Raw genomic sequence first — 135,622 nt, 5'->3', positions numbered from 1 at the left:
AGTTTCTAGTGTGAATAGATCTAGTTTAAAGGCACAAATCACACAAAAAAAAACAAAGCAGAAATGGGGTGGAGCTGCTGCATTACCACTGTTTTGTCTTGTGAGTTGTCAAGAGCTTCTCTGGGAAGCTGAAAAACTGCCTGGTGCCCTCCTACTTTCTCCCAACCTTCCTTCTGCTTGGCTGTGAGTCAGGCTTTTCTGGGGAGTGTTTTCCTGAGCCACCTAGCAACCTGTCTTTTCCTTTTTCCATATCCTGGTTGGCCACGATTGCAGAAGATGAACTGAAAATAAAACTATTTCAGAAGTCTCCTTAGGTGCCTTTTAGAAGGAAATATTAACACTGCTTTTGTCTTTTCAGGGTGTATTTCATAGAATCATCATAGAATGGCTTAGACTGGAAGCAACCTTAGAGGTCATCTAATCCAACCTCACTGCCATGGGCCAGGATGCCTCTCAACTAGACCAGGTTACTCAAGACCCCATCCAAACTGACCTCAAACATCTCCAGGGAGGGGGGCATCCACAGCCTCTCTGGACAATACCCTTCTCTGAGTACATTGTCTAGACTACGTCCTTTGGGTTGGAGCAAGGAGGGGGCAGCTGCTCCTCCTTGGTGGCAAGAAACAGGACTAGAGGAAATGGTTTCAGGTTGTGCCTGGGGAGGTTTAGGTTGGATATTAGGAAAAGCTGCTTCACTGAAAGGGTTCTCAAACACTGGAATGGCTTGCCCAGGGCAGTGGTGGAGTCACCATCCCTGGGGTTTTCAGGTGTTGTGTGTGGATCTGGCGCTTAGAGATATGGTTTATTATTGATCCCTCAGTGCTGGATCAAGGGGTAGACTTGGATGGTCTCTTCAGCCAGATGTATTCTGTGATTTTTGGGTTGGCTTAAGCAGTTGTGATTGATACCTAATAAATTAGTAATGCAAAACTCTCCCCTGCCCCCTTTCACCTCTGCTAAGCTCACAGCACACAGGTAAAATGCTTTGGTTCCAGGTGCTTGACCTGCGCTTCCTATATTTGAGTTCAGTGCAAATCAATTATCTCAACACATGAAGGTAACCACATAGACCTGAATTACTGGTCCTTAAGTGAGGATGATAAAGGCAGAGGTAATGATAAACTTAATTGGAATGGTTTTTGTCATTAATGAAAATATTGTCTGTGATCCTTAAACTTTGAAGGATTTCCTGGAGCCTGCTGAAACTGGTTTTTGCTTTGCACTGAGCTCCTTAGACTTCTGATTTCTTTCTGACCAGCAGGCTGGCATCCAAATTCAGGTGATGTGAGACCAGTGTTCGTACTGTACCTTGTCATCTGTGCGAATGGTTTACCTTCTACCAGAAAGAAGCTGTGCCAGAAGCAGTGTGTAAAGACACATGCAGTACACCCTGGCCTCTTGGCTGTCGGATTAGCAGAGTCGGATTTATCGCTAACAAACCCAAACTGTATTGTGTGTCTCTTTCCACATTATTGGTACATACTTTGACAGCTTAAACCTGTGCATGTTTTTGAAATGTGGTTCATTAGCCTTGCATAGATCAGCACCGTTGGCTTGTTTAAAGATCCCGCTGATGACAGAATGGAAGGGGTTGGAAAGGACCTCTGGAGATTGAGTCCACCTCCCTTGCTAGAGCAGGTTTGCCTGGATCGGGTTGCATGACAATGCGTCCAGGCAGGTTTTGAAAAACACCAGAGAAGGAAACTGCACAACCTCTCTGGGCAGCCTGTTCCAGTGCTCCATCACCTTCCAACTGAAGAGGTTTTTCCTCATGTTGAGGTGGAACTTTTGTGTTCCAGTTTGTGTCCATTTCCCCTTGTTCTGTCACTGGGCACCATTGAAATGGGTCTGGCCTGATCCTCTTGGCCCTCGCTGCTTAGATATTGATAAGATCCCCTCTCAGTCCTCTCTTCTCCAGGCTTAACAGCCCCAGGTCTCAGCCTTTCCCCATAAGACAGGTGTTCCAGTCTCTTAACCATCCACAACCCTCTGTTGGACACTGTAGTATATCCCTGTCCCTCCTGAACTGGGGAGCCAAAAGCTGGACACAATGCCCCAGACTTGTGCTGTGACTGGTTGTCCTTGCTTTAGTGACTGCCATCTTTTAGTGCACTTCTGACCCTGTCAAAATCAAACCTGTACCAGTGTTAGCCAGAGGGCACATCTGCTTCTGTTGTGGTTATTCAGCTGTCCCACTGTTCAGCAGGGCCAATGGGTTGTAGGTACTGTCCTGGGATATGTTATCATCAGTGATGATGTTCTAGACAGGCTGAGGGAGAGGGGCTAGTTCAGCCTGGAGAAGAGAAGGCTTTGGGGATACCTAATAATGACCTTCCAGTACCTACACGAAGTCTGGAGAGAGACTGTTTACAAAGGCCTGCAATCATAGGATCATAGAATCAGCCAGGTTGGAAGAGACCTGCAAGATCATCCAGCCTAACCTAGCACCCAGCTCTATCCAATTGACTAGACCATGGCACTAAGTGCCCCATCCAAGCTTTTCCTGAACACTTCCAGGGATGGTGACTCCACCACCTCCCTGGGCAGCCCGTTCCAATGCCAATCACTCTCTCTGTGAGGAACTTCCTCCTGACATCCAGCCTGAACCTCCCCTGGCACAGCTTGAGACTGTGTCCCTCCTTCTGTTGCTGGTTGCCTGGCAGAAGAGCCCAGCCCCACTTGTCTGCAGCCTCCCTTCAGGTAGTTGTAGACAGCAATGAGCTCTGCCCTGAGCCTCCTCTTCTGCAGGCTGCACACCCCCAGCTCCCTCAGCCTCTCCTCACAGGGCTGTGCTCCAGGCCCCTCCCCAGCCTTAGTGCCCTTCTCTGGACATGTTCCAGTATCTCAACATCTCTCTTGAATGGAGAGGCCCAGAACTAGACACAATAATGATAGGCCAAGAGCAATGGCTTCAAACTGGAGCAGAGCAGATAAAGATTGGATGTGAGGAACAGGTCCTTTCCCATGAGAGTGGTGGAACACTGGAAGGTAGGTAGTTAAGGCCCCATTCCTGGAGATATTCAAGGTGACTGTGATGGTTTGGGTGTTACCCACCCCCCTGCCACCTTGGAAATCACCCAGGCTAGACTCAGCCAGCTCTGGAAATTGAATGAAGCTTATATTTACAGTTTAGCAGAATATACAAGCATAGAGTTACAGTATCTACAGTGATAGACAGAAATAGACAAGATAAAAGGTAATACAGAAACACAACAGCCCTCACAGAAACCTTAGTCCCCAGAAGGGGCTCCCAACTGCCCTTCCACCTTCTCCCACCCCTCACCACCTTACCCCAGTCCCAAGGAAGAGTGTAGGTTTAGCCAGGGGGTTAGGAATCAAAGTGGATTAATCAGAACCTGCAGAGAGGCTGGAGAGAGAAAAAAAATGCAGCTCGGAGCTCCCCAGCAGAAGCAGCGACTCCCTTATCTGTGTTTGGATTCTTGCTCTTACACCTCTCAGCAAGCCCATGAGTGAGGTAGACATCATTCTGTTTCCCTTTTGCAGCCTGTAATCTAGTCCTTCTCACCAAAACATTCTAGCTAGCTTCAAACTAGCACAGAGGGGCTCAACGAGGCTCTGAGCAACCTGATCTAGTGGAGGATGTCTCTGCTGACTGCAGAGGGGGATGGACTGGATGACTTTTGGACATCACTTCCAACCCAACCTATTCTATGGTGGTTGTCCAGTCAACGTCAGACTGATGCTGGCATTGGTGTAAGAGGTGGCATACTAGTGCCACCAGTCCCTTCTTTTCCTGGGCTTATGTTTGTTTCTTAATTGTCTGGGCTCTATGACACTGACATACCACTGGCTCTGGATGATATTTTGGCTCACTTCTATTGAATTCTCAGGGGAAAATGTCTACGCTGACCAAATCTCTTGCCACTTGGCATTTGATTTGCGTATCATATGTGCCACCTGCAACCCAACAGAGCCTTTTGCTCATGCTGAAAGGTGCTCTCCAGCCCACTGACTGCAGATATTCTGTGGTCCAGTGTGAGACGACACTGGTCTGACAGTGAACAGATCTCAGCTTTGTTATGATTGTGGCCAAATCTGCTGTTTCTGCTCAGATATGCTGGACCATTTCCTAGCAGCAGCTTGGGCTGACCTGTGTGCTGCTGGTGTTCCAGAAGTACAGTGCCCATGCACTGTTCAGTGCCTCACAATTGCTCTCATCAGGTTCATTACTTATATTCTTCATGAGTTAGTCCACTGAGCTTTGTATCAGTGCTTTTGATAGTTTTGCAGAGGAAACTGCAAACTTAGTTTAAGGTTTTAAGGAAGTTTGTATTCCTTCCTGCTCTGCTAGACAGTTGTTTCCAATTGACTTCTATGACCATAACTTAGAATCATAGAGCCATTTCAGTGGGAAAAGATATTTAAGATCATTTAATCCAAGAGTCAACCCAACACTACCTTGCCCACTAAACCATAGCCCAGAGTGTCATAAGTTTTTAATACCTCCAGGAATGCTGACTCTACCACCTCCTTGGGCAACCTGCTCCGAGGTGTGACCACTCTTCTTCTTTTTGTTATTTTTTCCCTACTGTCCAACCTAAGCCTCACCTGGTGCAGTTTCAGGCCCTTTCCTCTTCTATCACTTGATGCTAAGGGGAAGAGACCACCCCCTACCTTGCTCCAACCTCCTTTCAAGTGGCTGTAGAGGGCAGTGAGGTCTCCCCTTAGACTCCTCTTCCCCAGACTAAAGAATCCTGGTTCCCTCAGCTGCACCTCCTTACTTCTCACCACCTTTGCTGCCCTTCTCTGGGCATGGTCCAGCACCTCAATGTCTCTCTTGTGAGCGGCCAAAAGCTGAACACAGTATTGGAGGTGTAGCCCACCAGTGCCACGTACAGGGGCACTATCACTTCCCTCCTCCTGCTGGCCACACTTCCTGATGCAGGCCAGGATGCCTTTGGCCTCCTTGGCCATCTGAGCACACTGCTGGCTGATGTTTGGCCAGCTGCTAACCAGCATCCCCAGGTCCTTTGCTGCTGGGCAGACTTCTGGTTGCTCTGGCTCCAGCCTGTAGCAGTACATGGGGTGGTTGTGACCCAAATGCGGGGCCCAGCACTTGGCCTTATTGAATCTCATACAACTGACTTTGTCCCATTGATCCAGCCTGTCCCCATTCCTTTGCCTTTCTTCCCTCAAGCAGATCAATGCTCCCACCCAGTTTGGTGGCATCTTCCTCTTTCTCTATATCCCTAGGAATGCTATTTCTAATAAATAGTTTACTGTAGTTCTAGTCTTGTTCACCAGTTCTTTCCACAGCTGTGCAGAAGAGTAAGTCATGCTCAATCAACCTGATTGTCTTCTATACTGAAAAGACTGGATCTGGGGATCAGGGTAGAGAAAGAGATTATGTTCACCTTAACTTTAGCAAAATTTAGACACTGCCTGCCACAATACTCTTGTACCCAAGGCAGGATAGTAGGGACTGGATAGGTTTGTGGACAGCTAGAAGATGGGTGAAATGCTGGTTGGACGAGTGGCATCATACAGAGTTGTACTTTATTTGTTGCTGGGGTGTGTGTCCTATTCAGCATCATCAGTGCCCTGGGAGAGGCGATGCAATGCGCCCTCATCAGACTTGCAGATGATAAATGTTTGAGGGCAGGGCTGCTCTTCCTGGGCAGGCTGGGGGGAATGGATCAACAGGAACCACATAAATTCAGCAAGAACAAATGCCAAGCCCTGCCCTGGGGAGGATGAAGAGCTCTTCATGGGCTGGGACTGCCTGGCTGAGAAGCAGCCCTGCAGAAAAGCCCATGACAGGCAGCAAGCTGAACACACATTTGAAAGTGCAGCAGCACCTTCCTTGCTCTTCTAACAGACCTCTGCCCATGGAGTGTTTAGCTGAGGTAAATTAGCTAAGCATAGCTGTTAAACTTCTGCATCACCCACCACCATTCAAGTCCTCTTGACTTGCCCTGGGACCTCTGAGTAGTGAGCTCAGCTACACTCATTCCATAGTCATAAGAACTAGGGATTTTTGAGCAGTAACTCGGTGTCAGTCTTCTTATTTTCACTCCAGCTTGTTACCACCTTCCCCATTGTCTTTAAGGTTTTGGAGCCCAAACTGCCCCTATCTTTGATGTAAAAAAGACCATGGTATCTTTGTAACAGAGTCTCATAGGTTCATAGAATGGTCTGGGTTGGAAGGGACCTTAGAAATCATCTAGGTGACTGATACACTGGCCAGGGTTGATGTCAGTTCAGCACCAACTGCTGATTTCCAGAGGAAGGCAAACAGTCCTACATCTGGGAAGGGAATCGAGGTCCATGGCATTTGGTCTGTGGTCGGGCTCCAACCCCCTCCGTTCGCTGCTTGCCCCTTGGAAACGTCAGGAGGAACTAGATGCTCCTCGTGGTCCATTCCGACCCCGCCTGGTCCATGATTCCACAATGCTGCAGCCAAGGCTGCTTTTCCCCTCTGTTTCCTCCCCTCCCCGCTTAGGTCAAGTAATTTCTCAAAAATGAGTTCTCTCGCTGAGAAACTTTTGGTCTGGCGTTTGAGTTGAAGAGCATCTACTGCCCCGGCGCTGCGCAGGGCTGCGCGGGCAGCCTGCCTGCAGCCTGTGTGCGCAGGGCGGAGCGCGGAGCTCTCGGGCGCGGCCTGCGGCACGTTTCGGAGCGTTCCGCAGCGTTCCGCGTCCACTGGAGGGCGCCCCTGTGCTGCCGCTCGCAGGGCCTGTGCCGGCCGCGGGCTGGGACGTTCCTGCGGGCAGCTGCGTGAAATCGCCGCTCTTTGGCGAGAGCTCCTGGTTTGGCCCCGGTTCATTTCCCCCTGGATTATGGGCATCTTCCCTAGCATACAAGCCCTTCTCCTGTGGTATACACATCTCGTATCAACCCTTTCTGCACCTCCAAACGGAGATGAGCTTTGTGGGTGAGCAGACTCGCATGGAGGCAGAATAAGTAGTTTAGCTCTGAGCTGTTCTGAGCTGTGCCCTTGCTTGCAGAGCTAGGGCTGGGACAACTCATTTATTTGAAAGCATCGCAGGACCTGACAGGACCTGGACCTGCAGCCATCCACACCATCACTCCAGCAGACAAAACCTCTTCCACTGAAATGCTGAACTGCCTTTTTCTTCCCTTCTACCTCCCATCTACCTTCCTGTCCTTCCTCTCCCTTCACTCACTGCTTTAATCTTAGCATCTGCTGCGTCCAGCTGCAACCAGGCTAAAGCAGTCCTGTTTTTTTACTCTCTGCAACCTCTGCAGGCAGGGGCAGGGGCAGGAAGTCTTTGCTTTGAGTTGCTCTGTGTCTGCTCAAAGATGCAGGATCTTGGCTTTGTTGCTTGCAGAAGGGTGATGCTGATGGTAGCTGGTGAGTGGTTACTTGCTGGATTTTAGGAGAGGTCTGAATTTTGATGGGATTGACTGAAGGCCTTACTAAACTGGAAAGGACAAGGATGTGGCTTACTCCTGCTAGGGACAACTGCTAACTGCACAGGAGTGCTTCAAAGCACTGTGGAGGGCTGGCTGGGGAAACTTCCTGAGGGGTACTTTGAACTGATCTTATTCCCTGGGAGGATAAAATGGAGGAGGTGTGTGCTGCTCTGGGAAGTGCTGTGGGGTTGGAGCTGTGCCCTAAAACTCTTTCTGTATGCGTTACAGAGGCCAAGCCAGGTCAGACTTGTCAGCACAAGAACAGGCTCCCGAATGCGTAAAGCTTCAGCAGGAGAGCTCTCCTATAAAGTAAGGAGGAGAATGAGTTGATCTAATCTGGGGCTTGGCCTAGGGTTCTGAAGAAGCACTAGACAAACTAAAAAGGGTTTGAGTCTCAGCTCTGCTGCTGTTGTGTGGCAGTCTGTGTGGCCTCTCTGAGCTTCAGCTTCACCAGCTGCATGCTGCACTTAGTTATGCTCAAATTCAGTGGCCTAAAATGTAAGGGTAACATTGCTGTCTAGATTTGCTTTTGTTATTTATGGCCTCGTTGGGGACCTTATTACTATTCATAGTGACTCATCTTGTCCAGAACTCCAGTCCAACCCTCTTTAACAGTCAGCAGGGACATCCTCCCCTGGATCAGGTTGCTCAGAGCCTCACTTTGAATATCTCCAGGAATGGGGCCTCACCTGTTCCAGTGTTCTTGCCTTTCTGAACGTGACTGTAAGTACGTGGTTGGACTTTAAGGCATCTGTTCTCTTCAGGGTGCTAGTTCTGTGTACCAGACACATGAATGAATGGCAGTGTTAGGCAGACGGAGCCAGGCTCTGCTCAGTGATAGCCAATGACTGGATAAGGGGTGACAGGTGCAAGCTGGAGCAGAGGAGCTTACCTGTAAGCATAAGGAAAAACTTATTCACTGTGCGGGTGACAGAGCCCTGGAGCAGGCTGCCCAGGGAGGCTGTGGAGTCTCTCTCTGGAGATGTTCAAAACCAACCTAGATGCACTCCTGTGTGACCTGCTCTGGATGACCCTGCTCTGGCAGGGGTGATCTTTCGAGGTCCCTTCCAGCCCCCAACGTTCTGTGATTCTGTGTGATTCTTGAGGGCGACGCTCCTCCTCCATGTGTTTTTCAGGGTAGCTAACAGAGGCATGTCTGTGCTTAGTTTCAAAGTCCATTTTGAGAGGTGACAATGTAGGAAGCTCTGAAGAAAAAAAGACCTTTTAGGAGCTACTGCAAGCTAGGAGTTTGGTATACAGCAAGAGAAAATCACTCCTGAGCTATGCAGGTCCTGGAGGAGAGTGTTACAGTAAGAGTAGAGCACACACTTGGTTTCTTGCCCACCGTTTTATAAGGTGGTTGACATGGGTACATTGCATACATTTGCACTTGCATGGATCTAGCGATCTGATGATTTCCTGAGGCTCTCTAATGCAGTTTCCACTGACCTTCAAATAACAGTATTTTTAAAAAAGCAGTTCTGTGCAGACATTTGCGAGACAAAGAGAGCCAGGCTTCACCGGCAAAACCACCATTTTTGCAAATGTGCTTGCTTCCAAAAGTCTGAGTGACAGGAATAACATAAAAGCCGCTCAGCAGCAGCTGATCTCACAGTGCTGAAGTCTCACTACTGAATGAGCAAAACATTCATTTGCTGCACACAGAAACAGATCCAGAAGAAGCTCTGAATGTCTTTCAAACTACCAGTGCTGGTGCATATAACATTTATCCTGTCATTATCTGCTCTTACTAAATGTGCTTAGGCTTATCTTTTCCTTCTTTCCCTTCCTTCAGTTTTTGACCTGCACTGTTTAAAACTTAAGGGATCTACTGTCTCAACATCCTGGCTCTTTCCACACAGATTCACCACAGCTTTTTCACTCAGAGTTTGAGCATTTGAAATTAATTTCTCTAGCCTTAGTTTCCTAATCCTACTTGCTCAAAATCATTCTGCTCTTTGACAAGGTTTTCACAGCTTCTCATCTCTACTCCTCTTGGTTTCCATATATTCAGAAAGCTGACTCTTCCTCCAGCATATCTTGACAGTAGAGCTTCATGTGTGGCAACAGAACATGTATATGACTCAACATCTTCCTCCTCTGTTTTGTCAGACCAGCTTATTCCTAAAAGAATGATTGCCTAAAATTGGCAGGGTCTGGCCCTTACTGGTCTTCAGTGGTGCCAGTTAGGTAGCTGCTTAACAGACTACCAGTTGTGTGTAATGCCAGAAAATCTCTACAGTGTGCAGCAATCCAGGCTCATGCCACTGAAGAGGGACCTGGGAGTGCTGGTGGAGAACATCCATGGCACCGCAATGTGCCCTGGTGGCCCAGTGGGGTCCTGGGGGACATTAAGAAGAGTGTGTCTGGCAGATCAAGGGAGGTTCTCCTCCCCTTCTACTTTGCTGTGGTGAGACCTCATCTTCAGTTTTGTGCTCCCCAGTTGAAGAGGGAGAGGGATCTGTTGGAGAGAGTCCAAGGCAGGGCTACAAGGATGATGAGGGAGCTGGAGTTGTTCAGCCTGGAGAAGAGATGATTCTGGGGATACCTAGTCACCACCTTCCAGTACCTGAAGAGGGCCTGCAAGAAGGCTGGAGAGGAACTGTTTCCAAAGGTCTTTAATGGTAGGATGAGGGGCAATGGTTTGAAATTAGAGCAGAGCAGGTGTAGATTGGATGGTAGGGAACAAGTTCTGCACCATGAGGGTGGTTGAGCACTGGAACTGGTTGCCCAAAGAGGTGGTTGTGGCCCCAACCCTGGAGATACTCAGGGTCAGGCTGGATAAGGCGGTGAGCAACCTGAGCAGCCAAACAGAGGCTGTCCCTCCTGACTGCCAGGAGTTGGACTGGATGAGCTTTGGAGGCCCCCTTCCACCCACGATTCTGTGACCCTACAGCAAACAGTGAGGGAAACAGGGGCAGATTAATGCTGTGACAGGAACAACTCGGTGTGTTAGTCCTGTATCTCAAGCAGAAATCAGTCACCTCTCCTATATTTCAAAATGAAGTGGAAGGGTTTGGGATTCAGGCTTTTTTGGAGCACCAATTGCTTGTCCAGTCCTTATGAGAAAATATTTGTCATAAATAAAATGTGTAAGGACAAGTCCAGCATTTACACCACATATCCTGCCAGCCATCTCTAACCTTCACTTGCTAATCTGTGTTGTTTATAGAGTGCTTATCACTGGATTAGGCATTTATCATCAATAGAGGACAGGCTTAAGTTTCATACATTAGTGGGCTCCACACTACATGAGGAATGGCTGAGAGAACTGGGGATGTTTAGTCTGAAGAAGAGGAGGCTGGAGGAGGCCTCATTGCTCTCTGCAATTACCTGAAAGGAGGTTGTAATGATACGGAGTTTGGTCTCTTCTCTCTAGTATCAAGTGAAAGGACAAAAGAAAACTGAAACTGCATCAGGGGAGGTTTAGATTGGATGTAAGGAGAAAATTCTTTATAGAAAGGGTGGTCAGGCATGGAAACAGGCTGCCCAGGGAGGTGGTGGAATCACTGTCCCTACTCAGAGGAGGTGAGAGCAAGATGGGGGTCAGTCTCTTTTCACATGCAGCAAGTGACAGGACAAGAGGAAAGGGCCTCAAGTTGTGCCAGGGGATTTTCATGTTGGACATTAGGAAAAGAAATTCTTCCCAGCAAGAGTTCTCAAGCATTGGAACAGGCAGCACAGGGAGGTGATGGAGTCACCACTGATATGAGTGACATTGAAAAGAGGCATGGATGTGGCGCTTAGGGACATGGTTTAGTGGTAGTGGTTTAGCATAGCCATGGAATTGCGAGCTCTCGGTGAGTGGTTGGGCTTGGCGATCTCAAAGGTCTCTTCCATCCTCAACAGCTCTGTTTCTACAATTTATTTATTTCTCTCTCAATATCTCTACATTCAAAGCCGGGATGGCAGCCACAGAGCAAAACTAGACTCGTGATTGCATCCTCTCACTTCTGGTGCCAAGTTCAGCCTCTTTACTAAGGCAGGTTGCCTAGGTCAGCACCATGGAGTGTGTGAGTCATTAAAAGCTGAGCTCTGAGTCCACTGAGGTAAATGGAAAGACTTACTGACTCCAGTCTGCCCTGACTCCTTCCACACCAATCTCTGCTGTTGGCTGCCTTGTCAGCAGTGTGCTGCTGTACTTGAGTCTGCACCAAAAGGATACTTTCAGTTATTCCATGACAGGTCTTGTGGTGAATGCTTTACAGGCTGCTCAAAGGCTGTAGTGACTTTAAATTGTTTCCAACAGGATTCACATTCTGGTTCTTGAGCTGTAATGTCATCCAGATGTTTGGTGTCCTCTGGTCTGTCTGTGCTGCAGCACCAAGCCAGTGAAGTTTGTTTCAGTACAAGTTATTTTTTCACAATAACTCAGGATGAAAGAAACTGCTTATTATATCCAGGGTGATGATAAGAGGAGAATCCCTCATCTGCAGTGGCTTACACAGCTTAACCAGCAGGCACTTTTATTCTCTCTGTGGAGAAGATGCCCTTTTCCCTGACGGGGAAAGCAGCAGCAGTGTCATCTTCTGGATTCCTGCCTTCTAATGCCTGCTGCGTCTCTGAGGAGCCATGCAATAGGCTCACAAGCCCTTTGTGCTGTCCAGGGTTTGGGGGACCCTCCTGGTTCTTAGGTAGGATGACCCTCTTCTCTGAAGGTGCCTTTCTCCACAGGCTGCAGAAGGGAGCTGGCAGTGCTTCAGTTGGATTGACTCTAGATGGAACAGAGTCACAGCCCAAAGCAGTCTTTCTGTACTTGCTGTGCTGCAGACAAATCTGTGCAGCTGTCAGGACACAGTTACTGGTTTTAATAGATTTTAAACACTTTCCACAAAACTTTCTACAGACATGCAGCACTTTTTCAGCTGCTGTCTTAGTTTTGGCTTGATGTTTGGCCAAATCTTCGTATTTTTACAGGCTCCAGTTGTAAGAGGATTTGAGGCAGCCACCAGCAGCACTGCTAAATCCTCTCCTGGAGCACAAAGTATCTCACATGGACTTCCACACTGAATGCTTTATTCCTATGAGGACCAGGCAGAGAGCAGTCCAGTGCTGGGCTATGAGTTGGAGCTCAGTAGGGTGCCCAGAAACACAGATGTAGCAGCACAGCTGGGCTGGTGTTTGGACAAAAAACCTGGCAAACAAATGTGGCAGAACTTTGCCAGTTTGCTGTGCCAGTGCCATATATATACACTTATGGAGTTACATATATCTATATAAAACTCCCTTGAGGCTTTGACAAGACTTCTGCCAAAAAAGATGCTTTTAAGATTACAACAAATCTCAGAACAAGAAGTTTCTCAGTATTTGTAAATTAAAACCTGATTTGGTTACCCATAAAAGAAGACTAAATGGGGAAACAAAACAAACTTGAAGGGATATAAGCAATGGCAATTTCATTCTGCATATACAAGATGCTGGCAGCTTCCTTTCCATGAAGAACCTAACACCTGGGGGAATTCTCACAGCTTGCAGCTGGTGGTAAATCCCAGGGGATGGTGAGTTTTCCAAGCCCTCCATTTCTGGCTAGCCTGGTTGCAGACTTTGCTGAGGCTTCTTCTCCTCTGGCAGTGATGTCTAAGGAGAAGAGAGATGCTAAAAACTGATGAAGGAGATCTAGCCTGAGAAGGAAAAAAAAACAACCATGCCAGTTTTGTCCTAGTACAGGGCACTAGGCGAGAGGAAAGAACCTTCCTCACGTAACGGTCATGTGCGCGAGACCCCCTGCTCTAAGCTACGCAGACCCTAGCACAGGGAGCTGCGGAGGCAGTCACTGCAAGGATGCTAAACAGACCTGCAGTGTGTGTAGCAGATGGGCTGAAGTAAGTTGTGGGAGGCAGTGGAGGATTTATGCTACTCCTGGCCAGGCTGTAGGAGCTCTAGGAAAGGATGGCATAAAGGAGGCTGAGACCTCATCGCTCTCTACAAATACCTGAAAGGAGGTTGTGGAGAGGCTGCTGCTGATCCCTTCTCACAGGTAATTAGCAATAGAGCAAGAGGGAGTGGCCTCAAGCTGCAGCAGGACAGGTTTATGCTGGGCATTAGCAGGTTTTTTTTCACACCAAGAGTGGTCAGGCATTGGAATGGGCTGCCCTGGGAGGTGGTGGAGTTGCCAGCTCTGGATGTGCTTAAAGGTTGTGTAGATGTGGTGCTTGGGGATATGGTAGCACTGTTTGCTACCCACTTAAGAGGGCTCCCTTTTCACTGTTCCTGCACCCTTTTAGAACTACTCTCACTTCCTTCCAGAGAGATGGCAGGATCACAGAATGGCAAGGGCCAGAAGGTTCCTCGAAGGCTCATCCAGTCCAACCCCCGTGCCAGAGCAGCATGACCTATACCTGATCACACAGGAATGTTCCTGGGACTGCAGAATTACTGAGATAGCATTTCCTACAGGCATGTACAATCTGTTCTCCATCTCTCACTTCAAGACTTCCATGTCTCTGCCTCCAAGTGTGCCATGCTCCCGTCTCTCTGTCTGGAGAGGAGACTGCACTTGGGGTTGGCACCAAGCTGTGTGTGTGACACCTGGTCATCCTTTAGGATCAAAACCCCATAGAGGTTATACTTTAGCTGCAGTAAAGTCCTGCCCCATTTATGTCCCATTCATCACCCAGTGGTTTCCATGGAACTCCAATCTAGTTTTGTTTGGCAAGGGGCATTGCATTCACCAAAAGGGGACTGACAGGCAGGCAGACAGACAGGAGGACAAAGCTTATGGTAGCTTAACCCATGCTTCCTTAGCAAGTGAATCTAAGATTCTAAGCAAAAGAACTCACATATATGTATACACACATTCATATAGAGAGATATTCAAAGGACTACAAAAGAAAATCAGTCAAGCTGGGCCCCTCAATTTGAGAAAGATGTTGAGATGCTGAATATGCCCAGAGAAGGGCAGCAAGGCTGGGGAGAGGCCTGGAGCATAGCCCTGTGAGGAGAGGCTAAAGGAACTGGGAGTGTGCAGTCTGGAGGAGGCTCAGGGCAGACGTCATTGCTGTCTACAACTACCTGAAAGGAGGTTCTGGCCAGGTGGGGTTGGGCTCTTCTGTCAGGCTCCCAGGGACAGAACAAAGGGACACAGTCTCAAGCTGTGTCAGGGCAGATTTAAGATGGATGTTAAGAGGAAGTTCTTCACAGCAAGAGTGATTGGCATTGGAATGGGCTGCCCAGGGAGGTGATTGGAGTAGCCATGGCTGGAGGTGTTCAAGAAAAGCCTGGATGAGGCACTTAGTGCCATGGTTTAGTTGATTAGATGGTGTTGGGTAATAGGTTGGACTTGATGATCTCAAAGGTCTTTTCCAACTTGGTTAACTCTCTGTGTGATTCTGTGTGTAAGCTGCATATGAAGGTAGAGGCTGTGAAAGAACAAGAAGGCAGGAACAGGAGAGGTGGCAGATCATCAGCAGAGCTTCACAGCAAAAGCAGGAAGGAGGAAGGGCACAGCACAGGACAGCCTTCAGGAGTCGAAATAATGCACTAGAATGGAGAAGCAGAGACAGAAATGAATGGAAGACAAGGGAAATTTCCCTCAACACAAAACATGTCCTTCTGGGGAAGCTAGAGGCAGAAGCACTGCTTCTCCACCTGTGAAATCAAGCAAAGATGTGTATCCATCCCCCTCTGTGCCCAGGAGATGACACTACTGCCACCACCTAGGCTGTGAAGTCAGCTGCTGAAGACCTGCCAAATGAAGTACCCAGTGCTGCAGACTACCCAGGTGGAGCTTTCACTCGGAGACCCCTCGCTTTCCCAGCTGCTGAATTTTCCAAGGTACTTTATGGCAATATTCTGAAATTGTTAGAAGAAACCTACATTTTAAAAATCAATGATGAAGTAAATTCACTTTGCTTGTGAAACCTTTACTTTGGCCTCCTGCTGAATATTACCCTAAGTTCTTCCTGTGACCTGATTACAAACTCCTGTGGTTTTCCCTCCTTTACATGGGGCAAAGAATGGCCTGTGCTGTGGGAATTGGTTATGGCTGTGCAGTGGAGGAGGCTGCTGCCTGCTAAGGCTCAGCTGCCAGGGGCTGCAGTGACAGAAACAGAATGCTCTTGCATTTAAATTGGACAAGTGACACCTTACAGATTGTGGGGCAGCCATGCAAACTCAAGTGGCATTAAACCAGGCTGGGGAGTGTGGTTTGTAGAGCTCAGCAGGCTCTGACAGCTGCAGTCCAGGTCATAGCGAGCAGCATCTCGCACTTCAAAACTGATGAGAGTGCTGTAAGAATCGAAAACCAGTCTGTGCATGCTCCAAGTGCAGGGGAGCTTCCAATGGCTCTGCTTCTGCTGCTTTCGTTCCTCCTTTACAAAAAGAAGACATCAGAATATTGCTTGTTTTCACCACAGATCCTCAAAGTGCTTGTAGGTCTGGGTTTATAGAGGGTTACCAAATGCTGTAACTGAGCACCTTGGAGACCCTGACTAAAACTCAACAGCTCAGTGTTCTATGCTATATTCAATGCCCAAGGTAAAATAATCACAGAAGCACAGAATGACTGAGGCTGGAACAGGCCTCTGGGATCATCAAGTCCAGCCTATGACCTAACTACCACCACACTGATCAGACCATGTCACTGCCAGTGTCTAATGACCCTTTCTGTGAGGAAGTGCTTCCTAACATCCAACCTAACCCTCCCCTGGTGCAGTCTCAGGCCATGCCCTCTTGTCTTGTAGATGTGTGGAAAGTGCTGTATTTCATATTAATACAGCCAGAGAAGGAAAACATATTCCAGTTACTTCCATCACAGCTCCACTGAGGAAAGCAGCCTAGCTCAGGTTACAAAAACTGGAGACAAGTTTCTGCCATAAAGGTAGAGGCTAACAAAGCTTCTACTTTTTGTGTCATTGAAAAGGATCCCACTGAAGCCAGTGTTACTAGTTTCACAGAAATCCTCACTCATTTCCAGTGGGACAAGAGAGGGAAGGGTGAGTCATTAGTTCAGTTTTGCTTGGGCTTGTTATCAGCTGTTGTCCTAGGTGAGGTCCTGATTTTGAAAGTACAAGTTGTCATTCTTCCTGTGTGATCTCTCTCTGCCTTGGGGGGTAGCAGAAATGTTGCAAGATGAAGCACTCCACATCTCACCTCAGATAAGAACTTCATCAAAGGAAGACACAGCTGGCCACAGCTCTCTGCTAGCAGGTAACTTCAGGAGCCAATAATGCAAAATTTCAGGAAGGGTGAGAATGGTCCCACTTCAGTCACAGCAGAAACAGCCTAAGACACCGCACTCACATAGGCACAGCTGGTTACTGGGAGGGCAAACTCACTGGGACAGCAGTCAGGATGGCAGGAGAGGAACTGACAGAATAAAGGTTGTCAAGAGTAGGACTGGCCACTGGATAAGAGAGAGACTTTCTATTAACCCCTCTCCTTTCCCACAGGGAAGAGAATGGGAATAAGTGAGAGAGACTTATGGATTGGAAAAGACAAAAAAATTAAATGTATACATCTATATACATATATTTTAAATCAAACCAAGCCTTCCTGGTGGCAGTTACATCACCATCACCACAGATGCTGTGGGCAGGCACTGAGGAAGTTCCAGATTGGACTAAGTAGAAAGAGGAGAACCAGATTCATGAGCTAGGTTCTGGAACTGGATTCAGGAACTCATGGATCAGAACTGAAAGTAAACCAGAAAAGAGTCCTCCTTGCATGCCAGCTATTGAAGAAGAGCTTGACCCTTGTGATCCCTCAGCTTTATACTGAGTATGACATATATAGACTAGAAAACCTTGTTGGTCAGTTTAAGTGCACTTGAACTGTCTGCTTCTTCCTGCAGGTGCCATCTCTTACTCTGCAACCTCAATGTGGTTCCTGAGATTTACTAGTGACCTTGGTCTGCACAGGAGTGAGTATAAGCAAGAGCCTTCTGCACCCCAGTCCCTGGTACTAACTATAAACCCTGAGTGTTATCACTGCTAGAAGCAGATGCTGCCTGTGAAAGCTTGCTGTTAACTACACAAAGAACAAGCACTTAGGAGAGGCTGAGCTGAACAGATTTAGTTTGGTTCCTGCTCAAACCAGGACAAGGTCTTGTTCATGCAGACAACTGAACAATGAAGTGTCTACTTTAGCAACTGTAAATAATGTTTGATAGGTCTATAACACACAAACATTTGCTTCCACATAGACAAGCACCAGTCAGAGCAGTGGAACATATCTGGAAGCAGTGGATGGCTGTGGCCACTGCAGTTGTACATTTGTTTAGGAGCGATGCAGCTTCTGGGATTATGACATGAAGCACGATGACAAAGAAGGGGTGCTCTAACTGAGAGGAACAGTGGCATCATCTCCACTGCACAGTGCTGTCTAGGACCTCAACTCAACTGGGAGGGTCATCAAAGATGGAAGTCATCACTGCTGGTGACATACACAAATACCATGTTTGTGAATCAGACTTCTGGTCTGCCACCACACTTCACATTGCCATAATAAAGTGACCAGGGAGATGTTGCTTAGCATGCTGCTGTGATAACCAGAATTAGCAGATGTTGCTATAACCTTTCCTCTGGGATCTCAATACCCCAGCCCTGCATCCTCAGTTTGTACAGTCCCTGCACCACTCATCTCTAGTTTTCACTCTCTTCTGAGGCGCTGAACATAGGAGCGTGCGCAGCCCTCTGAGGGTGTACAGATAGGTGTGGACTCCTTCGCCCACACCCCAAGTTGGGCAAAAGCAAGGCAGTTCAGATCTGAAGGCCACGTATTTGCACAGATTCAACGACTTGGGCACAGCCAGCTACACAGATTCCAGAGGTGGGTGGCATCCAGTTGGCTTGGAAAGTGAGTGAGGCAAAGATGTGTCTGTCTGCACCTGTCCTGGTCAATATACATGTGTCAATAGCATCATTATCAGGAAAGGTTAGGGCAGGGACTAGGAAGGTCCTCCTACAACATCCAATCTGGTCTCTCCCATTATGGATATTGATCTTGGATGTGACTACTACCAAGCCCCACCTGAAGATAATGTAGGATGTGCTTGCATGCTCTGCTCCTAATGCGACAGCAGCCAGAGCCTTCTGATGTGATGGTCAGGAACTTTCCAATTCCAGTTCTAGACCATGAATGACTAATACATGCACATTCCTTCTTCTGCCAGTACTGGCACTCAGTTCAAATGGCTTCTCCATCCCGTGTGTTCACCCAAGACATTCACTGACAACATCTGCACCTTCTATCCGTCTACCTCTACCGTCACTTCCTGACATCCCTACTCTGATCTTTTTCAACTTCTGGTCCCTATCTCATTTCCTTGTTTTTGACTGATGGCCTAACATTATGTGCACTTGAACTCTTTCTGGTACAGAGGTGAATCTCAGAACTGTTCCCATCTTTTCTCTCCTTTACCTGCAGACCATTTCCCTTCCTTTCCTATATCACAGTCCCATGTACAGCTTCATTGGTCTGCCTTAGGCTCCACCTCTTCATTATCTCAATCATATCTTCCTCTCCTCTGTTGCAACTGGCATCCCTAATTTTGTCTTTTGCTATTCCATTATCTGCTTGCTTTCTCACATCTCTTTTCCACTACTGCAAATTAATTTCTCAACTTATTATTCTTTACCAATCTTTTTTTCCCATTTAATTATCAGTTTTGTAACTGTATGCTTCTTCCTCTCTTAGACTTCAGGTTCTTTTCCTAGATCCCAACCTTAAAGAAAGGATGAAAACCCTCAGATCTCCTCCTACAAATTGCTACACATACCACCCTTGCTCTTGTTTGTTTTGGGCAGGTAGGGCATTGCTTGCAAGAGTAGTTTTTCCTTTGGTCTTGTCTGTAACAGTCTTTCACAAGAAGCTGAAGCTGTACAGTCGTAGGCAGCAGCTTTGACAGTGCATGTGAAACCACCACTGGGTCTTGTACCACCTCCTGGCACGTTTGAAGGAAAACAGCCTTAGGCATTCATCTACTGCAATGTACATCACCCCATTATCTTGCAAACCTGAACAAACTCACTCCTGTTTTCTATCTCATCATGCTTCTTGTTATCAGCTTCTCAGCATGCTAAGAAAAACCTACTAAGAAGGCACACTTCTTTCTTTCCACTAATCTCATTTCTGGATGCTGTGGGGAGCCTAGCGGAGAAGAGAGAACAAGATGTACAGAGCATGAGTTTTCACACGCTCAGGACACATACTCTGTCCTGAGTTTTCTGACTCTCCAGCTATAACCTGCTCCTACTGCTCTGCCCAAGAACCCCCTTTCAAAGGAACTCAGGCATTACTCTGAGTTCAGATCAAAGGTTTTCCTCCAGTCTTAGAGCAGAATGTTATCAGTTCTTTGTACTTTGAAGTGTGTTTTAGTTTACAGGGGGATACTTGAAAGAAAGTACTGGAAAGTGCAGATTTAGTTTATTACTTAGACAGTTCAAGACAAATGAACCCAAACAGTTTGATTTTGTCCATAAAGGGAGATGAGGTAGAACAGTAACTAAAATGAATTATTTTAATGAATGACTTTTTTTTTGTGCTGAAGAAGATAATTTGTCATGTTTATTATGTCCATCTCTAAAAGTAGACAGAAGATACTAAATCCTGCAAAAGGAGCTGAACTTCATGTTCTTGGACACAGCTTATGAGAAATTAAAAAGGTGTTTGTGACTACTCTTGCAAACACCTATAAATTCTAAGGAGGATCAGTGAGACTGAATCTAGTTTAGGTCCTTACATCCTCAAAATATGACAGTATCTCAGAGCATGTTTACCCTCTTCTAGGGCACACTTTCACATGTGATTGTAAAATGATAGAAGAACCAAAGGCATAAATGGCACTCTTCAGTCTCCTGGCCCAGCTGAACAAGGCAGCTCCTGACATTTCTGATACAACTGTGAAGAACACCATGTGGAGCACAGTCTGATAACAGACAAATACTCTTCCCTAGCTTCAGGCATTGGCAACCCACATGTGAATCATGCAGACTGAAAAGGCCTTTCCTTTCTGAAGATCCAAATATTCCATACTACTTGCCTTTGGCTTTAGAAACATAAAGGCACAATGAATGATCAGTCTCATCTTTGTGACTGTCCTCCCTTTTCCACAAAGATAAGTAAATCACCTCTGCCCCAGACCCAGCCAACAGCTCTAACCAGTGTACTGCTAGGCAGCAAGCTAGTGAGAGCACACCAGGTGAAAGCCCAGCCAGGGGTCAAGTGTGCTTCTGACTGCAGAGGCAAATGAAAATGGGCACGCCTCTTGCCCTGCATACTGCACTGCGTGATAGCTCCCTGCTCCTAGCAGCCTGTCCAGCCTCACTGAACAAAATCCCTTCAGACAAGCATACTTGCTTCCTGGCTCCCATTTCTCATGAAGTTTTTGCAAAGCCAGCAATTTTTGACTACTGGCTCAGAATGCATAAAAAAAGATATTACATGTTTGGTTCAACGCTTGTTTGGTTCCACCTTCAGTGTCCTTAGGTGCTGCAGGTCCTCTTCCACAACATCCAGGGCTATGCTGCATCTTTCCTGGGATATCCACAATCTACAAAGTTGCAAGGCAGCAATAAGGCAGGGTGATCGATGGACTGACTGCAAGACTAACCCTTCTGGAGTACCAAGGCTGCTCCAAGGCTGCTGACAGCTTGCTGAATTAGCTTCAACCTGCTCTCACAGCTTTCTGAAATCTCTGAGCTGTGAAGGAAACGAATGGCCATTGCAGATGACCCACATTTCATGCTGGCAGCCACAGTGGCCATAGGATTATCATAGGCACAGGCAGTAAGTTTTTCTGTCTGACAGGAATCTGATTTTCTGCAATCCAGTCTGTTAAGTCACCTTGTAGTGCCATCACTACCATTTGGTTTGTGATTGTCAAGTGTTGAAGATTCCTGTTGGAATACAGAGCTTCCCACATGGGGTCTAAAATGACAAACACTGCATCCAAATCCAGGGAGAGCTGTAGACCTCACAAATACTCAGACTACAGCTTGTCTGCTTTCTGTCGCTGTCCTCAGACAACACCGGGGCTAAAGTGAGGGAGCAAAGGACTCTTTGCTTCCAGATGCAATTGGCTGGGAGAGAAAAGACACACCGTGGGAGTTCTGGGACTCCTCACTACACACTCTTTTGTGAGTAATGGATTTCAGCCACTCTGCTGTCACTCAGGTTAAAACTGAACCGAGCTGAATTTCTCTGCACATCAGACTAGTCAACAACAAATCAACAAAATGTCCCTCCTTTGCCTTTCCTCTTTTCAGGTGTTAGGTCAATGAACAGGTCTGGCAAACCGCAGCTCTATCATGTTACTTCTTTCTTTGGCGTAGTTTATCACATCAACATCTGAAAAATCTCTGCTGGGACTTTCCAGCCAAGCACAAGTGACAGTGTCTGTGGTGCAGGCCCTACCAACAGCATTACAAGAGTTTGAGGGAATAACCTCTTAGGAAATACTCCTGCCAGGGATTTAATTTTAGATCTCCAGGAAATGCTAGGCAGAAGCATCCCTAAATCTTACAGAGTCACTAGTAGCAGAGTTGACTTCCCATACATCAGCCACAGAGTGAGCTATAAAGCAGACAAGCCTTGCTGTCTGATTCCTTTCACCTGCCCTCCCACCCATGACATCCACTGCAATTCTACAATCAGCAGTCATTTGGATGTAGAGACACAAATGCTGCTGGCAGCAAAAATTCCCTGTCTCCTTGCATGAACTCGGCCGTGTGTCAGCCTGGGCATCTAAACCCCACCACTTCAATCTTCTTGTACCCAAGCTTTGTGAAATGTCCCTATTGGTAGTGGGACAGAGACACAGTCTAGCCCTTACAACCACAAAGGCTCCCAAATCAATAACAAAGCTTTTTGCCTGTCACTAAAGGCTGGACTGAGCCTGGACAAGGGACCACTTCCAGCAGTCAGACTTAGGCTGACCAGAAGCAGCAGCCGAGGTTACAAGTAGAGATAAAACTGGAGTGAGGTTTAATTTGTGGAGAACTTCCAGCAGGATGAATATGCCTTGCCTTTCTCTTTTTTTTTTCTTCTCATTTGGCAGAAGGATTCCACAGAAATGAAACCTGACCTGGTCTTGATGAAAGCAGAGAGCTGTTTCGGTAAGTCGTTTAATAATTAACTAGGCAAAGCTCTTGACAGCCAGAGTAGGAAGTAACTGATTCAAAAAGGGTGGAGAAAACAATGTGTGTGACATTGCACCTAGCAAATCTTTATTGTTCCCTGCCACCTAATGGTGTACCTGAAAAATTACAAACAGGTAAGACAGTTCTCAAGAGACCCTATTTCTAAACGGACCTTGATATGTATTGACATATATAGAAAGACCAAGACTGTGGATGGAAGTGTGAATTTCTGTTACTGGCTTGCAGTGAGATACAGGCTGCCTAATTTACTCTAACCTCTGAGTGTCAGTGCAGCTGCATTTCCACATTAAATGACAGTGCTACTACAGGATATGCTATCCACCTAGGTTAAACTTACACCGTTTGTCACATGCCTATGTGAAACGACTTTCTGTGAGCATTAAAAGCCTCACTGCCATGATCTAGTTGTTTTCTTTCAAATGAGGTACAGAACAGTTGAACCCATCTTAACTTTCTCCAGAGCCACACAAATTGCTTGAGTGTCACACACCTGCCTTGAGTGGCAGCCAACAGAATTTGCAGCTGCTCTGTGGTGATGAGAATATTTAGTCAAAAGAGCACAAGTAGAAGTACATTTTTTAAACTGACATTAAAAGTGCACTTACACTTTTGCTTTCTTTGTTAGCACAAGCAAAAGGGATTGCATGAAAGAAAAAGCATCCCACAAGCAGCTACTTTATTTGAAAGGGATGCAAGTGAGTGACTGCATTGGTGCAGACCCCAGCACCACACTGACTGCAGAACTGCAACCTGAGTGTGATCCAACATCCAAAATGTTTGTAAATTAGTCCAGGAAAAAGCCCAGCACTTGGAACACAGTCCAATGGCAAAGAAGGTCAAGCTAAAATGGAGAGCTGATATGTAGAAAGGAAAAAAATGCAATTTGTGTTACATTTAGGAGAACTGACAGCTGGGTATGGGGGTTTGCCTGTATAAAATTAGTAGCAGAGATGTCCCAGCAGTATGATCCATTCTGGGGTAGCTTTGATCATTCACACCCTGAATATAATGGTCTTATGTTTGAGAGCAGTGAAGTGTGGGCCTGGATACTGCACTGATTTGTGAAATATTGCCTCTGGCTGTTGACACCAGTTCAACAAATGGACACCTGAGGCACAGAAACTGATGTCACCATACTTAAGTCTAAGTATTAACACTGTATGGCAGGACTATGACGTCTGCTTGTTTAGCTGCTGGTAGAGTACTAATTCTGTATCTTTAATTTAGAGAAATTAGCATCTCAGGGTGAGATGTACTGGCGCTGTAACTGATCACAGCTCCCACTCTGATCAGCAGCAGGGCAAGGTCGGTCTATGGCAAGGCAAGTGGAATCTCAAATGCTTATTTAAACATGTTGCTTGGTAGATGGTTATCTCTAGAGCAAGCACTGCCATAAGCAGGCACAACACTGTGGAAACCTGTAGGCAATTCATGTGACCCAAAGGTGACTTCTTTAGATCACAAGATCATTACTTAAAGCAAACTAAATGGAATGAAACTGTCTTCTGATAGAAGAGAGTGGATGGCAGATTTTCCTTTCACACTTCTACCTGTACAGATGGTAATGTTTACAGTGTATTGTTTAAATCAGAGCTAGTGAATCATCATAGAATGGCTCAGGTTGGAAAGGACTGAAGAGACCATCTACTCCAACCTGCCCACCATGGGCAGGGACACCTTTTAACTAGGCTCAGCTGCTCAAGGCTTCATCTGACCTGGCCTTGAACACCCCTGGGAAAGAGGAATTCACAACCTCTCTGGGCAGCCTAGTCTAGCAACTCATTACCTTCATATTGAAGAACTTCTTCCTAAGATCCAGTCTTAACCTACTTTTCCTCAGCTTAAAACCATTGTCTTCTCCAATTGCTAGATAGCCTTGTGAAAAGTTCTTCTCCAATATTTCTGTGGGATCCCTTCAAGTATTGGAAGACAGTTATAAGATCTGTTCAGAGTCTTCTCTTCTCTAGGCTGAACAACCCCAGCTCCCTCATAATAGAGGTGCTCGAGCCCTTGGATCATCTGTGTGGCCTCCTCTGGACTCGAATCTGGAACACTGTTCCAGGTGGGGTCGCACAACAGCAGAGTAAAGGGGAAAGATCACCTCTCTTGCCCTGCTGGCCAAGCCCCTCTCGATGCAGCCTAGGTCACTGTTTGCCTTCTGGGCTGCATGAGTGTACTGCTGGCTCTATCAATCAATGCACACAAGTCTCTCTTCAGAGCTACTCTCAGCCAGCTCTGCACCCAGCCGGCATTTGTGCCTGGATGCTATCAGTCTGAATAATGTAGATAGCACAAAGGCAGAACTGTGCTTCAGATTTACCTACAGAAGGCTTCCTTAAAAGGCAGCTCCTTGAAGCAGACATGGTACTGCACTGTGCTCTAGAGGAATGACTAACCACGGGAGACTGCAAGGCTTTGGGTCAGCGAGCTCCTAGCAGGAGCTGATCCATCATATGTTTTTATTCTTCCTTCTTTAACTTCCACTGAACACAACTAAACTATAAGCAGGCCCCAAACCTGACCAATACACTGGAGCATAACATCAGAACAGCAGAGAAGCATACCAGCATGTTTTACATATAATCTGCTGGATGGATATTGTTTTATCCCAAGAATCTGCAACACAGGACTTCAGAATAGTTGCTTTTTGAACACTGCTCATAATGTCAGTTGTAGCTATGCATGAAGAATCCATCTCTCTACTCATTTCTGAATCCAGCTGAGTTTTTCCAGACTACTTCCTGATTAGCAAAACAGCAATTCTTGCAACAGGTATTTTAGAACTGGAAGGTGTCATTGTGATAGCTTCAGCAGAACTTCACCTACTGGTTTTGGTATCAAGATCCTAATTTTTGTTTAAGCTACAGTACATCTTCTACAAAGACATCTACTTAATATTTGAAGAATGAAGTGATGAGAATCCAGCATGTTCTCAGGTAAATAGATTCTGTATTTAATTATCCTCCAGGTGAAAACTGTGTCCTTATTCCTTGTACAAACTGGACTTCATTGTAGGGTTTTTTTTCAAATAGAATTATAAACTGCTGACTATCAGAAATCATTTCCCTGCACAGGCATTTCTAGATAGAGTCAGAGTAGGAAATAGAGTTAAATATGCTCTGTGGTTTTGAAGCAATTAAAACTGATTAAGCAAAGGAGAGTGGGATTCTCTTCCCATAATTATGAAATGCTGACATTTTATAAAAAAAAAGCTGAATTATGTCTCTGAGGATATACACTGATTCACTTAATATTAGGGATTATTCATGTAATTTGGAAGTAGGATAAGTGTGATAATTCTGGGAAAGCGTTTAAAACCCTAAATGGCAGTTGGGGATGAAAGTTAAGAGCCACTACTCTAGACAGAAAGGAAAGCATTGCCTTAACACAGACGTGAGGAGATGAGGCAGAAACACCCGGGTGATTTCTGACCCTGCCTGCAATGGAGTACAAAACTACTACACTAAAATGTCTTTCCCCCCCCCTGCTCTCTGCCACACTACAACTTCTCTAGCTCCAGATACAGGGTCCCTAGTCAGCTTTTCATCAGAGTCCAAAATCATTTCTCTGCTCAGCTGCAAAACGAGCCCTGTTATTTACGCTAGCTAAGATGAAGCCATTCACTGCTATGTCCCTTTGCTCAAAACTGCTGCTGCTCTGCTCTTTTTCATTTTGCCTTGCTTGTGCCTAGGAGTAAGACTACTCTCTCTGTTCACCTCTGACCTGTAGAGGACTGATGGTAAGAACAGATGGGTCAAAAGCTACAGCTCTTTTCCACAGTACACTTCAGCAAATAGTTGTATGTGCCCAAGAAAGTGATGACTGTCCCCAACTAGCAAACTAACCCATTTGTGTGAGGAAGTAGGGCCAGGGAAGAAAACAGCTCCAAAGTTCAAGTAAACTACAGAAAAAGGATGATGAAGCAGATCATAATCGGGTAGAAGAAAAAAGTCAGCAAAGGAAGCAGGACAAAAACCACAGTGCCAATACACAGTGTCAGTGTGACAAGAGTGCTCACCAGCAGCTCCTGTAATGGGGTGAGAGCAGCTAACTGCTGGACTGGAAAATGTGCTACACAGCTCCTCCAATGAACTACAGTAGCAAGGAAAGCTTAGAGCAACACTGCAACATGACAGACAGGACTTCTGTATATAGAATCATACAATCAACCAGGATGGAAGAGACCTTCAAGCTCATCCATCCCAAACTATCAAATCATCAGACCATGGCACTAAGTGCCCCAGCCAGGCTTGGCTGCAACACCTCGAGGCACGGCGACTCCACCAGCTCCCTGGGCAGCCCATTCCAATGCCAATCACTCTCTCTGCCAACAACTTCCTCCTAACATCCAGCCTAGACCTGCCCTGGCACAGCTTGAGACTATCATCAGATGTAGGAGACAACAATCACTAAAAGAGCAAGGAGCATCTTTGCCTGTGTTGAAAATGAAGCAGTTCCTGGTGTATCTGACCAGAGTTACTGCCCTTTCACTTGAAGAGATGATGCCATATATACACCATTCTAATTTCTAGTCTCCTGCACCAGGGTGGTGAGAGCATCTTCAAGAGGAACGTGAGGTGGTAAGAACACGAGAAGTAACGTTTTATGTAAGCCGGCAAAGAAAACACACATAGGAAAGACTTCAACTTCAGCTGCGCCCCAAGAGATGGAATGGAGCTGTGAGCAGCAGCGTTTGGAAAACGAGACCTTGAGCTTCGACAAGGCCAAATGCCAGGTCCTGCACTTGGCTCACAACAGCCGCATGGAACGCTACAGGCCTGGGGCAGTTTGGCTGCAAAGCCGCACAGCAGAAAGGGACAGGAGGCTGCAGCTGGCCAGAGGCTGGACCAGGAGCAGCGCCGTGCCCGCTGGCCCCGCCTGACGCAGCCCGGCCCCGCCTGACGCAGCCTGGCCCCGCCTGACGCAGCCTGACGCATCGCCTGCCCCCCGGCGCGCCGCGGACCCTCCTCCACCGCCCACCCAAGCCTGACCCCCGCCGCGCAGGCGCAGCAGGCCCCTCCCCGCCCACCTCAGGGCCCTTCGCCATTGGCCCGCCGCCGCGCGCCGCCGGCCAGTCAGGAGGCCGCCCGGGACCCGCCTCCTCAGAGCGCGCGGCGGCCCCTGACGGCGGCGATGGCGGCGGCCGTGGCGGGGCTGTCGCTGCGCGGGGCGCTGGCCCCCGGGGTGCTGGCCCCCGGGGTGGCGACTCGGCGCTGCCGAGGGCTCTGGAGCCGCCTGCCCCCGCTGAAGGCCGCTGCACGCCGGACCGCCGCACATTTTGCCTTCTTGCCGGACCCGGCACCCACTGAGTATGGTGAGAGGCAGGCCGGGCCGGGGGACAGCCCGTGCGCCGGGCTCGCCTTCGCTTTGCTGCCGAGTCGGATCCGCCCCGCCTCGCCGCTGCCTTATTAGCAGAGGCCCCCCGCCCTGGCTGGGGTGGGACTGAGGGAGGGGGAAGGGTTGGCGCCTTCATCCTCCGCCCCCTCGGGTCGCCGTGTCGCGCCCGCCGCCAGCTTCAGCCCTGGGGCCGAGAGCTCGGGCGGCGGCGGTGGGCGTCCATCTCCCGCACTGTGTCTGCGGCGTATTCGCCTGCGGGTTTCCCGTTACAATCTTGGGCTGAGGCTGGGAAGGCCCCTCCCGGGTTGCTTCAGGCATTTTCGGCACCTCCGCCGGCCGCTTGTTGACGAAGTGCCGTTTGGGCAGCCGGTGCAATAGAAGCCGTAGGCCTATCCATCCTCTTAGTCGGAGCTGCAAACCGCTCTCCTGCCTCTATTCTGTTCCAGTGATAAAGCTTTTAGCAGTCGCTCAATAGCTTGCATCCATCCATCCCTTTTTTTTTTATTGGCATGTGCTAATAAACCTGTGATTAATAAAGTGCTGCCTAGTGAGAGGTTTGAGGTTTGGTGTATTAGCTTTACCCATTTTAAGTGCAGTTGTTCAGCATCAAGCCTTCTTTCTTTAACATGTGGATTTGATGCTCCTGACACTTTGATTGTAGTCCAGAGAGCAAGCTGGTGGTCTTGAAAAAATACTAGGTGTCCATAAACAGGAAAGGTTGGACCTTTAAGAAAAATGATACAAGAATAATGAAGTAAGCTTAGAAACGTACAGACATTTAGCTTGGAAAAGGCCCGAAAGATCACCTGAGTCCAGCTCAGCTCTGCACAACCAAGTCCAGCACTAAACCATGCCCCTAAGCACCAGCCTTTTAAATACCTCTGGAGTGGTGACTCAACCACTTCCCCGGGCAACCTGTTCCAATGCTTAATAACCTTTTCAGTAACTAAGTTTTTCCTAATGTCCAGTCTAAACCTTCCCTGTTGCTGCTCAAGGCTATTTCTTCTTGTCCTATCACTTTTTACTTGAGACTGGCACCCACCTCACTACAGCCTCCTTTCAGGTAGTTGAAGAGAGTAATGATGTTTCTCCTGAGTCTTCTTTTCTCCAGGCTAAACAGCCCCAGGTTTCTTCAGCCACTCCTCATAAGATCTGTGCTCTAGACCCTTCACCAGTTTTGTGACCCTTCTCTGGACATGCTCCATCACCTCAATGACCTGAAGTGAGGTCTGGTGAATCTTGGCAGAAGGGATCCCAATCCTCCAAACAATAATGCTTTACTTGGGTTCTTTTGAAAAACCATTGCATTAGCCATTATTCCTAGTGCTAGACTAAGCGTTACAAGGTTGCATTTGCTTCAGCTAAGAGCAGAGTGTTCAAAAACAGGTTGAATACAGGGTAGAACTGTAGTCCTTGGGATTGCTAAATGTGCCATGCTCAATCTCCTCTGTCCTGTAATTTAAGTTTATGCAGAAAGTGGATCTTAGGTGTTCTTAACAGGGATCTTGTTTAGAACTGATGGCTAAGTTTGTTGTCATGTTTTGCACCTATGTTTTCTAATGTGCTTTGCATGAACTGAATTAAGTGGCTAAATACCCTCTCTTGCACAGGGCAAACTCAGAAGATGAATCTCTTCCAATCTATAACTAGTGCCTTGGACAATGCTTTAGCCAAAGATCCAACTGCAGGTATGCTGTACTTGTTAGTCTGTTTGGCTTTGTATAAATTGCTTTTTGTCTTGCCTATTTGTGTTCACTATTAAATACCTTTCTTCTAGCCTTTAAAGTTGTCTCAGGTTATTTCTACACCTTGTTCCCAAACAAAGCTTAAAAATATGTTGTAGTGATAGTTTATTGGGGTGTGTGATCTAAGATACAGTTGTCTTCTGTATTAGTTGAGTGTGTTTTGCTTGAAAGTTGGGACAGAAAAACACTTTGCTTAATGTGCTTCTGGTATTACTGATGTGAACTGTGCTTAAGGGCAGCTTGAATCCACTCACTAAATAAAGGAGTTTTAAAAATGCAAATCTTATTTTTTAATTCCTTCAATTCTCCATGCTCATTAAGTGGTAATTTTTTAGAGACTGACAATGGCCAGGCTTGCTCTGGCCATTCCCCCTTCTCTCCTTCCCCGTCCTTCAAAATCCCTCTCCACTTTACTGATTCCTGTCCATCATAATGCATAGGCTGTATCAGGTTTCTTAGGCTTTTGCAGTCTGGATAACTTATCACTTTGAAGATGCCAGTTCATTATAGCTTGTTTTAGAAGGGTTGTCCCAAAGTCTTTGCCAACAAAACTATTTGCTCCGCTTGTAATGCTTACCCATGACAGGAAGTCTGTTGTGCCTGTTGCCATAACAAAGGCCTGACAGTGGCCAGATGTCTGAAAGAGATGTTTGTACATCAAACATCTGCACAGGCTGTATTATCTTATGTAGTTTGGGTTTTTCTTTTCAGTGTGTTAGGAACTCATTTTGGCCCTGCTTGAACCACTGCTCAGTCTTGTCTGATTAATCATCTGATCTGTTAGGATGAGATCCATGTGTCTGTCCAGTACCATGCCTGTGAAAAACCCCTCTCAGTCTGTGCTGTTGCAGTCACCTTTATCAAATTAAATGTGGACTGAACTCATGCCAAGATCATTTTAGTACTGGAATTCTAGAGTCCAGACACGTGTTGTCAGCGTCACCCTACTGAATTAGTTAGTACTTGCTGCAGTGGAAAGCGCACACTGCATATGGTTCTAGTTGTGTGGGAATTGAGCAGCTCTTTTTTGAGAGGCGGAATTCTTCATATCTCTGTCGATGACAATTAGAATCTGTCCAGGGAAATATTGTCACTGGCTGAAGAGAATGAGTACCTCCATACAAGTCTGCTGATACCAGCATTAAATGGATTTTTGGTTTTTTTTTCCCATGCCAGCTGGCTCAGAAGTGAGTAGCCATATGATAATAGAAAGACCTTACGGAGATTTTAAGTACATAACCCCCCAAACAAATAAATACTAAGCATTAATTAGAGATGATCTGGGGACACGCTCCAGCCGTATGCTCCATGGCCTTGTCAGTTTTAGATCATTATACAAGTTATTTTTCTTCAAGGGGTGTTATTGCTAGGATTGTCAGAGATGTGTTAATCTCTTCTAGGGCTTCCAATCAGAAATTTAAGTAAAAATCATATTTGAAAAGGAAGGAGGCTAACTCATAATTTGTGTATGTTAGAATATGGAAAGTGTTGGCAAGTGTGGGGGTTATGATAACTGACAGCAGTTCATGCGGTGATACTGCTCTATGCAGTCCCCCTTTCAGGGGGAACAGGCCCAGTCCTGTTCAACATCTTTATTGATGATCTGGAGCAAGGGATTGAGTCCAGCATCAGTGAGTTTGCAGATGACACCAAGCTAGAAGCAGCTGTGGAGCTGTTGGAGGGTAGCAGAGCCCTGCAGAGGGATCTGGCCAGGCTGGATGTGTGGGCAGAGGCCAATGGGATGAGACTGAACAAGGCCAAGTTCAGGGTTCTACACTTTGGCCACAACAACCCCAGGCAGCACTACAGGCTGGGGCCAGAGTGGCTGAGAGCAGCCAGGCAGAGAGAGACCTGGGGGTGCTGGTAGAGAGTAGTTGAAGATGAGCCAGCAGTGTGCCCAGGTGGGCAGGAGAGCCAATGGCATCCTGGGCTGGCTCAGGAACAGTGTGGGCAGAAGGACAAGGGAGGTTCTTCTGCCCCTGTGCTCAGCACTGCTCAGGCCACACCTTGAGTGCTGTGTCCAGTTCTGGGCTCCTCCATTGCAGAGAGATGTTGAGGTGCTGGAAGGTGTCCAGAGCAGGGCAGCAAGGCTGGGGAGGGGCCTGGAGCACAGCCCTGTGAGGAGAGACTGAGGGAGCTGGGGGTGTGAAGCCTGCAGCAGAGGAGGCTCAGGGCTGAGCTCATTTCTGTCTGCAGCTCCCTGCAGGGAGGCTGTAGCCAGGTGGGGTTGGGCTCTGCTGCCAGGCACCCAGCAGCAGAAGAAGGGGACACAGCCTCAAGCTGTGCCAGGGGAGGTCTAGGCTGGCTGTTAGGAGGAAGTTGTTGGCAGAGAGAGTGATTGGCATTGGAATGGGCTGCCCAGGGAGGAGGTGGAGTCGCTGTCCCTGGAGGTGTTCGAGCAAAGCCTGGCTGGGGCACTTAGTGCCATGGTCTGGTTGATTGGATAGGGCTGGGTGAGCTTGGAGGTCTCTTCCAACCTGCTTGATTCTATGATTCCATGATTGTAAGGGGGAGTGGTTTTAAGCTGAGGCAATGTAGGTTTAGACTGGATATTAGGAAGAAGCTCTTCAGTATGAGGGTGGTGAGACGCTCGAATAGACTGCCTAGGGAGGTTGTGGGTGCCTCCTCCCTGGGGGTGGTCAAGCCCAGGTCAGATGAGGCCTTGAGGAGCTGAATCTAGTTCGGAGATGTCACTGTCCATGGTGGGGAGATTGGAATAGATGCTCTCTCATCTATTCCAACCTTAGGCATTCTGTAACTCTTTAGTGATTGAATATAATTGTTTCTTGGAATTACTTCTATTCACTTAGATATTGTGATATTATAGAGTATTTCAGCAAAAAGAAGATGAAAGTACAGCTGATTCAGTTTCATGAATTCTCTTCTGAGACATACGTCTGCTGTTGTACTGATTCCTAACTGACTTTGTTCCCTTCTTTATTATAACTAGTCTGTGCATGAGAAGTGCTTAGGTCTAGGTAAATGCTGGAGCAGCCTTAAATGGTAGGTGCTACTTGTGTTAGTGTCTCAGCTTTTGAATCATGTTCATTAAAAATAAGATGCATTACAATGACATTAGCCTCCTGTGTCGTTACTTTTCAGTAATATTTGGTGAAGATGTGGCCTTTGGTGGAGTCTTCAGGTGTACAGTTGGCTTGCGAGACAAATATGGTAAGCTAGCTCTGAAATCTGACATTGGTGTCACATTCACATCTCTGTTCTTCTGTAGCCCTCTGTGGCTTGTGGGAGAAGAGAAGAGCCTTGTAAATGGACTTCTCTTCCTCCCTGTCTTTGGAAACAGGCAAAGCTATGATCTTGCTACCATTTATGCAAGCTTTCAAAGCTGTCAAAACTTGCTGACATGATTGCAAGAATCTTCAATTTCTTCAACTACCTTCATCACTATAACTGCAAACAGACCAAGTATTCCTAACTGTGGCCCTGTTTAATTACTCTAACCAAATCAAAATCTCTTAGTGACAATAAGTGGTAATCCTTTTTTGTCCTGTCTGTCAGGAGCTGCAAACCAATTCCATTAAAGTCTTTGTTAAACACAGCATTTTCTAGCATGCCCTGAAAAACCGATATAGAAGTGATGTGTTATAGCTGTGCTTGAACTTCATCTAGACTGTAATTGGTTTACTTTTTTGGAAGATGCAGTGTGAAAGCCTTCAGAGAAACAGGGCAGCCTTTGTCTCAAAGAATCTGAGAAGTGGCCTTTGTCACTACACTATGCAGGAAAATCTGGTTTGCAAAAGTGTGAAAAAATAACATTGTACCTCATCTCATCACACACTTGAGGTAAGTTCAGTAGAAGAAGAAAACTAGTTGCAAAACTAGTTGCTTGTAGGAACTTCCTAATTTTTGTTGAAGACTTAATTTTTTTAAGTAAGTGTTAAATAGATAATTTCTTTGGAATCTACAGGAGCTTAAGAAAAGGTCTTGTGTGATCTGTGATCTAAATTAAGCAGTACATTGTGTTTATTTTGGAAGAAACTTAATTCTGCTGTTTCTGAGGGACAGTCTCCTGTAGCTGAGTATCAGTGGCTTCTAAGAAAGGCAGGGGAAAAGAAAAGACTTTCAGATTGTATGTTGTTGCACAAGCATGTGAGTCTCATTCACAGTTCTTGATGGATACTATTTCACCACCTGGTTAGTGGTACCTGTTGGCAAAGTCCTTTGCTAGTTTTCCAGTTAGGTTTCTTCTTTGATTATCCATTTGGTGTGGTTTCGTTAAGCACCTGTTTTGCTGTGAGAGGCACAGTTAGTGGAATGCTGAAAATGAAATCAATGCTCCATGCATGGCATGCTAGATAGTACAGAGCAGTTTATAGCTTTTGGAAACCAGGTGTGCTTACAGTAACCTGCGAGCTTTTGCTTTGGCAGTCACTGTCTCCCCCACTGGGCTAGTGAGCAAAAGAAGTTGTACGATGCTGAATTTCAGCAGCTTACTTTCTTCAAGGCACAAAGGTACTGTGTCTGCTTGCAGCCAGTGATTAGTTCATTTTCCTCATCTGCAGGAGATAAGTTACTGCTATCTCGGAGATCATCAAGATATCTCTTGGTGATCCAGTTCTTTGGAGCTGAACCAGACGAGGGAGAAGAGGAAGACTACTCTTAGGATGTCTCAGAAAAGAAGCCATGTTTTGTGGCCTTGTCTCTCTGCCTCAGTTATGTAGACATTTCTCACTTTTTATACATTAGCGTTCAAATAGTGGGGCTAGGACTTCTACTAGCAATGATCTTTAGTTCTGCATGTTGTGATTGGGTTATAGTTCTGTAACCCCAGTGCTAACTAGCAAAAATGAAGTCTCTGAGACAGCAGTCAGTTGCTGTTGAAAAAATAGGCAACAGAAAACTTCAGCTGTGAAATAAATGACAGAAGCTGGTGACTTCATAAGCAACGTTCTTGTTTTTTAAGTGAACATTGCCAGTTTAAAAGACAAAAGGAACAAACATAATTTTGTCAGGTTGTTGCTTTGAGGGTCTTTTGTTTTTCTTTGGTGTAAGAATGTACTACTGGACTGAAAGAAAGCTGTTATTTAATTCTTGTAGTAGGATTTTATTGGTGCTGCATTCAGAAGTGCCTGTTCTGATCAAAGACTCTGATGGTCTCTACCCTAGAGTGCAGGGTGTGCTGCTGAGAGTGCAAAGAACTGTTTACACTGTGTTGATACTGAGTGTGATAAGCAAGAGTCACAGCACAGCAGCAGCCTACCTAGAATCACATTTATTTTATGGGTATAGCAGCACATATTTTTGATGTCATTCTTGAGGAAGATACAACATGACTTTGGGAATATTTGGAAGGAATTCCTTAAAGCATTAGAAGCAACATGGGAAACTGTGGAAGTGTTTATATGGACATTGGGCAAGGGCTAGTGAAAGCTGGTGCTGCTGTTTACTCAGAGAGGGTACTGACCTCGCTGTGATGAATGGGAGCATACATTTGAGAAGGAAAAACTAAGCAGAATCATAAAACAGTTTGGGTTGCAAGGGACCTTCAGAGGTCATCCAGTCCAATCCTCCTGCAGTGAGTGGAGACATCCTCCACTAGATCAGATTGCTCAGAGTCTTGTCCAGCCTGACCTTGAATATCTCCAGGGATGGGGCCTCAACTACCTGCATAGGCAACCTGTTCCAGTGTTCCACCACCCTCATGGCAAGTAGTCCTCTTGTTTCATGTGATTGTAAGGTAAAATGGGTGGGTGCAGAAAGTGCTGGTGAGATCAAATGTGAAAGGTAGGAAGCTATCTCTTTGCATTCATCCAGAGTGTTGCAAAGGTTGTGTTTGCTAGAGGTGAAGTGTGGGCTACAGGAGAAGGAGAAATGTAGAAAATCTCTTTGCTGTTTTCCTGCCAAAACAACAACAACAAAAAAGGTTTATCTTACACATTCATTACAAATAAATTGGTCTAAGTTCTGTTTGTCTTGCAGATTCTGAGATTTAGGCCTAGATGAGAAGTGATATTGATAGTGACTGAGGGAGGAGGAGTGGAGAAGGCATGACAGGAAAAATAAGAGATCTCATGTGCTGCTACTGATGTGCCCTTAGGTAAATGAAGGGAATATCTGAAATACAAGTTTAGACAGAAAGACAAGCCTGAAGATAAAGTGAGTTTAGGAGTCGTTCACATCATGACCATACACTTTTGTAACAGAAGAGATGCCACGTGTGGCTTGGCTTCCTTTGTCACTGGTAGTGAAATCGTGCAGAAAACAGGCAGTGGCTGAAGAGGGAGTGGTGGGATGAAGTATGGGATGTTCTATAAATGCAATTATTACCATGCTGAGGAGAACCAGGAAAGACTGAGCCCCCCCAGGTGGAGGGAATCTATTGAGAGGAGTGTTGCTGTCTGTCAGTGTTCTCTCAGTTTACAGTTTCTGGGTGCAGTGCCTGTTTTAGGCAGGGCCTAGAGTCCATGTGAAATAAAGAGGTCCAGACAGAATCGATGAGCAAGCAACCTCGCGGACCTTACCTGTGCAAGGAGGCGATTCCTCTTCGTCCATTCCCCGTCAGCATTTAACATCCACGTGTGTGGATGCAAATATGAAGGAATGAGAGTTCCCCCCCACCCCACCGAAGACAGAAGTTTCTGGGTTTGATGTGGTTGTAGTTTTTTTCTTTTTGGGGTTGGTTTGTTGGGTCGTTTCTTTGTAGATGTTTCAACCCACTAGGTGGCACTCTGCGCCTGTAAGTAGTTACTGTGATCATTTCCTTGCAAATTCGTAGGTCCTCTTAAAGCACTTTCATGAAGGTCAGGGTCTAAGTGTCACCTAATAATAGTCTAGGGAGAATTTACTATATTAATACTCAGTGTTGTGCTATACAGATGCTGGTTGTTATCCAGCTCTGGAGAGATAGAGGATAAATTTGCTCTCAAAACAAATAGGTCATCAAACCTAAACTTTTTTTTTTGGCCAGGAAAGCCATTTGAAGCCTGAATGCAGAGTAATGTTGTAATATAAACACAGCTCAAGGCCTGTCCTAGGCTTATTGTCTTTGTAAGGTAATAAACCCTCACTGTTAATTGGATGCATTTTTGACATGCTCCAAAGAATTCTGTTTGAGGAATCCTATGTAAGCAAGCCAGCATGTGGAAGATTATTTTCCATGATAACTAAGGGTAGTATGTTTATTTCTATACATCTTAGCTGACCTCTGACATAGGCAATTACAGTTTTCTGGCATATTGCCCTTAGTATGTTTTGCATGTATTGAATGCTTAGAAATCTGTTGCTGTATAATCCTCTGTGCTGAAAATCAGTGCATGTCCAGCAATGTAGATGGAGAGGTCCTTTTGGGTAAGGGTAGGGGGCAAGGCTTGTGCAGTTTCCCCCTTTGTCACCTTCCTCTTGGTCTTGCACAATGGAAGGCACATTTTTGTTTTATTCCTTGTCTCCTTCCCCATCACTCTGGCAGGTTAATTGTCACCATTTTGCAGAGCTTGCTTACTCTTGTCTGTAGGGCATCTTTACTGAGGTGGTGCATGTCTGCCGTGCCAACAGTCCTGCCCTCTAGAGGTGTTTGCTTCTCTCCAGCAGAGGTGAAAGCTGCGGGACTGAAAGCACACTTCTTCTCACCATATCTTTTCATAGCCTAGGTAATGTGTGCAGCCTTTTTCCTTTTCTTTAAACATTTTTTTTGCTTTAAGTGGAAGAACATTAGCATTTTCTTCAAAAGCCTGAAATAACATTGGAATGACACAGCTGGACACTTGTCTTTGAGTTTGCAGACAGGTTTGAAATGATGGTCTTGGAACATGGTCCTGGTGCTCTGCCTGAGGTGAGAAATAGTTACAGCATGTAAAGAGCAGTATCACCCACCTAACGGAAGTACAGAGGAGATCAAACGTAGGGATTAGATGGCAGAGCCACAGAACTGCTGTGGTTGGAGGAGACGTTTCAGATCATTCAGTCCAACCATTAACCCAGCACTGCAAAATCACCGCTAAACCACATCTACATGGATGGAACCCCTCCAGGGATGGGGGCTCCACTGCCCTGTGCAGCCTGGGTCAGGGCTTGATAGCCCTTCTGGGAAAGAAATAGTTCCTCATGTTCAACCTAAACCTCCCCTGACACAACTTGAGGCCATTTCCTCTTGTCCTGCCAGTTGTTCCTTAGGAGAAGAGACCAACCCCCACCTGACTCCAACCTCCCTTCAGGGAGTTGCAGAGAGCCAGAAGGTCTCCCCTCAGCCTCCTTTTTCTCCAGGCTGAACAACCCCAGTTCCCTCAGTTGCTCCTCACCAGACCTGTGCTCCAGACCCTTCACCAGCTTCTTTGCCCTTCTCTGGACCTGCTCCAGGAGGGTAAGAAATGGGAGGGAAAAACAGAGGATCAGATGAAAACAGAAAAGACTGAGAAACAAGAATAGCAGAAATAGTGATTGACAAGGAAAGCTACTTAAAAGAATGCCAGAGCAGGTTTTATTTCTGGTAACTCCCACAAAACCCTTCTGTAGCCTGCTGTGGCCAAGACCCAAGGTTTGTGAGAATGTGTAGACAGGTGTCTTGTCCTCGTGTCTTTGTGGATGGAGTTAGGCAGAGGATTCTGCTGCTTGCTTGCCTGGTTCCTCCAGAGCAGTTTTGCAAGATCTGGATTTTGTTCTGACTTATATAAATGTCTTTGAACAGTAACATCTGGAGAATATATTCCTGCCTCATTACACAATAGTACATTTTGTTCGTTTTCATCTTAAGTAGCCAATTCTTCTCTTAAGATTTAGGGGAGGGAAAAAGCAGAGAACTTGTTACAGTGTAGTATGTCCTTTTGCACTCTGTAGGATATTGACATGAATCATTTTTGTCAGAGCTAAGTAGAATTTCTTTTGTTTTGTTGTTCTGCTGGTGTGTCTGGTTTGAAAACTATCTTATAGCACAGAATGTTAGGGGTTGTAAGAGACCTTGAAAGATCATCCAGTCCAACCCCCCTGCCAGAGCAGAATCACCTGGAGTTGGTCATCCAGGCAGGTTTTGAATGTCTCTGGTGAAGGAGCCCCCACAGCTTCTTTGGACAGCCTGCTCCAGGGCTCTGTCACCCTCACAATGAAAAAGTTTTATCTTGTATTTACGTGGAAGCTCCTCTGCTCCAGCCTGTGCACAATGTTGCTTGTCCTGTCCTTGGACATCCCTGAGCAGAGCCTGGCTGCGTCCTCCTGACACTGCCCTGCACATCTTTATCAATGTGAATGAAGTCACCCCTCAGGCTCCTCTGCTCCAAGCTAAAGACCCCCAGCTCCCTCAGCCTGTCCTCATAAGGGAGATGTTCTCTTGACTTCTGGATCTTTGTGGCTCTTCAGTGGACTCTTTCAAGCAGTTCCCTGAGGCCCTTCTTGAACTGAGTGGCCCAGAACTGAACACAGTATTCCAGACGTGGCTTCACTGGGGCAGAGCAGGGAGGGAGGAGAGCCCCACTGGACCTACAATCCTTGGCTGTTTTAATCCACCCCAGGATGCCATCAGTCTTCTTGGCCACAAGGGCACATTGCCAGGTCATGTGACTTAGTAATGTGCTTAGAAAAGCATTTGACAGTGTCTCCCACAGCATCCTCATAGTTAAGTGAGGTGATGTGGTCTGGGTGATGGAGAAGTGAGGTGGATTGGGAACTGGTTAAAGGAAAGAAGTCAGAGTTGTGGTCAATGGGACAGAGTCTCGCTGGAGGCCTGTAAGTAGTGGAGTCCCTCGGGAGTCAGTACTAGGACCAGTATTATTCAGTGTAACCACTAAGGACCTGGCTGAGGGCACAGAGTGCACTGCCAGTAAGTTTTCTGAGAACACCAAGCTGGGTGGAGTGGCTGCCACACCGGAGAGTTGTGCTGCCATTCAGAGGGACTGAAACAGGCTTGGAGTTGGGCAGGGAGAAGTGGAATGAAGTTCTACAGCAGCAAGTGCAGAGTTGTGCACCTGGGAAAGAACAACCCCAGGGAGCAGAATAGGTTGGGGCTGAGCAGCTGGAGAGCAGCAAAGGGGAGAAGGACTTGGGAGTCCTGATGGATGGAAGGCTGGCCATGAGCCAGCAGTGTGCTCTGGTGGCCAGGAAGGCCAGTGCCATTCTGGGGTGCAATAGGAGGGCTGGGGTTAGTAGGTCGAGGGAGGTTCTCCTGCCTCTCTGCTCTGCCCTGCTGAGGCCACATCTGGAGTGTGGTATCCAATTCTGGGCCCCCCAGCTCAAGAAGGACAGGGAGCTGCTTGAGAGAGTCCAGCACAGAGCCACAAAGATGGTTAAGGAAGTTGAACATCTTCCTTATGAGGAGAGCCTGAGGGAGCTGGGGCTTGAAGAGGAGGAGACTAAGGGGTGATCTCATTCATGTCTGTAAAGATGTGCAGGTGAGTGCAGCAGTCTGGAGCCAGGCTCTGCTGGGTGATGCCCAGTGCCAGCACAAGGGGCAGCGGGTGGAAGCTGAGGCACTGGAGTTTCCATGTGAACCTGAGGAGGAATTTTTTCCCTGTGAGGGTGACAGAGCACTGGAAGAGACTGCCCAGGGGGGTTGTGGAGTCTCCCTCTCTGGAGATATTAAAAATCTGCCTAGATGTGTTCCTGTGTGATCTGCTCTAGGTGATGCTGCTCTGGCAGGGGACTGCACCAGATGAGCTTTGGAGGTCCCTTCCAGCCCCTGCCATTCTGTGAGTCTCTATTTATGTTTCTTTGCATATGTTCTAAATCTGTTTGAGGGAAAGATGAGGGATCTATGTTTTAATATAGAACTGGATGCTCAGTCTAGAGCTTAAGAAGGCTGCTCTAATGCATTTTAAAGCTATTTCAAGACACACTTGTGAGGCAAGAATGTGTGCTGCTGAACTTAAGACAAATGGAATTTTCCACTTCAGCGAATGCTTGCAGTGAAACAGTTGAAAGTAACATTTTAGCAACAGAGTGTGGAGGATTAAACTGAAGGCAGAAGGTGGAATTGATAAGCATAACTAGCTTTTGCTGTCTGTATTAATTCTAGGTCGGCAAGCACACCTCACGTGCCTTATTTTAGATGTCAGTCTTCACACCTTTACTGTTTCTTGGGTGGGGTTTATTGAGTCTCCATCTCCTTGGATAGCCCTGTGATCAGTGTGCCCTCTGTGCCATCAATACTATTCAAGTAAGACTAATTTATTATGGCTGCTGTTTCTTCTGCCTCTTAAAGTTCGTGATAAGAGAGTGATAATTATCAGCACTTCAGGTTAAGAAAGTGCTGCAGGCTTTAGTACAGGGAGTAAACCACTCACTTTTCTTGGAAGTAATTTGCTGCAGGCCTAAAAGAGTCACAAGACTACTGCCCCAGTGCAGTCAATTGTCTGAACAGCTTTGCAACAGGAGCACGTTGAGGATCTGGATAATTACAAGCGATAGGGTTCAGAGCTGTCCTGCAGCGACTAGGCTGCCCAGCATGTTGTCCCAGGCAGTTACTGTAAAAGGTCTCCTTATTAGATCTCTACACCTTGCAAGGAGTTTTCACACTGGATTGCAGGTGCCCACCGAAGCCACTCTGGCACTCCCCTCCTCAGCTGAACAGGGGAGAGAAAATAAAACAAAAGCCTCAAAGGCTGAGGTAAGGACAGGCAAGAGGGAGGTTGCTCAGTAATTACCAGCATGGACTAAACAGCCTCAGCATAGGGAAGACCATTTCATTTATTGCCAGTCACTTCAGAGAGGGATAATGAGCAATGAGAACCAATCTAAAGAAACACCTTCACACCTCCATGCTGCTTTTCACCTGGGCTGTATTTCCATTTTCCGTAGCTTTCCCCATCCCCTGGTACAGGAGACAGGGGTTGAATTCAGTTCACCACACATTGCCTGCCGTGCCTTCCTTCTCTGGAGGAGGACTTCTCATGCTCTTTCTCTCTTCCACTGTTGGGTGTCTCCTGTGGGAAACTGCTCATAAGCTTCTTCATGTGAGTCCTTCCCATGGGCTGCAGTCCTTCAGGAACAGATTTCTCTAGGGCAGGTCCTCTATGGGCTCACAAGTCCTGCCAGCAAACCTGCTCAAATGTGGGCTCATTTCTGTAGGTCCACAGGTCCTGCCAGGAGCCTGCTCCAACGTGGACTTCCCACAGGGTCACAGCCTTCACTGCGTGCAACCGTCTGCTCTGTTGTGAGGTCCTCCATGGGCTGCAGGTGGATATCTGCTCCATGTGCTACAGGGGGACAGCCTCCCTCACCATAGTCTTCACCACAGGCTGCAGGGGAATCTGTTTTAGCATTTGGAGCACCTCCTACCCTGCTTCTCCACCAACCTTGATGCCTGCAGACTTGCTTCTTTCAGGTATTCCCACTTCTCTCTTTGTTGCACAGATTGCTGCTGTGCAGCACATTTCTCCACTTCTTAAATGATATCAGAGTGGTGCTACAACTGTCAGTGGTCGGCTCAGCATTGGCTGGTGGCAAGTCTGACTTGGAGCTGGCTGGGACTGCTCTATTTGACATAGGGGAAGCTTCCAGAAGCTTCCCAGAGAACTCATCCCTGTCCTCCCTCTTCCCCACTACGAAAACCTTGCCATGCAAACCCAATACACTATGAAGGAACAGGCATGGTTTCCAAGATACTTTTCATTGCTGGTCATTGAGCACTTGGTTCTCGAGTGCTGCCTTTGCAGCATCTGTTATTTTGAGAATAGTGACTTCACAATTTAGAGTAGATCCAGCAAGCTTTCAAATTAAACTATGAAGATGTCAATCAGTCCAAGGCAAAATTCAATCAGAATTTCCTTAACATATCAAAAATTTTGTTTTGATCTTATTTATCTTTTTTTTTAATGCTCCTTTTTAGGTCTGCCAGTTTATATTCCAATTCATACCTGAAGACTGAGGCATTAAGAGGAAGAGTCAGGAGCTTTAGTCCTAATCTGCATCTTGCTGCCACATCCCTTGTTATCTCTGGCAAGTAGCTTTAGCTGATATGCCTCAGTTTCCCTGTTAGCAAAATAAACCCACTTTGAGAGTGCTGGTGTTTGAGGTGGAAAGCACAGCAGGTACACAGCCTGTGCTGCTTTTGCCATGAGACTGGAAGTAGTCAGATAGGGACTGAGAGGGAAAATGTGGACAACAGGAATCATATCCCTTTTGAGAAGAGTCTCAGACATTCAGGGAATGACACAGAAGTGTGATCTGCTTTAGGTGATCCTGCTTTGGTGGTGGGGTTGGACCAGATGACCATCAGAGGTCCTGTCCAACCCCTAACATGCTGTGTAAATTTACTATGAGGTACTTCTACACTGCTGATGCTGAGGAGTGTGAGACAGTGCCTTGTATCTGACACACTTTTGCTTGTTCCTCAGTTTGTCACCCAGAGAGTGCACCCAGCCTACTATGACAGAGTTCTCAGTAGCATGCTGGAATACTTAGCTTTGGTAACTGCTGTCTGTTTTCTGTTGGATCTGTTGAAGTGGTAGAAACTAGTATGAAACCACTAGAACTGTTCTCTGTTCAACCAGGAGCCCTCAAAGAGCTGAGTTTTAATCTACTGTGCTACTGGCTGTGATGCCTGCCTTTTCACACAGTACCAGAGAAATGGAAGATAACAAGTGTCAGCAACTGTAAAACAGGCCTTGAGAGCATCATGGGACCAAGAAAGCCTCAGTGCTGTAGAGGTTGCCTTAAATTATGTTAAGGAACATAATGAACAGACTTGCATAGATGGACAGCTACAAACAATCCTAGACACCATAGGATTACAGCAGCCCTTTAAAGGCAAGACTGGCTTGAAGTCAGTTATTTCTACTTGAGTTGTCTCTACAGTGTTCCCAGTGAGTAGTAAAGACTCTAACCTGCTGGCACTCCTTTTTCTTCCTGGTCCTCTGTTTCTCCCTATGCATCCATGATTGTGGTAGCTGATGACAGGTTATATAAGGTGAGGCTTGACAGGGCTCTGGGCAATCTGATCTAGTTGAGGATGTCTCTATTCACTGTAGAGGGCCCTTCCCTGGCTTTGTGGTCCTCCTCTGCACTTGCTCCAGCCTTTTGACATCTCTTTTGTCTTACTATGCCCAAAACTGAACACAGCACTTGAGGTGTGGCCTCACCAATGCTGAGCACAAGGTGACAATCACCTCTCTGTTCCTGCTGGACACAGCACTTCTGATCCTAGCCAGGATGCCATTGGCTTTCTTGGCCTCCTGGGCACACTGCTGGCTCATATTCAGCTGCCTGTTGAATAGAACCTCCAGATCCCTTTTTAAGCCATGATCAGCCAGTTTGGCTGTGAGAGTTCTGTGGGGGACAGTGTCAAAGCCCTTTTCAAAGCCTAGGTGGACAATATCCACAGCCTTTCCCTCATCCAATAGTCATCTTGTCATAGAAGGAGATCAGGTTCATCAGGGAGGACCTGCACTTCATAAAACCCTGTTGTCTGGGCCTGATCCCCTGGTTGTTCCCTGTATGGTCTGTAATGGTGCTTGAGATGCCGTGCTTCATGCCCTTGGCGCTGAGGGCACACTGACGATCTGTCATGGAATCACAGAATGTCAGGGGCTGGAAGGGATCTCCAAAGCTCATCTGCCGGCACTGCACCTGCCAGAGTGCCAGTCCTAGTCCCAGTATGGGTAGATGATTGTTCTCCCTTTAGTTCTGTCTTACAGCGAGTTACATGCTTCCTTGGAAGGGGCGTGCACAGCTAGCTTAGCTTAAGGTTGGTACATGTGCAAAGTACAGACTGGCTTAAGGTTATGTGTGAGGTACAGATAGGGTAACTTAATAAACAACCTGTAGGGTCAGCCCCCTGCGGCTGACAGACCCTGTCCCCTGCAGCTGCATGTGGGGGCTGGTATTCATCATCTCAGTCCCTGCCTCTGGGATGGATTCAAGGACACTCTGCAGCACGGGGTTGCTCATCTGTTTATTAATTCATGTCCTTCTGTTAGCAAGAAATCCATCCACACTCATCCAGTCCAACCCCCCTGCCAGAGCAGGATCTCCTATACCAGATCACACAGGAACACATCCAGGCAGCTTGTGAATATCTCCAGAGAGGGAGACTCCACACCCCCCCTGTGCAGCCTCTTCCACTCTTCTGTCACTCTCACAGGGAAAAAATTCCTCCTCATGTTTCCATGAAACTTCCTCTGCCTCAACTTCCACCCATTGCCCCTTGTGCTGGCACTGGCTACAGCCTCTTGGCACTCACCTTTGCATCTTTATAATCATTCATGAAGTCACCTCTCAGTCTCCTCCTCTCCCAGCAGCACAGACTCAGCCCCCTCAGCCTCTCCTCCTAGCAGAGCTGTTCCATTCCCTTCAGCATCTTTGTGGCTCTGTGCTGCACTCTCTCAGGCAGTTCTATGTCCCTCTTGAACTGGGGGGCCCAGAACTGGACACAGGACTCCAGATGTGGCCTCAGCAGGGCAGAGCAGAGAGGCAGGAGAACCTCTCTTCACCTACTAACCACAGCCCTTCTAACCCACCCCAGAATGGCATTGCCCTCCTGGCCACCAGAGCACATTGCTGGCTCATGCTCAACCTCCCATCCGTCAGGGCTCCCAGATCCTTTTGTCCTTCACTGCCTTCCAGCAGCTCAGTCCCCAACCTATGCTGCTCCCTGGGGTTGCTCTTTCCCAGGTGCCAGACTCTGCCCTTGCTGAATTTCATTCAGTGTCTCCCTGACCACCCCTGCAGCCTGTTCCAGCCTGGCTGAATGGCAGCACAGCCTCCTGCTGTGGCAGCCACTCTACCTAGTTTGATGCCATCAGCAAACTTGCTGCCAGTGCCCTCTGTGCCCTCAGCCAGGTCATTGATGAATGTATTGAACAGAACTGGTCCCAGCACTGACCCCTGTGGGACCCCACTGGTCACAGGCCTCCATTTGGTCTCTGTCCCATTGACCACAACTCTGACTTCTTTCCTTCAGCCAGTTCCCGTGCACCTCACTGCCTGATCATCCAGACCACACTGCCTCAGGTTAGACAGAAGGATGTTGTGGGATCCTCCTTTCTTCCTTTCTTGCAGGCAGGTGTCACATTTGCTACCATTCAGGCCCTTGGCACCTCCCCCTTAGCCAGGACTTCAGGTAAATCATGGAGAGCAGCTTGGCAAGCACATCTGCCAGCTCCTTCAGTACCCCTGGGTGCAGCCTGTCCTACCCCACAGACCTGTGTGCATCTAAGTGGCACAGCGATCTTTTAACACCCCTTTTTAACACAAGTGATACAGAAATGTCTTAGAAACAAAACACCCTGCCCCCTCCCTGGAGGTGTTCAAGGCCAGGATTGACAAGGCCTTGAGCAACCTGGACTAGTAAGAGGTGTCCCTGCCCATGGTGGGGGTGGGTGGAACTAGATGATCTTCAAGGTCCATTTCAACCCAAACCCTTCTATGAATCTACATCTCCGTCACTAGCACCAGTCCTCAAACCACTCATATGGTCCAGCATAGACTCTTCCCGAGTCATGTGAAGCTGCTGAGAGTTGGAGGCTTGGGTAGGGTGTTCATGTTATAGGAGGGTGGATATTGTTTGAATATCCCATTCTTGAAGTTAAGTGAAGACTGGAACATGCTTCATGGCAGATGCTGAAATCTGAAACATTACTTTCCCTCATGGCTTGGCGTAAATAAAGAGGATGCAGGCCAAGATGTGAATGCATCATAATCGACTACATATGTCCATACACATGTTCTGTTAGGTTGCTATGGAACCTTTTGTTCCTGGAGGATAAGAAGAAGGCTTTGATCTTTCTGAGCTTACAGACTGTCTTCAAGCCGTTGTCCCCTAGGCAGAGGGTCAGCAGTGATCTGAATATTTGTGAGGTACTGAACTCCTTATTCCAAAATGTGCAAAAATCAATCTCTTTTGGTCTAAGTGAAAATAATCAAAGGGGGATGGAGTAATTGTTTAAAATTTGCTTTTTATCAAACCCTGCATTTTCCTTAGTGTTTTTGATCTTTTTCACAGATGCATCTAATCTTCCAGAGTTACTGGCATGGAGAGATGAGGAGAACATCTCTACTCTGAGGGCAGGCTGAAGGAGCTGGGGTTGTTCAGCCTAGAGAAGAGAAGAATCCAGCTGCCTCCCAATAGGATTCTACAGGAAGGTTGGAAAGGGACCTTTCATGAGAGTGTCTAGTTGCAGGACTGGAGGGAATGGTTTCATGCTGAGGGAGAGAAGGTTTAGACTGGATCTTAGGAAGAAATTATTCTATATGAGGGTGGTGGGACTCGGGAATAGGCTGCCCAGGAAGGTTGTGGATGTCTCTTCCATAGTGGTGTTCAAGGCCAGGTAGGATGAAGGTCTGAGCAGCCAAGTCTATGATGGGGAGGTTGGAGTAGATCATAGAGTCAGAACGGTTTAGGCTGGAAGGGACCTCAAAGCTTAGCCAGTTCCAACCCCCTGCCATAGGCAGGGACACCTCCCACTAGAACAGGTTGTACAAGGACTCATCCAGCCTGGTCCTGAACATCTCCAGGGAGGGATCAGCCACAGCCTCCCTGGGCAACCTGTGCCAGTGTCTCACCACCCTCACTTCAAAGAACCCTTTCTTAACATCTAGTTTCAATCTCCCCTCTGCTAGTTCAAACCCATTCCTCCTCGTCCTGTCATTACCAGACCTTATCAATAGTCCCTCTCCAGCCTTCCTGTAGGCCCCCTTTAGATACTGCAAGGCCACTCTAAGGCCTCCTTGAAGCCTTCTCCTCTTCAGGCTGCAGAGCACCAACTTTTGTAGCCTGTCCTCAGAGCAGAGCTGCTGCAGCCCTCTGAGTATCTTGGTGGCCTCCTCTGGACTGGCTTCAACATTTCCATGTCCTGCTTGTGTTGGGGGCTCCAGAAGAGATGATCTCTTCAGTCCCTTCCAACCTGAGCCTTCTACACTTCATCTTTTTCTCTCATAACCCTGTTTGCTATATTGCTTCCCTCACTACTCGGAACAGGGCATCAGCCTGTTCAGGTGGTTGAAACTAGGGATGTTTATAAAGCTGGCAAGGTTAATTGGAATGGGCTTTTTTCAGAAGCTGAGGCACCTTGTTTCAGATAACCTAAAGGTTCTGCTTCCACCTGGAGTGAAAAGCCAGCTCATGGAGTTTGTGCTGGCTTGTTTTGAGCTGCCTGCCTGATGCAAGTAAGAGGAGGAGAGTATGTTTCTTCAGTGTTAGGGAGATGAGGTATGAAATGACAAAGTATCCCTGGGTTGTCTGCTTTAGTCATGTTTCAGCTGGAATCTGACTCAGCTGCTTTGCCAAAGGTGATGTTGCTGCTGTTGATCAGAACTGATTTCCTTTAAACCTTTTGAGAAAAACATGTGTTTAGTTTTAGTAAGGATTTTCACATTGTATAAATACAAGGGGGAGGCTAGAGCCATACCATGCATGTTTTAATGTTAAGAGCCATCAGTAGATTTGTTTTATCCTCAGGGGATGTCTATATTTTTCTCTTAAAGGCCTAAACATTGCAAAGGAAACCCTACCCCTTGAAACCCTGTCAAAGGAACAGTAAAACTCTTCAGGTTTTGCTATTAAGGGATCAGTATTTCTGTTTTAAATGTACACTCAAACCCATTTCCTAGGAGTGACTCCCATTCAGTGGCAATCCCCATTTCTGAGCAGTGACTCCCTTTCAGTGGCAATCACCTGTCTCTTTTTTTCTGTTTTAAGCCACAGTAGTTCAGGAATGTGCCTCTAGTTCTGAACATCCAAATTAGGTGCTTCAGGCTGATCTTCCATGTTGTATTTCACATTGCTCTTATTGATTCTTCCTTCACCTGTTGGATAGCAGCATACTGCCTCTAATCTCAGCAGCACTGCAGGTCTATTAGGATGTATTTTAGATTTCAGAGGGGCATACCAGTGTGGGGCATCTATCATGCTTCTAAATTCATTCACTTACTCCAAGCTGATATTAAAGAACTAATTGTGAAGTTTTTATCAGTTCTTAGTTAAAAGCTATTTTACACATTGTCCCAGTGCATTTCAATGATGATAAGGTTATTTATGAAATCAATGTGTTAGGCTATTGCAGTGGAATCTGAGAAATATGTTAATGAAGAATAGGTAAGCTTAGTAGGAGCTGGGCTCTGGGCATTTCTCAGCAATCTGGGGGCTGCTCAGGCTGTGTGTCTGTGGCTTACCTGCATTTCAGTAAATTAATAGGCCTTAAAGTTAGAAGTTTATATCATATAATCATAGAATGATTTGGGTTGGAAGGGACCTCCAAAACTTATCCAGTTCAACCCCCTCTGCACTCAGCAGGGACATCCTCCACTACATCAGGTTGCTCAGAGCACTGTCAAGCCTCACCTTGAATATCTCCAGGGATGAGGCCACAACCACCTCTCTGGGCAATGTGTTGCAGTGTTCCACCACCCTCAGGGTGCAGAACCTGTTCCTGACATCTAATCTTGGTCTGCTCTGCTCTAGTTTGAAGCCATTTCCCTCATCCTGTTCCTGCAGCCTTCTTGTAGCTCACTTCAGGTACTGGCAGACTGCTATTAGGTCTCCTCAGAGCCTTCTCTTCTCCAGGGTGAACACTCCCAGCTCCCTCAGCCTGTCTTTGCAGCAGAGGTGTCCCAGCCCCCTGATCATTTTCATGGCCCTCCTCTGGACCCAGTCTTTGTTGTTCCTGTTGAGGGTTCCATGCTCTGGGTTGTCTCCGCAGAGCCATAGTGAAGTGGCAGAAGGAAGTATTTTTATGTCAGTATAACAATGCTGTATTTTAAAATTTGTTCTAGTTTTAACATTTTTTTTATCTTTATCTCTTCTGTAGTCTTACTTTTTTCTCCCAGTGTTTCCTTTGCTGGTTCTGTTCTATATCAAAGCACCATGTAAGTAAATGAAGTGAGATGTAGTGATCTGCCAGTACACATTTAAAATAGGAAAGTGTAATATGTCTCGTAAAGTTGATGCATTTTAAGTTTATTAAAGTAGGAGCTGTTTTAAATAAAACAAAATTGAATACAGCAGTGCAAGAGAAAGGAAATAAGATGTCTAATTCAGAGCACCCTAGACTGAAAAAAGAGGGAGGGAGATGTTTCCCAGGTGTTTATAGTGCTACCGATGGATGTGGGTACAGGAGCAGCTCTTGAGGCTGTGTCAGTAGCAGGGCGATCCTGCCTTCAGAGGTGGTAACTGCATTTGTCTGAGTGCTTTATGTTGCTCTTCCCTTGACAGGCTCTTTCACAGAATGATCCAGGCTGGCACAGCCCCTCAGGATCACCAAGTCCAACCTAGAACCCTAATCAACAGGATTCACCTTAAACCATATCCCTAAGTACCACACCCAAACGACCCTTAAACACATCCAGGGTGGGTGACTCCACCACCTCCCTGGGCAGCTCATTCCAGTCCCTGACCACTCTCTCCAGGAAACACTTTCTTTTTCACTGCCTGTCAGAGGAGGGACCGTGTCAGAGGATGCTGTGTAGCGTGGGGAGTCAGACTGCAGCCATCTTTCAAGAATGAGAACAGCTTACAGTGTGTACTCCTGCTAGGTTTCAAAGTAGTCTTGTATTATTTTTGTTACATCTTTCTGTGATTTTCCTTCTCCATCCTATGAATTAGTTTACTCATTACTTACTCTATTGAAATGGTACTAAATAGCCCTGAAAGCAGACCTGGAAGCCATAGTTTCTTATTCTATGTAGAAATGTGACTATGACATGACTAAAACCTTCCCCCCTTTTTTTGGCTTTTAAGGAAAGAGATGATTCCTGTGTGAAACTTTTTGAACTGATTTTTTGCTAATTTTTGGTAGTAAGGCCAAGGCACAATTGATGTCTGTCAGAAGTGAGCCATAACTTAGTTATAAGGATAATAAAACCAAGTTATATCTTCATTAAATATCTTTCCTAGGTCTGTTTTTCCCAGAACATGCTATCTTTCTGCTACTTGGAATGAAAATCTTTCAGGGCTGGGGCTATTCTCAAGTAATTATATTGCCCAGGCATTGGATTAAGAGTAAAGAAAGAATAGAAATATGCAGGCCAGCAGTGCTACTGCAGCATGCTGGTAAAATAAACAGCAAGGATCAATGGCAGTGCTGTGAAGTTCCTGCCCTTCTCACTTCCTATGCCATTCTGGGTCTGAATGACTTAAGCACAATACCAGCTGAAATTGGTTCATATTTCCTGGAAGGAAGAAAATGGTGAAGTATAAGTGACCCACATCTGGAAATTACTGAGATCAGCTCACTCATGCACCTGGCAAATGAGAGCTAGCAGGTTTATCTACTTAGAAAGTATTATCTGACCTGCAAAGTACTTTGCTACCAGTCAGTGCTGATCAGGTTCATATTGGGTGTGCTTGATATCCAGACACCGACCCCCCACTTTCTTTAAACAGCTGAGAAGTATTTTGTTAACCTGGAATTCTGTATTACTTGTGCACGTTGCAGTGGCAGTAGCAAGCCCTTTGAACTTGCATTGGCTTATGTAGTCTCACTGGCAACACCAACATTGCAGTACTACTTGATGGCATCTTTTTCACAAGTCTTAAATGAATGGTATCTTATTCATGTTCCTGGTGGAGGGAGGAGAGAGAAAAGCAGAGGGAGAGCCAAGAACTGATTTCAGGGCCTTGTCCCAACCAGACAAAACCCCAAGCCCAAGAAACCCTTGAAGTATGAAACTCAAAACATCAGGTAAAGCATGTGGACAGAGTACAGGCAGTGACAGTGCTGGGTGAAGTGTGTGGGTGAAATACTTGTCAAACACTGCCTCCCTTTAGGGTATCCTGAACGCAGCTGTGGGCAGTGCTTGTCTTCTTATTGTTCCTTAGTGAAAGCCTTTTGTTATCTTTCTCTGGGTTAACTTGCAGCTATTGAAATTAGGAGTCCTCAGGGCAACAACTTTTCTAATTAATGAACTGATTACTCTGCAGTTACTTATTTGGTGGTGGTTTAGTTGTTTTATTTGTTTCATAGCCGTGCACTTTGCTCACATTTTTCCATCCAGTTTGAAGCCCTAGCACACTCCTGCACAATGGACTCTTAGAGGAACCTGCGGCCTGTTTGCTGCTGTTCCAAAGGGACAATTTCATAGCATAGCGATGTTCTCCTACTGATCTGCTGAGGGAGTAGAGTACTGCTAGCAAAAATTGTAACTACGTCCTGCAGAGGGTACTGTAGTGTTTTAACTTTTGCCTTCGTGCTTTTAATGTCATGAACTTGGCTGTTTTCTCTTTAGCCATCTGTTAGACTGTGTATTTGGAATCTGAAATTATTGCAGCACAAATGTCAGGGCTAAAATGACCTCTTGCATTCCCACAAAGAAGATAGAAAGCTCAAAAATATATGAGTTCCAGTCTTGTGCCCCTAAAAGGGGGAAGGGGGTTTGGGTTGGGAGCCTCCTGGGGACTCTGATTGTTTCTGGGAGGGGTAGTGTGTTTCTGTGCTACTTTTAACTTGTATATAACTGTATATATTTGTGTATATATGCTTGTTTATTGTGCTAGGCTGTAAATATAGCTTCATTCTTTGAATTCCAGCCAGCTAAGTCTAGTCTGGGTGGTTTTCTTAAGTGGGGAGGGGGCAGGTAACTCCCAAACCATCACAACATGCTAAGCTCTAGGCACATGAGAACAAACTCTTTCACCTGAAATGTTAAGAACTTTGTAAGTTCCAGAAGCTGTTCCTATCATAGAATCATAGAATCAACCAGGTTGGAAGAGACCTCCAAGATCATCCAGTCCAACCTATCACCCAGCCCTAACCAATCAACTATCTTTCATTTTGTTTCTTCTTGTCTTCCTCTGAGCTGTTACAGTTTGAAGAGAAAGTATCTTTAGTGATGATGGGTGATTTGTGTTCATATTCCTGAAAAGAAAACATCTCAACACCTTTTGTCCGATTGCTGGTGACTTGTTTATAACTTCAGTATTTCATTTAGAGCTGGTGTGTTAAAGGAATTATAGTTTGGGTTTTTTTTTTTTTGCTTATAATAATTATTATTATTATTATTGTAGGTAAAGACAGAGTCTTCAACACTCCCTTGTGTGAACAAGGAATTGTTGGCTTTGGTATTGGAGTTGCTGTTGCAGGTGCTACAGCCATTGCAGAAATTCAGTTTGCAGATTACATTTTTCCAGCATTTGATCAGGTTAGTACCAGAACATTTGAAAGAAGCAAAAAGAACTCTGATGGCTGCTTAGATTACTCTTCTGTTGGCATTAATACATGGTTTGAATGTGTAGTTACTGGCAGTGCATCCACAGCTGTATTACTGATATTATGCATGCTTTCAGTAAACAAGAAGATACCAAGGCCAGCTTGAAGCCTTATGAAATAATGGAAATTGAAGCTGTGGCTTGGAGAAATGTTTATGTGTTTTGGTTTTGTGCTTGTGTTGGCTTCAGCAGCCTCAAATTTTCAGCTGTACCTTCCCACTGCCGTCTCTCCTTCTCTGTTGTGCTACAGCTGGCTGTGTTCATGGCACAAGCTGCAGAGCTGAACTGGTCCAGCTGGCAGCATGCAGGATGGGGGCACAGCTGGGTTATGTGGCTGCTGCTGAGCCCTGGGCATCTCCCTTGAGCTCCCTGGGCATCTTCACTGGCCTTGGGGCATACTGGCCCTTCTGCTGGCTGTCAGGACTCCCATGCTTCTGAGTCCATGCTCTGCGTGGTGCAGCTGCAGTTTCACTGCTGCTGGTGTTTTAGAGGCTTAAAGGCACATAAGGACTGACCTGATTGTTGCTCTTGTGCGTTCACCTTCCCAGATCGTTAACGAAGCAGCAAAGTATCGCTACCGCTCTGGAGACCTCTTTAACTGTGGGAACCTCACCATCAGAGCCCCCTGGGGATGTGTGGGTCATGGGGCACTATATCACTCTCAAAGTCCAGAAGCTTTTTTTGCTCACTGTCCAGGAATAAAGGTACAGTACTCTCACTTTGAGGATTCATTTTGTTTGGTTGTTTGCTTTTAATGGAAATGACTAAGAGATGGTCTAGGTGCAGGCAGGGGAAGAAGAACGGAGGTCAGTGCACAACACAACACATTAATGTGTTGATTAAAAACTCTTGAGGAAGCTGTTCAGTTTATAAAGCTTAAACTGTTCTTTGAGAATGTGTAGCCATTACTGAAACAATCTTTAGCCAACAAACTCTTTCGTATTCGAGTGCTTTTTGCACTAAAAGCATATCTACTACATAAGTTTTATGCCCACTATAGTACAGAGGTGAAAAACTAACACTAATTTTTTTTTTCTTATTCTTGCATTATTAAATTCTTTTATATGAATTACAGTGTCAGGCAGTGGGCACATACTGAAGCATAAGAGATTCTCTTCTGAATATAAGGAAACACTTGACACAGATTACCCTGGGAGGTTGTGGATTCTGCATCCCTGGAGGTATTCAGAAGCTGTGTCTGCATATGGACCTGGGAAGCTGGCTCTAGGTGGCTCTGCCTGAGCAGGGATGTTGGACCAAATGACCTCTGGAGATATGTGCCAACCTCAATGGTTCTGTGATACTCTGATAACATTAGGCAGGCTTTCTGCACAAGATGGTGGCATCCCTTGAAGCTGGGATTGCTAGTGTGTAGATGGATAACTTTCCTGGAGAAGCGAAAGGGGTGAGATCTCATTGTCTTTGATTGAGAGACACTGTTTGCCAGCTCTCCATTTCTTCTCTGACTAAGTTTTGGCTATGACTTGTAATTCAGAGATGACTCACAGCTTGATTAATATTGTAGACTTAAAACCAGTATTTTTGTGCTGAGGACACATCAGTTGTTTCTCTATTTAAACCATTGTCTATATACAATTTTGGTGTTTTAAAACTTCAGATATTAGTCATTTACAGAGAGGCTGTAGACTTTTCTCTTACTTGTTTCATTTTACTTAAAAAATCTTGACATACATTGCCAGAGGGATGGATGGCATCCAGAGGGACCTGGACAAGCTGGAGAGGTGGCCTAGCTGAACCTCAGGAGGTTCAACAAGAGCAAGTGCAGGGTCCTGCATCTGGGCTGGAACAATCCTCACTATCAGTACAGACTGGGAGATGAGGTGACAAAAAGCAGCCCTGTGGAGAAGGATCTGGGGGGACTGGTGGAGGAGAAGCTGGACATGAGACGTCAGTGTGAGCTTGCAGCACAGAAGGCTGATGGCAGCCTGGGCTGCATCCAAAGCAGCTTTGGCAGCAGAGCCAGAGAGGGGATTCTGCCACTTTGCTCTGGGGAGACCTCACCTGCAGTGCTGTGTCCAGCTCTGGAGCCCTCAATACAGTAAGGACATGGAACAGCTCTGCTATGAGGACAGGCTGAGGGAGCTGGGGGTGTCCAGCCTGGAGAAGAGAAGGCTCCAGGGAGACCTCAGGAGGCTCAGGATAGAGCTCATTGCTGTCTACAACTACCTGAAGGGAGATTGTAGCCGAGTGGGGTTGGTCTCTTCTCCCAGGCAACCAGCAACAGAACAAGGCGACACAGTCTCAAGCTGTGCCAGGGGAGGTTCAGGCTGGATGTTAGAAGGAAGTTCTTCGGAGAGAGAGTGATTGGCATTGGAATGGGCTGCCCAGGGAGGTGGTGGAGTAGCCGTCCCTGGAGTTGTTCAAGAAAAGCCTGTCTGGGGCACTTAGTGCCATGGACTGGTTGATTGGACAGGGCTGGGTGCTGGTTTGGGCTGGATGAGCTTAGAGGTCTCTTCCAACCTGCTTGATTCTATGTTTCTATGATTCTGTGATCTAGTGGAAGATATCTCTACTGACTGCAGTTGAGTTGGACTGGATGACCTCTGCAGATCTCTTCCAACCCAACTCATTCCATGATTTCATATTTGCAAAACAGAATCCATTGTTGTCTTTGAGTGTTCTCTATGATCTTTAAGATGTTTCTGGCTTCTTGAGCTTGTTTAAAAGCTGTAGTAGTTTGATATTGTATGAGCCCACAGGATAACTTATACAATTAAGATACTGGTGCCAAGTCTAGCTAGTTTGTGCTGTTCTTGTTGGTCAATCTCAAATCTTTATCTACTGAACAAAGTGCTTAGATTTAGTGATCCGCTTTGATGATTAAGGCTCTTTCCAGTTTGTATCAGCCTAGGACTACTCTGCTTAGCTTTCTGAATAAGTAAAGGAGAAGTTTATTTAATCACTTCAGTTAGATTAATTTTTCTTCTTCGATTTTTCTTCTTGTTGATTTTTCACTTCCTGTTACTTTTCACTGTGCACAGTGCTAAATCAGGTTACTACCACTGACAGCTAACATCTCTGTTAAACCTAAAGGGCACATTAAAATCTCTGGTACTGGTGGAATAATGTACTAATTGTTGATGCCCAGAGAAGTATTTTAGACTCTATCTTTTGAACTTTGTGTCTTTGTGGAAATGATTCCTTAGGTATCGTTTACAAAGCATTACATTAATATGGTTAATGTTTTATCTTCAAGGTTTCAAGTCTTATTTTGAATGAGATCCAACTCAGCCTTTCATGTATGGATCTGGAAGTGCAAATGAACTTACGGTTCAGGTGCATTTGCAGAAATCCCATATCTCTGCATATTGTCTCCTATATTACAGGGGGAAAGGCTGGGTATTATGGGCTGGAAAGGGTAGCATTGATCTTTGGGGAGAGTTGTTTTCAGAACTGCTCTCCTATTAAACTCTGGCAGGTTCCTGACAATATTTATTTGTGTGTTTTCCTGAAGTAAAAGGTGAGACTGGGATTTCCCAAAGGAAAGGGAGCTTCACAGAGTCACAGAAAACACCCAACTGGAAGAGACCTTAGAGCTTATCCAGCAACCCTCGACCCAGCACTGCAGGGCCAGTACTAAACCGTGTCTGTAAGTGCCAGCTCCACAGGCTGCTTGAACACCTCCAGAGACGGTGGCTCCAGCACTGCCCTGGGCTGACCATTCTGGTATTTGAGAACCCTTCCAATGAGGCAATATTTCCTGCCGTCCAGCCTGAGCCTCCAGCGGTGCAGCCTGAAACCATTCCTGGTCTTGTTGCTCTGGTGGGACGTTGCTAGGTGCTTGCACCTTGCCTGCTGTTACAAGGTTGTGTGCTTAATGGATCAGGCTGTCTTCCAAAATTTCCATCTTGACTCCATTCCATTGTAAGACTGCTCCAGAATATTTGCCATCCTGTCTAGAACTTTCTTCTCATTTCCAGCTTAAATTTGTTTCTGACTAACTTCTACATTTAACTTATCTGTCCCTCATCTTCCCTTTCATATGCTAGAAGAACAATGGTTTTCTCTTTCCTCTGTGTTTTGTTAGACTAAACAAGTCAAACTATCATAGAGATGTTAACAATCTCTGCAGCTCTTTGGCACCTGTTTCTTTTCTTTCCCAATATTGATGTAGTAGTGAAAGATTCCAGCTGAATTTCCAGCAGTTATTCTGCAATAGCACTAACACTTCCTTGGCTGTATTGTGGTGCTTTCTTAGGGCTACACTGCATTGTGTCCTAGCCATCCCTTTGATCAGAAGTGAAGTCCTGAACAATTTCTACTGCCCAGTTCTGAACTGATAATATAGACGTAGTCCTTAAATGTGCGACTCTTTAGCAGGTGTTACTCAGTTTGCTTTTGCTTTTGCCAGTTGTGTCCTCAGTGTGAACTAGGTCTTTTTGCTATCATCCTCTGCAGCAGTAGTGGCTTTCAGCTTTTCAATAGCTCTCATTATCATATTCTGACTTAATGTCATAAATGAGTAAGGTAGAGTCAAACACAGAATTGTTTCAGATGGAAAATACCTCTAAATCAAGTCCAACTGTCAACCTAAGACCACTTGGCCATTAAATCATGTCCCCAGGTGCCACATCCACACACTTCTTGAACACATCAAGGGATGGTGACTCCACCACCTCCCTGGGTAGCCTGTTCCAATGCCTGATCAGTCTTGCAGTAAAGAAATTTTTCTTGCATCCAACCTAAACCTCCTCTGGCACAGTTTCAGGCCATTTCCTCTTGTCCTGTCACCTGATACCAGGAATAAGACACCAACGCCCACCTCACTACAGCCTCCTTTCAGGTAGCTGTAGAGAGCAATGAGAGCTGCCCTTAGCCTCCTTTTCTTCAGACCAAGCAATCTCAGTCAAATAAATCCTAGGTAGACAGGGTTTGTCCCAAAAGTGATCCCTCAAGAGCTGCACTAGTAACACCCATCGCTTTGTGTAATTTCCTGTGCGTCTGTTACCACTGTTACTGCTTGTCCTTTCTTTAGAGGTGTCAACAGGCTAATCTGCTCACAGAATATATTTGATTAGAAGAAGCGTTCAAGCTCATCCAGTCCAATCTTTGGCTCAACACTGAAGGGTTGGTGCTAAACCATGTGCCTAAGCACCGGGTCCACAGGCTGCTTAAACACCCCCAGGGATGGTGACTCAAGCACTGCCCTGAGCAGACCATTCCAGTGTTTGAGAACCCTATCAGTTAAGGAGTATTTCCTAATATCCAGCCTAGACCTCCTCTAGCACAGCTTGTATCCATTTCCTCTATTCCTCTCACGTGCCACCAGCTAGCCCTGGCCCCCTTCTCGCTCCAGCCTCCCTTCAGGTAGCTGTGAATGTGCTGGCATCTGATGTGGCAGCAGATTGAGGTTGTGTTTTGGCTTTTATATAATGAAATATGCTTACTCTGAAAAATATTTCTGAACTCCTGGAAATTCCTAGACCAGTAAGTGAATGTGTCTGTAGTTACATGGAGGTTTGTTTTTGCTACAAGTGATGTTTTCAGAGTAAGCCACATCTGACTTCACAGCTATAAAAATGTTTTCTAGCACACATCAGACTGTGTGCGAGATCTCTGGGCTGAGAATCAGCTGAGGGAGCTGAATTCTTGGATTCTGTTTTCATTTGAACTATGATAATATGGTGATTTTCTGTTCATAGTCTGTATTCTCTTAGATCATCCAAAATTAATTCTCTTGTTGGCAAATCAGTTATAGTTTTCCTTCCACATATTCAGATTACATCTGGAGGCCTTGCTTGGTTTTATCCTTGCTTGGTAATACTTTCAGGGGTTTTCTGTGGTATTTGTTGATTTGCAAAATGAACAAATTTCAAGCTTCCATGAAAAGAAAGGAACCTAAACCAGCTATTTCATTTTTCAGTCTTCAAAACTTACTGGACTAAGTCTGAATTCCTTCCAGACCTGCTGTGAAGAGTGTTCATGCCAGCAATTGAGGATCACTTAGCTGGACTGGCTTTTGTCATACGTGTGCATTGATTTTGCTAATCCAATGTTTTTAATCAGACTGGCAGTCTTCTGTTTCTTCTAGCTCAAACTGTTGGGAATTTTATTCTACCTTATTAGAAGGAAGTCCCTTAGTATCTAATCCATGGTGCAGAGGGGAACTAGTCAAGGTTCATCAGTGAGCAAACAGAAATTCAGAAGGCAGCGCAAGTTAGTAGCGGAGTGCTGATGGCAATGCGCTCTGTCAGAGCTGATCAATCTATACACAGAGTTACTTACAGCAAAGATTTGCTGGTGTTTTAGTTCTCAACTGAGGAAGCTTGTAGCAGAATTGCAGTTTAAATAAACTAGTTACAAATACTTTTTTCCAGGTCGTTATTCCACGGAGTCCTCTTCAGGCCAAAGGACTGCTGCTGTCGTGCATAGAGGATGAAAATCCATGCATATTCTTTGAACCAAAAATACTCTACAGAGCTGCAGGTAACAATTTCTATGCTGTGTTTGCCTGTAAGGCAATTCTCAAACCACAGAAAATAGATTGATAGTCACAGGTGAAGTCTTGGCTGCTTTTGTCTATAGCTGTGTTTGGAGGAATTGTGATCTTTAAATCTGAGTGGAAAAACAAATGAACATTTACAGTCTGCTTTATGTTTAGTTAACTTTGGAAGTGGACTGACTTGTACAGCTAAAACAATACAGAACCAAGAGACATTGGCCTCCATCAAAGTGCAATGTGTTTGACATAGGTTAAACTACGTTTTTGAGAAATCTACATACAAAGGCCAGTGTGCAGATGCTTTATGTTGATGAAGTGATTGCCACTGTTACCCCAAAATGAAAACTATTTCTAAAATCTTGAGAATCTGCCCCTTGCAGTTTTGATGGTATGTGTAGGAAGTGTGATAGCTTGTCTCATTTGTTTCAGCTCTAGTAAATTCTTTGGTTCAAAGTACTTTTAGTAGCCATCATTATGTGTAGCATAGAGCCACAAAGTCATTTGAGGATGGCAGTGCTTGAAATGGTTGTCAGAATTAGCTTGTTATTCTTTTGGATGAACTGGAGAGGCCAGTGGCAACCTGGGCTGCATCAAAAGCAGCCTGGCCAGCAGATCCAGAGAGGGGATTCTGCCAATTTGCTCTGCCTTGATGTAAACTCACCTGAAGCACTGTGTCCAGCTGTGGAGCCCTCAACACAAGAAGGACGTGGATCTCATGGAGTGTGTCCAGAACAGTGCCATAAAAATGATCAGGAGGTTGGAGCAGCTCTGCTACAAGTACAGGCTAAGCCAGCTGGGGGTGTTCAGTCTGGAGAAGAGTAGACTCCAGGAAGAATTAATAAGAGCCTTCCAGTATCTGAAGGGGGCTACAAGAAGGCTGCAGAGGGACAGTTTCCAAAGGCCTGCAGTGACAGGACGAGGGCAATGATTCAAAATTACAGAAGAGCAGATTTAGATTGGATATTAGGAACAAGTTCTTTAACATGAGGGTGGTGGAACACTGCAACAGGTTGCTTGGGGAGATAGTTGAGGTCCCATCCTTGGAGATACTGAAGCTCAGGCTCAGCAAGGCTCTGAACAGTCTGATCTAGTGAAGAATGCCCCTGCTCACTGTAGGGGGGTTGGACTGGATGACCTTTGGAGGTGCCAGGACATGGAACTATTGGGGCGAGTCCAGAGGAGGCCACCAAGATGCTCAGAGGGCTGCAGCAGCTCTGCTCTGAGGACAGGCTGAGAGAGTTGGGGCTCTGCAGCCTAGAGAAGAGAAGGCTTTGAGTGGCTTTCCAGTATCTGGAGGGGTCTACAGGAAGGCTGGAGAGGGACTATTGACAAGGCCTGTTAATGACAGGACAAGGACGAATGGGTTTGAACTGGCAGAGGGGAGATTGAAACTAGATGTTAGGAAAGGGTTCTTTGCAGTGAGGGTGGTGAGACACTGGCACAGGTTGCCCAGGGAGGCTGTGGCTGCTCCCTCCCTGGAGGTGTTCAGGACCAGGTTAGATGAGTCCTTGAGCAACCTGTTCTAGTGGGAGGTGTCCCTGCCTATGGCAGGGCATTGGAACTGGATGAGCTTTGAGATCCCTCCCAACCTAAACCACTCTATGATTCTGTGATTCTGTAATTGTGTGATGGCAACTGTTGGTTTGGTCCAGAGTCAGCAGCAGAGGCAGAAACTTGATGAACAGCAACAGAATAAATGGTGGAAAGAAGGTTTTGAAAAATGCAAGTTGTGAGTAGAGCAGATTTGCACACTGTCCCATGAGTGAGCTGCTTCTAGCAGGAGACAGAAGGCAGTGCAGGTTTGGAAAGCTGCCTACACGTGGAGTTTGAGCCATGTGGTATTGCTTGTCTCTTCATTTCTCAACGCTGACAGGCAAGCTTTCCAAGGCAAGAGGACAAAGTGGTCTGAGGTGTCCTCTCTTGCTTTATCTCAAAAACAAATTTTTTTTGGAGGGTGGGGGGACAAGATTGGGGGAGTTAAAATTTTCTGCTGGAAACTTCTGCTTGGACATTGATACCTTTTTAGGAGAAAGAGAGGATATTGTTTACAGAGGATGGTATAAAACTCCACCCGAGACAGAGTAAAATTTCCCTTATTTCCATGATGAAAAGTTATGTTGCCCCTATCACAACAACATTTTGGGTTCCAGCTTCATGTTTGCTGCAGAGAACTTTTGGACTGATGTTACAATGGGTGTGTAGGGACTTCACTGAAAAATGAAGGTGTCAAAGATTATAATCGGAAGTAATATTTGCTATCTGTAAAATTAATTAGGCATTTGAGTTTCATTTGTGGAATTTCCTTTATTCCTGTGAGATCTCTCAATAGATGTGTGATATTTTGTTCAGAGCTGGCAATGTCTTTGAAATGTCAGCTAAAACCAGGCTGTAGATGGGATGGTTTATGGCTGTTGAAACCATAGGTTAAAGTATTAAGTTTCTCCCTTCAATTTGCTTCTGCTATTGGTCATTACTGCCTGAGGAAGGTTGTATTAATCCTTGCCATAATGCCCTGCGTTCGAACGTTAGAAAGAAGTTTTCTGGCGAGACTTAACAATAATAAATAATTTTCATACAGTTATTAATTTTTTACCTGGATAGTAATACTAATATGACTAGTAATAACTTCATCTTTTTACACCATGTCACTAGAACCTCCTTTCAGGTAGCTGTAGAGAGCAGTGAGGTGTGCCCTCAGCCTTCCCTTCTCCAGTCTAAACAACCTCAGCTGCCTGAGGCACTCCTCATGCACCATGCCCCCCTAACTGCCCATAGCCTCACTGCCCTTCTCTGGACACATGCCAGCATCTCAAGGCCTTTCCTGTCCCGCGGTACCCAGAGCTGAACACAGTACTCAAGCTGCGGCCTCAGTGGGGCTGAGGACAGGGGCATGACCCCTGCCCTGCTCCTGCTGGACACACTGGTACAGATACAGACCGGGATGCTGTCAGCCCTCTTGGCCACCTGGGCACACACTGGCTTGTGTTCTGCCAGCTGTCCTTCAGCTACTTGTTCATCAAAGCCATTGCTGTAGTAAGACACTGACATTTTACTATATTGAAAATAATACTTTGCAAAGAGATCTGATTTTTGTGCTGTTTAAAAGCATCTCGTGTTAAAATTAATGCTTGTTCTCTTTTGTGCCTTGACTGAGTGGACCAGTGCTCTTGAATCGCGCTGGAAGAAGTCCCTGTTCTGTTTCAGCAGAAGTGGTTTAGTTTGTACATCCCTGGGCCTGCTCAGGTGAAGTGAGGCATCTCTAACGTAAGCATAGGCAAAACCACAGGAACAGGCTGTCCAGAGAGTCTCTGATCATGGAAATGCTCACATTCAGACTGGACGTGACTCTGAACAGCCTGCTCCAGGTGACACTGATCAGAGCAAGGATCCTGGAGTAGACAATCTGCAGAGGTTTACTAATTCTGTGATCTGTGAATTTGTACTATTTATGCATCATTACTGGAGAATAAAAAATTGCTGCAATTAAAAATGTTAAATCACTACTTGATTTGTTGCAGAGTTATAAACAACTTGGGAGTCAAAAGAAAAAACCCTAGGTTGTTCTGGTTGTGTGGGATCTGCCACACCAATGAAGGAACAACACAAACCCATTTCCATCTGACACGTCTGTGTGACATTTCTGAAAACTTTTTTGCCCCTCTATTTACACATAAAAGGTGGAACATCATTCTTGGCAGGCACTGGGAGGCTGCTGGCACAGCTTTTCCTTTTTGTCTGAGTGTTAAATATATAATATCAAGGTTTTCTTGATGCTTGTTAGAATTAACTGCAGTGCTTACTTGTTTTTTTTCAATCAATTGTGCCAGTGCTCATTTCCAAATCTGATGCTGATACTTTTGAGTTGGATTATGCCAGGATTTAGTGCTATCGTTGTGTAGATGTGTTGTCTTATTGCTGTGGAATGTTGATCTGTTATAACAGAGAAATTAAACACCACTCTGAATGTTTGTAACAGTGTAGTTGGAAGTACTTCTCATTGCAACTAAATCTGTGGAAGAAAGGCTGACTTGATGTAAGTTTGGTCTATTAACACGGAAAATAATTTTAATGCATATTTTTATACTAAAGGAATCTAATGCTTATTTTTACCTTTCATTTTTATTTATTCAGTGGAACAAGTTCCAGTGGAGCCCTACAACATTCCACTGTCTCAAGCTGAGGTGCTGCAGACAGGCAGTGATGTAACACTGGTTGCTTGGGGCACTCAGGTCAGTAAGCTTCTTAAAAACTATTTCTCATCCAGCAAAGCTTGGGGTAAGGGTTAGGTGATGTTTGAGTAGGGCTGCACCTGGGCTCAAGTACCAGACAGACTGCCTGCTCCTTCTATCAGTGTGTGCCTGAATAATCGGCAGGCTTTATGCAAGCTCTGATTTTGTTGTATAAAACTGCTCCCTTTCAGTTGCACCTGGCGCGGGAAGCGCGGAAGAGGTGCCTGTGCAGGAGCCTAAGGATTACCTGCAACTATGAAAGCGATCTGTTGAGGAACGGAGCAGCCAGAGTCACCCTGAGGAGGGGAGTTCAGAGCTGCTTGCTGGAAGGAAAGTGTAGCTTTTTCCTGCGGGAGTTAACGTGCAGTACATAGAGCGAGGCTGCTTTGAACACAGAATGCACTCGGGCTGGTGTAGTTTTGGCTCCCTTACAAGCTGTTCCAGAACATGCTTGCTGACCTCCCAAACTCAGGTTTGCAAATACTGAAAATTCTGACAGAAAAAAAGGTACAGAATTGGTGTCTGGGGTTGTGCCCTGTTGGTTTGGCTTTGTTTTAACTTTTTTTCTGCTTGAAATCTGCAATCTTCAGTGCTTTTCTGTGATAGTTTTCTTGTCCTCAGATTACCTAATCTCCTTTATATCTATGGTTACTCCTACTAGTCCCTGACACTTTACACTGGCATTAAATGATGGATTCCTTCAAGGTCTGTACTTGTTTCTTCAGCAGAAAGCAATTTCTGCAGTTCTCTGTTCTCTTCGGAAAGTGCAAAATTTAGTTCCATTTGGATGTAACTTTAGTGTTCATCACACTCCCAATTAAATTGAAAAAGTAATGGCATGAAAGCTATGGAGGTTTAATGCTATCCTGAATTCACTCAGCAGGCAGTAGTGCAGAGCAGACTTGGAGTGACATCCATCAGAAAAACGATGTGGGAAATGTCAGCCAAGTGCTGAGACAGGCACTTCTGCTGTGAGAGGGAGCAGCACCGATGTGCTGCCCTCATCCAAAGTGAGGAGCAGACCAGACTGGGGGTGGCTGTGCAGCATAGCATGGGGACACGTGGTGAGGCCAGCACGTTCTGTGTGTGCCAGGCTTCTGCAGAAAAAACAGTTGTGCTGAGGGTGTTTGCAGGCTCTGTGCTTAAGCCTGGGACCGGTCTGTGCGACCAGCCTGGAGCTGACTGTCCCTAGGCAGAGTGATTGCACATACCAGTTACAGAGTCGAAGGATCACAGAGGTGATCTGGTTGGAAGACCATTAACATCTCCCTTCTGAAGAAAGGCTGGGGCAGCTGAGTTTCATTAGGTTGGAGAACAGGAGCCGGAGAGGTGACCTCATTTGTGTTTATAAAGAAGTGAAGGGCAGCGTCAGGAGGATGGAGCCAGGCTCTGCTCAGTGATGTCCAATGACAGGACAGATGCTATTTCTGAATGTGAGCAGTGCTTCTGGCAGGATGCCATGTCACTGCTACATCAAAATGTGTGTGGAGGGGGGTTGTGGAGTCTCCTTCTCTGCAGATATTCAAAACCCACCTGTATGCATTCCTGTGTCATCTGCTCTAGGTGGTCCTGCACTGGCAGGGAGGGTTGGACTGGATGAGCTTTCGAGGTCCCTCCCAGCCCCTTCCAGTCTGAGAGTCTGTGATTCTGTGCTAATTAGTAAATAGAAGAACTAACAATAAGTGCCTGTTGGATTAGTGAATGAAAAGGTTTCTGCTTAACGTGTCAGCAGTACATTAAATTACTGCTTGCATTCAGTGTGCATCACCTCTTAAACAGAACTAAATGTTTACTGCTGAAGTGCATGGCCTTTTTAGGTACACGTGATCAAGGAGGTGGCAACGATGGCTCAGGAGAAGCTCGGTGTATCCTGTGAGGTCATTGATCTGAGGACTATCTTACCCTGGGATACAGAGACAGTTTGCAAGGTAAGAAGATGTATGTGAATTTAAAACCCTAACAAACTCCTCTAGTAGAAACAATTTAAATTCAGACACTGCTGGCTGTTTGTTTTAAAGGCATGTGTTTTTGTGCTGTACACAATGTTCTGTATCAGATATGAAAAATAAATGCACGTTACATGGACCAAACAGTCGCTTCAGCTTTGCAAGACAGTTATGTGTCAGGGTTCAGAGCAATGGTAGAGCAAACACATGGTTCTTTGCAGCTGTTCCAGTTTAGGCCACGAGCACACCCAGTTCTGGAGAACAGAATTGATCTAGGATCCCTCAAAAATCCCAGCAGCAAAGCAGGAGGCAAGATTTCATGAGACCTGTGAAATTCCTGTGTGCTCTATCACAATCTTTGGGTTTACACAGTGTTTCTTACAAGGCACTGGCCAGGCAAAACTGGAATTTGCATCTCCATACACTGAAAAATCGTGTGAAGTAACATAATTACTGTGTTTGCATAGCCCCATGTCTGCTTACCTTCCCCTCCCTACATTGCTTCCTCTGTAGCAGCTTAGAGCTGCTGGGAGGAAAGGCCTCAAAGGAAATGGAAGGGGGAGGATTTGCCCAAAATATTTGTAACTGTAAGCAAGAACCCCAAGGTTCACTTTTCACAAGTGGCATTTGGGAAAGTGATAGAGAACAACCAGTAAGCACATAAAGGACTGTTAAAGTAAAACCTTGTGTCTGGAAAACTTCTCTCCTGATTTACAATCTAACATTTTTCCTCTTGTCCTGGATTGGCAGTTTGAGTTTTTTCGCAAATTCAGGAACATGTTATGTGCTACTGGAACATGTTATGTGCTACTGGAACGGCTGGAATGTGTCCAGAGAAGGGTAATGAAGGTGGTGTAGCTTGGAGCAGAGGAGGCTCAGGGCAGAGCTCATTGCTGTCTACAACTACCTGGAAGGGAGGCTGTAGCCAGATGGGGTTGGTCTCTTCTTCCAGGCAACCAGCAACAGAAAAGTGGACACAGTCTCAAGTTGAGCCAGGGAAGGTTCAGGATGGATGTTAGGAGGAAGCTCTTCAGAGAGAGAGTGATTGGCATTGGAATGGGCTGCCCAGGGAGGTGGTGGAGTCGCTGTGCCTGGAGTTGTTCAAGAAAAGCCTGACTGGGGCACTTAGTGCCATGGACTGGTTGGTTGGACAGGGTTAGGTGCTAGATTGGACTGGATGAGCTTGGAGGTCTCTTCCCACCTGGCTGATTCTATGATTCTATGCTGCAGCATAAATGTTGGTATTGCTTCTCTGGAACCATTCTCATACAGACAAGTCTTTTCCATGGCTGCTTCATGGAATTTAGTCCAAAGTCTCTTCCATGGAACCATTTTTTGTCAAGCTACTTGAAAACTATGATTCTGAGGGCTGCCATTGGTCTGCTGAAGTCCTCTTTGCAGGCTCTTTGGTGGTTAATGGGGTTGCTTTTACACCAGTCCAATGAATAAGCAAATCATCACTTGCTACAGGCTGCCCTTTGCCTCAAACTGCTATTTTATGTCAGCATCCATAAATCTCAGGCCAAGCTTTTATACTTTTCCTTGCCTTGCATGTGTTTGAATTTTGTCTGTCACCTCTTGCTGTTGACTGCAGAGTAAGAGGACAGTGCACATGACACGCTCTTTTGCTGGTGCTGATTCTCTGCTGTGATCTTATCAGAGAGCAGGACTTTGGGTTTTGATGTAAAAAACACAGGCCTCGGTGTTACTGCTGGGAGTAGTGCTCTTTGTGATTGCCCCAGGCTGCTCTTAGTCCTTGGCCGGTGCTGCTTTCAGTCCCTACACATGCAGGTCTCTATTCCCACCTCTTTGGTATCAGCCTTAACACACATTTTGAGAGTCTCCACATCATCACTGTTCTCTTGACTCTGGCTCTCTGTAGAGCTCTTTCTGGCTCTTATCTAAGTTCCTGCAGGCTGTGTGATTGCTCCTAGTCATATGCCTAATGTTTATGTGTACTGTTCCACATGGGTCAGTGTCATGAAGCTTTATTGAAGAAAGGATTTGAATTTTCCAGCAGTTGTGCACATTTGCTGGTCAAATATGTTTTACTCTGCAGGCTTATTTTATTCTTATGTTCATCCAAGAAATTCTGCATTTATATTTAGAAATATTTAAGTGAATTTTCCTTTCCAATCTCTGCAATTTTTAAACAAAATGAAAGAGCTTTCATGGTTGGTGTCAGGGAATGAGCAGGCCTCATAACCCTAACTTAATTGTTAGTATCTTTAGAAATGAAATAGCTTTAACACTGAAGTTTCCAATGCAGCCAATTAAAAAATGAAATGCTTTGTGTAACTGGTAGTATATGAAGCTTTAAGACTAATTTGACAGCTCTGCTGCAGGCATAAGTGAAAATGGGCTGAAATGGTTAGTGCTTTGGAGATGAGCAGTAATATGTCAAAGTTCACTTCAAATCTAACTGCTTAGCCTGCTTTTATGTAGCTGTTTCTACATAGAAAATGATGCCATCAGAATCCTTATTTGAGGCTCTGAGGTTATCCTTCACAGCTGCCACCAGGGGCCTCTTTTTAGCCAAGCTAAGTAGCTGCCTTGACTCTGCACTGCTCCTAACGAGCATGGTTATAAACACTTAGCTCTGGGTGAAGCATCGATCAGCTTCAATAGTAAATATAGCAAACATAAATACAAATTGATGCTACTTTGACTGATGTTTTCTTTGTGGTTATGTTCAATTTTGAAGTAGTTGAGTGTTTGTCATCTGACCAAGATGAGGTTGCTCCTGCCTGCTGCAGACTGCTGTGAGCTGTGACTGCATCCCAGCAGTAACTGGGATAATTGGTATAATTCCTGGGATGGGTAAATGTGCAAACTTCTGTATTCTTTTGCCACTTTTCAAATGTCTGAGTATTGAAGTTTGAGCTAGATACAGTAGCTCTAGAGAAAAGCTATCTTCTGAGGGTCATTCATCTCAGCTGTTTCTGTAGCTTGTTTTGGGATAAGATTAATTGGCCTCTGGAAGTGTCTTGGTTTAAACATTTGGGTGGGTGGGTGGTTTTGTTGTTTTTATTTAAAAAGTTAAGGAGGATTGAATGTAGCCCTGGGCAGCCTGATGTAGTTGGAGGTAAAGATACAAGGCAAGTTGTGTCACCACTGTATAGCTGAGCGACCTCAGAAAGGACCTAAGTAGTTGACCTTAGAAAAAAAAATTCTGAGACATCTTTGCTGGAATAAAAGCAAAGACTCTGTGTGTCTACATTTATATACACATGCACATTGGTACTGAAGTCCTTAGTAATATCTGACTTGGGAAACCTCATGAATGAAAAATGCCTGTCCTTACACGCAAGCAGTCCTTTGCACTCAAATTCGATGTAGCCTCTTTGAAGGTTCCTCGGCATTCTGAAAATGCAGCATTGCTGCTCTGATCAAGAGATATCACTGGTTCTACAGGGTGGCAGCTTACAAAGGTGCAGGGAACACTTCACATCACTTAAGGTAGGTTAGACCTGGATTTTGTACTTTATGTTTCACAGAATCCTGACAAGTAAAAAAAGTGAAATTACATCAGAGGTATATTCCTCAGCTGTCTCTATTCAGTCAGAGATTGAATGCATTTCAAGCTGCAGAAGTTGTGATTTCAGTGCATATATATATATATATATATATATATATGGTTGCTTGCTAGGCTCGATGCTTTGAAGGCTTGATGTAATGTCTCTTCTGAGCTTGAGAGAACTTTTCAAGTACTTAGAAAACTAATGTCTGAAGTGATCATTTCTCTGAATTTTTTGAGTGTTTGTAGCAGAGAAACTTTAAAAAAAAACAAAGCCACAACTTTTATTTTTTCTTTTTTGTCTTCTTTATTATTCTCCTCCCTGCCTTTTTTTTTAATGATGGCAAGGACTGGTTTTAATATTTCAGTTATTTTCTGCTTATATGTTTAGGTTTGACTGCTGCTCTTATATGTCCTGATCAGTTCAGCTGGAACTGTTCTCAAAAGATTCAGGTCACACTGAAATTGTCAAGAGTTCAGCCTGTCAGATTTTGATGCCTTTTGTTCTGTAGAGCCTTTTCTAAAACACAGTTCTGCAGATGGGAACCCAGCAGCTTTCCTTTTGGAGAGTGCCTTTCTGGTAGGAATGATCCCTTTCCCTTTTCTCTCTGACTCATTCTGTGTGATTTAGGGTAATAACACAATAGAATATAAGCAGCCTGATCTCCCAGTTTGCCCTGTGATTTGGTAAAAAGGTCACATCCCAGTGAGATGGAAGATTGCATTGGAGAACCCATTCATTGACAGGCATCGATTCCAAGTCTTGCTCCTCTTGAACACATGCCCTTACTACTACATCTAGAGAGCTGAGTAGCTCAGTAAGCTTTTGTCCCCAGAGGCCATGACACTTTGCTGTCAGTGTGCTTAGTGCATGCTTCCTTTTCTGAAGGGTATAATTTGTTCTGGTTGCTTAGGCAGTGAATCCTAAAGGGCTGTGGGTTTATGTTCTTAAGTAAGCCTTTCAAACCTGGATCCACTGCGGGCTTAGTGCAATGAGTGGCCTAACCTCCTGTCTTTGATCTGCTTTCGTGCCCATGTTAGGATGCTTTTTGCTCTCTGGTGAGCACTGCGTTGCGATGTGATGTACTGTGAGACACCCACATGGCTGCACATAGTTACTTCAAGCTGTTGAGCAAGTTCTTTAAACTTTTTGGTTTTAGCACATTTTTGCTCGGGTCCCACTGCCTCCTACTTCAGCCCCTTGGAAGAAAGGCGAGATCTTGGTAATGTTATACATCTGTCCTTATTTTTAGAGCTGTTCCTAAAATGAAGAGAAATGCTTTAATTTGTAATTCCTTTTCTTTGTGATAGGAGTTGACATTTTCCTTCTGGAGGTGGAAGGAAGCCTTTTGCAAGGCAAGGCTGCCAAAGGTTATGTTTATTGAGCATAGAAAGAATTTTATATGCATCAAAACACACTGATCTGTCATCTTTCTAAAGCCTTTCACAAGAAAAAAGAAATAGATTGTAAAGGTTGTATGTGCGTAGAGTTCTGGTATGGTGCTTCTGAAGGAGACATGAGGCAATCCCTTGTGCTTTACCTCCAGAGGACTGAAAGTGAGCCCAGCATCAGCTCCCAGTGTTCAGCTGGACAGGCCAGCATCCAAAGCTGTGTTACGTGTTACAGAAGTGACACAATCTTTTTTAGAGTCTGTGCTGCCTTTGCTGCTTCCTTGGGAAGTGTAACAGCAAGGCCTGAGCCCCTGCTCTGTGTGTACGTTCTCAAAGCACTGTGTCATGGACCAGTGAAGAGTTTGGTGTGACTCACCATGTCACGGACCAGTGTTTACTTGACAGTCTTCACTGACTTCTGGCTAAAGCTCTTGCTTTATTCCCTAGGGCTGGAGTGTGGGTGATGCTGTGGTTATGATTCAAAGAGGGAGGAGTTAGCTGCCCATAGAGGGGCTTGCTTTTTTTGGAGGAGAAGATGCATTCCCTGCTGTGCTGGTTTATCCTAACATCGGCATCCTACGTCTGTGTTTTATTCACACCAGGGAGCTGGGATCGGGAGGGATTTCTCCCTTTTTTATGCCCTCAGCTGTAAACATGAACACATGAAGTTACTGTGCTTGTCGGCACACACTGCTGACAGGGGCGCCTCTGCTTTGAGCATGCTCTGCTGACTCTCCAGCTGTTCTGTGTGCATGCAGATGTTTGCATTTACTGCAGCCACAGCAAAGATGTCAGTCCCCATGCAGGCAAGCAGCACTTCCCTACTACTCAACCGAGCGGCTCTGTTGTTAGTGGAAGGCTAAACTATCATGAGGGATGCTGCTCCAGGAACTGAAACATATAAATGAAACAGCTATACAATATATTACTTTTTAACCTACAAAACACTTTGAAGATACTTTTTCTTCCTTTCAGAAATTCAGTCTTCAGACACACCTTTTTCTTCTTCCTTACATTTAGCAGATTTACTCAGAAGCTTTGGAGAGGTTAGGCTGCAGATTTCCTGTCTGTGAGCTGCTGGCTGGTGTGGTATTGATTAACAAGCCCCCGGCATGCCTCCTAGGGCTCTGCTGGTCAGAGTCAGGTTAGAATTCTGTGGTTGTAGGGGTTCCTGTACTAAAATGCATGTGTTACTGGAAGTGGGGAATCTCGTGCAGGGCTAAGCTGTAAGTGAAAATGTGCAAATGAGAGTTACATTTCTTACCTAATTAATCATCTTAAAGCTCTCTGGACTGTTGCTACTGTGGTGCAAAGAAATGTTGCGAATGATTCCTATGTGACTTAGTAATAAAAGCTCTGCAAGCTGAACTGCAGAATTAAGGTCTTGTGGGCTGCAGTAAGCCCGGATGACTGACTTTTGCAAAGAAATCGTGGTGTCTTTGCAGAAGCAAACTTTGTGGGTCAATATTATCAATGATAGTGACTCTGAACTTGCTGCTTTAGGAGATCATCCAACGGTCTGTTCTTCTGAGCGCTTCATTATTGCTTTGCTCCTCTCACTGAAAGGTTCTGCCAACCTCCTCATGGAGCTCAGCATAAATTCCTGGCAGGATGGGAAAACATCTGCCCTTTCACTGGAAGGAGCAAACCAGAAATTGGCCACAGTGGGAACCAGTGAGTAATACAGTACTGCTGAGCAGCCTAGGGACAGCTCTATGCCTGTTCACTGTCCAGGCTATTTGACTGGAGCCATAGCTACAGTGTGGATTAGAGCTTTGTCCTTAATGCACAGGTGGCAATTTCTCTCAGCTGTTGTCATCAAAGTGACTGAATAATTGTTAGCAGTAGATCTTTGGTGTCCTGTACTTAACAGACGGCATGCCCTAGCAGACCTGTTGGTCTACCAGTGCTTGCATTCCTTCGAATTGACCTCATCCAGCTGGACTGTGTCTAAAGGAAAATGAAGATCAGTGAGCCTGACGTGGTGGGCTTTGGTTTTGATACATTAACTGCACTCACCAGGCACTGAACTGTCCAATTGTGGTGCAAGTATCCTGGGATCAGCTTTATGTTTCTTGGCTATCTGCTCGTGGTCTTTTTCCACCTTACATGTTGCTCCTCGGATTTCTTAACTGAATGGACCTCATACTCATAAAATACTACTGTTTGCATGGTGACAGTTAACTTTGTCACTGTTTCCACAGGAAATGTGTCTTTTGGTCTTGTAGCTCCAGGTTGCAAGAGCATGCTATAGACTACATGGCTACAGAAGCAGAACACTGGAATTACGCTTGCCGACAGTCATTGTAAAGATATGAGAGTAGTTATAACCAGTTAAGAAACCAATTAGTCACATATTTTGCTCCTCTATATTTCAAGAAAGCTTTGGATGGAAACCTTGTTGTTTGTTCCTATGCATTGTGTTGTTTCAGGGAAGAACCAAAAAAACAGAAAAGTTTGGGTTGGAAGGGCCCTTTCTGTGTCACCTGCTTCCAGCCCCCTGCAGTGAGCAGGGACATGTGTAACTAGATCAGGTTGCTCAGAACCCTATCCAGTCAGACAATGAATGTTTCCAGTGAAGACTGAGGCAGAAGAAGTTGTTGAGTATCTCTGTTGCTACCAGTTGGCCATTCCTGTTCACCAGGGGGGATGCTGTCTTTGCCTTTCTTTTTCTGCTTGACACACTCACACAGAGCTGTGCTTAGTGTTTTGGTTTTTGCATCCCTTGCCAGGTTCAGCTCCAGCCATGCCTCAGCCTTCTGACTCCATCCCTACACAACTGGGCAGCATTCCTAATCTTTTCCCAAGATACCTGTCCCTGCCTCCAATTCTGCAGTTCCTTCTTGCCCTTCAGTCTTATCTTCCTTGCCCGATTTCTTCTTCTTGGAGACCGAAAGCTCTTGTGCTCTATGGAAAGTGTCCTTAAAGATCTGTCAGTTCTGTTCGGCTTGCTTCTGAAGGCCATCTCCCAGGGGGTCCTTTGGCCAGCTCCTTAAATTGCTGGAATTTTGCTTTCCTAAAACCCAGGGACCAAACTTTAATCTGTGCTTGATCATCCCTGGAGCTGTTCAAAAGGCATGTAGACATGGCCCTCTGGGACATGGCTTAATGGCCATGGTGCTGTTAGGTCAAGAGTTGGGCTCTGATCATAGGAGTGACATTAGTGCTTTGTGGTAGGGCTGAGACACTTGCATGCAATGGTGATCACAGCTGCTTGTTTGCTCTGAACAGGCTTCTATGGGCAAGGAGCCCTTGAAGTCCTTGGGGAGCAAATGCAAAAGCAGGGATTTCTCATGTAGTCAAAGCAGGTTTCCAAAACAGAGATTTGTGTATTTTCCCATTTTTCTTTATTGTTTACAGGGGTTCAATTTGAGAACAGAAAAAATCATACGACAAAAGTTACCACATTGGACTCAGGAAACCTGTGATGTGAAAACAGTGGGAGGCTAAGAAATAGTGAAAAAACACATTAAAGGGCCTTTTCCTACTGTGTGCTATACATCAAATAGTCTCCTCTGTGGAGACAGGATACTGGCCTGCTGGGTTACTGCTCTGAGCTTGTGTGACTCATATGTGATGTACCAGTGTCTGGTTCATGCTATTAAATGCTGAGAAACCAAATCTGTAACTTTAATGATAGCTTGTACTGTTTCAGAGGGTGGACCTCTCTGAACAAATACATACAGAAGAATCTTTGTTTCAAATAAGAAGGTTCTAAAAGAACCTTTAAAATTGATTAATTCTGTCAGCCTTACAGCAGCTGAAAACTGGAGTCTGCTTTTGTGCATTTAACTATGCTGTAGCAACAGGACAAGGGGCAGTGGTTTGAAACTGGAGCAGGGTAGCTTTGGGTTGGATATAAGGAGAAATGTCTTTACAAGAGTGTTGAAGCACTGCAACACACTGCCCAGGGATGTTGAGGCCTTGACCCTGGAGACATTCAAGATCCAACTTGATGTAGCCCAGGGCAGCCTGATCTAGCTGGAGGTGTCCCTGCTCACTACGGGGGGGATGGAGAAAGTGACTTTTGAGAGTCCCTTCCAACCCAATGCATTCCATGTCTCTATGTGTTGGACAGCTTTATGGTGCAGTTAATGCCTCTACACTTTAGCTAGGAGTTTCCAGTGCTGGCAGAAAAAATGAAAGAAATAAGCCTGCCTAACTGTGGATTACTTTCTCCCTGTCAGACCGAGCTCATTTAGCTCTGAATGTTGTCAGATCACTTCACAGCACAGTGTGTGGGTCGTGTTTATATGCCTGTGACTTGCCACTACATCTGCAGATGAGCTGCTTAGAGCTATTGATTGATTCATTGCTAGAAAGGCAAAGGAATTAGAAACCTGCTTGAATCAGGAGGCAAACTGTGTAACTAAGGCAATGCCTTTTATGTTGCTGTTATGTTGAGAACATGAAGCTGCCTGACTGGAGAATGTGCTGGTGTAGATATGAAGCTGAAGATCACAGCAGCAGGGAATCTGATATGATAGCACAGTGTGGGGCTTTTCCATTTGATGACTAATGGTGCATCAGCAGCAGGCTGTGTACTGACCTTCAACGTCAGGCTGTAGCTGTTCTTGAAGGATTGATGTGTGCTGTGCTGACGTGCATGCCAGAAATCCATGAAACCTTTTTATGCACCTCATGAAATCATACAGTGTACTTCATGAAAAGTATCACCCTGCTGCCATGGTTCTGACCAAAGGTTTGTGATGTTGTTCTAGTCTAGGTAATTTAGTACGTAGTTGTAATAAACGTCAAGTGTTTTGGGTGTGGTGAAGCTTTACACTTCCATCAGATTAAAGAGATTTTGCTTTCGTTGTCCTGTTGCACTAGGAGTCTAAAAGGTGCTTCGATCACCTTCCGTACCTGTTGTGCTATGGGATTATTTGTTAAGAGATGCCATAAAGGCTGCACAAACACTGGGACTGAAAATCAGAATATGTGCTTATAATTACCACGTGAAACTGAAACTGGGGTGGACACAGGTGAAGTTCTTGCAAACAGTTTTATATCACTTTTACTTTCTGAATAGCTTTGATTCGTGACTTCCCCTAGCGTCTGGTTGTGCAGAGAGATGTACCAGTGAAGGCTTTCTTTTTGTGTGTGTCTTTTAGCATTTTCAAGGTCCAAGTTTGTTCTGACTTGTTAAAATCCTTATCGTCCTTCACAAATGCTGCATTTAGATAGGGTAAATTCATGTTCAGTGGAATCCAGTTTTATTCTTACTATATGCTTATCTGCTTAAAATGGAGTGGAAGATTTCAGTGCTTTTATAGTAAGTACAGAAACGTCCTATTAATTGCTCAATATAGACTTGTCTTGGAATGAAAACGTGGGAGGGGGAAAATGGCTGCATTTTAACACTGTTAATAGTGTCATAGTTCATCTATTCCAGAAGCAACACAAGTAAGAAAGCACAAGAGCTGTTATTTGCTTACCTTGCTGGGGTTTGGTTTCCTCTTTTTCAGTCAGTGGCAAAGACTGGGCGACTGCTGATCAGCCACGAGGCACCCTTGACAGGAGGCTTTGCATCGGAAATCAGTTCCACAGTGCAGGTAAGCAGATTTTGTGTTTGTGTTCTGCAGGGCTTACTGCATTTCCCTGCAGGAAGAATATTAGTTACTAGGGTAAAAGCTGCGGGGTTTGTGATTTTAAGAAGTAATTTTACATTGTTGTTAAATTTCAGTTTTGAGGATGCTTGTTCTGTCTGAACAGTGGGGAGACCATGCACCTGCTAGGCACTGTGTGTTCCGTCCGCTGGGCTGCAAGCCTTCACCTGGGGAAGCAGGGAGGGTGTAGTCAGATGCAGAGGGAAAATCGTTCTCTATAGTCTATTTTTAATGCACCTTTTTGGCCCAGCTCATATTTTTATCCCTGAAGCTTCTTACATACATATTCTAGGAATGCTGCAATCGGACACAGCCAAGGCACTGGGGTCCAGTACAGTATAATGTAGTGTTAGAGAAAGCCTTCAGAGTCCTAATTAGGAAAGCAGTCTGCAATAGTGGCTCGCGTCTGCTTGTGAGGCTCACGCAGGTGTGGAGCTTGCAAGCACAGAGCAGGTGTGAAAGGTTGAGATGTTTGTCAGTATCAGCAGTCTGGAACGTTAGGCTTCAGCTTTTTTGAAAGTCCTTTTGATTTATCTGACACGTTTTATATTGGTACCTCCCCCTTCACTTCATTGCTTTCCCATGCACATCAGTGGTACTCATTCCTAGAAACAGCTAAGCTGTTTCCATCACTGTCTGACCTCTGTTTTCTGCTTGTTCTCTTCTCAGAGTAGTTAAATTATAGGACCAGAGAGAAATGAGATTATAAAATTTATGAAATTTAAATCATACAAGCAAGTATTTAAAGCTTGGGAAATAGCTTTTTTTGTAGGAAAGAACAGAATTGATTCTTCTGGGAATGTAATTTGGAATTAAATGTGCATAAGCAGCTGGAACATGTTTTCTGAGTTTGTGGCATAATTTCTTTTAGAAAAATAATGACATTAATTCTAAAATAATGATATGATGGACATTCCTTTTTTCTAACAAAATTTTGTCTTCATTAAGAACAAATATTTACCATCCTTCTCTGTAATCAGTATTTGATGTCCCTTCTTCGATAGGTAGCCTCTTTGATTAGAATAGATCTGGCAAAGTCGTTAGGCAGTGCCAATGGTGAGTGTGAGAAGAGATGGGTTTTGTTAGATTCATGCAGAAACCTGACAAACTCAGCTAAAGGACACTGTCTTTTAGTGGCTTGTGATGTTAGCAACATTTGAATAACATTGGGATAGGCTGCCCAGGGAGGTGGTGGAGTCACTTGTTCTTGGAAGTTTTCAAAGCCACGCAGACATGGCACTCTAGGATATGGTTTAATGGCCGTGGTGGCGTTAGGTTGATGGTTGGACTCGATGCTCTTGGAGGCCTTTTCCAATGAAGAAATTTATTGACTCTGTGATTTGAGGAGAGAACTGTTCTAAGCCATGCAGCAATCCCATAATTTGCTGGTGTAACTGAGGAGAGCTCTTATGTTGGAGGAAAGAAATAATTGGAAAGAAAAAGAAGCCTTTCAGTAAAGACTTTGGGAAGAGCAAGGGCTGCTCAATATGTTGCTGAAACTACAATATGCGTTTTTCATCTCCTCAGACCTCCACTAAGAAGGGGACTTGCCTGATTCATCCATCTTGGGCTTGTTTTTCATATCAGAAGCTATCTCATGAAAAATATCACTCACTTAGAAAACAAAGTTTGAAATGCTTTATTGGAAGGCTACTCATTCCTGTCAACATTGAAACTAAAGCCTTCTTTCATGGTAGTAGCTTGTAATTTTTACGTTCATATCTTTTAGGAAACTGGGATTTCTGTCTTGAGAAGTACCGCTTAATTTATCACACATGCTACCTCAGAATAAACTGGAATATAACTCCTTGGCCTCCAATTTATCCATTACAGAATCACAGTGTTAGGGGTTGGAAGGCACCTCCAGAGACTGAGTCCAACCCTGTTGCCAAAGCAGGATCAGCTAGGGCAGGCTGCATGGGAATGGTTGCAGGAGGCTTTTCAAAGTCTCCAGAGAAGGAGTCTCCACAGCCTCTCTGGGCAGCCTGTGCCAGGGCTCCATCACCCTCACACCAAAGAAGTATCTCCCTGTGTGCTCTATCTTGTTGCCATTACTCCTTGTCCTGTCAGTGGGCACCACTGAGAAGAGACACCTTCATCTTGACACCCACCCTTCAGCTACTGATAGACATTCATCAGATCCCCTCTCAGCCTTCTCACCTCCAGGCTAAACAGCACCAGGGCTCTCAGTCTCTCTTCGTAGGAGAGATGTTCAAGTCAAGCTGGTTAGCTTGAATCCATCTTGCAGTCTTGTTGTCAGCACACTTTATATCCATTCCTGAAGGCTTTATCACCTGCACTAACATTCTGATAAGAGTTTTTTTTTTAAAGAGTATTCATACTGCAGAAGAGATTAGAGTAACATTTGCAAAGCACTACAGCTTTGCAGAGAATGTTACTGCTCTGGGCAGGATAAAGGCCTTGCCTCTTTTACTGAGTTAAAACACTTGATCTCTGGATGTCAAGAGAAGTCCAAAGGTCTGATATCACTGCTGTAAAAATAAAGCAAGAAAGTGGAATTCTGTTTTGCTGGATGCAAGGTACGCTGAGAATGCCAAAGCCTGGAGACTGCAGTTGGCTGTAGTTTCCTCCTGCACATGGAAGTAATGAGGCTTCAATAAAGTGTGTCCATTTGGATTAGGTGGTTAGTTTCCATATTGTTATTCCATCCTTTCTGTGAGGTCTCTGTCACAGAAACAATGTGAACAGAAGGACCTAGGTTGTTTTAAAAGTTAGCTGCCACAAACCCTTCATGGTGATGGATACTTAGAACTTTTGAGGTTGGAGGAGACCTCCGAGGTCATTGAGTCCAAGCAAAAGAGTGGGAATGGAAATTATGGATTTCACTCAAGCTGTAGGAAAAAAAACCTACATTGACCAGAGTTTTTGTTTTTGCATATGAGAGATTAAAAGCAGCTTTCGGAGAGAATGTCAAATAAGATTTGTTCTGTGTCAGTTACAGAATATTTTAAAGGGGCATATAATTGCATGAAGTAGTCAGTTACCCTGATTTCTCAAACACAGAACTCTTAGAACATGATGAAGTGGTGCAGTTAAAACTCTGATGTGACTTTGCCCTCTGCAGTGATATTTCATGTGTGAACTCAATGGCTATTCCCAAGTGAGCAACAGATGATAGGGTAAATTAAATGCAGATACCATTACTCCTCCATATTGGTTATATTCTGTACAACAGCTTGCAAAAGTGTCATGTTCAGCAGGGAGGACACTAAACTTTTGCTTTAGAAGTACAGTTGGAGCCTTGTTGGAGCATAGTTGGAGGAGGGCCCACTAAGCTGTGACTTCCAAGATCATGAAGCATTGGGTGTGGAAGTCATCAGTGCATTAATCACTTGTAATATGAAAGAATGTAAATCCAGCATTGGAGTCCCCGGGGGCGATTGTTGTTGTTTTGTTTCAGTAATTAAAAATGAGGAATGGGATGTTTTCCAAGAGAGATGAGGCAAGTGTGGTGGTTAGGGTGTACCCCGCCCCCCCACACTTTAGAAGTACCCAGCTTAGTCTCAGCCGGCTCTGGGAATATAAATGAAGCTATTTATTTACAGCTAGCACAATATACAAGCAGATAGTTACAGTATATACAGTTATAGACAGAAATAGACAAGGTAAAAGTAATACAGAAACACAATTCCCCTCCCAGAAACCTGAGTCCCCAGGAGGGGCTCTCAGCCACCCCTGCACCTTCCCCCTGTCCCTCTCAACCTTACCCCAGTCCTAAGGAAGAATAGAGGTTCAGCCAAGAGGTTAAGAAGCAAAGTTAGTGGAAGGTGATGTTAGGGAGCTGCAGCTCAGTCCGAAGCCAGAAGCAGAGAGAAGTCAAAAATGGCGAGAGTGTTATCTAGTGTTTACATTCTTCTTCGTCAAGACTCCGAGGGAAGCAGACATCACCATTGTTGTTTTTTTTTCACAGCCTATAATCTAGTTTTTCTCACCAAAACATTCTACCCTGCTTCAAACTAGCACAGCAAGAGAAGGGGAAACAAGAGCAGGTTATGTTGTGTGAGAACAGGCTCTTCTCCGCACACACATGCAAAGGAGCCAGGAGGCACTGCAGCAGGCAGGGGAACCTCAGTAACCTGGCTTGAGAAATGTGGCTCCTGACTTGTCTTTTTTCAGGGCTGTCCCCAGACTCATCTCATGGGTCAGGATGGGGACACCCAGCATCAGGAGTCAGGGACACTGGACCGTTCTGCAGACTGAGAGGGGTTGCTGCCTACCAACGTTTGGGACTTATTACAGGATGCAGAAGGGAGCATTCTATAAGGGAAAGAACTGATCCTTGATTTTAGAAGTCCTTTGTGCCTGCGAAGATTGGTAACCCTTTTATCTGATCTCTTTATTTGCAGCATTCAAATTTCAGTTGCAATGTGTTGCTTTTTTCTTGCAAGTGAAGGGATTGTTATTCTAGGTCAGTTTTATTGGGTTGAACCTCTGAGCTTTTTTTTTCTGGAGAGGCAGGAACAAGGAGCTTTGCATTTTCCATAGGCATTGAAAGCAGAGGGACAGTAGCTTCTGCCTCATTAAGAGCCTTTAATAAGTGAGAAAAGGCCACCCATTTTGGTGGGCTGTGCCCAGTGTGTGAGAATGAATGCCTGCCCTCTTGGAGCTTTGCTGCTATGGCACCAGAGTTCACAGATGGAAAGGGCAGGCAGGTGCCAAGACAGCTCATGGTGGATGGAGCAGAGACGGTGAGCAACTTGAGACTGCGTGGTGCTCCAGACAGGTGGTGGTAGGCAGTGCCCAGCAAGGCCAGGCAAGGATTCAAGCACAAAAGGAATATTTGTGAAGATTGGCAGGAACTTTTATGCCTTTTACAGAGTTACTTATTTCCAATACAGTGATTTCAATACAGTGAGAATAAGTGATACTTATTTTCCGTGAGTGATTTTGGCACTGACGTGAACTGGCCCTCTCGGGTCCTGTCTTCACCCGTGCTGCCTGCTAGACAGGGGACAGCTTGTCATCCAGATGCATCCAACCTGGTTTGTCTTCTCCTGCCTGCACTGTTTCTCCTGCATCGAGGGACAGGCAAGAGTGCAGCCAAGTACTTCTTCATTTTTGTATGCACCTTCTTGAAGAGGCACAAGGAGTTTACCCCAGAACAGTGCAAACTGTTAGAGTGGCAGAACACACCGAAAGTCATTGTGGTCCAGGGAAATCAAATGTGTTGGATAATGGCCAAGTCCAGTGTGGGATTCACCTTAGCCAGTTGAGTGTACAGTGTTAATTGCATGCTCTTAGTGTATTTGCAGCAGGCATATTTTCCACGTTATGATATTTAATTTGGCATGCAAATATTGACCTGCCTGGGGCTGAACTCCGGCATCATTGTCCTGCTGCGCATCCATGCTGATTCCGTGTGATGTGTGCCTTTGGACAATGTGCTTGGCCTTCCGTACGCTAATTCTGAGAGAGAGCGAGACCATGGGCACCGAGGCGGCATTAACACCAGCTCTTTGCTGCACAGCACTCGGGTTCACATGGTCATCTATCCAGCTAGTAGGGGAAGGGAATGTTTTGTGTTTATATTGACTCTAAAGTACAGTCTGCATTTTCAGATTTAATTCAGAGTGCTTTCTTTAGAACCATGGTGTGATTCTAATACTGCATTTCTGACAGCCCATGGAGCTGATAGACATGAGAAAGTTTTTCTCCAGATCTTGAGGACAAAAAAGTTTCCATGGACTGCATATCCTATGCTTTCTGATCTGTAATGTGGTGATACTTCCCCATTTTTATCTCTAACACTGTACTAGAGTTGACTAACAGCAACATTTTCCACTGGTACTGTGTCCGGCGCCCAGCATAAGAGGGACATGATGCTGCTGGAGCAGGTCCAGAGGAGGCCCACGAAGATGCTCAAGTGCTGGAGAGCTGACCCTATGGGGACAGGTTGAGAGAGTTGGGGCTGTTTAGTCTGGAGAAGAGAAGGCTCCAGGGAGACCTTAGAGCAGCCTTCCAGTACCGGAAGGGGCCTACATGGTAGCTGAAGAGGGCTACAAGAAAGCTGGGCAGGGCTTGTTGTGATAGACCCCTCCCCTTGTGCCATGCCCTCTTGTCTTGTCACAAGGTAAAGAGCCCAACCAACCTCAACCATTCTATGAATATACGAATCTGTGATTAAGGAGGAATCAAAACTGTGAAGTTTCCTATTTTTGAGTAAATGCTGAAATAAAGCTGTTCCTGAGTGGGCCTTTGTGCTATCCCAAGTCAAATCACCAAGGTGATGCCTAATTTGAATTCACAGGGAAAAAAATGACTTCTATTTTTGTGGTCTTTGCAGTACTTCAGAGCTCTGGTCCATACCTGACCAAGATGATCTCTGATAGTACTCGAGAGCAAGGCAGCTCTGCAAAGTAATGACCAAGTCAGGGATATTTGACTCTTGCTTGAAGAGCTGACAGTGCCGGGTTTAACTTGCTTTGTCTGGTTCTGGCCTCATCTTTTCTTCTGAACGAGTTGTGGCTACTTTAGAGCTCTGAGTGAGCAGTGACTGATGGTGTGTGCCCAGGCATCCCCCATAAAAGGGTGGTAATGACCTTCTTTCCAATTTCCAGTGCTTTAGAGCTATAAAACACTTCTCGGGAGGCTGAAACCTCTTGACCTTTGGCATCCTTTCTCAAAACACTTAAGTGGGATGCTAGAATCTTTTATTAGCCACAGCTATAGCAACTTGGTATGTAGTTGGGCACTGGCCTTGACAAGGCAGGATTTAGAGTGCTGTGGAGTTTTTCACTTGCGCAGGATGTCAGGGTGACTTCTTTTGAGCAGACACTCAGTAGCATGTCTGATTTACTCAGAATTTTAGTTGAGTGAGTTGATCTGGGGTTCTAACGTGTTGGTTCTCGAAAGCATGTTCCCTGGCCTGTCATATTTTGATAGGGCAATTAGAAATGGTCTGGCTAGGCCATCAGTTTGTAGCTCAGAGTAGCATGGCTGGAGAAGAGTGGTCTGTGGCATTTAAAAATCTGTGCAGAACAGAAGGGAAAATAGAATACAAATGGAGAAAAATCTGTGCCTGCCTGTTTATGGCTCACTGAAGGTTTTTCAAATACCACATATAAGGAGCATCACTTCCCCCCTTTTTCTTATGAGTTTAATTAATGCACAAGAGACCTGTAAACCAGTATGTATTGGTGGTTTGTGCACGCACACAAATCAAGTGAATTTAGTCTGTTGGTGAATGCGTTCATAGGAGAGGATGTAAAAGGAGCCTCTTGAACTCTTCTATACTTCTGTGCCCTTTCAGAGCACCATGGATTTTATGCTGTTGCTGTTGGCTACATTGGGATCTTTAATACAGAGGAAACAGAAGCTGCAGTTTTGCTGCCTAAAAGCTCCCTACTATAGCAGCTTCTGCGGTGCCATGGGGAAGGGATCTGCCTGCACTCCCTGGGGACAGACACAGCTTAATGTCCGAGATCTGGTCCTGTGATTGTAAGATGAGTTAGGACAGTGATGAGTTTCTGTGTGATGGTTTGGACAGGCACAGTGGAAGACATCTGGCAGTAATCTTTTTTGTTCAGTAGTTCTTCTGAATGCAATTGGGCCATGTGGTCATTGCTGTCATTGTAGGGCTGTACAATTTAAGAAAGCTACAGCAGCAATTAAAGCCGATTGAAAACTCCCGAGTAGCAAATTAAACCCAGAATTAGTTCCTGAGAAAAAGAAAATTGCTCTTTTCTGTCAGTTACATGAGAAGCATAACAACACTGGGGGAGGGCCCAGCTTGTCCCTCTAGCTCCCGTGGCCTTATCTGCAAGGATGCTTTGCACTGCCGGTGAAAGGTCCATTGTGTAATGTGAGAGCAGCACAGGAGAGCGAACCTGAGTTGCTGCCCTAGTTTTGGAGCCGCTGTGCTCCATATGCTGTATACAGGCAGTGCCTGGGAGGCTTCGTGTAGCTGTGCTCTGTTTGCTGTGCAGGTGGGACTGGTGAAAGGCAGCGTCACTGAGAGCAGCGGCAGGACGTCCCACGGGACATGCCGCTGCTGTTACCATGCTTAACAGGGATGCTTAGGCAGGAAAGGAGGCTGCAGGACACACGTAGCTCAGGTCGTTCTACTGGCAGTTGTCTCACAAGGAGGTAAAAGTTCAATGAGTAGTTGATGTTAGATGAGATTGAGGAAACTCTGCTTCCACTGCACCAAACACCGAGAGGCGGTCCGCCTGTGACACAGCCCTCCAAGCTGAAAGACGTTTCTCTACAAAGAGCCAGACGGGTGTTTTATTAATCTGTACTTGGGCCTTTCTGGCTCTGGAACAGTTGATCTGTGTAGCTGGAGCTGTTCCTACGATACGCTGGCCCGAAAATGGTATTTTGCTGCTTGCCACCGCCGAAGAAGCGGGGTTTGTCCTTGTTACGGCAGCAAGGGTCCTGCCCAGGCGGCTGCGCTTTGCTGCAGCACCAGCTGCTCACCGATGAGCAGCAGTGCAGTGACCTGCAAGCACAAGGAGTGTCACTATCCCCCTGGAAGTCAGAGGCAAGGTGACAGAACCGTTTTGCTCTCTCCCATCACTTGATTAAAAGGTACCCTTTCTCCTCTTCCTTTTAAAGAAAGAGGTCTCCGAAATGCAGAGTATTGCTGACTAGGAAGGAATACAGACTAACGTGGCTCTTTGCTAAAGGCAGCATTAAAAAATGCCCAACTCTTGGGCAGAGAGCTGGTAGGAAGTACAGGCTGCTGAGAGTTCAGAGGCATCATCTGGGTGCTGTAGCCTCTCCCTCCCCGCATGTCTCTGGCACTACACAGTTGCCTCTGTATCGAGGGTGAAACCCCAGGCCCAGGTGATGAAGTTAGTGGAATTAAGATATTTTTCCTGAATGCCTTTTCTTTTTTTAGTATTTGACTTCCTTTACAAGTCAGTGCACAGAGAGGACGTTTGGCCTGGAGTGTCACCTGCTAGTTTTATTCCTTAGGGGAATGCACGTGTGTAGAACTGGAAAGCCTGAGTACTTACAGCCAGACCCACAGCACTCTGCTTCTTTGTACCTTCTTTTGTTCAGCTGATGAATAACCTTGTGGTAAGCAAATCCCCAAAAAGCACGGTGGCTTTGGGCAAAGAAAATGGTAAGAATGCACTCAAGTATTACGGTTCTAGGAATAATATTGTTGATCTTTTAGGGTCTTTTAGAGAGAAACAGGTTTTGTTCTCTCTAGTTTTGTTGATTACAGCAGTCTTAGAATCTTATATGGCTTTGCAGTTTGTATGATGTAAGTAACTAGAGAGTTTGTGTGTATTAGGAGAGATAAATGAAGCTGTTTAGCAGCCAGCTGTTAGACTTTGACAGGGTTATTTCATATCCTGTCGATATGCTAACACAGCATTTCTGTCACTGTAAGTGTAGTTAATATCAAGTACGATGTGTTTGCTGAGGCGGCTCGAGTTCCCCCAACACAATTGTTCCTTTCAAAACTGCACCCATGCCACATCAAGAGGTGAAAGCAGAACTATAGAAAGAACCTAGGGGAGTGAATTTCTTGTGTGAAGTAGGCCACTCCTTTTGCATCAGTGCTTCAGGAATGCAAGGTGAACCTTAGAAGGGTGTCCTGCCTTGCTGGAAGTGATGCAGAGCAATGCATTACATTCCGGGGCCGCACACAGCCCTCAGAAGTCAGCCACAGTTGCAGTGAGTGCATTGTGCAGAATCAGCAAAGCTAATTTCAGTTTTTTACACCTGTGATCTGAAATGCAGTTTGTTAGACTATGTAATTGTCATTGTTCAGACCTTTTCCTACATAGCTTTGTTTTATTTTCTTTAGAGTTCTGCTGTGTTCCTAGGTTGTTTTTTTTTTCCTCTATATGGTACAAATATTGAGTCTGTATTTGGTTACTGAAATGTGGCCTGACTTAGAAAAAACAACATCTGTCCTGAAGCTTGCTGGAAGATTCCTGCTGGCTTCCCTCATTCATGAAAAACAGAGTGCTGATTTGGTGTACTGCAGAAGGTAACCTAACTCTGAGTTCTTATCTTAAAGCTGATATTCTGTAAATCATGCAATTAACAGATGAGAGAAGTAAGACATAAGCACAGTGGTAATTTCCCCTAGGAAAGTGCTGAAAGAGAAGGAAAAGAAGCATCACAGCTTAATGTCAGTGACATTAGTAACTGCTGCGAAGCTGTCTGTCCAGGTGCTTTGTCCAAGGACAACTGAACTGTTGAGTCATTAAGAAGGAGAGTCCAGGGGAGTGCCACAAAAATGATCAGAGGGATGGAGTAACTCTCCTGTGAGGACAGAGGTAGTTCAGCCTGGAGAAGAGAAGGCTCCAGGGACACTTTCCAGTGGTCTTCCAGTACCTGAAGGTGACCTTCAAGACAGCCAGGAAGGAGCTGTTCACTAGGGCTTGTAGCACTAGGACAAGGGGCTGTGCTTTTTAAATTAGGGACATTAGGGAGAAATTCTTTATTATGAGGGTGGTGGACTCTGGAGAAAGGTTGTCTGGGGAGGTGATGGATGCTCTGTCATTGGGGATACTCAAGGTCAGGCTGGATGGGGCTCTGAGCATCCTGATCTATTTGGGTATGTCTCTGCTTACTGCAGGAAGGTTGGACTAGATGACCTCTAGAGGCCCTATGTTTAGTTAACTCATCAAGGCCAGCTTTTCAAAACCCTTTAACAAAAGAAGCTTTTATAGACCAACTGAAATGATTAACAAGTAGCCTTCTGAGAGCCATCAGGGTTTAATACAACTTTGCACTCATACCTGTGTGACTGAAAAGGAATTAGGTTTTACATGCTTCAGTGTTTACTGGTTTGAGAACAGCAGAGTGCTTTAAAAAATAGACAATTACAAAAGTGTTGTTTAAAAGGTTCTGCCAATGCAGGCTGTGGGTTTGGGAGTGCCCTATTTCTGCTGGGACAGCAGCACTTTCATGGTTCGCTGATGTGTTTCTTGGTTTACAAATTAAATTACATTACATTTGGCTTCCCAGGGACAGAGACTGATGTTTGGCTTGCTCATGTATTATGCTAACAGGTACAGAAATCCATTATGCTAAAATAGCAAGAATTTGAAGTCAGAATAAAATGAGTATGTGGAGTAAAAGTTACTGGGATGTGGCTCTGCAGCTGCAGTCCTGCTCCAGGTCACTAGGAGCTCTGCACTGAAGGTCACCTACACCCATGGCAGTAATGCAGCTTTATCTGACTTGGAAAGTCCTTTGAAATGTTGAGAACGTATTGCAAGATGCTGGCTCTCCATCTGTGTGCTAACAGCTGTTGTGCTGGCCTCAGCTGGGAGCCTGGCGCTCGCTGCCCGGAGGAGTTATCTGGTACTTCAAAAAACGAGAGGTATGAGTGCTAATTGTCAGAGCGTGTGTAATGGGGACCTTAATCCGGTCCTGCTTCTGCAGTGGTTAGGGTTGAGTAACACTGGGAGGTATAAAAATGGTGCCAGTGATTGCAGTGCTTGAAAACAAGGCTGAAGTAAATTTTGTGGTATGTAAGGGCCAGCATATAGGCTGCTTCTGTTCCTGGCTTAACACTGCTCTCACAGCCAGGGTAGCAGGCAAAGCAAGCACTTAAATGCTGCTCTGAAACGATCAGGAAGAAAGACTGAAAAGCTCTAAAAGCATGAGAAATGCTCAGGAGGTTGGAGCACCTCTGCTACAAAGGTAGGCTGAGGAACTGAGGTTGTGCAGCCTGGAGAAGAGGAAGCTCCAGGGAGACTTGATAGAGACCTTCCAGGACCCCAAGGGGGCTTACAAGAAGGATGGGGAGGGACTGTTTACAAAGGCCTGCAGTGACAGGATGAGAGCAATGGCTTCAAATTAGAGCAGAGCAGATTTAGTTTGGATGTTAGGAACAAGTTCTACACCATGAGGGTGTTGAAGCACTGGAACAGGTTGCTCAGGAAGGTAGTTGGGGCCACATCCCTGTAGATACTCAAGGTGAGGCTGGGCTCTGGGCAGCCTGATCTAGTTGAGGATTTGCCTGCTGACTGCAGGAGCCACTGGACTAGGTGCGCTTTGGAGGCCCCTTCCAAGCCAGCCCATTCTATGGCTCTAGGAGGTAAGATTAGGAAAGGCTGCTGTTCCCTTGTTTACAGGATGTGCAGGTTGTTTCACGGGTGGCAAGTTACTGAGCTGTGGTGACCGAGTTAAATACACATACATTTCCTTTTTAGTTTCCCCATCATCAGAAGCAAGGGGAGGAAAGCCTCCTCAAAGGGCTGTACGTTTATTCAATCCATGTGTAACATATCCATAGGGAATGAAACGAGGCATCTGCCCGAGCGGGAACGTGCAGCCTGAACAGCTGCAGATGGCAAGACCAAAGCCATTATTCAAAGCATCGCAACAGCCTTCTTCTGTTAGGGCTAAAGTGTTCTCTGATACAAATCCTGTTTGAAGTCACTTTGGGTATTAAACTTACAAATATGCTACGTGAATAAAACATCAATGTCAGTTTGAAAGAAAAGCAAAAGTGGCATCTTCTCCCTCCCCTCAGTGCTGCCTTTTGATGGCGTGGGAGGACCCCCCTGGGGTTCCTTTAAAAACTGTCATTTTTATCCAGTTCAAATGCCAGAGCCTTAACAAGTTGCTTGGAAATAGCTGCATTGTGTAATAGTTTTATTCCTTGTAATTGACAGCTTATGCAAAAGGCACAGAGGCAATTTCCTGGCTGTATTCCAGGCAACCCCAACACTTAGGAGGCTTTAACATTCATCACTGCTTTCCCCAGTCAGCTGCCAGATTTTACAATCTGTGTTCACTTTTAATTTTGCCATAGCTTATTAGCAGTAAGTACATTAAAAAATCAAATAATTGAAAAGGTTTTCAGATTATTCTTAACTTTGGCTTTGCAGCCAGAGCTCTGGAAATACTGGCAACGCTTTCTGGAACCTCAGGGTGCACAGCTCAGAAGGAAAACAAGTGGAGAAATAGGGCTCAGATTTTACTGGCAATTTTCAGCTGGCTGTCTAGCAACAGGACAAGCAGCTGAATGCCCATGGTGGGCAGGTTGGAGTAGATGATCTCTGAGGTCTCTTCCAACCTGAGCTGTTCTGTGATTGTTTTGAGGTGCTTCCAAAATAGAAGATTTGGAATATATGTAATAATATAGAAATAATTCCATGTATTATTTTTTCAAACTGTAAAAACAGTTCCTCCATTTTTGGGAAGGTTTTGTTCTTCCCAAGGTTTTAACTGGATTAAGTTATATGAGAGATGCTTAGCTGCTGGTATGCACCAGTCATGGAAAATCATGGAACTCATTAAGATTCTTGTCAAAATGATTTCTATTTTTGTATTGTTTGTGCATTTTGACAAAGCATTTTCTGCAGGTATCAAGCAGGGCTCATTTCTGGGAGCTGTGTGCTAGTGTGCTGCCTTCATACTGCTGTTACCATGCCTGCAAGCACTTGCGCTTAGGGCAGCCATTCCGCCATGGACTCACATCGATTTGATGCTAAAGATCACATGGAGTTATTCCTCTACAGTTTCTTTGGGGCTGAACAGGATGAGTTTGTGCTGCTGCTGGTTCTTCAGGCTACCAGATAAACTCGTGGCCCACTGGACCATTCTCCACACTCTCTCATGTGTACTTGGCAGCATGAGCTGCAGCTCTAGAAGATCATTAACAGATCGCGGGGATATTTTCCCAGCCACAGGCACTCTTCCTGGCATTTCTTGTGTGCCCTGGGGACAGGCATGGGAGGCTCTTGGTTCACTGAGACATACCTGGTCTTGTACTCTGTGTTTATGGGTTTTCAACTGTTGTAGAAAGAAATGCCAGGTTGTTACAACAGCAGAAGGCACGAGCGCTTCCTACCTCTGTCGTGCCCGGGACCCTGCCCTCCACAGCAAGTGTGTCAATTTGAGACAGCAGGACAGTGAGGGCTGAGAACGATCTCAGTTCTCACAGTAAACCCATATCTGTTGTTTTAGAAAGACTCCAAATCGTGAAAGCCTTTTGCATCAGGTTGTCCAGTGTCCAATAACCCTACAATACTGATGTCAGTGACTGCGCAAGCAGGCTTTCTGGTTTACTTTGCACTTCCCCATATACAATGCAAACAGATAGCTAATGACTGGGTAAATACAATGGGAATGTACTTTGTGCACTGTGTGTTCTGAGCTTGAGTGTTTTGGTCTTTATTTTGTTTGCCTATTTTTATATTCTTTGACAAGCACATTTTGTAATGATGGAATATTACAGAGTTCCTAGTACAGTACAGGGGAATAACACAAGGACTGTATTGTGCTCACTCTTTTTAAATCTAAAATCCTTGCTGATGCCAATTATTTTTGGCTTCTATTCTTTTGAACCAATATAGTATGAACAGGGGTTATGTGCCATAATTCTTTTGCACAAAAGTGCTCATTCAAAGCAAAAAAAAAAACCAGAAAAAAAGAGACAACATTGCATCAGACTTCAGCATATCTGTTTTATTCTCTTACATTTTTACTTAGTTTTTAAAGAAAAATCCAGGAAACGATTGATACGTGTGAAAAAGATGACAGAGAGCGCTGAGGGAAAAGCTGTTACCTAGAACTACTCCCAGTTGCAGCGTTAACCCATGGGGGTGATATCTGAGTGGTGTAAGGAAGGTGATTTACAAAACAAAGACATTGCGAGCAAAGCCTTTGAAGCTAGGCTGCTCTTGGACTCGCTAAGGCTGCCCAGTTCTGCACTTGCTACCTTTGCTGGAGGTGCTTGCTGCTGCCTTGCATGCAGCTCTCTGCCCAGCAGGATGCCCAGCTTCCTTTCCTTGCCACAGAGCTGCTTCCCAAACAGGCCTTTGCTTTCTGCTTCTTTTGTTGTGTAAGGCGCTTGGAGCCCGGGCGAAGGAACTGTCTTTGTGAGGTACCTGTCAGTCTGTTTCTCTGGCTGTGCCACTCAACAGCTGCTCTGTCTTCCAGCTTGCCACTTGCCAGTCCTTTCTCCCCAGTGATGATGCCATGGTGGCACGTTCAACCTTGCCCAAGTGTGCTCCATCCCATCATCAAGACTGTTAATGAAGATGTTGATGAATATTGAGTACTGGGGAACAGGTCTATTACCATCTTCCAGTTGGGTTTTGTCCTGCTGATCACTACCCTTTTAGCCTGACTGATCCAGACATTTTTCCACCCATGCTTACTTTTCCAGCCTGTGTTTTGCCAGCTTGGCTAAAGGGAGACTACAGGAGGCTATTTATAGCCTTGCTGAAGTCTTGCTAAAGCATCTCTCTTGTTCTTCTCTTGGTGATTAGCTGTGGCACCTTGTCTTAGGAAGCAGTGAGGTTGATGAGGCAAGATTTGCCCTTGTTCAATTCATGTCAGCCATTCCCAGAATACTTGTGGTTCCTGGGCTCAGCGTTGAGGCTGACTTGCTCCTTTCTAGGAACCTGACTGGCTTGCAGTTCCAGAATCACATTTCTGTACATTCTTCTTCCTGCCCTGCCTAAAAATGTGAATTAATTGTGTTGCTTTGCAAATCATGTCCCCACTGTGTCCTGTTCCTGCAATCCTCATGGATTTGAGGAAGAAACCAGCTTTTATAAATCTTTCTCTGGTACCAGAGAATCCCTCTAGGCAAAATCAACCCTGCATCAGCCAGCTGGCTTAGGCTAAACATCTTGCTGGGGCTCGATTGTGCGGTACTGAGCAGCCTGAATTGGCTGGATTGGCAGAAGTGCCTTGACTACTCTGTTCTTGCACAACAAACTTTCTTAGTTAATTTACAAGGTTCTAATGGAAAGGAAAAGAATGGTAGCAGTTTGCAAAACCCCTGGTGCCTAGCAGTTCCTGTGTCAGTGTGAAATGCTGCAGTGCCCCTGGGACACCTGAGAGCTTCTGCTCCATGTTGTGTTTGCAGCTCTGGCTGCCCAGGCTGCCTCTCCTCTGGCCTGCCAAGTCCAGTCATTGTCGCGCAGGACGCTTTGGGGTTGCTTTAACCCTTTCCTGACATGATTATCTTTAAAGTCCAAGCAGTGACACTTTGAGACATTTGGACAAGGTGAACTGAGTGAGTATTGTATTGGTTGTGAGAGAAGGAAGGTCTTTATTCTGGAAGTCTGGTTGGCTTTTTATCCTGAAGGGATGTGTGGTCTTCAGCCCCAGATTTCTCTTAAGGTTTTTTGAGTTGCATTCCTTCTCAACAGCTGAAGTGGCCTCAGAAAGGCAATAAACAGAACAGTTTTCTGAAGAAAATTTGGACACTGTTTTCTCCTAGATCCCTATTTTGTTTATTTCTATCTGGTTCTGATAAAACTGAACTTCATTCTGGAAATTTTGGAAGCTCCTGATGTGTTTGTCTGGGAAAACTTGGCATGAAAAGCACAGTCGCAGCCTGGGTGTTCATCTCCTATCTGGGCTAAGTTGTTGTCGCGGAGGGGTACTCTGCCACCTATACTGACTGTGGTGGAGGGGAGAAACTGATTGGTGCGAGATAATATCCTATAAAAATAGGTATTTATTAACTGCAATATTCTGAACTCTGCCACCCCCAACCACTGAATTTAATATTAAAAGGATCTACACAGTCATGAAGACATTCTAGGATTAATACCAAACCATAACTTATTAATAATTATCGAACAGTTCAAACTATAAACAGAGAGAGGATTTTTCCCCATGGCAAATACTGCTTGGGGTCAATATGCTGCTTGCCCAGCAGAGTGGGCTGAAAGTTCTTTCTGCTGTATGGCAGGAGGCAACAGAAATTACAGAGGCATTAAAGCATTCACTTACAAATCTGATTAATTATCAATCACCTTCTGGGGCTACGTCACAGCCTGTGCCAGTGTCCAAACTTCAGGGGACTCTTTGCCCATGGACTTTGAGGCTGGAATCCTCCTGGCTTCAGGGGAAAGGAGAATCTTCCTGGCTTCTGGAGAAATGACAGTCTCTGACCTTGTTCTCCGGGCAAAGGATGCAATCTCTGCCCTTGTCTCCTGGCTTCTCCTGGACACCATGTCCAGGGACTGTTGGCAGGACCTCAGGTGCAGAAGGAGTATGATGCCATGCAGTCCGAGCACAGTCTCATGCTGGCTAGTAGGCTGATTGTGTGCAGACAAGTGGGGCCTGCTCCTGTTAACTCAGCAGCAGTGGCGCTTACCAGGCAGTGATAAGGCAGCAGGCACAGTATTCCAGGTGTGGTGTCATCAAGGCAGAGTAGAGCGAGAGGAGAGCTCCTCTAGATCTGATTTGGTTTTAACTCAGGCTATATAAAATAATTAGAGAAGCATTCTGCAGTTGCAAGCAGACCTGTCTCTGTTTTAAGGTGAAGTGCAGAGTAAGCAAGCACACTCACTCTATAAGGGATTTTGCAGAGGGCAGTAGAAAGGTTTTCTGGAAGTCACAGAGGTGCTGCGACTTAGAGTTACAGGATACATCCCCTAAGGAGTGGCACTGCTGGCACTGTTGAACTATGGTGGAACTAAGCCCCACTGCTCATACAATTTGCCTGCACTCAGCAGGGATATAATCACTAAAAATGTCAACAGCTGAAAATAAATTCTGTAAGCTCCCAGCTGTTGCTAGCTCTGCTTACGGATGCTAGCACCGCGGGATCGCTGTAGTTCAGCTGATAAGCTGCTGATGAGATTGGTGGACTTGCTTCTTTTGTTTTACTTGAAGTGGATATAAAGTCATTTAATAGTGGTCAAAGCCATTGCTGAATTGCTTACATTTGTATTTCCTCTTCACCTCTGCACGAGTCTGTGCTTGGATGTGAATGTTTTCCAAAGGCAAATGTGCTGAAGATTAGCTGGGAATTTAAATTTGTTGTTGTGGATACTCAGTTTCTATAGACTAAGGTCAGATTTGCTCTTCAAATATTTTTTTAGCAGGTGAAACTAATTTTTATAGAGTATGTTTTAAGCTGAGGTAAGGGAGTTCTACCTTTAGAGGGGGGATGTAACAGACAGCTGCACTAAACAAAAACCACAGAGAACACACCACATTGTTTACCAAGGATGACCGGTGAGTTCTGTGTCTGGTAGGAGTGACATGCTGCAAGCCTCGAGTTTTAAGTAAGATGTGCCAATGGCATCTCTGCAGCCAACTCAGAAACGTTCAGAAGACAGCACATCTGTTTTCAGAGCTTTTGTTGTTGAAATGAGACATGGTCACGATAAACGATTTGCAGTTGGCACGTAGAGACACACAGGTTTGTCAATTCAGAGCCAAACAGTTTATCTCCTGAGCAGATGTCAGACTTGTTGCCACATCACAGGATCACTGCAGTGTTTCAGAAGACACTTGAGTGCTTTGGGTTCTCTCAGTATGTTTAATAATGAGGATGACTGTGGGACTTGACCATTTCTCCTGTGAGGAAAGATGGAGAGCCCTGAGACTTTAGTCTGGAGAGGAGAAACTGAGGGGACCTGATCCATGTCCATAAATATCTGAGGGGCGGGTGTCAAGATGGAGGGTGATGGAGCACTGGAGCAGGCTGCCCAGACTCCTCTGGAGACTTCCCAAGCCCTCCTGCATGCTTTCCAGTGTGACCTGCCCTAAGTGATCCTGCTCTGGCAGGGGGTTGGACTTGATAATTTCTAGAGGTCCTTCCAGCCCCCAACATTCTGTGATGCTATGAATATTTCCAGTAAGGTAAAGCATCTCTTTAGGATTGAGATTAGCATGCCTGAAGGCCAGCTGTGGAGATTAGCTTTAAATGTAGAGATGATGGAGAATTTTGCACTGAGGGCAATATCTACTAGTAGTATGATGTGAGTTGTGGAATGTAAATTAACTAGAAGCAGCAGCAGCTACCCTTTACACATACATACCTTTGAGTATATCTATGTATCTCTAGATTGCTATAAAGTAAGGACTTGCACTTAGTGAGGGAAAGCTCTCATGTATGAGTGTGTGAATAGGTATTTATGGGTCCAAAACCTAATCAAAATTAGCATTTAATCTAGAGTAGCATTTTCATTAAAGTTGCTCTGTATATGATCTATTAAGATACAGTTTCCTAAGTATCTAGAAACTTTAATTTCCTGTGCTTACAGCTCCTTGTTTTGTGAGAGCACCTTGCAGTGGTGAGCTTGACTGGTCTAGTACATCTGCCCGGCGACTGAGCTATCAGATAGCTTGAAACAGTGACTTGGAAATCTGAATTTCTGCTCAAAGCAATTGCTCTAATTCTCTCACTAATGTTACTAGAAAGAAATAGGGTTGGAGTTGAGAATGGAATCCCAAAGAGGAACCAAGTTCAGGGGAGCACAAGAAATCTTTGGAAAGGCCATAAGGAGAAAAGGATGGGACACAACTTGAATTCTGGAGGACCAGCATACAAAACACATCAAAATAAATAAATGTGGTTGAAGCTATGGTGTAAAGGTGGCTCCTCTCTTAACTTACTAACTTTGGTCACTGTGTGGACTGAGAAGATTATATATGTAAAAATACCCCCAAATGGGAATTAAAAATAGAAGAGGACTCTGTCTTTATGCTTTAAAGCCAGGACAGAGTCACTTATTTCATCTTGCCTTCTTTGATCTTGTTTCAGCTATGCCATAAGATGAAGCTGGACAGTTTTCAGCTGCTCTTCAGTGGCTCTCTTGATTTAAGACCTAGTCTATGGTGACTTCTGCCAGCATGCATTGATTTAATGTGCTGTATGAGAAATAAAGCTATCACTTCACTCAGCGAGCAACTGCTAGGCTGACCAGGGCTTGTGGTAGTTGTGTGCAGCCTGCCAGTACTTCTGTGTTCTTTATGGCTTGAGTAACTTAAATATGATGTCAATAATTTGTTGTAAAATTGGAACTTAATGTTTTTACTGGATTGCAACATGACTGGACAATTTCCTGGGCTGCATTCAAGGTGGACGCAAAGAAATTTTGCTGCGGTAAACTCCTCTGCAGTCACAAAGCAAAGTCCTGGGTCATGCAGTGCTCCCTGAGACTCCTCTGGCCCTGGGGAGTGGCCTGGCTTCTCCCCTAGAGCAGGAAGGTCGCAGGCACTCAGCGCAGGTGCTAGCTCTGAAGTAGACAGCTGAGGTCGAAGCTGCCCACTCTAAAGGTCGACAAAACAGTTTTAAATTAAATATTTCACTGTCCAAAATGTGTCCTGAAATTATTTCAGGTAATGCTCAGGTGCAGTCGCTGCTGCTCCCTCTGGGGAACAGAGTAGCACAAATTTATGCAGTGACTTCTGAGTGACCAAAACTGCTTTTAGGTGTTTTAACCTGCCAAACTGCGGTGCGGTGATGCTGAGTGGGGCGGGAGCGGTGGGGCGGGAAGTCCCTTGCCTGGAGAGGCCACAGGTGTTTGCCGCCGGAGTTCTGAAGTCGGTCAGCCTGGAAGAGCGGGCACAGACCGGTGTAGTGCAGCAGGCTGGTGCAGGGCTTCTCTCGGGGCTGGCTTGCCGAGCAGCGCCGGGCTGGCTGCTGCGCGCCAGTCGAGGCAGGGACAAGGTGGGGAAAGCCTGAGCAGGCGCCCCCGCACAAGTGCAAGTGGTCGGCAGCGTGGATGCCTGTCTGCTACGCGGCCGAAATAGCCGTGGGGGTGAGCTGGAGTCCTGCCAGAGCACACAAAACACAACCAGAAAGTTATCTGACGAATGAAAGACTTCTTGCTTTAAATGCACAGTTTAGTGGACTGTGATAGGCTCAATGAATAGAATAACTTTTGTGCATTAATGCCTTTGATACGGTTCCCCTGACGCGAAGGAAATGCAGCCCCGACCCTTCCGTGTTGTTTATTGCTGTCGTCTCTCGCTGAGGTGTGAGGGCTGTAAGTAAAGGTGGAAAGCATTTGACAGCTCACAGAACCGGGGCTGGTAACATTTAAGCAACATTTTGCTGACAATTCTGAGCCAAATCTTTGTTGGCATAGTAGGAAGAATTCAGAAAGGTGCTCAGTGAAAGTAAGAACGAAATAATTGAGATGTCTTTCTGTACAAATATTAGTTAACAGTTCTGATACCTACTCCAGAGAGCACATTTGGGTTTGTTACTACCTCAGCATATTTCTCTGCATAGTTCAGCTCTAGGAGATAAGAAGTTATCTCCAGTTCTCTTTATGTGTTCGGCAAGCACATTTGCAAAGTATCAGCATTTCAAGTAAGTGTTGTTTAAAGCTTTGTTTTCTATAAACACAGCATAAAATGATTGCAAGTCGAGCTCATTGCTTCCGTGCGCTCTGGTTTGTAGTAGCACTGCAGTTTTGAGATCTGCAAGCCATTGCTATGCCTGCTTCAGAGCAGGAGACTGTACAGCAGGTTACGGAATGCAACAGAGCTTAAATACAGGCAGATCATTTAAAATAGATCCTTGTTACACCAAACTGATCTGCTTTTAGCAGATTATTAAATTTGATTCTGAAGATTGCAGAAGTGAACATATCATGGGTTAACTGTTCACAAAACCAGTATTAACCAGGTTAAATAAACCAGGTTAAATTAAAACTCCCGCTGATGGGAGCATTGTCAACCCGAAACCTCGGTTTTCCATGTGTAAAAATGATCACATCCATTATGATTTGACATCTGTGACTCTCTAACTTTTCATTTCTGATTTTTAAATTTCTTTTTACAACTAAAGTAAAATTTTCTCTTTCTGCAGCTGTTCCTAGGTTTTACAGTCAAACATAGTTTTGAATGATAGAATGGAAATTACATTTGTACCTTCTGCCAAGTAAAGTAATTAATTCAGTGAAAAAATAGGTCAGGGTATAATATAATTATAAATATCCACAGACTGTAAAATTGAAGTGCAGCCATCTGATTTTGAAGCAATTTGCTGAATGTGAATGGTCTGTTAGCTGAAGCCGAAACACAGATCTGGTTCCATGTGCTTTATAACCTGATCTCAGTGTACAAAAGCTTTGGCGCAGCATAAACAGATGTGTAAGTGGATTGCTTTAGCGTTCGGCTCTTCTAACAGAGCTGCCTCGAATCGTGAAGCCTCAGACCGAAGATATTCCAGCAGCCAGGCAGGAACGGTGGGGATGGTGGAATCAAAAAAGCACACAAGAAACAGCTTTTGGGTTTGTGAGTCCAAAGACAACTCACGTGGTGTTCCTGCAGAAAGTTAAGGGGGAGCAAACCCAAACCCCAGCAGAAAAACCCGCTCCTTAAATCCCGCAGGATAACGGGGAGGCGCCGTGCTTTTGTTGGACAGCTGAGACGGAGGAATCCTAAAGTATTTTAAGATTGGCTGCTGCTACTTACACTGTTCAGCGTTGTCACAGAAAAGAAGTTATCTGCAAGCCCAAGGTTTGGTAATTAAATCCTGGAAGGCCCCTTGGGTGGCTAGCTTTGACTGGTGTTACTCAAGAGAAGCATCTCATTTCATTTATGTGGTAGCTGAGTAGAAACATGACCTATCTGTCCCTCAGCCTAACACAGTTTGTGTGCTTTTCTTTAAGATGAGCTGTAAAAGATGTGCAGAAACCCATGAAGTGCCTCTGCTTTAGGACTGGCCCTAGATCTTTGGACAAAACATTGTTCTGTCAGAAAATGCTAGTGTCAAAGCAGTTGTACCAGGTGGTTTGTCAGGGACTGGGTCTGTCTTTCCAAGTGGAGTTTCTGGCAAATTTACCTTCTTGATGGAAAGTTTGAGTTTCTTCCTTGAGCTGTTTCTCTGCTTTGCATTCCCACCCATTGGATAAGATGTATGTGTGAAGAGGAACAGGAATTCAGGAGCTGCCATCCCTGAGGTGAGGACTCTGGCCTTGGGGAAGAAGTGTCATCTTTGTGCTGTTCAGTGTCACTGTGGCTTTTGGGGTGGCACAGTAAGCATGTTCCTCCTTCCAATTTTACCCCTCTCTAGCTGTTTGGGAGTGATGCTGTATTCACAGGAGAACCTTCTGTAGTGAACAGGGTGGTGGTCTTGCCTTTGTTTGTTGCAGAGCAGCTGCCATACCTGGGGATTGTGTTGCAGATGTCACATTCTCCCTGGCCTGGCCACCACCGAGCAACCTTGGGCAAAGGTGTCTGTGATCTGCTTTCTGGTGTTAATGTGGTGCCATTCGCTAGCCTTACCTAGAGCACAACTCCCTGTCAGGTTTGGGCTGTAGAGCATTTAGGTGGTGGAATTTGAGCACAATCAGGTGTGAGACAGGGACAGTGCTGCTAAAATGAGTGATGCTTTGAGGGCAGTGAAGCAGTACTCGCAGTCACTGTGCAGCCTGGAATGCAGACGCATCTCAGACGTACCAGATGCTCTGGAGATGGGGAGGCTGTGTAATACTTCCCTAAGGTCCCTGAAGCCTTCTTGGACTTAGGTTTACAGAATTCAGGACTTTCTGTTTTACTGATCTGTTTTATTCTTCTGTTTGCACCTGAGGCTTGTGTTTGTGGATCAGAAATTACTAGGATTGTCACCTTTTGGGTGGAAGAAAGCATCTTTAGAGCACTCATCTTTAGAGTAAACCTGAGCACAGCTTAAGAGTTTATTTTTTACATTGCCTACCACTTTAATACAGGCTTTAAACTAACTGTGGAAGTATGAGGATAAGGTTAGCTTTCAGGAAGCCCTTCACTCATGCTATTTCTCTGACTCAACTGTCCCTCCACCACAGGGAGGAAAGGAAAAATCTGAACGGGGGTGACCAGAGTGAACAACCACTCAAATTAGATTTGGGTACTTGTACTCGCATAAAAAGTGAAGTTTTGAGCTTTTCTCCTACTAACCAACTTAACATGACATGTAAACAGCAGAGAGAGGAGTGAACACTGGTTAGAACTGAGAAATTCAGAGACATGTTTCATATTCCCAGTTTTGGGAGAAGAAATGAGGAAGTGCTCTTGACAACAGCTCTTTCAAGGTGCAAACAGTACTCACTGGGAGAAACAACTTTAAAGCATGCTTGGCTAGTTGGAAACTTGTGCGTGGTAAGAGAGCTGGAAAGCAGCAACTTGACTTTCAGTCCTTTTGGTCACAATGTTACTGTAAACGTCAGGCACTGCATGCTTTGGTCTGAGGGTCTTCTAGGCTGAAGTAGTTTACTAACTGCTAAAAGCAAAGCTTTTATTTCTCTATATAATTTGTGGTGACCAGTAAAATAAGTAGAAAAATCTTGAAAAATTATACACTGTTCAAAGAGCACTGCTCAAACCTCTGGTTTTCTGTGGAGTGTGCAAAATGATATTGATCTTACGAAGGGTAGGAAACTATGCAGCCAACAACCCCATAATTCTGGAGTGTCTCTGAGTCCTTAGCAGAGAGAAACTGTGACAATAATGCCTTACATCTGAGCTTCAGTTCTCTTTCTTTTTTGCTTGATTTTGGCTCAACCACAAAAGAAGACATTTGAGAGCATGTTTGTAGTCTCGATCATGGCAGAGTACAGCGTGAAGTACCAAAAGCTGGATCTGGGGGCAATGGTTTTAAACTAGGACAAGGTAGAGTTTAGGTTGGGTATTATGGAGAAGGTAGTGAAATACTGAAACAGAGAGCCCAGAGATGTGGTGAAGGGCCCATCCCTGGAGACACTCAAGGTCAGGCTTGGTGTGCCCTGCGCAGTCTGATGTAGTTCACTGCAGGTGGATTGGACAAGATGAGCTTCAAGGATGCCTTCCAACCTGATGCATTCTGTGATTCTATGATTTTTTGATCTTCAGTGACATAAATCCATGCCTGCAGTGTCTCCTGAACTCTTACTTACAGTTGTTAGCAGAACTGCTTGGCTGGATTTGTACAACTGGCACTTGAAAAATCCAGGATTAATGTAGTCCCTGGGCAGAGCGAGAGAAGCCCTGTACCAACTCCTGTACCAGGTGGTGTTCTTTCCTCAACACCAGCTTTCCATCTTCCCAGCTCCCCGTTCCCTGCTAGAAGCATAAAGTGCTAGTTTTCTTCAGGAGTTGTGTTCTGATGTTTTCTGCCACTTCATTTGTCACTGGATTTGCTGGGCTTCACATAGGAAGCATATGCTGTGCCAGCTGAGCCTGGCAGAGCAGATCCTGAAACTGCAAAGTCTTGGCAGTAGTAGAACTGCAAGGTATGGAACCAGGAGGCTCTAGAATGTTTGACCCTCAAAAATCATGCCAAGTTGTAAGAGGCTGCTAGTAGTGATTTGTAAGTCTTGCTAAATCTTTATTATTAATACTATAAAGAATATTAAAATTCTGTAATGAATCTGGATGATGCTGGAGGTGTCAAAAGCAGAAAGAGTAGTCTGATCAGGTGGAGTACAAGTTTATATAGCTGGAAACTAATAATTTTTCCCTTTTAAATAAGCTTGGAGCTTATTTGTGGGGCAAAAGAGGTAGTTTGCCAGGTACCTGCTCTTCAACTGTGTACCACCAACAGAACCACAGGATCATTAAGCTTGGAAATCCCTGACTTCTGCCATCAGTAGTGACTCCATGTGATGGGAAATCAGACTCAAACAGTGCTCATGAGCAAAGGAAAGAAGCCTAAAGAAGCCTAAGGAAAAGCTCAGCTGTCTGGAGCATTCTGCTTTTTGGTTTCTCCGTGCTGCCTTTTGCATGCCGTGGATCAGAGTCTCTGTGACTGCCAGTGACTCGGGATATGCTACAATGTGAAACCAAAAGCAGGGTGTGCTTAAAAAAACATGTGAAGTATTGACAGGCTCAGATGACAAGAGGTGGATCTAATTCTTACACATGCCTACTTAAGAGCTATAAAAGGCTTTTTGCAGGGGAGGGAGATGAGGATTGCTGTTTGCTCTTCAGCTTCACAGAATCAGACTCAGTAAAGTAACCTGTCCTGTAGTTGTGGTTTACAGCTGTGAGACTGAGTGCTGTCTACTAGTGATGGCCAGCCCTGCAGAATGCATCTTGTGTCGGTAGATCACTCTCAGCAATAATTCCACTTCTGGAATGAACCGAGGAAGCAAGTCTTAGCATGCTTACGAGGGGGAAGCATTTTCATTCGTGCTATTTAGCAGTCCAGCAGAGGGAAGGAGAATCTCTGCTTGACCCAGGTGGCAGTTCCCTCTGCCTAGCATTACCAGTAGCTTATTTTTGTATTTCATTTGTGGCAGCTGTGTTTTGGGTGCTGGCCATGTGTGCTTAAGAAGAAACATGCCAGGTGCTTCACTGTAGCTAAGGTAGCTGTGTGAGTACTTACTGCTTTGTTTCTTCCTTAAGAAATTCCCTTTACAGTTGATAACATCAGTGGAAGGGATAGATTAGGTTATGTAAAAGCTTTACAGCTTTAGCTGTAACTCAGAAAGTTCATTAGTGGAGGTAGGATTAAAATTTCATTTGACTTAGTGTAAAAATAAAGCTCACAGAATCATTTTAGGCATGAAATTTATTTAAACAGTCAGTTCTAAAACATAGACCAAATACTTGGTCTTAATCCAATGAAAATTTCAGCAAGACTCTTAGAATACACAAATAACCTTTACCTCTAATTTTGTTCTTAAATCTCGATGAGGATTTCACAGGACCCATGTGTTTGTTTTAATATGTGCAGGTCATTGACACTTCAGAATCAGGTCAATAATGCTGACCTGTGCATTTTGGTCTAGAGGTAAATTAAAACGTTGTGGCCTCTGATCTTCCTGTGTAGAGCAGCTTTTGAATTAAGACAAGGTGTGAGGACCCTTTAGATGCTGCATTAAACCCTGGAGAATGAAAGTTCCTCAGTTTTTTGTAACAGTGCTGAGTTAATAACATTTTGTGGCTGGAAAGATGAACAAGGTATCATTTTTAGTAATGTTTTAGAGACCTTGGGTTATTTGAAATTATTTTAGTTGCTTGTCCACTTGTTTAGTTTGTTGGCATTGTTCTTTCTAGCCACACAGCAGCGCAGCCCTGTTGTGTGAAGAGTAAGTTAGGAAATTGTGGTGAAAAATGATTGTGCTGCTTTGAGGCTAACTGAAATATTTTAATGAAAGAAATTAAATCCTTAGCTGTGAGAAGAAAGAATAGAGCAGCAAGTACCCTGTATCACCCATTCTTCTGCTGAGAAACCCAACTAGTCAAAATAGAGATGAGACACTGCTCACATACTTCTCAGCTCTTGCTTCTGGCTGTGCCTTCTTTCTGGCAGTCTGCTCTCGGTGGCTGCCTCTGCCTTAACTCTAACCCACCTGACCCTTTTCTCTCTAACTTCCTCGTCGTGTTTTTGACAACTCACCTCAGCTCTCCAGCTTTATCACATGAGAGATACGTGGGTTCATCTGGTTGTTTCTGAAGGGAGGGAAAGAGGGAGGGGGAAGGAGGTTTGGATCGGGAGCCTACTGGGGGCACTATTTCTGGAAAGGGTGAGGGTGTTTCTGTATCACCTTTAACTTGTCTATTTCTGCACACAACTGTATATCTTGCAAATACCTGCTTGTATATTGTGCTGAGATGTAAATATAAATTTTATTGTTTAATTTCCAGCTGGCTGAGCCTGCTCTGGGTGATTTCTTAAGCAGGGGGGGCAGGTTACACCCACCCCCCTCGTTGTCAAAGGCCATTGCTATGGCTCAGTTAAGGCAGTAGGGTATCCTAGCAGTCTGGGAGTCCTGTTACATCCTCTCTAGTGCGTCCGTCCTGTGCCGTTCATCTTGTGGAGGAGTCATGCTGGCAGGTGTACCTCGTGTCCTAAACAATGCAGAGGACAAAGCTCCTGGGAAGAACTCAGTTCCCATCCGTATGGCATTCTGAACTGCATGCAGTTCATTTCCAGTGCTGGCCTCCGTCAGGTTGGATTTAAACGGGGTCACGTTTTCGTGGAACTCTTAACCTTTTTTCATAAACCATAGGATGGGAAGAAATAAAACCTGCTTTTTATTTCTTTGCCTTCTCTTGTGAGAAGTGTAAACTGTTTGAAATAAGCAGAAGGGTGTTTGGTTTCTGGGTTTCACCTTGAGAATGAGGTGCTGCTTTTTGGTGCAGCTCTACCAAGACAGCTAAGCTGCTGACCAAGGCTCTGCTTCCGTCAGCAGCAGTGCTGTTGCCACCAATGTCTGTTGCAGTGGCTGTGCTTTAAACCTGATAAAGAGAATTTCACAAACTGTATTGGTCTTGTGTTGTTGAATATTCTTCTGCTCATTTGTGAGACTGGCCAAAACGAAGTTCAAAGGCAGTTTGCAAACCCACCCATGAATAACAGCTGCAACAGACAGCCCTTAGTGAGAGAGCTGCTCTTGTCTCAAGCAATGCAGCTCTAAAGCCTAAAAGTGATATTAGATAAGTAAGAAATTAAATATTCTTCACTCCATATAAAAGTCTTCAAGGCTTGATGGGGCTGTCTTTTGTAAATGAAAGACTCTCTGTAAAATCTAAGATGGACAAACCTGTCTCTCGGGGTCTCCTGGCAGCCACAACCTATTGAAGCTGAAAAAGTTAGTTTCAGCTCTCTCCTTTGGAAACTGCCAAACCCTTTAAATTCACTGCAAGTATTTCGTAAGCAGTGATTCCTGTAAAGCAGTCTGTGGCAGCCAAAGTGAAGTACCAAAGGTACAGCACCCTGGAAAGAATGCATTTGGATTTTTAGAATCAAATCCAGCTCACAACACCAACTCTGTCCTGAATTTTTGGTCACATTCTCTCTGAGCATTGACAGCTCCCAGAGATGCAAGTGACAATGAAGGCAACGTTGTCTTCATTTGCTTTACTTGTCTAATTATGCGCATTCCTTTCTGTCAAATGGAAGTAATGAACTTAACAGAGCAAACTGGTTATTTTTTAATATAAAGGAATTGCAAGTGGTCTGGAAAAATGTGCAACATAAATGTTTCTCCAGCAACTTGAATTAAACCATCCTTTCTGTGTCATTACTTTCATCAGCTAACGATGTGCCAGGAGCAAAGCATGCAGATACATATATCTGCAGTGAGAGTTAACAGAGCATCCAAGAAAAATATGGAAAAGAATTGCATATGGTCCTGTCGGGTTTTCCCCGAAACGTTCATTTAGCATTTCAGTCAGCTGGGGAATTCCTCACTCCCGCAGCACCGCCAAGAGAACCCCTGTCTGCAGCACTGGCCGCAAGCCTGGCGCTGTGTCTGCACCCCATGGCTGCCACAGCCACCTACCTTCTGCTGGGACTGCAGCACCCACCCCACGGCTGCCACAGCGACCTGGCTTCTTCTGGTGGGACTGCAGCACCCACCCCATAGATGCCACAATGACCTAGCTTCTTCTGGTGGGACTGCAGCACCCACCCCACGGCTGCCACAGCGACCTAAGTTCTGGTGGAACTGCACAGCCGAGTTTGTCCTGCCTGAGGAGAGCAGGTTAAGAGACTGGCTTTAGTATGAAGAATGTTTGTGTTACAAGGCTGAGTTAGTTCCACTTGCATCATTTTCCTTTTGCATTGCTTGCAATTGAAACTTTTTTTTTTCTTCTTCCCCTCCCCAGATTCATTGAACACTTACTGGAAACCTTTTCCATCTATAATATCAAGTAGAAATATGTTTTCTGACCGTGAGTGTATGTTGTATGGAAGGAATTCATATTAACTGTCCCCATTCTCCCCACCCAAGCCTGGGTATTTCTTTTGACAAAGAAAACCTTTCCAGCACCCCTGCACTCTGTGTCTCTTCTAGCAAAGATACTAGAGCAGCAATCTGGTGTATCAGTCTTCCTCTTTAATTCAAAATTAGTATAACACAGCACCTCAGAGATAACACAAAAAGCTTTAAATATTAATGTGTCCAAGTATTAAAACAAGGACAACTGTTGCTCCTAAAACGTTGTGCTGTGTTGTACCTATTTGAATTCTAAGAGTGCTGCCATCAGAAATCTCCTCACAGCTGAAAAATGTACTGCTGGTGATTAAAGATAGCTGAAGTAAATTCTTCAGCATGATGGATTTCAGAGGGATGGGAATTGTTTGGAAGTAGTTCATTTTCTCTTACAGTATTATTTTCTGCAGTGCATTTAATGTTATGAATATTGCTTTATGTAATTCAGTTCTGTACAGAAAAAAATTACCCTTCATTGCTTTCTAATGGTAAGAAGCCAATGAGCTACACAGATTTTTTTCCCTCTGAGTGTTTCTTGGCTTTCATTTGTTTGGGCTTTTTTTCCTTAATTGCTGATATATTCTTAACTTGGTGATTCTCCCTATCCGATAAAACATTAATTATATAAATTAATAAAATTGGTAACAAACAAAATTCATTACTCCAAGCTGTGCTAAGTGATAAAAGGATTGTTTTAGGATGATCTGAAAAAGGAGAAAATTCTTTGTTAGAAGTTAAAGGTTTACAACATGTTGTTGCAGAGTTTTATGGGGGAAAAAAGTCATTATTGTTACTGTCAGGAAGAGATTTATTGAAGTGTTTTAAGACAAAAATGGCCAAGTTATTGGGGAAAAAAATGTTCCCTCTCTTTCAAAACAAGAAAAAGCCACCCCAAAAAACCAAAACCACCATCAAAAACCAAACAGCCACCCCCAAAAAACACCCACACACCCCTAACTCATAAATAAGTACCTATGATGTAATATAAATAAATACAATTAATTCCTGCAGTAGTAGGTAAATTACAGTTGAACACTTAGAACCTTGAAGTAGCAGACAATCTAAATGTAGCACTCATCCACAGCTACTGATACGGAATCAGTTCTCTCTCACATTCATTTGACAGCGTCTGTAAATCAGAAGAAAAACAGCAGAGCAGAAGGTGAAACCCTAACCTAATACACATTTGCCCCCTGAAAAGTTACTGTATGTGTGGGCTGGTTTTCAGTTTTGTGTTCTATAGATGAGAAGGCAAAACTCAGATTTATGGTTGACAGAGACAGCTGAACTAAGCCTTTGCAACTAGTCACTGAGTTTCCAGTGTAACTGCTGTAGGTAAGGTGGGCATGAAGAGAAATGTGCTTGTATGGAAAATACTACGTCTCGACTTGTGGAATGGGCTTTAACCTGGTGTTTAGTCTGCTTGTTGTTGTATTACTGTAACACCAAAAGAAGCACTAAAATGTCCATCAAACTCTGCTTATTCATGTCATGCTTAACTCTAATTTTTTGTTTGTCAGTCTATAGAAAATAGACTCCTGTACTGAAAAAAGGAGTTGGAAAAGTCAGTGTCCTCAGCTAGCAGCTCAGCAGTTGCTTGATGTTCTTGTAGCACTTAGTACTCTGGATCACCTGGTGTATTGCAAAAGGATACTGGCCAGGGAGGGTCCTCAGCGTGTTGAATGTTGCAGAAATACTTCATTTTAAAGGGAGGTTTTCTCACCTCAGGGAGTATTTGACAGAGCAGCAGAATTCACAAGTGAAAATATATATGCCCTTTTCACTATGTTTTATGTTTTCAATTCGTGTGAGTCACAGGGGAAAGATGAAATTGATCCAAAAGATACGGAAGTACCTAGGGTTTGACTAGAACAGGATGCTCAGGAGGAAGGGTCTCGGTTCGGAGCGCTCTGTCTCGCTAGCCTCATGTTAGCTGCTCTCCCGTACCAGTACTTGCAAAGCCTTTGTGTCTGGAGGGTTGTTTGCTGAGGATGTGGAACGGTAGAGATTCCTTGCAGAGGAAGGAAGATCTGAAGCAATAAACTCTTTTAACTATTTTCTTCTTGGCTAGATGCCTAAAAACACTTCCCCTCAACTGCAGCCCAGCTTGCTTTATTTTCCGTGTGTTGCAGAAGGATGAGCAACGAGGTTTTCTCTTTCAGCAGCATCCGCTAGTGGATTTGTTGTCCTGTCACCTTTTTTGTACAGCTGTATCACTGTACAAAATGCCTGCAACTCTCAGTTGTACCTCAGAGTTCTCAAAGAAGTGAAAGGTACACTTAAAGCTAAAACAAACTGGGGTAAAGTTGTGCATCTTAGCATACTAGAATTGGGCTCTGGAGAAGAAGCGAGGTGTGTCCAGGAACAGGGGATGCAATTCTAACATGATCATGCAACACCTACCAAGTCCTTAGTTTCAGCGTCTGTGCTAAAAATGAAGGCAGAAGAGTGGTGTGGGTGAGACGTTTGCCTGATTGCAGTGGCTACCAGGAACACATCTTCAGGGAAGCTTGTGTTTTTAAGTTACTTCAAAAAGCCTTCCTAAACATATTTCACACATAAAGTGTTGACTTAAAGTAATGCAACTCACTAAATGCCCCTATAGAATGTAATAATGTCTTTTCCAGGAGGCTTTGAGTGTAATCCAGACAATTTAAGGTGATTGGCAAAGGTCACGTGCAGTAACTGGGAGTAGAATTTGACCTCTGCAGTTAGAAAGCAGAAACAAGAGTTTCATGTTTTGTCTGAATCTTTGAAAACTTGAACTTTTCTATTTTTTTTGTCCAGTTGACTTTTGGAATTCAGTGGGTGTTCTGCTAAAGAAGCATCATTTTATCATACTGATTTCCAGGGCTGTGTTTCAGACATTTCACACTGACTCAGAAATCCCATGCCTACTACTTTACTCCTGGAACCATTCGATGAAGTTCTTTTCCTCGCCTCTTCCCTTGAAAGACACCCAGAAACCTTCCCTTGAAAGACACCCAGAAACCTTCCATTGAAAGACACCCAGAAACCTTCCCTTGAAAGACGCCCAGAAACCTTCCCTTGAAAGACCAGGTTGCTCAAGCAGTCTCTCTGACATGTGCAGGGACTTAGCGAAGGCTGCAGACTTGAATTCCCTTGTTGTGCAGGAAGGCTTTGGGCCAGTAGCAGTCCTTCTGTGCCCAAGCTGCATGGAGTAGATCGACCTAATTTAAAGTGTTTGTCTTCTGTCATTCTTTTAAATGCAGCAGGGCGTGTTGGGATAGACTTGCCCAACGTATGCCTGTAATTAGTCTTTAAGAATAGGTGGGTGTTGTGTAGTATTCTCCGTCATGCTTCTCTAGAATGTGGTTGCACAGGTGCAAGAGAATCTAGCGCAGCAGTCTGTACAGCAGATGTAGCAACATCACAGCTAGGCTGAGGTGGACTCTCATTTCTCCTACAGCCCATGCTGGTTGGAGGCTAATTGGAATGTTCTACTGAGAGAAATTAAATCCTTAGCTGTGAGAAGAAAGAAAAGATCCAGCAGTGACTACTGTCACTCTTTGTTCTGCTGAGAAACACAACTACTCAAAATATAGATAAGGCACTGCTCAGTTAGCTCTCAGTTCTGTGCCTTCTCTCTGGCAGTCTGTGTCTGGATGCCTCTGCCTTAACTCCAACCCAGCTTAAGCCTTTATTTCCCCTAACCTTCTTGTTGTCTTTTTGACATCTCACCTCAGATCTCCACACATTTATCACATGAGATATATGGAGATTGGTCTGGTTATTTCTGAAGGGAGGGAAAGAGCGAGGAGGAGGTTTGGGACAAGAGCCTTCCGGCAATCTGATTGGGTTTGGGAAGGATTTGTGTTTCGGTATTGCTTTTAACTTGTGTACAGCTGTAAATATTTGTGTGTATTGTGTATATGTCTGCTTGTGAATTGTTCTAAGCTGTAAACATTCCTTAACTCCAGCTGGCTGAGTCTAGTCTGGGTGATTTCACTGTGTGTGGGGGGGTGGGTAACTCCCAAACCATCACACAGCCTAACTGGAAGCAGTAAGGACAAGAATTCTGTTAAGCAGGCTGTTTGATGACTTGAGTGCTCTTGAAGCTCTCCAAAGGGAAGATGAGTTAGAAATATGTCTGTAGTCTGTGTAGTTAATTTTGGTATGAGGATAGAGATTTGCTAATGCAATGACTTTTCACGGCGTAATGCTCTCTACTGAAGAATGTCATCTCGTTTTCTCAGGTCACAATCAGTGCTGTCAAGAAAGCAGTTTCCTATTCTGGAACTTCGTGAAAAACCTTGATTTAATTTGAGTTTAATGGACAGCTTAATATATTGTCACGTAAATGAGAGATGAGATAAATCAAAGTTCTATGAACTGATAAGCTTTATTACTTACGTTTTAAACAAAGCTGGGCCCAAACTTAGTACATCATTACAAGTGAAACCCTACAAAGGCTTCAAACCTTTGTAGGGTATCCAAAGCACAGCTGATGAAGTCAAAAGGATCTTCTATCAAACCACCTCACATGTTAATGAGGAAAAAAAAAATCTAAATCATCTTATTAAGATATTTCCTTAAGCTTGTTTTCCATGACCACTTATGAGTCATGAGCAGAATGTATGGATTTGTGAGTTATTATTTTTTGGAGGGCCAAATACTTAGCAAATGGCAGGATTGTGGTTCTGTGCATGGCAGCATGATTCTGTGAGTTCTCCTGCTGCCAACCTGGTGCAAGTCAAAAACCCACGGAATCACAGAATGCCAGGCTGAAAGGTTCCCAAGGATCATCTGCTCCAAGCTTTCTAGGTGACAGTGCAGTTAACATGAGCTGGCCCAGTACCCTGTCAGATGAGTCTCTAAACTGACCGTTGTGGGGGAATCCACTACTTCCCTTGGGAGATGATTCCAATCTCTGATTGCTCTCATGGTGAAATTTTTTCTTCTGGAACCCAGATGGAATCTGCTCAGGAGTGAAAAACAGCTTTATTACATTCTGGATGAGAAGAGTGTTGCCAAGCTCATGTGCTTAGGATTTCCCTGTGACTTTAGATGTGGCCAGTGAAGGGAAAATGTGCACTGTAAGGTCATCTTTGGTGGTCCCTTCCAGTGCAGATCATTCTGTGAGTCAGTGATGGTCCCCTAAAAACTGCAAGTATTCTGTGCAGTGTATTGTTACAGGAAGTTTATCGGTTTGCTAGGAAAAATACTTTTTCCATGATAAACTACTGCCAGGTGACATTCTGCATGAGACACATCCGAGTGTAAGCCTTTGCAGAGCTATCCTGGCTTCAGTCCGACAATGTGTAAATAGAGGGCTACCCTCATGGGTTTCACTGCTGGCTTGGGGCTGTGCATCTTTCACTTTAATAAAGCAAAGCAAAGGAATGTTTGAAGAGGGAGCTCCAGAAACCTCTACATTGTTTTATTTTTCCCTTGGACCTATTCACACTCTGATGTTTCGTAGGTGAATTATTTCACTGTTGAATCTAATGACACCATAGGCAATCAGAACTACAGAGTGGTTGGGGTTGGAGGGGATCTCTCGAGATCATCTAGTCCAACCTCCCTGCTGGTGCAGGATCACCTACAGCAGGTTGCACAGGAGTGTGTCTGGGTGGGTTTTGAAAGTCTCCAGAGAAGGTGACTGCCCAGCCTCTCTGGGCAGCATCTTGCAGTGCTCCATCATCCTCAAAGTAAGGAAGTTTTCCTTAAATTCGAGTGAAACCTCCTATGTTCTGATTTGTGTGTACTGCCCCTTGTCCTGTCACTGGGCACTGCTGAGAAGAGCCCAGCCCCAGCCCTGCTAGATATTTATAAAACACAACCTCTTCCATCTCTGCCAACAATAAGCTGCTTCACAGTGCTCCTAAAGGTGGCTGGAGCAGAGTTGTGATATCAGCGCTGCCAAGTCCTGGGATGTATAGAGGCAGTGAGCTGCAGTTAGGCTGCCATGGCCTGCAAGGCAACATGCACTGACACAGTTCTTCGGCCTGAGAAAACCCTCAGCACTGCCTGCAGAGAAGCACAGCTCTTTGGCAGCTTCCCTCGCGTGTCTGGTGGAAAAGGACTGGAAGAGAATCCTTCACCTTCCCTTCTGCTTCCAAGTTGGCCTGGATGGTTCATTTGTTGCAGTCTGTACAGGAGAGGCCGGGAGGAGACAGGTTTTGCCTCCTCATTCATCTGCTCTGGAAAGCAAACACATAAGCTAAAGATAAGAAGAGAAGGGTAGCTGATAACTAGCACAACATCGATTTCATCTGGCAGAGTCATTTCTGCGTCTACCTCTTGGAGAGTTTCGTGGTCCATGCCATCGCTCTGCTGCTTCAGAGTAGGAAAACTGAAACGTCACTGTTTATTTACTAAAGCTAGTGTCATTACCCCTGCTTCCACAGGCTGCTTTCAGATTGATATGATGTATTGGTAATATTTTGTGCCCTGCTAGGCAGAGTAATGAATCTCCCACAGTCATTGCCAAATCTGATCTCTCAATAGGACACAAGCTGTGGGATTTTGGACATGGATTAGGCTCAAAGGTTAGAGATATGCAAATCCACTTGAATTCTGATTCATAATTTCCCAAACTGCTTAGTGCTTCTGAGACAGACTCTTAATAATCTAAGGATCTAAAGAAGCTTGACTATGACATTCATCTATCCAACAAATAATACACACTCTTAGAAAATGCAATTTTTCTGTATGTTTAAAAGTGGCACAGGAAAGAAACTCTTTACTGCTTTGTTCCTACAATATTTGCTTCTTGGCAGCACACATCTGGATGTATAGCAGATGTACTAAATATAACCTGCCTGTGATTTAGTACAGCACACGTAGAAAATGAAAATAACATTAGTGCAAGTTGTTGTTTTAGTATGGACCTTTGGGCAAGAGGAAGCAATTCTAGTCTGGACTACTTATGCTGTGGTATAAATAGAAGGTTTGCTGAAAGTGATGGCCTCACTATCATTTCTTCTGTTTTTCTGTTAATAGGAGGAGTGCTTTTTGAATTTGGAAGCTCCCATTTCAAGAGTATGTGGCTACGACACTCCCTTCCCTCACGTCTTTGAGCCTTTCTACATCCCAGACAAATGGAAATGCTACGATGCTCTTCGAAAGATGATTAACTACTGAGTACAGCAGTACAGGTGAGACAAGAATGCCTCCTCCTGGCAGTCTGCCCACAAGGATTCCAGCGAAGTGGCTGCAAGGCTTGGGCCTGTGGTACTGATCTCTTCAGGAGAATTGCCTCTTTCGGCTTTGGGCCTCCACCCGGGAAGGCATTCTAATTATTTTAAGGTAGTGCCATTCAAATCAGTGTTTAAAATCCATTACCTTGCTTATCCACTCTGAAAATCACATGTCTGGTTTCTGAGACATGGAAAGAATGCAAAGTGGAAGGTGAAAGGAATAGTAATGCACATCTTTTTGTCTGTATGGGAACACTTACAAGTATTTCATAGGCAAAGCACAGGTTCACTTGTGCAGTGGTACCAAGGGTGGCCTGTAATCCTCTGAGCAGGCCCAGTTTGCACCAAAGACAGGCACTGCATGACACAGAGCATTAAAAATACATGAGGTATCAGCAGCATCCTGCAGTTCTGTTCAGTACAATTCAAGGCTTTGTTTTAATCTCCTAAAAAGACATTTTCTTCACAGTCTTTTATGTAATTTGACCATGCTTGAAGAGTTGGGTTTGCCGAGCCCTTCCGGCATCAAGCCTGTGAAGGAACTGTGCTGCCTGTTGTGTGGCTACTGGTCAGCCTGTGGCACCTCTTTCGTTTCAGTTTAATGTAATACCAGGGAGCCTTCTGCTGCACAGGGTCCAACCGACACTTGGTGCTGGACACTGCTGTGGGAGAGCTTCTGCTGCTTAATGACCAAACTTTAACTGACAGGAAATGTGCCAACATGGTGTGTTCTCTAATTCCAGCCAACTAATTGGAGTTTGGAGACTGACCTGTGTACATCTGAGCTGAAAAGAAAATAAAAGACAAAAGAAGAAAGCAAAGAAAAGAGAAAAGAGTAAAGAGAGAGAAAAGGAAAGGGAAAGGGAAAGGGAAAGGGAAAGGAGAGAAAAGGGAACTCCACAGGCTTGTCTTCCTTTGGAATCAAGAGATCCTGTGAAAGGCATTCAGGGGATCTGTAGCTGTTGCCACAGAGGGTGGGAGGGTGGAAGGGTGAAGGTGAAGTCAGTATTTGGGTGTCCTCCTGCATCCATTTTACCTATACATGAAACTGTGAGTCCAGTTTAGGGCTGGGGGTAGAAGGTTGTCAATACCTCAGTGTTAATCTTCTTTACAACCATGCTTACTTTCAGGACAACATTTGCCACTTCACACTCTTTGCTTCCCTCAAAAGCTGGTAGCAGAGTGTCTGAATGAAACAAGACCCCTGGCAGTGGGCAGTGCCCATGAGCCGGAGGTGCTCCACACACTGTGCTTCTCCAGAGCCACTTGCTCTTGGCACCCCAGAGCACTTCCTCAAGGGTAAAACCGAAGTTGTGATTGTTGTGGAGTACACAGTAGGTGCTCCCTTTTCCACGAGAGCTGTCCTTGCCATTTAGCTGTGTTGAAGTAAACCTGTGGAAGACTCAATCTCAGTTGTGTTTGGCACCTCTCTAGTAAAGAGGCTTTCCTTTTAGGAAATCTAAAAGGTGTACTGGGCTGTGCCAGGCAGCCTCTGATCTGTTCCATTCGAAAAGAAACCAAAGGGCCAACTCTTCTTGTCTCTGGGGAAGGAAAAGGAGACAAACTGAGGACGTTTTGTGATTTGGAGACTTAGTTTAGCACCCATGCCTCCAGTGGGTGGTAACGTGAGGGAGGTGTGAGCAGACAAAAGCTGAGGTTTGAGCTTGTGTTGAATTTGCACACAACCCAATTTCCACACTGGCAGTCCACACTAAAGCTTTCTATGAAAGTCAGACGGATTAACATGTGGAAAAGCAGTTTGCATTCGTGTTTGCATTTCTCCTGCAGACTGCACCACACACACCCCTCAGAGGAGGTTCCTGGGGAGCTGCAAACATGGATTTAGCCTGTCAGGGAGCAGGTTTATTGGGACCTGTCTGGTGAGCAGTGCAGAGGCAGTCTAAAAAACTTCTGGATGGAGGGGCCCATAACACTGCATCTTTCAGTTGGTGTGGCTGGATATTAGAGGTGCAGGCTGAACTACCCAAAGGGTTTTCTGAGAGAGAACCTTGCTGTGCAGCATTGGAAAGGACATTTTGAGGAAGTATTTCTTTGTTTTCCTTTGCAGTTCATTGGGTTTGTGTGCTTGACACAGCAGTTGTAGCAGATCTCCATCCTGCTATCTCCTCCCTAGAGTTTGCACACAGGGGCTTCTGACAGATGTAAGGGCTGCTGTACAGTTGTTTCTGCTTTGTAACCTTAGTGATATTGTCCTCAGCCTGGACGCGTGAGCTTAAAGTGTTCTGAAACCCCTCACTTGCAGGGATGTGTGCGACTGTGTGTGCAAATGTGCCCGTGTCCAGCGCGGTTCCTCTCGGGTGCCTCAGTGAGCCTACTGCTTTGTGTCTGAGGCCGGTGCAGGCTCTCAAGCTGGGTGCTGCAGTCAGTCACTTCTAAGCTTCACCTCATTATCTTAATGTACAGCCTGTGTTGGCAGTGTCTCACATGTGTGCATAGCTGCTTATCTTGCAGCTGACAGCACAGATGTTTTTGCTGCTCAGAGACAGCACGCGACAGTGCATGCTCCACACCTCCCTGGTGAGACAGGCAACAACAAAACCTGCATCCCTCAGCAGCTCCTTACTTACTGAAATGTACTGTGTTAGTTAGAAGAGAAATAGCTTCCAGCTAGGCAGCTGCACTCCAGCTAACTCTCTGTAGCTGGAAAAAAGACAGAGGAAAGCAGCAGTGAGCTTAGAGTGGCTATCCTTTTCCTGGGTGGAGGGAAAGGTGTCTGGCTGTTCATCTGGGGAGGGGAAAAAGGATAAATAAAGAGTAAATAAAAGAGGCAGCAGAAGCAGAGAGTGACAAACTTCTTGTGCTACAGAAATAAGTGGGGGGCTGGCTGTGGCACAGAAAGGGCAGCTGGCCACGTGCTTTGGGGGACAGATTGCTTTTCTTTTTTTTGGTAGTACATTTGCAGAGTTGCTTGTTTGTTTGTTGTCCAATTGTGAATGTTAAAGCTGCCCCTGCCAGCTGAGAGGCTACCTGCATGAGGGTGTGTGCATGCAGACCCAGCATTCCCATTACAGGTTTAGTTACAAAGTACAGTTACCAATCTGGACTTCATCACAGAGCTATTTTGAGGAGTAGGTGGTGATGGGGGTTGATCTAACTTAGTTTTCTTTCCAAGCATGTACTTGAAGCTGCATTTCAGCAGCCAGCACAGTTTGCTCTCACCCAGTGAGACTTGCAAATGTCAGCAATGCTTTCCCTTTTGCAACCAGTAAGTTACTGTGAAACAGGAGTGGACCTGGTGGAGACTTCAGCCAGTGACAGACTGTTCTGTGCACTCCTGGTAGCCACACACAATCATGGTTCGCCTCTCTGCTGGGTAAGGGGAAGAGGAGTGACTGTGCAAGCTGGTTTCTTTTTAACCCGAGACCGACCACCAGGGTGTTTTCCACACAGAATCCCAAATGTGGCAGGCTAAACTGCCTACCTCTTGGGAGGTGCTGTTGTTCACCCACTAGAATAAGCAACCTGCAGAAGTCTGAGTAGGATACAACCTTCCTGGCTTGTAGTGTTCTGCTGCATGGCAAAAGCCATGCAAATAGCCAGTGAATCATGTCTAATTCACAACCAGAGAGCAGTCCAAACAAAAGATAACAGTCTACTGGTGCCATGAGTTGGTCTGTTAGTATGTCTGTTGGAAATCTGTACTGCATTCAACCCTTGCTGAGAACCTGTGTAAGATTAGGTTTAGTTAAATTACTTTTTGAAAGGTGTAATGGGAAAAGTATTGACTATGTTTTTATTACAAGACCCTTCTTCACTCTAGTAGAAGATTGATAATATGTCTAGTAGATCTTTAAAAAAGCCACCATGTAATGCTTTGCTTGTCAGGACAGAGTTAGTGACTATGAGGATGGTGAGACACTGAAACAGGCTTCCCAGGGGAGCTGTGGATGCCTTATCCCTGGAGGTGTTCAAGGCCAGGTTGGATGAGGCCTTGAGCAACTTGTGCTAGCAGTAGTGTCCCTACCCATGACAGAATGGGTTAGAACTTTAAGGTCTCTTTCAATTCAATTCAATCTATTCTATGATTCTATGAGATGGAAGACCCTTTGTCATGAAGTTCTTGCATAAGCTATGATAATTGGAGTTGTCTTTACTCAAGGTATCAGTTGCATCATTTCTAATCGCTTCATGTTTCTTGTGGCAGCTTTAGGCTGTAAAAGTAATTGTTAATACGTAAGTATTTTGTTACGGTTCACACAGTTAAGGTTAAGTCAGCATTCTCATTGGCAAATGCAAGGTTGCCATGGAGGGTGCTGTGTGTTTAAGCTGTGGATGTTTCAGCCTTGAGATTCGTAATTTATTTTTTCTCTCTCCTTCCACAGAGATAAGAACAGGGAAATATGGAAGCTGCCTTCAGAACTCTTGCCGCTTCCCTCAGATGCTTTGGGTTTGGAATTCACGTCTCAGACTCTTCTCTGAACTCAACTATCCTTAATATTCATCTTGGCAATCCTTCAGCAAGTTTGAATCTTATGAAATCAGTGGTGGGCAGGTGATTGCTATACTGAGTAGCTTCAAATGTATTTGAAGGTGTTCCAGATGCCGTACGAATGCTGACACATTGCTCTGCTTCGCTAGGTTGCATCTCTGACCTTCACTGTGTAAATAGTAGAAGCAGAGTTCCATTCAATAAACCATGTCATGCTCACCTTGCCTCTTGGGTTTTTGACTGTTTTGTGCAAACCCAGAGAAGTTACTTCAATGAAGTTACTTCTCTGTGAACTCCCTTGCCACAGAGGGAACTGAGCAGAACACCACCTGTGCTCCCGCTCCATCTATCAATTTCCCCAGGGCCTTAAATTCCTTTTTAATTGCCCTGGTGCCCTTCTCAATCTCATCCCTGCCAGCCTGTATTACCAGCAAGGGGTAATAATCAGAGGGCTGGATTAGGTTTGGGAGTCTCCTGGCAATGTCCCTAACCCAGGCACCAGGAAGGGAGCAGACCTCCCTGTGGGATGGGTTGGGATGACAAATGGGTCCCTCTGTCCCCCTCAAGACGGAGTCCCCAACCACTATAACCCTTCTCTTTTTCTTGGTTTTTGTGGAGCTGGTCACCACAGTTGGTGAGGACTGCTCCACCCTAGGCAAAATCCCAGACGGATGCTCCTCAGCCCTCTCATCCTCCCTACCCTCTGCATGCAGACCCTCATACTTGTTGTGCAAGGGCAATGGAAGAGGAGGAGAGGGCTGGGGTGGATTTCCCTTGCTGCCTCTGACAGGGATCTGTACCAATCCCTCCATGTTTCCAGGGGCAGTTCCCTTAGCAGGGGCGATCTGCAGGGCCTGCTCCCACAGGCCTGCAAGCCTCTTGTATATGCCCTCTGCAGAATCATAGAATCAGCGAGGCTGGAAGAGCTAAGACAGGTGTGGTTTGTGTATTCTGTTCTTTTTTTATGGTGGATGGAAGCTGTTTGGGGGTTGTGAAGGGAGATGGCTTTACCTTTTGTTTCACGCTCTAGAAACTCAGTAGGTGTTTTAGTAACTGTCTTCTAAAAATGTACTGCTACTGTATTTCAGAGTATATAAAAGGGCTATGGAGATAGCACTGCCATGGTCAAATAAGCATTGAGAGTCTGTGTTGATGGTTTTCATAGCCACAAGCAGTTTGTAATCCAGTGCAGGGCTGAACTGCAGGTTCTGTGAATGGAAGCTGAGAACGGTGTTCTTAAACACGCAGAGCGCCTTTGCCGCCAGTGTGGACTGCTGCAGTGTGGCCGGTGGCAGGTCCTGTATGTGTCATTTCGTACCTAAGAAGCCGTCCCCCTCTCTCCTCCCCTTGGGGTAGCGGAGTTTTTCCGGGGCGAAGCGCAGCTGTCGGTGTCCCACAGGGCTGCCGCTGCCCGGACGCCTGCCTAGATGGCAGTGTCCACTCGCACAAGCTGCGCTGCGCTGCGCTGCGGGCGGCGGCGGCCCGGAGTGCGCTGGGGAACGCTGCCCCGCGGGGGGGGGCCTGCGCTCACACACGCATCGCTCTTGCTCCTTACATTCTTTAGTGATACCACCTAAGGACGAGGCACTTTTTGGTGTTTTTGAGCAGTCAGGTCTCTTAATTATGAAAAAGAAAAAAAGAAGTGCGGCTCATGCTGAGCTTTAGCCTGGGCTGCGATTGGTTCGCTCCCGGTAGGAACTCGTGTCCGTGCCCCTTGCTGACAGGCCAGAGCATCAGCAACCTCTCTGGCCATGCCCATCCCACACCAATTGCTGGAGGTGCTTGCGGTGCATAGTTTAATGCTAGAGTCCAAGGCTGGAATCCAAGCGAGGCGCACACAGCCTTCATGGGAGCTCAGATTCATGAACTGCAGGTGAAAGCCTTGTGTACTTCTGCCATCTGGCTAAGACGGTGGTGCCAGAGCAAGCAGTGCACCAAGGAGCACAAGTGGGATTTCGGCCCTCGGAGGTGCTCTCCCTCACACAAGGGCACATGTTCCATTGTGTTCTCACTGCAGCAGCCAGGAGCCTCCACGCAACGACCTTCCACTCCTAGGGTCTGATACTCAGTTCTGAGCTCATGAATCTCTCCAGACAGCTCTCTTGCTCCCGTAGCTGGAAAACGGTGCCCCGGTGCAGTGCTGTATTGCAGAAGCTCTGTTCTAGCCATGTAACTTCAGAGGGAGCAGCTGAGAGGAATACATTCAGCAAGCTGGCAGAGATTGGTATCACAGCAGCTCGTGGGGTTCAGTGAGCATTATATGCCCATAACAAAATGAGCTGACATAGCCTGTGAGCTCTGCCAGATTTCATCAGACCTGATTAAGGACACAGTTCTTTTGCAGCTCTGGTGCTGCTCAGCTCTCTGCAGGATGCATGCTTGCGAGCCGGGAGCTGTACAGCTGCCCTCAGCAGAAACAGGATTCTGCAGAATTTAGTTCAGCTTTGGCATCAAGTACTGTCTGAGGGACCCTGGGCGATCCTGCATGGTCTCCATGTCTCCTGCTGCTGCTTCCATAGGTCTTAGGTGCTATCTGCCAACCCCACGCATGCCTTGGGTGCCCTAGGGCATCTCAGGTGGCACTGGTTGCTGTTGGGCACCTCAGCGGAGCCCTTTGTTTTCTCAGGCTTGGATAGCTGACATTTGTGTGTGTTGTTTCTGTGAGCACTGAGATTGCTGCAGGCCTCCCTTTTCAAAGTCATTCGCTCACATCCTCAGTCGGTACAGAAGGTGTGACAGGCGCATGTGAAAGACAGGTGGTGATGGGCTGATGCTAAACAGGGCAGCTAGTTCCCGGAGGAGAATAAGTTAGAGCACAATCCCAGCTTTATAAGTGTGCTCTGTCTGGAGTTGGTTCTGATGAGCACCTGAAGAAAATTTATGGGCAGGACCTGATTCAAGTTCAGCAAAGCAATGAGCAACCATGGTGAGTTCATAGGAGGTGAGGGAGCTGCAGTCCCCTCATTTCCTGCAGGAGCTGTGTGTGGGACTCAGCTCATAATTAAGCTACCTAGTTTGAGCGTTGAGACACAGATATGTGGCCAAGCAGAGCAGCAGAGCTGGCCAGTGAGTGCCTTTAAGGTAGTCTGACTCGTTCCAGAGGCTGAGCTGGCTACTGACTGCCTGGCTAAGCTGTCTGTGTAGTGCCACCTGAGACGCTGCAGAGCATCCTGCCTGGCCTTTGGCTGCTGCTCTAGAAGGGTTCAGATCTTGGGCAGTGTTGCTAGAGGTTTGTGTGAGCAACAGGACCTAATTCTCCAGTGGCTGTCACTGTAAACATGAAATGCTTAATGTCAGATGAGGTTGCCCATTCCAGGTTTTTGACAGAAGGGAAAGAGAGCAGGAAAGCAGAACTTGAAGTGTTAGGTGGGTGCTGGGGACCACACACTAGCTGGTGCAAGAAGCTGGGAGAAGGTGGTCTGCCCCTGAGGCCAGCTGCTGCAAGCAGCAAGGGCCCAACCATGCTTAGCAGCATCTTAGGCATCCCCAGCCCTAGAGCAGGAGGACTCCTGGTAAGGAAACCAATTGATTTGATTATTAGCTTATGCTGTGGTATAGATACACCTCCAATCAAGCCCAGCTTTGGGTTGTCTTACTTGCTTTGAACATTTTTTGTGGTCTTAGGGTTAAAAAATGTAACAAATTTTGTCTGACTTGAAGGAAAATAAAATAAGCCAAAATAATTGTATGATCTTAAGAGTAGAGAGCAGTGTCTGTTCTTGCCCACCTAGGTCTGTGGGTAACTCTTCATTAACTGACAGTAATGAGTCACCAGTGTTCAAGGACTCCCGATTTAATCACTTTGATAGGACAATTAAATCATTGCTGTTTACTTGTGCTCTGCATTGCTTGCAGCTGAGTACTTCTGAAAGCAGAGCTTGTCTGAAGTTATGAGGCTGTACTCTTGCAGATTCTGTGAGCTCTGCTGTTCCTGAGCCACGGCTAGTTCCACCCCATCGCAGTCTCGGGCAGCTCAGAGGTAAGTGACCACGACTGCAGGAAAATAGTTCTTTCCGATCTTCCCACCACGGCTCTCGCCCGGGAACGCCCTTAGCCTGGGTGCTGAAGCAGAGCAGATGAGCACAGTAGTTCCCTCCCCCAGGCAAAGCCTCTTTGATTAGCTCCCACTATGAATTTGGGCTGCTCAAACCTAAACGGGGAAACTTGGAGGACAAGGGAGATGGTGGAGGTGCAGGGCTGCTCCAGCAGCTGGTGGGGAGCAAGTTCTTTAGATTTATTTGGGCTTTGTTCATTTATAACTTATTTATGAAGCTCTTTAATCCTTTCATTAACTCTGATGCTATGCTCAGAGCTCTGCTTAGGCAAGCCTCAACACAAACCCTTGCAATGAGGTTGTGGATACTCTCCATTCCTTGCAGAAATAAAGCCATGACTGTCTTGTCCTGTGCCCCCAGAGAATGTCAGTGCTTGCTGCCCTGTCACCAGGCCCCAGCTGTGGGGCAATGGCAGGGTTCACCTCAACTCGCCCCTCCAGCTCATGGAAGGTGCTGAGGGCTGTGTGCTGGCAGGAGCACTTGTCCTGTGTGCTTGTGTGTGAATAAGTGGTTCAGGTCTGGGCCACCACCAGCAGCCAACTGTGTTTACTGAGCCCGAAGGCAGCTTTGGCTGCCATGCCCACATGCTGCACTTGCTCACCAGCACCAGGCCGTGGGCTCAGGGTCTGCATGGTTCCTGAGTGCATCAGACAAGCAGATGTCAGGCTCCTGTTTGCTCACAAGCCCTCTTTTCTTCGTAGGGCTGTTGCACTGCGTGGGCAGCAACCCTTTCAGCTCCGCCATCCAGTCGTTTCCTCTGCCCTCAGTGGAAACTGTTAGGTGTCCTTCTGCTCCTGGCCTTGTAACTCACAGGCCCAAGGATGGGAGTGTTCCAAGCCTGGCTGTGCAGCACAGGGCTCCTGAGGCAGCATCCCAGGCTGTCACTCAATCTCAGAGGCTGCCAATGGTGTGGAGCCAAAAGGTGAGCTCATCTGGGCCAGCCTGAGGCTGTATGTGCACTCTTGACTGGTTTGGTCAAAAATCATCGGCAACAGTGATCAGTGTGGTTGGTCCCATCCTGTAGGTGCAGAAGTGCACAAAGTTTAGGCTGGAGAAGCACTGGCTGCTGGTTGTGTGTTGTAGGTACACCTCGGTGAAGAGCATAGTGCAGCCACTGGAGTTCTTGGAGGAAGAAGCCAACCACACACTGCACACTCATTCTCAGGAGCCTGTACATGGTACAATGCTCTCACTGCATCCCATTGTCTGGCATGAGATGGTCAGAAACATCTCAGTCACGAAACAAGAAAGTGACAAAATGTGGTGAAGACCAAAAATCATAAACTACAAAGCAAGCCCACATCTTGCAACAGAGCTGCTTTATTCCGGCTAGGAAGTGCACTGCAGCCTGGCTTTAAATAGCATGCATCAGAAAAACTCAAATTCTATGTAATTTGGCATAATTAACTGTAGGCACTTCCTCCTACTACAGTTCACTGCCTTGCCCCTTGTGCCTGCTGTGTGGATATTCATCCTGTATCCCAGCAGTTTATTTCAGTGAGAGCTAACACACACTTGCAGAGCCTAGGTTATAATTACCCTACTCCAGAGTGCTGGGCACGGTTCCCTCCGGCGCTTGCCTGGGTGCTGTTGGAGCCAGCCCCAGGCAGAGAGGCCTCTGCAGCCCAGCAGATGCAGGTGCATGCAGGCAGAGCCCCGAGCAAGCTGCCGCCCTCCCAGTGCCTTTCTTGTCCTTCTGGACTCCTGTTTTCAAGACTACCCTGTTTTCCTTCTTGTTTTGTTGCTCCTGTCCCCAGTGTCACTGCAGCTCTGCCCTTTGGCTGCTGTGGTCTGGGGATGTCACACTTCTATAAGGAAATCATTGTAAAGAGGAGGGAGAAGTCTTGGCTGCTGTCCTCCAACCAAGGAGGGTCCAGTGATGACAGATGTGAGATGCACAGATGGACCATGAGGCTGTCTGCCTTCACCTGGACCTCAAGGACTGCTGGGGTGTAGTGCAGGACCTTACAGGGCTCTGGTGTTAAGTGTGGCAAGAAACCAGCAATGGGCTTGCCACAGAGGCAGAGGGCATGGACACCAGAGGTTGCACTGGGGTGCTCAGGTTGTACACGAGCCTGTGATGGGGGCACTGTCAGCTCACCTTTGACATTGCTGCCACACAGGCAGTGTGTTTCTGGGGGGATGATGCAGGCATGCCAGTACCTGCAGCAGCTTTTGTTTGTGTGGCTGATGGGTACAGGCTAGTGCTGAGCCAGCAGCCAGCTGAGACAGAAGTCCTGCTCTTCCCTGAAGTAGTAACACTCACTGTCCCTTAGTCACTAACAGCCTAACTACTCACTAACAAGGTGGATGGGGTGCCAGCCTGACTGGTGGGTGTGACAAGTTCTATCACTCCTGGTGCTTGTTAACTTAAAGGGAGAGGTCTGTGATGCCCATTTGGGAAGATAGTGAGATGGGCACACACAGAGTCATAGCATGGTTTAGGTTGGAAGGGACCTCAAAGCTCATCCAGCTCTGAACTCCTGCCATAGGCAGGGACACCTCCCACTAGAACAGGTTGCTCAAGGCCTCATCCAACCTGGCCTTGAACACCTTCAGGGAGGGAGCATCCACAACCTCCCTGGGCAGCCTGTGCCAGTGTCTCACCACTCTCACTGCAAAGAACTTCTTCCTAACATCCAGTCTGAGTCTCCCCTCTGCCAGTTTAAACCTATTTGTCCTCATCCTGTCATCACAAGCCCTTGTAAATAGTCCCTCCCCAGCCTTCCTGTAGCCCACTTCATCTTGTGACTGTCATTTCCAATGATGGTAACAACCACAGTAAGCCTGTGGGACACGTAGGAGGGCCTGTGGAAGAAGAACTGGTAACAGTGCCTCTGTTTCTACAGCTCTAGTTGGCAGATGTAGGGTTTTCCCCAGCAGAGAGGACAGAAAGGTGCTGTAGAGAGGTGAGTGTCTCTTCTCACAGGTATTTAGCTCTACAACAAGAGGGAACAGCCTCAAGCTGCATCAGGGAAGGCTTAGACTGGACATTAGGAAACATTTTTCACAGAAAGAGTGGTCAGGCATGGGAAAGGGCTGCTCTGGGAGGTGTTTAAAGGTTGTTTGGTTATGGTTTAGGGGTGAACTTCATCCAGTAGGGTGATTGGTTGGACTCGATCCTGAGGGCCTTTTCCAACCTGAATGGTTCTGTGGTTCTGTGACAGTCTTGTCAAGTCATCTTTACCTGTAAGAAGAGGTCAGCTCTCATTTCATGCTGGATGAAATGTTGGCACTCAGTCACAGAATGTTCCTGACATCTGCGTTCCCAGAAACATAAGGCACTTGGCTCTCCACAGCCAGTTTCAGAGAGCTCAGCTGAGCAGCAGTCTGGCTTTTGGCCAGAGAAGACAGTTCCCTTCTGCCTGTCACTGCAGAGCAGCGCTAGGCGTGTGGCAGGGCATGCCATGGCATGTGGCTTGCACTGCCTGCAGAACAGGCTCTGGATGTGTTTTCTGCGTCGCCATCTCTGCTGTGACCTAGGCTGAGGAGGAGTTCTCATCTGACAGGGGCCACAGACTGATAGCTGTGAGCAAGCCATGCTTTGGGAATACTTCCGAGCAGCGAGCTTGGACTGCCCTTGGCCGTACGACCTGAGGAAGCAAAGCCTAACGGAGGGCACAAGGCAGGCACTGGGGCAGGACACGTAGCCACCAGGCTGGCCACAGGCGCCAAGGCTGACCTTTAGGTCTGCCTGACCCTGGGCACCACAGCAGCTTCAGTCTTCCTCTGGTAATACAGCCCTTTTCTTAGGATTGGCAAGGTTCATCAAGCACTTGGGCACAGATTGAGAGAGCTCTGGCAGGTAGCTAAAACTGGCTGATGGGCTCCCACAGAGCTAAAAAAGAGGCCAAGTGCCCTCCCAGGTGGATACAGCAGGTGGAGGGGAACTCTAGGGAGCTGTTTCTTGTTGCACTTGGGCATACTCCTTGGAGTAATTGCCTCTGTGACCTAGAAATTGCTCTGAGGGTCTGACCATATGCACTCAAAAGCACAGGACTGTCCTCTGGTGTTTGCTAATTAGTCAGAAAGCTCTGGCAACAGTGGTTAAGAACAAATCAGATGGGTCTGTCTGTCTTGGCTGTCCTGTGTCCTTTAGTAGAACCTGGCCCAAATATGCTGACACTAGTTTCAGCACCATGGTGCAGTGTATCAGCAAGGCCAAGGTCATGCCACCTCCTGGCACTTTCTTGGGCAGAGGAGATGAGGGTTCCATGGAGCAGCAAAGGAGCTTTCATGTCCCTGTGTTTTCAGGAAGGAAAGGTGTCTGCCAGCAGAGGCTTCAGACCTTGGGAAGTCAGGTTTGAACCTCTTTGCTGTGCTGGGCTCCTGGTGGTAGGCAGCATATCAAAAAAAGGAAAATGAAAAGGTCTGGTCAAGTTTTATGGTGAGAAGGAGAATGACTTCCCAGCAGAGACAGGACATGTTAGCACCACTGTGCAAGGCTCTCTGCATGGCGCTGTTTAGAAGCTGTTTCCAGCTCTGATCAGCTGTGTTTCAATCAAAGATAAGCTGGAACAGGTGTGGTGAAAGGCTCTGAGGGTGACGATGGGAAGACAATGGAAGCTCTATCTTCCACGAGGAGACTGAAAGGACTTGTTTGGCTTAGTGACACAAAAAGAGCAGTACCTTCCTGAGGAAAGGATTGATATGAAAGCATGGGGAGAGGAAAGAACTCTAGGTTCAGTGTCAATGATGATAGTAGGAAAAAAGAGGGGATGAAGAAAATTAGGTCAGAAATGAGAAATCTTCCTGCCACCTAAGGAATGGAGCTTTGAAGCAGCTGCCTCACAAACATCAGGAGGTGTGACACAGGGGATGAACCTTCACATCTTTCAGCTGTCCTTGACCCCCCCTGTTGCGATGATGTTCCTCCTCCTGCACCACACATTCCAGTCCTGTAGGCAGCTGGAAAGAGAGCTGCTTGTCTGGTACACCCCAGAGCCTCCCCACAAACTGTAAAAGCACCTGGCCTCGGGTGTTGGTGCTGCCAGCTCCATGCTATGCTTCATAGTGCTGGGCAGCAGCAGGAGTCCTTTTGTGGCTCTAGCCTCTGGTGTCTGCACTGCCGTTCTCCACGTGCTGTAGCACAGAGCTGTTACAGCTGGGCTGCTTAACAGAGCTGCTGAGGAGATCCATCACAGAGTGCTTCAGCTGCAAAGGACCTCTAAGTCCTTGAGCCCAACTGTCAACCTGACACCACCATGGCCATTAAACCATGCCCCAGAGTGCCACATCTGCGTGATTTCTGAACACTTCCAGGGACAGTGACTCCACCAGCTCCCAAGGCAACCTATTCGAATTCCTGACCACTCTTTCAGGTCAGAAATTTTTCCTGCTCTCCTACCTAAACCTCCCCTGGTGCAATCTGAGGCCATTTCCTCTCATACTATCAATGAGAGTGGGCTACAAAAAAGCTGGGGAGGGACTTTTTAGGCTGTCAGGGAATGATAGGACTGGGGGGGAATGGAACAAAGCTGGAAACAGGTAGATTCAGACTGGATGTTAGAAGAAGTTGTTCAGCATGAGGGTGGTGAGAGCCTGGCAGGGGGTGCCCAGCGGGGTAGTGGAAGTCTCATCCCTGGAGGTATTTCAGGCAAGGCTGGATGAGGCTGTGGGCAGCCTGCTCTAGTGTGAGGTGCCCCTGGGCATGGCAGGGGGGTTGGAGCTGGATGATCCTTGTGGTATCTTCCAACCCTGACTGATTCTATGACTCTATGTGAGATGAATGTGCCTGCGAAGAACACCTCCGCCCCTATGCACCTCCTTGGGCTTTCTGCCTAAGTTTCACTCTGAGAAGTAGTTCAGGATGTCACCTCACTTTTGATAGAAGAAATGTAGCCATTTGTGGAGCTCTGACCCCTACTTCATGGAGCTCTGCATGTGCTGCACCCATGGCTTTGCTGAGGTTATTTCTCACATAGGTCTCGTGGTGCTCTAGACGCTACCCAAGCGCAGCTCTAAGGAATTAATAGACTTGGAGCATCTGGGCAATATAACAGCAACACAAAGGAGCAATTTCCTCCCAGTCATCAGCCTAATCAGTTTTACTGCCGCCTTTGCTCTATGATTAAGACAGGTTTGGGCTTGGGGGTATGTGTGGTGTATGCTATTTGTCTGCTTAATTCAATTACTTCTTTGATGACCTCTGAGAGAAGTAACTCGATTGAATTCCCATTCCTTTTGTCGTGGGCATGAGCAGAGAATTCATGGGCTGCAGAGCTTGCCTTTAATCCATCGCTGGGATCACAGCGGCACTGCGAAGCACACAGTGGTTTGCACGCGTACTGACCACCGGCCCTTACTCCTTGCTGAGGACTCTCATGTGCAGCAGGCTGCCCTCTTTCCCCGTGGACCCCAGTTATCTGCTGGGAAGCACGAGAGCCCCTCCAAGTGCCCTGCAATGGCACACACTGCTCCCAGAGCCTTACCTCTGCTGAACCACCTTGCAGCCACCTCGATGGACAGAGCTGGTCAGATGTCGTCCTGGGGTGCTGCAGTCTCAGCGAAGCTCCACAGCATGAGCAATGCCTGAACAGCAGGCAGCCAGTCACAGGAGGCTGCAAGGAGTGCTTGTGGCGGATAGAGCGCTGGCTCTTTTCTCCCCGGGGCACTGCACAGCCTGAGGTAGCTCTGCTGCCTTTGGAGGGTGCTTTGGACTGACATTTAGAGAAGGCAGGGCTGCTTAGAAGGGCTTGCAACGACAGGCCAAAGGGCAGTGGTTTGACAATGGAGCAGGGCAGATTTAGATTGGACATCAGGAAAAAAACTCTTTACTCTGAGGGTCGCAGAGCATTGGAGCAGGCTGCCCAGAAAAGTTTTGGAGTCTCCTTCTCTGGAGACTTTCAGTCTTCCTGGATGAGTTCTGCAGCCTGATGCAGCCTCATTTAGACAAACCTGCTTTGTCAGGGAGGGTTGAACCTTTCCAGAGGTCCCATCTGACCCCTATTGCTCTGTGATTCTGTGGAAGCATGTGTGGAAGCACAAGACGATATCAAAGCATGTCTGAAGGGCTTGTTCTGCAGTGGGCTTGTTCCCCCTGTCTCATTTCTGCTCTTCCTAGGCTGTGTGAAATTAAAGGCGGCAAACAGCAGCACTAATTTTAGCTCTAAGAAACATGAATGTCACCTCTTGATGTATGCCTGAATGAAACCAAGGCTTTGTAAGGCATTTCTGTTCTGTGCAGCAACAAGAAACTGTTAATTAAGTCTCATTTAATCTCAGTCTGATATGACAGCCCACAGTGCCCTCACCATGGAACCAGTCCAGCTGAAGATTTCTGAGCACATTCCCACCCTTCTCAGCTCTCGGTTGCCAAACATGTTCCTGTCCTCATGGACATCTCCTTCTGCCTCTGCCTTCTCGTCTTTCTCCCCAGAACTCCTAAACCCCTCCCATAACTTCTCTTGCACTGGGCTGTTGCTGTGGCCCCTTCAGAGCCCTGAGTGAGCAGCTGTGAAGCTGCTCTCTGTGGAGATGCTGTCAAAGCCCCTGTGGAAGGATCCTTTTCTGCAGGGGTTTTATTCCTTGGTGGTGGTTTGTAAGATTCATTTTAGCTTGAACTCAGTTAAACCCCAGAGCTGTAAGCAGGATCTGGCATGATTAAAAATAATACTTTTCCTCTACTTTCAGCTTGCAACCCCCCCATTCCTATGATAAATTGCTTCTCTGTCTATTTTGGTTCATGTAGAATACACTTAAGAAATGTAGACAAGCATCAAGCTGTAAAACAGTCCTTAAGTGAGTCACAGGACCCAAATAGCTCTGCTGAAAACAAAACAAAAGTGGTTCCCAGGCCTTCATCTCTCCATGAGTATACTCATAGGTCCTGTGCACTGTCACCAGCTGCTAATCATTGAGTCAACCAGGCTGGAAGAGAGCTCCAAGCTCCTCCAGCCCAACCTAGCACCCAGCCCTGGCCAATCAACCAGACCATGGCACTAAGTGCCCCAGCCAGGCTTGGCTTCAACACATCCAGGGACAGTGACTCCACCACCTCCCTGGGCAGCCCATTCCAATGCCAATCACTCTCTCTGACAACAACTTCCTCCTAACATCCAGCCTAGACCTGCCCTGGCACAGCTTGAGGCTGTGTCCCCTTCTTCTGTTGCTGGCTGCCTGGCAGCAGAGCCCAACCCCACCTGGCTACAGCCTCCCTGCAGGCAGCTGCAGGCAGCAATGAGCTCTGCCCTGAGCCTCCTCTGCTACAGGCTGCACACCCCCAGCTCACTCAACCTCTCCTCACAGGGCTGTGCTCCAGGCCCCTCCCCAGCCTTGCTGCCCTTCTCTGGACACCTTCCAGCACCTCAACATCTCTCTTGAATGGAGGAGCCCAGAACTGGACACAGCACTCAAGGTGTGTCCTGAGCAGTCCTCTTCTGTGAAAGGTGGGCTGAGCCATGGTGGGGTGAACCATGGTGGCATGCTTATGGCCTCAGTACGTCTGACATGACCCTTATGGATTGGGCTGGCTTGCAAGGGACCTTCAGGATCATCTAGTTCTGACCCTGTTGCCATGGGCAGGGACACCTCCCACTAGCCCAGGTGGCTCAAGGCCTCCAGGCTAAGGGGCATCCACAAGCTCCCTGTTGCAGTGTGTCCCCATCCATAGCACCATTATGGTTTTGGGGGTGATGCACAGGTGTAAATTCTTTTGTATGTGAAAGGATTTTAGCAGCCCCTTCTGCTCCCTGCAGAGCTGGGGCTGCAATGCACCATACTGCCTGTAGCCATGTGTCTCACACAGCTCAGGCTGTACCTCTTAGCTTTTCCTTGGCAAAGCAACTTGTGACACAGTGTGATTTCCTGCAGGAAATTTGGATGATGTGCTAATTTGCTTTTTCCTAATTGTTTTCCCAATAGAAAAATCACTAAATTGCCTTAGCCATACTGTAAATGTAGCTGCTCCTGCTGAGACAGCCTCTCCTGGAGCCTGTAACAGAAAGAAATCTGTTCTCTGTTTTAGTTCCTGGGGGTTTAACTGAAGGAAAGGCATATATTCTTTGGAAGAACTAAAGCTCTACATTTTGCAGTTAACTCTATAGGAACAAGAGTACCTTGCTGCTGGTGTCTGAAAACTGAACTGAAAAAAACCCAAACAGAAAAGCCTTTGTATAATGAACCAAGGAGCTGCAAACCATTGTTTACTCTGGAGCACATTTCTCCTGACGTTGCTGCATGTTCATGCAGTGCTCTGCCTACAGAAGTAATTAGTAATGCTTTGAGCTGCAGCATCTGGGGAGATTGAGCTCCCATGGCAGTGGGACAGACCTTGTCTTTCATTTGCAGCTGTCCTCAGAAAACAAGACTGATCTGAGGCCTCTCACGACACATTTATGATTTGCAGCTCAAGCTGTTGAGGAAGTAGCAAGCATGTTTTGAACATATTGTGGTCAGTATCCTGATTAACTGTTCCAGAATTGTCCACTGTCTACCCACCAGGCTGCTGCTGGTGTTGTGTAAATTATACTTGTAGATTTTTATCCACAAACTTCTGACTTGTTCATGGCAATCATTACAGGAGAGTCCTTCATGCTCTATCCTCCACCCCTCCTTCCTTGTCTGTCCCTTCCCAATAGCTTGTAGATATCAATAACCATACTCCAGTCATGGGGTTCATCCCATCGGGTTTCAGTGGTGCACTTGTAGCCCACGAGGAGAGTGGCAGCCTGGGCTGCATCAAAAGCAGCGCGGACAGCAGGTAGAGAAGTGACTCTGCCACTTCACTCTGCTCTGGTAGAAGCGGCTGGCTGGTGTTCTGAGGTGATGCAAGTCTGACTGCTCCTCATGATGAGAAGGAATTTGAGAGAGGACCTGGCAAAGTATTATACGTAAGCATCACTGTGAGTGCTGTGGTAGCATTGTCACCTTGGGCTGAATGCCCAGTCCCAGGAGAGACAGTTTTGGTGCTAGCTGTGAGGATGTCAGCTCTGGGGTGAGATTCATGTTGCTACAGTGTCACAAGCAGACTGGGAATCTCTGCCGAGTGAGTCTCTGAAGCGTTTTTCCAAACCAAGGAGCCGGTGAGGATCTCAAGCCAAATGCAGTCCACTCTTTCCTAAAGAGAAGGGTCCCTGAAGTAAGCTTGTCATAAGCTCAGTGTGCTGCGGTGTAAGACTTCCCATTTCTTCCTAGGAAACCAGCGCCACTGCGGTGTTGCAGAAGGGAAGTGTCATGACCATGCTGGCTCATTTGCTAGCGTGCAGTGAGGAAAGTGACACAGCTTACCTGAGGCATGACTCAGATAAACATCCTTCACAGGCAGACAGCATCAGCACACAGCCTTGCTTGCCATTTGGAGCTACAGCAGAGCTGGGGGCTGTTTTCAGAAGGTCTTTATGGAGCCAAATGTCAAAGGTGGTAGCTGTTTAGCTGCCTGTCACTGCTTTACCTATAGGCACTCAGCTGCTGTAGCACTTTTTGTATCTTCCTCTTGCTTGCAGATGCCTTCCTCTGCCTATGTTTTTTGTCAGTCAGGAGAGTGTTGTCCGCCCACCCAGTGGCACCGAGGCTCCTGAGAAGTGTGGTGAATGGAGGGCTGTATCACCTGCCGGGGTGAGGGACAAACCAAACACAGCAGAGGGCACATTTTTCTGACAAAAAGGTGAAAAGCTCATATTTGAAAACAATAAATCACAGCTGTGTGTAAGCAGCAGAGTTAATAAATCAGTGCTGTCTTCAAAGAGGTGGATGCTTGCCCGGTGACACAGGATAAACGCTGTGCTTCCCTGAAGCCAGTGCCAAAATACTGCTGCTGAATGGTGAAGGCAGTTTTAGGGCAGCAGGGCTCAGGAGCTAGGGTATGTGGGTGGAGATGTGGATATCTAGGGGCAGGCCTGCCCTCCTCACCTAGAGCAGTCCCACCAGCCGTGATCAGAAGGCATGGCAGGTGATCACCTCCATGCACGGCAGGGTGAAGTGGGCAAAGGGAACCCCCCAAAGCATCAAAGGAGTCTGCTGTCTATCCTGTCCTAAACACCCAGTGACTCAGCCCTGCAGCTGCAGCAGTTACTGTAAGCTGAGTCACCCCCCAGGCTCCTTTCCTAACAGGACTGCAGGCACCTACTTCGTAAGAAGGCACTTAGATTAAGACATGAAGTGCAGCCCTGCCGAAGTATTCCCTGTAGGAGAAACAAGAGACTTCTTGCAAGTCTCTTTGAAGCACCTTGGGTCTTGCTCAGGAGCAAAATTGAATAGCAATTAAATAGAGGCCAACAGGAAGGAATAATTGTGATGAACAATGACTCCTGGTGGCTAGCTGTAACCAAGTTACCCTCACTGAGCAGGCCAGTTCCTTTCAAACTCTCCACTGTGGCTTTCCAAGGCTCCTTTTACAAGAAATGAGAAGTCAAATGAGCCTTTGAATGTCTTGAGGAGCATTGGTGAGAATTTCTAAGCTGCTGTGTAGCTGTGAGATTAGTAAGGAACAGCAGTTTGCAGGCTGTGAATTGACCCCAAAGTACTGGATTTCCAGGGGCACTGGGCTGGTGATTTTGGCTGGCACCACAGCTGGCTGCAGGGTGTGTATCTCCCAGTTTCTATGCCGTGTGGGGTCCGGCATTTAGTGGGTAGCAGTCGTGCTTTTGTGTGGCCACTGGTGGGTTGCCAGGAGTGAGCACTGAGTGGTGTGGTGCATGGGCGAGCTGTGCACAGCGTCCTGCCTGTGGAAGCACCAGCTCCTCCAGCTGTCAGAATTTTGGCTAATGGACATCAGCTGTGCATTTTCTTACCATTGCATGGAGTCATGGGCTCCTTCTGGTCGGAAAAGACCTGGAGAAGCATTGGGTCCAACCATGCCCTAACTCTACAAAGTCTGGTGGTAAATTGTGTCCCTTTGCACTACATCTCTGTGTCTTTTAAACACCGATAGGGCTGGGGATTTGACCACCTCCCTGGGGAGCCTGCTCTGGCGTTTGAGAACCCTTTCAGGCAAGCAGTTTCTTCTAAAGTCTTATCTAAACCTCTCCTGATGCGCCTAAAGGACATTTCTTCCCATGCTGTCACTTGCTATTCAGGTAGAAGAGGCTGACACCCACCTGCTACAGCCTCCTCTCAGGCAGGTGCAGATGGTGAGAAGGTCTCCCAGAGAGGATCCTTAAGCATGCTGTAACAACCATAGTTGTCCATGGCTGTAGAGGGCGAATGATGAGTTGTGGTTTTGAAGAGCTTTCACTGAAATTGCTCATGGGAGACAGCAAGAGAAATGGGAGAGAGGGGTGAGTATCATCATTGTTACTGCAGTATGGCTTGGGCAGGAGTGAGGAGTGTCCCTGTGCCTTCTCTCCTGACAGCTGTGACTGCTGCTGTGCTTAACCCACTCGATGGAGAGCTCCTTCACTGCTCCTGGCCAGCAGCCCCCCGCCCGTGGCACCTTACCCTGCCTCTGGGAACTCCCATCCCACTGTGGCCATGTGGTTCTGTTCGTGTGAGGCCTCTCTCACTCACATGGCTCGAGCTGTGGAGCTGGTGCAGATGATTGTTGCCCCAGGTGTGCTGGTTTGGATGGTGGAGTCCAGGGACTCCACCAGGCCAGGACTGTGCAGCACAGCCTGTGCCTGCCTTCAGGGAATGTTTTCTAACCTTGATGATTTACATACATGCAGAATGCCAGCTTTGACTTTCTTTTCCCCACTACACCTTGTCTTGTGCTTTTCTTGAATCTGCATCTCTAAGGGAGGTGGAACTCCAAGGCTGCCTGTTGCCTCTGCCTCTTGCCAGGGAAGCACAGCTCTGCACAGGCAGCCCAGGTGCAGCTCTGCACGTCCCCAGCTGTCAGGACCTCAGCACCACTGCTCAGCTCTGCAGGGTCTGGAGGGACCAGTGGAGGCTCCAGTGGCATTTACCAGGGCATTGTTCTAAACATCTGCTCAGTGAACCCCAGGCTAAGGCACCTCACGAGTGGTCCTCCCCCCTTGCCATTGTCTCCTTTGTGTGCTAGGTGCAGCACCTCCTCTTTGCTGCCCGACCTCACATCCCTCACAGCAGGACTAAACCCAGAGGAAAATACCACCTTGTTCATACATCATAAAAAAGTCATTTTCACCCTAGAGCAGGACAAGTCTTGCCCTAAGGCTGGCATGCTCCCAGTGGAAAATGGGCCTGATACTGCTGTACCAGAATGTGCAGAAGTGACTCCATTTGTTTATACTGAGCTAGGAAAATCCCTTTCCTTTGCTGTAGTTACAAGTGTTTTCACACTTCTGTTCTCCGTGTCTGGCCCAAAAGCCAGCCCTCTGCAGCCATCGAGGGCTTGCTAACCCCCAGCTATGGGAGATGGATGCACACTGAATCAGAGGGAGGGATGACACTTCTTGAATCACCAGCACAAGCATCCCCTGGGGCTTCCTTGGAGGCCTCCCAGCTAGGTATCATCCGGGCAAACACGGGGCCGTGGGTCTGCCCCCACGCATAGCGGGGGCTCTGGTGGCTGCGTGCACGCAGACATGCCTGTGAGCCGCGGAGCCCTGGCGCGGCACCGCAGCCCGGCGCTCGGAGCTCCTGTCTCACGGCGCACGCCTCCTTTCCAGGCGGCGGATGGTGCTCTGTCCTCGGCAGCAGCTGGCGTCCTGCTCTGCGACAGCAGATCAGAATGCTTCCAGGCACTGCTGCCTGCCTTCCCCCCAGCCCTGGCTCTGGCACCGGGTGACAGCACCAGCAAACAGCGCGTCCCTGACCCCCAAGGCTGGGCTTTTCAATTTGGGTGCGATGCTTGCCAAGCCTGCCCTTCCAGCACGGGCTTTGGTTGGGGCACCCCACCACTCCTACCCTCTCTGTCTTTGCTGCCCTGTCCTGAGGCGGTGAGAGCTGGGGAACAGCAGAACAGCTGCAAGCAAACCTGGGCCTTAGAGAGCGTGAGACCTCAGAGGACACGACTGTACTTTTGTGTGTGTGTGAAGGCAGAAGGGAAGTGCAGAAAATCCATCACTCCCTACACGGAGCAGCTGGGAAGAATGCTCAGATCTTTGCCCAGGTTCCAGGTGCTTCCCAGTTTATGGAAGCAGCAAACTGGGCTGTCCTTTGATCCTTTCCCCCTGCTTCATCACATCTCCAGCTGAGAGGCACTGTGTGCGAAGGGAGTACAAGACACAGCAGTCTGGATTGCATTTTGGGCTGGAATGAATCGATTTTGCAGAATGACCATGAGCTCATATGGGCTACAGTGTTTTCTTCTGTTTAAACTGGTATTTTAGATTGCTTACTTATGATGGAGAAGTCCATTGTTCTACATGTCTGCCTATTTTCCCTTCCCTCTCTGTACAGACTCCTCTGGGAGTGGTTTGGGAACTGTAAGCAAAGGTTAAGCAGGTTATTTTCTGTATTATGCAGCTACTGTAGATTAGTGCTTCTCTAATTTATTTAACAGTAACTCTGCCTTACTTTCCTGTCACTCATAAATATTGATGGGTGCTACTTAGCCACATAAGTAATTAGGACACTCAGTTTCACTTTGGAAACTATCTGAGCCTGCTCTGGCTAATCTTGCATCAGCTAACAAATCCTGGCCAGCTGTGTCTGGCAATGCCTTGAGCAACCCAAGGATGCTGGCACTTGGGCTTTTAGACAGGCTGCTCCCATTGCTCTGGGCACAGGACTGACTTCCTGCCCGAACGTCTTGATCAGACGGTGACAGGAATGCTCGTTTTTGAGCCTTGCCACTTGGAGTGCTTTAAGGACATGTGGGTGCCTGGGGCAGGAAAACAAACAGGTTCCTATGTAGTGCAGCAGTGCAAAAAGAGAGGGGAATCGCTATTTTTTTGGAGGCTTTCCTTGAACTGCAGCCATCCACACAGCTCAAGAGGCAGCAGGTG

General features: G+C 46.0%; 1 protein-coding gene across 1 annotated transcript; it reads left to right on the top strand.

The window, feature by feature from the left end:
* Positions 1–27,616: 27,616 nt before the first annotated feature.
* BCKDHB (branched chain keto acid dehydrogenase E1 subunit beta) lies at positions 27,617–116,984 on the top strand. Its single transcript, XM_064169321.1, has 11 exons — positions 27,617–27,810; positions 29,444–29,521; positions 32,681–32,749; positions 52,455–52,588; positions 53,204–53,359; positions 58,994–59,102; positions 63,250–63,347; positions 65,165–65,275; positions 75,671–75,757; positions 112,114–112,268; positions 116,654–116,984. The coding sequence occupies exons 1-10, from the start codon at positions 27,630–27,632 to the stop codon at positions 112,252–112,254; spliced, it is 1,164 nt and encodes a 387-aa protein (XP_064025391.1). The 5' UTR covers positions 27,617–27,629; the 3' UTR covers positions 112,255–112,268; positions 116,654–116,984.
* Positions 116,985–135,622: the final 18,638 nt, after the last annotated feature.

Source organism: Pogoniulus pusillus, chromosome 31, assembly GCF_015220805.1.
Source record: "Pogoniulus pusillus isolate bPogPus1 chromosome 31, bPogPus1.pri, whole genome shotgun sequence".
Classification (NCBI taxonomy): domain Eukaryota; kingdom Metazoa; phylum Chordata; class Aves; order Piciformes; family Lybiidae; genus Pogoniulus; species Pogoniulus pusillus.
Note: the sequence above shows the minus strand (reverse complement) of the source record. Positions and strands in the feature narration are given on the sequence as shown.

What these genes read in the sequence shown, in the direction of transcription:
- BCKDHB (XM_064169321.1), top strand. Translation starts at nt 27,630, where the DNA reads ATGGCGGCGGCCGTGGCGGGGCTGTCGCTGCGCGGGGCGCTGGCCCCC. An exon ending in TGGCTTGCGAGACAAATATG is followed by an intron (nt 32,750 to 52,454) that starts GTAAGCTAGCTC and finishes TTATTATTGTAG; the next exon opens with GTAAAGACAGAGTCTTCAAC. An exon ending in TGGTTGCTTGGGGCACTCAG is followed by an intron (nt 63,348 to 65,164) that starts GTCAGTAAGCTT and finishes TGGCCTTTTTAG; the next exon opens with GTACACGTGATCAAGGAGGT.